Here is a 144,179-nt window from a genome sequence, read left to right as displayed (position 1 = left end):
TTTTTCCAGTACATCTTTTCAAAAATTCTCTATCTTTAATATATTAGAAGGAATTATGGATGATGCCATGACTCTAATGCAGATGGGAGGCAGGAGAAAGATGACTCCTTCAAGGATATTAGGCACAAGAGGATATATTTTAATAATGGTAATACTACTAATAATAACATGTATTGAAAAACTACTGTGAAATAAAGCTTACACACATTTTCTCATTTACTACAACCATCCTATTATTATTATTATTTTTGAAGATTTATTTATTTGAGAGAGAGAATATGAGCAGGGGGAGGGGGAGGCACAGAAGGAGAAGCAGATTCCCTGCTGAGCAGGGAACTCATGCAGGGCTTCAACCCAGGACCCCGAGATCATGGCCGAGCCAAAGGCAGATGCTTAACTGACGGAGCCACCCAGGTGCCCTATTATTATTTAACCCTCTTTTGCAAGAAAGTAAGAGGAGCATTCTAAGTTAAATTGTAAACTTCCAAAATTCAGGTGTGGAAGTTTTCATATCCCTCAGAATGTGAACTTATTCGGAAATAGGGTCAATGCAGGTATGATTAGTAAAAGTTAAGGTCATACTGGATGGGGAGGGTTCCTAACCCAATATGATTGGGGACATTTGGACATAGACAGAAATACAAGGGAAGCACCATGTTGGTTGCCACAAGCCAAGGAACTACCAGAACGTAGAAGAGAAATCCAGAACGGATCCTTCCCTTACTTCAGAGAGAGCACAGACCCTCCAACACCTTGATCTCAGACATTTAGCCTCCAGAGCTGTGAGATAATATGTTTCTGTCATTTAAGTTTCCAGATCGAGGCATTTATTCAGCAGCCTTAGCAAAGTAACAGAAGGAAATTAAGATGAGCACTGAGTGTTATAGTATATGTTGGCAAATCGAACTTCAATTTAAAAAAATATGTATGCAAAAGAGAGATTGGTTATTTCATACTAAAAAAGAGAAAAGAACGATTAAATAAATATTCTTCCCAGCCTCGCAGAGACAATCAACTGTGGAGTTGGGATTTGAATCCTGACCTGACTCGAGTCCAATTCTTTAACTCTTAACGTTCTCCTCTCTCTTCAAACCAGTGCACAGCAACATTGGAAAGAGCCTCAGATGATGTCTGGTCCAACACACCTGATACCTGAGTGTGTTCTCCCCAAAACCTCTATGGCAGTACTTTATCCCATCTCTTCATCAACATCATCAAAGATAAGTGTCTCTCGGCCCTCGAAGGCAGATGATACCATTTTTCGATCATCTGCAACATAAGGAAGCCATGCGTCTTCCTCAAGGCTCAGCTTGAATCTTGCCCTCTCTGTGAAGCTTCCCTCAAACTGCCATATCCCAAATACAGAAGAAATTAAAAATCCTTTGGATTTTATTCAGCCCGATTTTTTAAATACTGCCAACACAGTCCCTCTCCTTATTGCTTTACTCTAATTTGATGAAGCAAAACAATTTAATGGCTTTGAGCATTGAAAGTGTGGTCCCCAAATCTACAGTATCAGTGACCCCTGGGAGCTTGTTAGAAATGCAAATTCTCAGCCCTAACCTGAAATGTATTGAATCAGAAAGTGTGGATGGGATCCAGCCTTTGTGTTTTAATAAGTGCTCCAAGTGATTCTGACACACACCAAATCCTGAGAAGCACTGGTTTAGGGCACAGACTTTAGTCATGTATAAAGAATGCTGGGCTTGGAACTGCAGTCTAATGACTGATTGTTCCCACTCTCTCATAGCTTCTTCCATAATAACGTGACAGGTAAGTCATACTAATGATTGATAGAACAGAAGAATAAATTGAAACATAGTAGATATAGCAGATTAAAGCTTTTCTAACAAAGGAACAATATAAGCAGAATGAAAAGAAATCTCGCACCAGGTAAAATGAACAGATGCAGACCTATACTTAGAAAACTCAAATATCACATTAACTTATTAACGTGAAAGCAAATATCCACAAAAGAATAAGACTAAGTTGTTTCCAAATTATACTCTTCAAGTTCATGTTTTAAGGAGAAAATTTTGAGGGAAAAAAATATGTATGTCTAGCCTAGTCGACGGGCATGTCTAGGAAAGTGAAAAATATTTTTCCGGGGATTTAGAAACCGCACAATGGTACACACATGTACAATTATTAAAAACACACACACACACAACATGCTTTCTTGGTAACATATCCCTACTCATTGATAGAAAAACAAAAGATAGAAAAAGCAAAACCAAATGCTCAAAACATGGAAACCTATCGCATACGATCCCAACTGTGCATTCAACACCATCTGGATCCCTTATCTACCTCCCCTGGCAAGAAATTTTCTACTCTCTCATTGACCATTTGATCCTTTCTCTGCTTTCCTCAAATCTCTGCCCCCCTTTGCCTTTTTCATTTTCTGCTAATGAATGACCTTCCCTTACACTTCGTAAAATTATATTCTCGCCCCACATCATAACAATTGCGTGTTCCCACACAAATCTGAAATAACCATTCATCCCAATTCATATTGTCACCACTACCCTGCAGTGGAAGGTATCCGTGAATCCTGCTAGTGGCCAAATCTTCCACCTCTGGGCTAGATACCACCTCTGTCCTCCCAGCCCCATTGCTGGTCCCTCCTACGCCTTCTCTCCTCACCATTGTATCCTTTGCAAAAGCTGTTGAACACGTCATTCATTCTCCGACTCTAGTTCCTCACTTCCCCTTCTCTCTCTCCTCCACTCCAGTCTGGCTCCTTATTTGCTGAAACTTGGCCATGTTCACCAGTGACCTGGTTGCTGAAGCAAACACATAATTTTCCAGTCTTTCTTTAACCTTAGTGCTGTGGAGCACGACGTCAGCTAGCTCTAAAGCATCTCATTCCCTTCTTCCTTTCTAACAGAATCCTAGCTCTTCCGGTCAGGAAACTCTTCACCATCTAGCCACATGCCTTAGACGATGCTGATCCTGTCCTGGGCATCAGCATGATTGGTCTAACACTATTTCCACTTCTTTTGCTCCTGCGGAAATAAGCAGATGACCCAACCGTAGCTGATGGAACATAAAACGCTGTTTGTGGGAGACCTCTGGAAAAGATATGAAAGAAAGGAAAAGCCTCTTTTAGGGGATGTGAACTCATGTGACCCCATTTTCTATTGGCAAGAGAGGAGCCAGCCTGAGGATGACATGCACACTGCAGACAGCAGAGCAAACAGGTGGAAAAATCATGCTCCTTTATACCCTTGTTGAAATGCTAGATCAATCACCCACAGTATGTGATCCAATAGAAGTTCTTGTTTAAGCCAAATGTTCCTAAAGCGTCTACAACATCCCTACGGATATGCTTCTCAACAGCATTCGGGCTGCCTCCATGACAGCGCCTGGGTTTTCCTCCTCTTTGTCTATTTTCCACACTATGATTTTCATGATCCCACTCTTACTTCTCTGAATTTAAGGGTCCTGAGGCTTCATCTCCTATACTCCAGCAGAACTGGCCTATTAGGATTTTCTGGAACTTGACAGTTTTGGCTTCATTAAGTTTTCTACATGTGCTGATTCTTTTGCCAACAGCTTTTCCTGGACTTCAACACTAGCCTGTGTAGGTTCTATGCATGTTTCAAGTCATGTTTTAAATATCGTATCCTCTTATAAAACCCCCTAATCTATGTCAGAGCCCCTGTTATAATTCCTCAAAGGTTCCCCCACTTTTTCTTTAGAGCACTTGTTCCAGTTCATTTTTATTTTAAAAAAATTTTTCTAAAATATTTTATTTATTTATTCATGAGAGACACAGAGAGAGGCAGAGACACAGGCAGAGCGAGAAGCCGGCTCCGTGTGGGGAGCCCAATGTGGGACTCAATCCTGGGATCCCAGGATCATGACCTGAGCTGAAGGTAGAGGCTCACCCGCTGAGCCACCCAGGTGCCCCCCAATTCATTTTTAAATGTAGGTAACACCAGTGACAAAACTTCTCCGAATAGAAGGAAAAAAAGTAGACAATATCACAATTAAATACAGATGCAAATATTAAGAAGATAAGTCAATTATATTTGTACATTAAAAAAAAAGTAGACTATATGGCTTTATCATGAAGCATGGAAAGGGAGTTTGATATCATGAAATTAATAATATCAATAGTGTAAATGAGAAGTAATCATATTGACTGATTCCACTTAACAATCTATAAATTCGATAACATTTCTCATTTAAGAAAAGTAAATCCTAGTCCTTTATTATTTCTAAATTAATCTTGAGGCACCTGGATGGCTCAGTGGTTGAGCGTCTGCCTTTGACTCAGGGCGTGATCCTAGAGTTCCGGGATCCAGTCCCACAGCAGGGCCTGCTTCTCCTTCCTCTGCCTGTGTCTCTGCCTCTCTCTGTGTCTCTCTTGAATAAATAAATAAAATCTTTAAAGAAAACGAAATAAATTAATCTCTAGGTTTGTGCCTTTCCTACTAACATATCAAATACATTTTTAATGTTTCTGAAAATAATGGGTCTAATATTTCATTAAAAACGTGATTTGCAATAATATTTCTAAATTGATCTTTCAGATTAATATTCTAGAGTGTATCTAGTTGAGTACATAATCTGGAATAGCCAAGAAAACATTTTTAAATATTTTATTTATGTATTTATGCATGTATTTATTCATGTATTTATTTATTTTTTTAAAGAGTTTGCATGAGTGGGGGTAGGGTGGGTGGGAAGGGAATTAGGGGCAGAGAGAGAGAGATAGAAAGAAGCCCAAGCAGACTCCTGTAGAGCCCTATACGGGAGATCTCATTCACATGAGATGGTGACCTGAGCTGAAATCAAGAGTTGGAGCCTTAATCGACTGGAGCCACACAGGTACCCCTAGGAAAACTTTTAAGATGGAATATAATAAGAACTTTTTAACCATTCTTAGAAGACATTATAAAACTAAGGTAATTAAAGTTAGCATGATAGGAATATCAGGTTATTGACAAATTAATAGAACTATTTCTAGATTCAAGAAGTAGATCCATGCTATTGTATGTGTACGTATTATTCAGAGAGAAATTATTTTGTAAAAATATAGCATAGCAGCTTATTTTTAAAGTTTATCTTATATCATATAGTAGAGCAAATGTTAAGGATTTTCAATATTTCATTTAAAGATCAGGCAAGGGACGCCTGGGTGGTTCAACAGTTGAGCATCTACCTTCGGCTCAGGTTGTCATCCCGTGGTCCCTGGATCGAGTCCCACATCGGGCTCCCTGCATGGAGCCTGCTTCTCCCTCTGTCTCTGCCTCTTCCTGTGTCTCTCATGAATAAATAAATAAAATCTTTAAAGAAAATAAAAATAAAAAATAAATATCAAGCAATAAACATTAGAAAATAAATTACAGGGGACTATTTTAAAAACAATGTGATTTAGAATATTATTTGAAAATATTATCAAAGGTCGAATAAAAAGTAAAGTGATTTAAAATTACTACCATTGTAATGAAGAAAACCACCACAATGAAGGGAAGTAAACCAAAGGACAAATGGAGAAGTAGTTAAAGTATACATGCGGAAGACATACACAATAAAATACGATTTCAAACTAGGAGAGAAAAGACAGCATTCACCCTCATACCTCCCGCCCCCAGCCTAGTTTCCTTCTGTGTCTTCTCCTGTGTATGTTCTTCATGTTTGCTAGCTTTTTATTCAGTCTACATTGATGATTAGACATATTGCATCTTACTGTTAAAAACACAAGCTCTCATGTCCAACAGACCTGAATTCCATTCCTATGGCCATCCTCACACCTTCTGAATCAGGGTAGATTTACTTAGCCTCAGTCCTAACTTGTAAAGAAGGGAGGAAGAGTTGCCCATTTCATAGGATTTGTGAATAGAGGATTTGCCATGAGCTAAATATATACTTTAGTGCCCAGTACGTAGTACAAACTTAATATCTATGTCACTGTAGTGTACATGCAAACAGAAAAAGAATAAAAGAGAGCATTAGTATAAAAGAGAATAGGATTTGTATCTTTCAAATTTCTAGAGGGGTAAAAAAAAATTGAAGAGCAAATAACAAAAATTGGTAGGACACAAAGGAAGCATAAAACAAACAAGAAAAAGTCAAATTAAACTAAGACCAACATATCTGATATGGGGAAGAAGGGGAAGAATGTAAATGTATCAAAGCTTTCCCATACAGATTCTCAGACTGAATTTGAAATATTCCACACAGCCACATGTTATCTATAGAAACAACATGGGGAACGTGCTCTGTATATTGTTCAATAAAAGCCAGGTACGATAATGTGTGTGTGTGTGTGTGTGTGTGTGTGTGTGTGTGAAAGTAATGGTTGGAAATGAAAATGCCAGTTGAAGGCATTTCCAAATATCAGCTGTGATGAGAGATGGTTTGAAAACTACAGACAACCCATTGCCACACCAACTCAGCAATGCCAGAAAGTAAATTAAAAAACTCTGGTGCCTCATATAGGCACTAGTTTCCCTTTTGCGAACAAAGCTTCTGGATAACTCACTGTGGGGAGGGTCCTCATAATAAGTTTGTTCCTGACAATTTTCCCTTATTCTCAGAAGGTTTCCAAGATCGTCTGTTTGCCAGGTGAATCGTTCAAGGGTTTCACACCAGAGAGGCGACATTGAACGTCTGCGTGTATAGCAAGCCAAGGGGCTTTTATATCTACTTGGGCTCCAAACAATGAACTTGAACACCCCATTTCAGTGCCGCAGCAGAGGTTAAGGAACTTAGAGACAACTACATGGGAACAAAAGCTTTTAATTAGCAGAGAGTTATAGTTGGAGCAAGAGCTCTTTGAAAGCTCCCTGGGGAAAATGCCTTTATTTGCAAGAGCCCACACCCTAGGCTCCATTCATTTGTTTTCTTTTGTACTTACTTTTCTTTTTTAATAGCAACCCATACTTGAGACTTTTCTAGATGTCCTACTTGTTTCCATTTTCTTTGCACTCATTATTCTTCTCAAATTGTAATGAAACTATTTCAATTGGGATGATTTGCCATTTCTCCCTTTTCTTTCTAATGGCTTCTCTTCAATTCTGTATTTATTTGCTCATTCTTTCAAAAAAAAAAAAAACTGATGACAAAATCAAGATGTCTTGTTGCATCTCTTTTTTAGAGGTATGATTTTTCTCTAACTTCATTTCAAGGTTCTTTTCTTTTTCTTCTCCCTACAATTTTCCTTAGTCCTGGAATATTTGTTCTTAATCATTCAAACAATACACCTTCAGGAACTCTGAATTAGTTTAATTACTATCATCTAAAATTAATTTTGATTTTCAAGTGTTTCTATTTTCATCTCTTCAGTCTATAGGAACTTGCTTTATTTTTCACCAGGGACCCTCACTTTGGGGGTAGATTAATGAATAAGTTAATAACCCAATCTTTGTAATATAAATGGCTCAGTATGTACCAGAGTAGAATAAACCTTGATAAAATAAGCCATGAAACTTTCAATATACAAAACTATCTGGAATAAATGTGAAATCATATTTTCCCTAATAAATGCTCTCCTTTTTTTAATAATAAGGTGGAAAGTCAACAGAAGAAGTATATTAATTCCTCTTGCTTGAAATGCTTTTAGTAAATAGTTCTCTGTCCAAAAATGAGAAAATATGGAATATTAATTCCAACTCCAGACTAAATCACTCACCAGTTAAAAGTATCTGTTTCTAAATTATTTTAATCATTCTGAAACAGCAAATAAAAATATGTTCAGTATTTTCAAGAATCACAAGCACCCTGAGATTTATGAAATAGGGGAACCTTGGCCATTTTTCCATTTAGCTGTTGCAACCCTGAGAGTTATTGATGGATTAACGATATGTGTAAGTGGCAGCGATATAAGTAGGTGGAAAGTTTCAGAAGTCTGGAATGTGTAAGTTTTATGTCAAGTGACTTTGAAATGGAGAACTCTTGCAGTTCACTTATAGCAACATGAAATAGCTATTCACTTAGGTTCCAATTTTACCCTCTATAATTGGTTTGCTGAAAAACAATAATACACCAAAATTCTTATTCGAGCAATTTTTCTATAGCAACAAAGCCTGCTTTTATTACCTGTGTATTTTGGTTTAGTTTTTAAGAGTCGAGTTATTCCCAAAGAGGTTTGTATGTTTCCATTGAATGTTTGAAAGTAATGAGTTTCCACCTTATAAATGAAAGATAGGCGGGAAGATTAATTTGGCAGTGGAAGAAGTTACAGGAACCAATAGCCCACATTTGTATTTCATTCCAGCAGACAACAGTTTGTTGCTTTTGTTCAATGGGAGCCAAGTTGTAACTTCCATCCATGGTTAATTAGCAGGGGATGAAATTTCAATATGTTCTGAAATGTAGACTGCTATTTATATATTTCACCCATTTTATATCTAATCTTCGAAATCATGGCAGCTGGTCAATGAATTAGACATTGGGCTCTTATAGTTAGTTCCCTGGCTCTCAATAGGCTTTGTAATACCACCTGGTAGGCAGGACAAAACTAGATGCCTTCTTGGTCTTCAGTTGCCCCAGTAGATGATATCGCATAAAAATATTACATTTTTAAGAGGGCTTTTTATAAAAGAGAGACATTTATGAGGATTATGAAGATAGTAGAATTCTCCTTACAGTAAAAATATGTGTAAGTCCTAAGACAGTCTAGAATCACTGAGACACATCACTTAAAGCTTCAAGTAGGAAACAGGGACAAGTTACTATGCAGCAAGCAGCAGGCCATCTGTATGGATGACCACATGTTGAAGCAGCTATCAGATCATCGTGCCATTATTTTCTCTGAACTGTGTTACCATTGAGTAAATGGAACTCTGGTTTGGTCATTTTAAAAAAAGAATATGCTACTTTAATAAGCCTCATTCTTGTTTGAGGGAGTGTGGTAGGTAAACTCTAGGATAATACCCTCGATTCTCACCTTCTGATGTGCAAGCTCTTGTCTGGTTCCCTCCCCTTGAGTATGGGCATGACCTGTGACTTGTCTCTAACTAATAGACCACAACAAAGATGATAGGATGCATAGGATTAAAGATTTTTGTACATAGGATCGTGGCATCTGTCTTTCTGGAGACTCTCCTTTGCTAGATTTGAAGAATCAAGTGACATTGCATGTAGCAAGGAACTGTGGGTAGTTCTAGAGCTAGGGCAGCCTCTGACTGGCAGCCAGCAAGAATCTGGAGCCTTGCTCCTACACATGCAAGGAACTGAAATCTGCCCACAATCTGAGTGAGCTTGGAAGTGGATCCTCTTCCTGTTAAGCCCCACAGAAGACCACACCCCTGGCCAATGTCTTAATTCTGGTATTGAAGAGAACATAGGTAACCTGATTTATAGAAACTATTAAATAATAACTGTGTGTTGTTTTAAACCATCATATTTGTGTTAATATTTTCACATAATAATAGATGACTCTTCTAAGGAGCCCTATCTTATATCTGGATATCTGTTTCTTTTACTCTTTAATACTCATGCTAATCAAAGATCAGAGTAGTAACATTACAGAATCTCAATAGAAGGCACTATTTTAATTTAGTACTATGTAATTCCAAATAGCAGCAAAGTAAAATCTTTTTTTTTTTAAGACTTTATTTGTTTGAGAGAGAGAGAGGGAGCATGAGACATAGGGAGAGGGAGAAGCAGACTCCTTGCTGAGCAGGGAGCACAAAGTGGGGCTCCATCCCAGAATCCTGAGATCATGACCTGAGCTGACGGCAGCCACTTAACCAACTGAGCCACCAGGTGCCCCAGGAAAGTGATATCTTTTCGAAATTCAAACTTAGGAAATATTCTACTTACCCGTTTCTCTTGATAAGAAGTTTAAGTTCACAGAATGGTAGCCAATGAGCCAAATATGATTTGTAGACATGCTTAGCATGTGAACTCCACAGATCTTGTTTTTTATTTTTTTAATTGAAACATTTATCATTTTAAAAACCCACAACTTGGCTGTGTTCATGTAAAGCCTGCATTTTTGGATTACAATAAAATGCCTAGCAACACTATGTTTATATTTTACCTGGAAACCAATAAAGGAAGCTAAGTAGTTGCTCTTTTTTCTTTTCTTTCTTTTCTTCTTCTCCTTCTCCTTCTCCTTCTTCGTCTTCTTCTTTTAGAAACAGAAGGAAGGAGAGATGGAGTTGGGGAGAGGCAGAGGGTAGAAGAGGAGAGAGAGAGAGAGAGAGAGAATCTTAAGCAGGCTCCCCGCCCAGTGCAAAGCCCAATGTAGGGCTCCATCTCACAACCCTGAGATCATCATGATTTGAGCCAAATCAAGAGTGGGATGCTTAGCTGACTGAGCCACCCAGGTGCCCGTAAGTGGTTGCCCTTCTAAAACAGGGGGTATATTGTCCAATTTAGCTCAGGACAAACTCCTTCTTATTATCTTCCACACTGAGGTCACATATCAGTAGGCATTTATCATTCTTTAAGTCATATATGTATTTTTACTATTGGCCCATTGTAAGAATTTAGATACTTCTCTCATTCCTTTTGTAACATGAGTAAGTGTTGAATATGAACAAGCGTTATGCTTAAAATTATATCACCAACAGACTATGTATGTAGACTATATTTATTTAGTACTGTCCATTCCCCAGGAGATCTGTTCCTGAGAAAAGGTATCCTTGACTTTCATTTTCAAGAGATTCAGAGATTAATTGTAAGTGAAACAAACACCCCCTCCCCCGCAATTAATGGGGTCTATTGTAATATGTAGTATCTCCTTTTCTGGTTCAGATAATAAATTATTCAGTCTATTGGTTATGTATGGCCAAAGAAATATCATGTATAAAATGATTAAAAAAAAAAAAACTTTTAGTGTCACACAGAGTTCAGTTGATCTAGGTGAGCTGAGCTTTGGCCAGGCTTGCTCTTGTGTGTATGATTAGACAGGGATTGGCTGTGAGACTGGCTTGACTGGAGTGACTCGGCTCTGTTATCTATAGGGTAGCCCAGCGGTACTCTACTGGCCATGGCAGAGAAGCAAGAGTGAGCAATCCCAATCACATTGCTATTCTTCATGTTTCTGCTTTGTCACATTTGCTAATATATCACTGGCTGAAAGAAATCACACAGCTGAGCCCCAAGTCAGAGCTAGAGAGCAATAGAAGTCACTTAGCAGAAAGCAAGGTCACAAGAGCAGTTGGAGGATTGAGGCAAGCAATACGGTCAGTCTACTATGGGTGTATGGATATTACCCTGTTTATATCTGCTTTCCCAATCTTTTCCAATCCAGGTAATATGTGAAATATTCTGGCCTTAAAAAATATTGGAGTTATACAAAGTCAATGGAATGCCTTAAGTCAGAATGTATAAAATCATGATATTGCATAAGAATTTACCATGCCTTAACTATATATGCACATTGAAAACTATGAATATTATAGGACTGTGTTTCCAATGATTATTTCAAATCTATAAGAGTTATTTATTAGCTAAATCTATTCACCCGAAATGATTCAAAGATTTGCCTGTACCAGGTTTCTATGCTGATCTACTTCTCTGTGACCCATTTGTTCTTTCTTCATTGTTCTTCTGCATTTGATATGAAGTGTGTGGAAGTATGTTTTAACATCAGAGATCTTTACAAAAATTGCTTAAAATTCTCAAGTCTCATTCAAATCTACAAAAATAACAAATTAAAAAAAACCCTGTTCTAATGGACATGGGTTCCCCAAAATGCTTCAAAATAAAGGATATCAAATTTGGAAAAATCTGCCTACTGTGTACCCTGCCTGACAGTCCATACAATGTATATTGTTGTATTTAAGACTCCAAGGAGTCTTGAAGAAAACATCAATTGAATTTTGTTAAAATATCTATTTTACCACTTTATTGGCTCAAAACATTTTCTGTTGTAAATTTATGAATATCTTACACATTTTGTGTTTTGCAACTGAACACTTGGGCAAACAGTTTACCTTGACTGTGGAGTCCTCAGAAACTGTATCGAAACATGCAGTTTTCTCTAGTTCATCACTAAATACCTGTGTATGGTACTAAACCCTACAGTTCTTTTAAAATATGTATATTGCCCTGCGTTTACTGGCTTTCTGAATCTTTCTTGGTTATTTCTCTATATTTCTCCATTGTATCTGACTTCTATTTCAAAGAAACATGCCCTGTACTTCCTTTCTCATGATTTTATTTTTATTATTAGTTTTATTACTTTTTTTTTTGTGGCGGTGGTTGTTCAGTTTAGCTGCCATATTCATACCACATTATTATCACAGGCAGAAATGATGACATTTTTATTTTGCATATTATAAGGTTGGTTTTGTATCCCTGTTGATATAATAGGCCATCTCATCTTCACACAAAAGGTTGAAATGGTTTTGGTGGTACATTGGTTTCTTAAACGAATTCCAATCGTACAGTGGAAGCCTAAGCCTCCCTGCTGGAAGAACTACTATAAACTACTTCTTTCTTTCAGCTGTTTTGTACTCTGAGTCATCAACAATAGAGTTTTTCTTTAATCCTTATTTCACAGAGGAGGAAGCTGAGGCTTACATAGGTAAGTCAATTTGCCTAAGATAAGGTAACTAATAAGTGACGGCCTAGACTTGAGCCTAATTTGTTCTACTTAATTAAATGAATAAGCGAGATTCCTAATAAAATGGCACTTTACGATAACATAGGAAAAGCATGATGTGTTGGAATGGATGCCAGAGGCTGAAAAATCTGGAAAGATTATAGAAGTTTGAGAAATCAAGTTAGAAAATGGGCCTAATGTAAAATACACATCGTTCTTTGACAAAAATGGAATCTTAATCAAGTAGAAATAAATTTCAATGTCAAAATAAATATACAGTGGAAACAGTAACATGTACATAAAGCATTTAATTAGGGAATCAAGGTCCTTGCACTTGAAGTTGTTAGTATTCCCATTTAAGTGAATCAATGTATAAATTAGACATCCATTAAAAGTAAGACACTGTCCTAGATGCTATAAGACATATAATTTAAAAATATAATCACTGGTTTCTTCATTAAAGAGATAAGGAATATATATATACATTATTCAAAAGTTAAAATAAGAAGGGCCTGGGTGGCTGTCAGTTAAGAACCTGCCTTTGGCTCAGGTCAGGATCCCAGGGTCCTGGGATGGAGCCCTGCATCAGGCTCCCTGCTTGATGGGAGCCTGCTTCTCCCTCTGCCTCTGCTACCTCCCCTGCTGCCACCGCTTAAACTTGCTCTTTATCTCTCTGTTAAATAAATAAACAAACAAACAAACAAATAAATAAATAAATATAATATTTTTAAACAGTTAAAATAAAATAAATATATGGCAACTAATTTCTTTACATAGATAGTGGATCAAATTTTAAATCTAATAAAAAAAAAAATTCAGGGCAGCCGCGTGGCTCAGGGGTTTAGCTCCGCCTTCAGCCCAGGGCATGATCCTGGAGACCCAGGATCAAGTCCCACATCGGGCTCCCTGCATGGAGTCTGCTTCTCCCTCTGCCTGTGTCTCTGCCTCTCTCTCTCTCTCTCTGTGTGTCTTTCATAAATAAATAAATAAATAAATAAATAAATAAATAAATAAATAAATATTTTTAAAAAAATCAGGTATGTGCAGGGAGTTTCTGAGCATTGGAATATGAAGGAAGCAGATGAATTGATGTTTAATAACAATCATGCAATTGGAGTGGGGAAATTATAGCAATTCTAGCAGTTCTAGGACCTGGGGCAGCAAAATATTTATTAATTAACTTTATAGTGGAGAAATCTGGCAGACAGCATCCCTACTAAGGGCTGAAAGTTAGTATTACCAATGATGGGATAAACCAACATCACGTGCCTCTTGATACAATGTGCTGAGAGCAAAATATCATTTCTATGGTGCTTCTGCCAGAAATGTGTAACCCCAATCTATTTATGAGGAAATAGCTGGAAAACCTAAATTGGCAGCCATTTTACAATATCTTCCCTGTATTTGTCAGAAATATCAAGGTCAAGATATATAAATAAAGTAGAAATTCTTCTCGATTCAAGGTGATTAAAGGGACATGATGACTAAGTGCAAAGTAAAATCCTGAATGAGATCTTGATCAGAATATAAAGAGGTTAAGAGGAGGACGTTTTGCTTGTTTTTGTTATAAAGACCATTATTTGGATAAGGACAAATTGGAAATGGGATCTGTGGCTTAAAGGTGGTATCAGTGTTAATTTATGGATTTAATATGCATATTGTGTTTATAGAGGGTGGTATCTTTGTTCTTAGGAAATGCAAACTGGAGAAATTAGTAATAGTGACCATCATTTTAGCAATTCACTCTCAAGTACACACACACACACACACACACACAGAGGCATGCACACTTACATGGTGAAGGCCATCCCTTAAGTTTCTTATATGATACTCTGCTGGTGCCATAGACACATAAGACTGAAATACGTGAATTATCACAGGAATTAAAAGGGCCAATGTAAATAATTCAAATTCTCGAAATCTTACATTTTCAATGTGTTTTATGTTTGCATGGATCCTAAAACAAGTAGGTAACATGCAACTGTAAAAGGTGACTTATTTCATCAGTTACTTAAAATACAAATTGAAAGTCCTTACTTAAGGGAGGAGTGGAAATAAGAAGAATGCTTCTGTTGTGGCAACCAGCATTTGCTGAGTTCCCTCTAGGCCCTCAGTAGACGGGGAGGCTGCTGTGGAATGCAGAGCCATGTGGGCCACAGCTCCCATCCCTAAGGACGGTACAATCTAGTTGAGAAGACAATACCAACCTTTAAAAGGCAGAATTGATTTATACAAAACAGCAATCTCTTTCAGCAGTAAGTCTCATGGAATTGATTGAAAGCACAAGAAAAATTCAGAGAACAAGTCTTCGGCAGGAAACAGTGTTCTCTGTGTTGACAAGGAAGCTTTTAAGAAGATGAATGAATTGAATAAAGCCTTGAAAGATGAGTAAAGATTGTCTGAAAAGGGATGGAAAAGAAAAAATATCAAGGTGAGATGGATGACGGAAGCCAAGAGAACAGATTGGAGGGAAGAGCATGGCTTTCGGGAGAGGAATGGGAAAGTGAAGACAAGAGATCCATGGAAAGTTGATTAAAGGAGGGTGAGAACGCCAGGAGAGAGCGCCAGACACAGGGGGTAAGGAAACATTCTTCGAGCCAGGAGGTGACATGATAAAGTTGACTTTGAATACGGTGGTGGAGAGGTCGGAGCGAGGGAGACACAAGCCAGGGGATGATTGAAAATAAGTCAGGAGGTCAAGAGCTAAGCTAAGGCGTTGGTGCTGGGGATGGAGAGAAGTCATTTAACTAGAGGAGCTGTTTCCAGGGAAAGTTAGAGATGGTCAGTGTAGCCTCTCTTCAGGGAACACAGACATTGGACATTGGCTACCCTTGGGACACTTGGTAAGAAGACAGGCTAGGGAACCAGCAAGACACAGGAAAAACCAACCAAACAGAAGACAGGTGTGTATGTCCCCAGCAGGCCTCCCCACCAAGGGATCAGCCTTCCCGTCAGTGAAGGAGTCGTGGGTGCAGCAGCAGGGCCCTCCGTGCGACTCCCAAGTGGTTGGTGAGTGGAAGACTGGAGTCACAGGAGCACAGAGCCACTTGGACGTGGCAGCTTTAGGTCCCGTGGAGTCACTTGCCTGTCAGCCCTGTCCGTCGTCCCCTCCCGGCCGTGTCACCGGGAACAGGGAAGCTTCAGTTCCCTGCTGCACTTGCCACCCCCACTGCTTTCCCCAAGGCCTCCCCGCTGAGCCGCTTACCTGCACACACCTGTGGGCCCTGGGTCCGTGCCTGCTCCCATCACAGCCCTCTCCTCCCTGCATGATCCTTTTGTACTTACCCAACGTCTCTCGTTAGCCTGCAAGCTCAGAGCAGAAATTTTAAAAAGAAAAAAAAAATGAGGAAAACCCAAAGCTAGCCACAATATGGAATGGATGACAGAGGCGATGTCTGTCCCTAGGACCCCTACCTTCTCCGATGACACAGGGTGGGGAGAAGGAACGTGGCAGGAGAGAGGCGGCCTGAGCTGCAAGTGGGAACTGGGCATCGTGGAAATGCTTAGCTCGCAGGTAATTCCCAGGCAGGTGAGGACCTGGGAGTCCTCAGTGGGCAAAGCGCCTAGGTGATCGCCCACACGTGCGGCCTCTTCGCAAGCCCTTGGGAAGGCCCTGCCCCAGGTGTAGTCAGGAGCAACCGGCCCCCTGGCTTTTGCCGCTCTGTATCATCATTTGCCAGTAAACCTCCTTTAACAGAAGCCTTGGACACATCAAGGCCTGTGTCCCTTGTCCTTTGACGTTCCTCATTTGGGGAAAAAGGAGCTCATGAAAATGGACTCGCCTTGCCCTTTCATGATGAAGACTGAGAAAATTAAGTTAAAACTTAAGAAAACAAACTAACGTAAAACCACAGTGTGTGAAAAATAAAATCACGAGGTGCGAAACTAGTAAAAGAGATTCTCAGGTGGGTCGGGAGGCTACCTAAGCTGCCTGGCTCTTAGATTTGCAGTGAGTTGTTCTAAAAAAGCAATCCTAAGACCCCCCACTTTCACAGTTTTTAGGCATCTAGTCGGCTGGAGTCCCCAGATTCAGTGTCTTTTCTTTTCCTTCCACCTTTTGAAGTTCAAACGCTGTTACCCTTCACGTTGGCTGGGAAGCCAGAGCGCAGGAAGCTCAGCTCCACCTCCTGGGGGTAAAGCCTGGGCAGTACGTTCTTTTATCAAAGCCTCTTTGGGAAGCTAACTTCCTTCAGTGGCTCCCGGGGTAAACAGAAATCCATTCGTTGGGGTGGCCGCTGTTTTAACTTGCTTCACTGTTCTCGGTGTGTAGTGTTCGTGTGCACAAACTTTTGGAGACGCTCACCAGGTGGTTTATTTTCATTGGGATAAAATGACATTTGAAAAGCGGGAATACAGAATCATCCGTGTTTTTTTTTTTTTTTTTTTTTTTCCCTTCACAAAGCTCTCCACCATTTACAATGCTCATTATTTTGGTCCTTCTTTCCTGGACAAGATCGTCATAACCCCAAACTCCTCGAGGCTTTCAACAATGGTGGTTTATGTCTCCATTCCTGATCGTGGCTGTGGGCCTTATGGGGCCTGGGCCTGCACATTTTCTCATTTAGGGACTCAGGGTAAAGGAAAGGCCCTTATCTGGGCCAGCCTATTCTTGTGCAAAACACGAGACAGTTATCTATCACTTTTGATTAGAATCCTCGGGTCGCAGCAAGTCCTGTCTCCAGGGCTGCCAACAGGAGAGGCATATACTGGTCCCCGCCGGTGACGCCAATCCTGCAGCAGCCAGCCAGAACCATGGGCCCCTTCTCCGCAGTAGCTCCCTGAGCAACAACTCCTTTTCTTTGTCCTCTCCCATTTCTCTCTCCCTGTTCTCTTCTTCTACCTTCTACTTTTCTATTCCTTTTTCTTCTGACAGCAAAATATTATAAAATCGCTCTGTTGCTCTGTTTCTATGTTGCTCAAATGTAAGTGATGGAAAGTCCAATTTTACAGGAAGATTGAACCTGCGGACTTCTGTCATTTGATTGAGTTGCCTCTAACATCATGTTTAAATATTTACTGTATAAAGTGAATATGCTTTTCTTGTACTTTTATCTCTTTTACCACCAGGAAAGAGAAACAAATTTGTATATGAAATACAAGAAAACTGCAAAACATGAAAATCTGACTTTAGGGATGACTGGGTGGCTCAGCGGTTGAGTGTCTGCCTTTGGCCCAGGCATGATCCTGGAGACCCAGGATTGAGTCCCACATCGGGTTCCCTGCATGGAGCCTGCTTCTCCCTCTGCTGTGTCTCTGCCTCTCTATCTCTCATGAATAAATAAATAAAATCTTAAAAAAAAATCTGACTTCAAAACACTAATTCCTTGTATCCAATTATATATATATATATATATATATATATATATATATATTTTTTTTTTTTTTTTTTTTTTTTTTTTGCATAAACTGCCTTGCCTATGTCAAGTTAAATTGTGGAGAGAAGTATTATCCAGCCTCGTTCAAGGGATAGTTTTTTTTTTTACTGTAATAATGTTAAAGCAGAAAATGTCCATTTGCATTAATATGTGCAAAAATGACATTAATGCATCTAATTTATCTTTGTATTCTATATGCCTGCCAAGGTGTCTGGTTCATAGTAGATGTAAAGAAATTATGTGTCAAACTTTATTTACCAGCTCAGGATAATCAGACCCCGTATTTAAGAAATGTTTAAGAAAATAATCCCTCAGCTGTTTATTTTAATGAATGCCAGGCATCCTGTCAGGCACTGAGAATATGATGGAGAGCAAAACAGATTATTTCTCAGCCTGTAATGAAAAAAAGGGGGGAATAAATGTGGTAAACGCTAAAGTATAGAATTATTGGTTGCTCAAGAATTTTTAATAAGACAATCTAGTTGGAAACATAAGAAAATGATGATTGAGCTAAGATATAAGGGAAAGGAAGAGTTAACTGTGGCGTTGAGGAGAGAGGGAGAAGGTGTTTCAGGCAGGAAAACACCAGCTATGAAACCTATGTGGCAGGAGGGGAACACAGTTCATCAAATAAAGCTAGTGTACTAGACTAGAAGGAGAAGGAGGCAGCAGGGAGAAATATAGCAAACACCACCACCACCACCACCAACAACAACAACAAAACCCTTTTCAGGGATGTGGAAATTAACAAAACCAAAGGCATAAAAGAATATGAGAAGTATTTTTGTTTTAAAAATAAAACTTGCTGAACTTATCACCAGAAGAGTGGGAATCTGTGATATTCTGGCTCAAGGTTGTTTCCTAACCATCCATACTACCAGAAGTTAATAGACTTGAAAGTTCTACCAAAACAGGGCAAGCCATAAGGAGAGCAGCTTCTGGTGCCATCAGAAGGGACTAACTCAATTTGTAGTGGTGGTGATGCCCACTCTTAGTGTAAGGAAGACCAATGGATCTATTAGCCCGATGGGGTAATTGTTGGACCAATCATGTGGGAACATGCTTGAGGTTTGACCAAGGCTGATGAGAGAAAAGACCTACACCAACCACATACTCCTGACCAAAACTGAGGATGCTCACATGCACACAAAGAAATTTAAAATGGCCCAGTGGAAAGTAAAATCTGGAGCAGACATGAGAATGATCTGAATTTGAATTACCTTTTCTACATATGCACATCCATCTCATATGTAGCACACAAAGAGCTCACTGGACTCAGGTGGGTAAGCATAACTTATGTCCAATCAGTAGTTGATGACTAAAGTATGCCAACACTGGGTGATCTCTTAAAAAAAAAAAAAAAGAAGAAAAGAAAAGAAAGAAAAGAAAGAAAAGAAAAGAAAAGAAAAGAAAAGAAGAAAAGAAAGGAAAAGAAAAGAAAAGAAAAGAAAAGAAAAGAAAAGAAAAAACAAACCAAGAAAAATGAAAAAGAACTGAGCAAAGGTATCAATAGTTGCAAACTAAAGAAGAGCCAGATTTCATAGATTTAGCCCAAGAAACTATTAAATGAAAATAAGAAAGTAAATGAAATGACAAATAAAAACCACCATCATCGCAGGGAAAGAAAAAACATCATAAATCAGAGTTGTTACGTGTTTCTCTAAAATGTCCAGGTTTCAACAAAAAATGTGGAGACGTGCAAAGAAACAAAGATGTGTGGCCTAAACCAGGAGAAAACAGTCAATACAAACTGTCTCTGAAGGGGTCTCAGATGATGCACTTGGCAGACCAAAGCTTCAAAGCAACTATAAATGTGTTCAAAGAACTAAAAGGAAGCATATTTCAGGATTTAAAGGAAAGCATGACAACAATAAATCAAAAATAGATATGGTTAAAAATGAATTATAAATTAAAATTAAGAAGTAAATTAAAATTTAAGAAAGGAAAAGGACAGTAACTGAAACCAAAAATCAGCTAGTGGGACTCAATAGCAGATTGAATAACTAACTAAAAAATCTCCCTCAAAGAAAAACCCAGACCCAGATGGCTGCCCTGGAAAATTCTATCAAATATTTAAAGAATGAATGACAACCCTTCGAAAACTTTTACAGAAAATAGACAGGAGGGGCACACTGCTTAATTCAAACTATGAGTCTGGTGTTGCCCTGGTAAGTAAAGCAAGACAAAAACTTCACAAGAAAATAATAGGACATACCAATATCCATCATAAATATATGCACAAAAAAATCCTTACCGAGAATTACTACAGAGTCCAGCAATGTATAGAAGGATTATATACCTTGGCCAAGTGGGGCTTATCCGAGGAATGCAAAGTTGGTTGAACTATCCAAAATCAATTAATATGATTAGACCATATTAGTAGAATAAAGGACAGAAACAACATGATTATCTCAATAGAGGTAGAAAGAGCATTTAAAAAATTGTGATATAAAAAAATAAAAAATAAAAAAAAATAAAAAATTGTGATATAGGAGCTCCCCCAAAAAATTGGAACAGAAAAGCACTTACTCAACCTATTAAAGGGCATCTTTTGAAAATTCACAGGTAACATCAAAGTTAATGTTTAAAGATAGTATGTTTTCTCTAATATTTGAAATAAGGTGAAGATGTCTGGTTTGCCAATTCTACTCCAAGTTGTTAACTGAAGTTCTAAGCAGTGTGATAAGGCAATAACAGAGAGAGAGGGAGAGAGAGAGAGAGAGAGAGAGAGAGAGAGAAGGGAGGGAGAGAGAGAGAGGTTGATTCATATTGGAAAAGTAAAAGAAACCGTCTGTATGTTATTGATACTATTTGAAGAAAATCCTAAAGAATCCACTCGGATGAAGTTGATTCCTAGAAGTATAAGTGTCAGTCAAATTCTAACATGTAAAATCAGCGAACACACCAACTAGAATGGGCATAACCAAAGTGAGAAACGATACCAAGGTTTGACCAGGATGGAAAAATTGGATCTTTCCTACATTGCTGCTTAGAATGTAAAATGGTACAACCCTTCGGAAAGCAAATCGATTTCTTACATAGTTACTTACCATTCCCATAAGACCCAGCTAGTTCACCGCTAATACTCTCCCCCAAAGAAAAGAAGACGTATGTTCCCAAAACAGTACGTACACAAATGTTCATAGCAACATTATTCACAATAGCCAAAATTTGGAAACAATCCAAGTTTCCACCATCTGGTCAATGGAGAGACAAAATGTGGTAGTATCCATGTAAAGCAATATTATTTATCAATACAAAGGAATGGACTACTGATATATACTATAAATATGGTAGAAACTTTAAATATTATGCAAAGCAGAAGAAGCCAAACACAAAGGACCACATATCTTATAATTCGAATTTGGGGAAATGCCCAGAAAATGCAAATTTGCAAAGATGCATAGCAGGTCAGCCATTGCCGAGGATTGTTAGCAACAGTCACGGTTGAACATGACAGGTACAAAAGAGATTTGGGGTTTCCAGAAATATTCTAAATTGTGGTGATAAATAATCTCTACATTTACTAACAATTGTTGACTTAATGCAATTACGGTGGGGAACTTTTATCATATGCATACTATAACTTTATAAAGCTACTGAAAAAGGAGTGACTACAGGGAAGAGAACTGTTTGGTGAGTGGTGGATAAAAGATTAGATACAGAGGATTAGCTAGGAATACATTGCCCAAATCCAGGTAAGATTAAATTAAAAGCTCCATGTATACGCCGATGTACAGAGTTAGAAGTGGAAGTGACCCTAGAGAACTTTGTCTTCCCACACTACTGGATTTTAAATTAAACCTCAATACGAGTAAGTGAGTTTTCTATTTTCAAATAGCTAGTTATTGGAAGAACCAAAACTAGATCCTAGGTCTGTTGAAATATCCAGCGCCCATTGTATGATTCATTTACTCAAAAACTGTTAAAACTCAGCTGTAATTGCTAAAAGCAAAGTTTTCTCTTTAGAAACATTATTGCTCTTTAGAATTGGCACAAAAAAGCAAATGCTTTTGTATAAACTGTGTTAGAATGGGCCCTGAGTACACATTGAGGAAGAAAATAAAACCAGCTAAAGGTGTTTTGTTTTTTTTTTTTGAAACTTTAAAAAATTTGAATGCATTTTTTTCCAAAGGAAACATAATGAATACCAATTTGTCTCTACAAAAACTATTAAGAATGGAAAGTACTCAGAATGCAAGCAATTTCCTTGAAATAGTAGGCAAGATGTGAGCCTGATCGTGTTTGTTCCACCTGGCAAATTAGGAGTAGAGTTTGGTGGGTGGGGGTGGGAAGCAGCAAGACATCAATGAGATCAATCAATTCAGATAGTAAAAATTTTGGCTCTTGGTTTAATTTATTGATTCTAGAATGACTATTAAATCTATTTGAGGTCAAAGAAAGAGTGAGAATTCCAAAAGCCACATCCTCCTAGGAATAAGATAAGCAAATTTTAGTTCATTTGCCCTGAATTACTGAGTTGCATTTCTGGAGGGAATAATGTGGTCTGTGTTCAACATCTCTGATTTTTCAAGGTGACAGGCTGAGCCTGTGGAACACTACATGTGTGGAAAACCAATCCAAGGAACTTTTTTTTTTTCCCCAGTGAAGTCGATGATATTTTAATAATTAACCTACCACCAGGTGACACCTATTATAATAAAAATACCTTTCTTACAACGCATACTAAGAGCTTAATATACCGGGCTTTTCTTATTCTACAAGTGCCTCCTTTGGTGAGGGGTAAATCTAGAGATTGTAAAGGCAATGCTGGCTGGTTGAGAGCCTTTGCCCAGATTCAGATCTTCATCATAAATGTTCCTTGATTATGGTGGTCACAATCCAAGTTCTCTAGCTCTTTCTGGTAAACATCCCATGGGATGCAAAGATGTGAAACCTAATCCTGGTAACATCACTATCTTTGGAGTCTCAGGGAAATTGCTTAAAATCTTTGAGCCTTATTTCTCCTAGTATAAAATAGGAGCATCTTGATCTCAAAATACTGGTATTTGGACAGTTTGGACTAGGCTGTGTTATAAGTAAATTGAAGCAAAATAGAATAATCCCACCTACCTTGCAGCTATATTATCTGGAGTCTGTGGTATCCAAGGTCACTGCAAGTAGGGAATTAGAGAGAGGTGAAGGAAGCACACCAGCTCTTAATTGCCTCAATCCGGAGGTGACACATACCGTCGTCCCTCACATTTCGTTCACTGGTAGTAATCACATGGTCCCAGCAAATTGCAGTGGAAGCTGGAGATGGAGAGGACTACTTGATGAACACTGTGATTGCTCAGCATCCTGGATGACAATAATAATAATTAATAACAATAATAACAATAATTTTATTGAACAATAACCACAGGCATGCTGTGCTAAGTCCCTAGAAGCCGTTATGTAACTTAGTCTATTCTATAATCCTCTCTGAAAAGTACTATTATGCTTCCATGAGAAATCAGAGGTTTAATGGCTTTATGTTTTTGCCCAAGATTACATAGTTAATAAGTGTTGAAGCTGGTAGTCAGATTCAGATATATCTGATTTCAGAGGATTTCCTGTAAACCACTATGCCATAGATCACAGATGTATGTGAGCCAAATGTAATTCTCATAATATGAAATGCCCTGTCCTTGTTGCTTTAACTTTCCCATGGTCCTCTGACCACTATCTAGGATCTAAATTCACCGTGGTGGATTCCGGTCGAGTGAATTGTCATGGGGCATAGGAGTGAGCGATTTCTCATATAAAACTGTTGCTGGCTTTGCCAGTACACTCATCCCAATTGTCATTGACACATTACCCTGTCTTGTCTCAGCACTCACTCCCAGCCCAGAGCAGATCTCGGCAAATTCAACTCTATTGCTGTAGTGGGAGACGGATCACATCAGGCCTTCCAAGCTACAGCGTGCTGTTGGCGACTTGAAAAGCAAGGACTGTAATGGCAGACGGCATGCTGAAATCAGAAAAGAAGAAGAAAACGGGCGCTACAAAAAGTGGGGGAGCTGGTGCTAAAAGCAAGCTACCACTCATCTCCAAAATTCATCCTTGCTAGGCCATAAGCTAAGCATCATTTTTCAGCACATTAAAGCAACCGGGTGGAGTAGTGATGAATCTTCATGAAATACCTTCTTCTGAACTATCTTGGTGCTGCAGCTTCTGATCTTGCCTCTAGTAAACATGAACAATTATAAGAGCTGATAACAAGTTTTTCTTTGATTTTCAAAGAGTAGCAGTTTTTTTTTTAAGATTTTATTTATTTATTTATTCATGATAATCACAGAGAGAGAGAGAGAGAGAGGCAGCAACACAGGCAGAGGGAGAAGCAGGCTCCATGCAGAGAGCCCGACGTGGGATTCGATCCCGGGTCTCCAGGATCACGCCCTGGGCCAAAGGCAGGTGCCAAACCGCTGCGCCACCCAGGGATCCCAGAGTAGCAGTTTTTAAATGAAAGTGTTTTTATATCTGTTTTAAAAGTTGAATATGCTTGATATTGCTTATGTTAATTGAAATAAATTGGTATCAGTTGATGTTTTACTAGTATGTTTTGTTCTATATGGAAATAAAAAAATCCTTAATTAAAACGTTTCAATAACACAATTGAAAACCAAAATGATGGGCTAATAGAGGTTATCCTATTGATGTAGTGCTTTTCATATACAACTAGATGCTATTTTCATTTCTTGATTAAAATCAGATTGGAATATATTGTCTGCCATTTTAACCTTTCTGAATAGACCCTGGCTTCTGTTTTGCTTTTCTTTTGCCACAGAACAACTCACATTTGCACCATTGAAATCTTCAAAGATTACAAAACAATGACATATGCTCTAACAATGGTATTTAATGAACATGCTGCTGCGTTGAGAACATTATAATAGAGAAGGCACACTGGCGCTGATATTAAATGATCTGCAATTCAGAAAGGTAAGTTATAAATGACTAAAATATTCCGTGCTATTATTTAATTGTAACTAATTTTTCCAGGCAACCAATGCACAATGCCCTTTATATAAATGGAAAGGAGAAGATGACAAAGCAATATCAATTTACATAAAAGCTAGCCCATTAATAACTTTGCAGATCAAGTTGAGGTCAAGTATTCAATTAAGTTCCACTATAATGATGGTTCTTTTCTGCTAGAAATCAGATTCTCACCTATCCTGAAAATCAAATGATCCAATCTTGGGAATTAGTGGTGTCATGAGCAATTAGATTAACATGTTTGTATTCTGTCGTAAAAACACTGGAAGAGAAAATGCTTTTGTAAAACATTACAATTATATTAAATTTGAATTCCTGAAATGTTGTTCCTAACTTACAATCCATTCTAAAAGCTTACATTATAAAAGATATTGAGAGTTAGATGAATATATGTTTACTATTGTCTAGCGGTAGTTTTTTTTTTTGTTTGCCTTTCTTTCTTTTTGATTTTTTTTTTTTTTGTAAACAAAATGTATTTCTTTCCCTAGGCTCTAGTTGTAAATTAGCATTTGAATTCAAATGACAGCATGTTCCTTTTCTTTTCCTGTACAATTCTTGCCACAAATGTGCTGTTTTTAATGGCAAATCAGCTAATTAAAGACAGTGTGGTGTGGAAAATGAATGGAGTTAATTGAATTAGTATTAAAACACTTAGTAATTAATCACTTCTTGCATTGCAATTATTCAGAGCTTAAAATTGTTGGCAAAGCTTATTCTTATCCATATGTTTTCTCAATATTACTAGAATTAAAAAAATATTCTAGGCATGTCCTAAATGTGCAAAAGTTTGGGAAGGAATCAGGATTTCATTTAAGACTATGTAAATCTCACATAATCCATAATGTTACCAGTTCTTCCTTAAGATCCTATATTTAAATGTTATCTATTCTATAAAAATGTTACCTTTCCTGTAGAAAGTTAATAGATACTGAAAAGAGGAGATACAATATTAGTGCAAGTACTTGCTTTGAATCATTAATTTCTCTTGAAACTTGTTGGCTGCTCGCTGAACACCAGCTGCTCTTCACTCCTAGTATCTCTGATTTTGACCTTCAGGTCCCAGATATTTGCATGATTTTTTTCTCCCCACTCACCCTACTTACCTGAAAAACCAACTAGCTCACATCTTGGGAACCTTTCCTTTAATTTGTGAGTCAGCCTAGAGAAAGCTTCTTAATCTCTAATGTTTACAGCTCTACTTTGCAAATATAGAAGTTTGTGAAATACAGATATATTATTGACACATTGGATAATTGCAAATGGAAGATTGGCATGAAGACGTGTTTAATTAATTAACTTTGAATTCTATTATAGAAAAGCTTTGAGTTGGGTTGCACAAATCAAGGAAATATGCTGGCATGATTTTTGTACAAATTTGTGATGACATTTTTCATTAATTTGTTCTCTTACTGATTCAATTAATGAATGGTGAGACTCAACCCTCAAGTTGAACTAAGCATCCAAAACCTCTTTGGGCTATCTTAAAATAGACATGTCTATACATTGGAAGATTCTTCATCAGTAGACCCATATTGTGGGTCCAGACAACCATATTCTTATGGCTATATAAGAGATGAAATAATGATACATGCCAGAATTAAAAGCCATTATTCCAGATGTTCTTCTACGCACTGAAAATATAAAGACCAATAAAAACAGTCTCTGTAGGGTCTTTCAGTCTAGAACAGTTATGAACCACTAAGTAGAATAACGATCCCTCTTACAGAAGGCACTGAGACCGAACAATTACCCACAGGGATACATATACAATGGTTGAGGAGATTTTCCCCCAGGTTCATCTTTATTTCTAAATTTCTGAGGTTAAATTACAATCTAAGCACATTCATTTTATTATGCACAGAATAATATCGGGACTGGTCAGAAGTAATAGCAGAAGAAATAATGCTTTCTCAGTAATAGCCATAGATACTTAAAATTAATATTCAAAACTGTATTTCTAAAATTTATTAGACAATGGCATATGGATGCCAGGCCCAGGTTTTATTCACGATTTTATTGCAAGACCAAAACAGTAAGAGACACATAGAAAACACCCAATAAATTTTTGTTGAATTAACGACTGACATAATGAATAATGCATCCCCAAAATGACGATTACGTTGGTTATCACTTTGCTTTGACTAAATGAATTTTGCTGATGCCCCCTGTTATTTTAGTGAAAGTCAAGGAAACCTTTTAAGTATTATGAAAGAGGTTTTCTGAATTGCTTCCCCAAATCATGACAGTCATAATGGCTAACAGAAATAATTTTCTCACCTGCTGAGCAAAGTACCTCACCTCTTTAACAATCTGTGCAGAGTCAAACGCTATCACTGCCAAGAAGAGATTTTGAATTCTACAAGTCTTGGATCCTTTTTCCTAGAATATATCCAAAACCAGGTTCATGGAAACCAAGCAAAATGCTCTCAAGGCAATTACACTGCTGCTTTCCAATCCCTGACTGTTTTAGAAGGCAAATAGCATTGGGAAGCAAATCCTGTCACGAATTAATTATGGAATTAGGTGGAAATGACAAGGATGATAGAGAATTTGAGCCAATTTGGGGAATTAACTGAAGAATTAAAGCTACAGTAATGTGGCAACAATTGAAAGGATTTATTGTACTCACAGTAGAGTTTTTGCCCTGATTTCAGCACATGAGTAAACAACGAAAAGTCTGACACTCTAATTATCAGTCTTCAGACAGAAAGGTGAGAGAATGACCTATCAGGATCAACTCCCAAGAAAAATAATAGCTCACACTCATCTAATGTTTGTACAATGCTGCTGTAATCTGAGCCCTGCCCTATGCATGTTGTGAATAGTGATTCCTCCCAACCTTCCTATGAGGCAAGTCCAGTTATTAATTGCTTTCTTCGTATTTTTTTTTTTTTATGGATGAGAGACGGACAGATCTGGGAGGTGTCAGAACCAAGATCTGAACCCAAGATTTCTGGTTCTGATGCCTACGATTTTAACCACTGTGCTGTACGAGGAGAATTTCAAAACACTCTATTTTGAAAAATATGTTCCCTAGAAGTTCCTACTGTTGACTGTTCAGAGATGATACATGAAATATACTTTTATTTTTTAATTTAGTTTTTGTTTTTTTGTTTTGTTTTTTTTTATGAAATATATTTTTAAAGATTTATTTATATGAGAGAAAGAGAGAGAGAGCATGTGCTCACGCACCCCCATGTGCACAAGTTGGGGGAGGGGCAGAGGGAGAAAATCTTCAAGCAAAGCCTGACTTGGGGCTCATTTTGGGATCCTGGGATCATGACCTGAGTCCAAAGGTCAGCTGCTTAACCCACTGAGCCACCCAGGCACCCCTAAATGAAATGTTTTATATATCATCTAGCTCCCAGAAAATATTGTCCTGTTTCCAAACTCCTCTGCCTTCTATTATGACACTGGTCCTCCATTATTGAAAAGCCAGCCTAATCAGCAATCCTATTCCCTCCAGAACAGAGTGACATTATGAGATCTATGGTTAATAAGGACCCGCTGATGGTTGAGTTTTTGAGGTACAAATATGCACAATAGGCTCTCAAATAAACTGCCGAGATTCCATGACTCTGTAAAAACACTTAGCAGTTTCAGTGATGATGTCTTTGACAGTGTGTTAATGGTGGGAATTCTTTTCACTGATGGCATAAATATATTTGGAAAATATCCCTGTGTTATGGGATGTCAGCTTAGAGAGAGAACTGCTAAATGAAAGCAGGAGTTTAATGGATCAGTTTGTGACTTCTGGGAAAAAAAAAAAAAGTAAAGAATTTAACAGAAGACTAAATTCTACTTGGGTGATTCTCTCAGCAATCTGAGTAGCAGAATTTCAATTGTATCCAGGGAGTCTTGTCAAAAACCCAGCAAGGATCTTTGTCCTCTTCTCAAGCCTTCTCGGGCAGGCTGCTTGCCCTTAAAAACTGAAAAATCTCTCTTCTTTCCTCTTTGGATTAACCACAAGGATATGACGTGTGGGTTTATAAGCTTGGCATGGTGTCTTAAAATTTGAACTTTGATAATTCGAGGTTTCATTCCAGTCATGGCCTCGGTTGTCATCTGTGATAAGGTGCACCACGTATTGTTTCATAGGATTTTTTTCCTCTCTACTAACAAGGTTGTAAGCTCTTGAAGATGTGACATGACTCTGGCGTCTCCCAGATGTACTGGATAATAACCTTCACCTGCAGGCTCAGTCCAGCCAAATTCCTGAGCACTTCTGAAGTTCTGATCACCAGCAGCTCTGGCATTTGGATCTTGCCTTCTTAGGTTTCTTCCTTTGGCTGGATTTATGCACTCTGGGTTTAGTTTCTGGATTGAGTGCCCCACTACCCCTCTGGAATGGAAATCTTTCTTGAGTCCTGGATTGCCCTTTGTCGCCTTGATTTCCTGGTTTTAATATTCCTGGTCACTGGAACCTCTGTGTCAGTAGTTGAAGCTTGAAGAACATAAATGCCTTAACTCTGCTATTTCTAGCCGTTCATCTTATTGGTATAATGCTTGGCCACAGAAGGCGAGGCAATCCCTTTGTAAGTCAAGGGACTGGCTCCATGTTTAATATTTGACTGAGGCCAGATTTCCAGGTCTACACCCCATTGTCCCTGTCTTTCCGACATCTAGGCAAGCTGATAAGAGAGCCTACTTTCTCTTTTGGTGCCATTGGGCGATCAAACCCTGGTCTCCTAGAAAACCTCATTATGTGAGTAAGAAATCTTTTACAGCATTTTTTAAAAAAGATTTTATGTATTTATTTTAGAGACAGAGAGAGCGTACATGCAAGCAGGGGGAGGCCCGGAGGGGGAGGGAGAGAAAGGGAGAAGGAATTCCAAGCAGACTCTGAGCTGAGCATGGAGCCCAATGCAGGGCTCCAGCTCATGACCCTGAGATCATGTACTGAGCTAAAACCAAGAGTCGGATGATTAATAACTGACCGAACCACCCAGGTGCCCCAACCTTTCACAACGTCTACATATCTCTATCTTTCTAAATCTGTCTCCTCTGCCCTCATATCAATTTCTCTGTCCTAAATCATGTCTCCAGCACCTCAAAACTGAATTATTGCACCAATTTCCTAGCTAATCTACCAGCTTTCCTTGACTCCTTAGATCATGTTGGCACCGGAGTTCCATAAATACAACCCAATATGACACTCCTATTGAAAATTCTCCAATCACTCCACATTCTCTAATTGTGACTTACTAAGCATTTTAAGGTTTGGACCTTCTCATGCAGACTTACTTCCTGCTAACTTCCTCTTCATCTTTCAAACTCCAGCAGCGGTGAATTGTTCATATTTTCTCTACACCTCAACCCCTCCCCAATATATCAAACTGCTTTTGCTTATTGTATCTCTGCCTAGCTAATCCTTTCCAATGCATAGGGCTTTTCCTACCCCCATTCCCCTATCCCATCTGGAAAAATTCTACTCCTACTTATCCTTTAAGACTCAGATTGGAGGCCACTCTCTCCAATATCTCTGCCATGACCCCTCCAGACTGAGTTACATGTTTCTCTTCTGTATGCATTTCACTTATTAGTTTCTATAGCATGTTTTGTGTCTACCTTTACCATTAGACTGTAGTGTCCTTTAGGGCACAGGCTATGTCTCATAAATCGCTGTAACTCCAGCACCTAGCAAAGTTCCTGACACACGGATAATAAACTTTTATTGCACAGGGAGTCTTCAAGCCATAAAATGATTCACAGGAGAATTAATGGAGAAGTAACATGGTCCCAGCACTCCTCTGGGAATCAGTGCTCTGTGTGATGCTGGTGAGGTCACTTAACCTTTCTGCGCCTCCATTCTCTCAGCTGAGGAGAGACCACCTATATTTTAAGGTTCTTCCCAGCTCCATATTTGCTGTGAAATATGGACTCTTCATGCTGCATTTATGTTTTTGATTATAGAAATTTAACAACTCCTTCGACATACTTTGCAGACACTACACACAGAGTTAAGAAGCTATTGTGAACTAAGTCATTTGCACACATAAGTTCCCCAGTCATTTGCACACGTAATGCAGGTATATGTCAATTGATTAAACAAATACATTTTTTGTAATTTTATATAATCTTTCGCTTTATATAATCATTTATATATTATTATATATCATAATATAATATAATTATAATTATATTATGATAGATATATCATAATATAATATATAATTATATTATAATATATATATATTTCTCCATTATATATATATTTTTTTGCTTCTGCAACCATGGTCACTTTCTTCTTGACACCGGATTTAGAAGCTGTTTTCTTCTATAATGCTTTATGTTCTTTAAGGTCCAACCCGAAAGACCTTGTGCCACTTCATCTTGAAGAAATCAGTATCGAGTCTCTTCCTCCTCCTCATCTCTGTCCAAGAACAGTGTAGGACCTTCCTTGATCTTCTGTACTTCATCAATGTTAGCAACAGATTGAGATTGACACCCTTTTGTTTTTCCCAGCTTCTTTTGACATTTCTTCCCGCCTACCTTCTCTTCTTCCTCTCCACCACTAATACCACTAGCCAGTCTGAACTCTGACCCTTCTGGTCCTATCCCACCTTCCTGAAGAATGGACATTTTCTCAGTGAAGTGGACTCTAAATTCTTTCATTTCATCATTAGTGAGGGAACAATTCTTGGCACAATAACTTTATTATCTTAACTCATGAATAATTCTTTGGTGGGTTGTTTCTGCATTTTCTGAAGAAATCCTACCTGTGGTGTCACGGCAGGACCAAGAGACAGACCATATTCAGGTACAGGTAACTTTCTTACTTTAAATACCTCTTTATCCTTCATCAGCTACTTTGAATGAATGTAGGGGACAAAACATCTTTGAGCTTTTTCTTTTAAATCTTGATCTTTGTATAAAAAAACAATCATTTTTTTTCTCTAAACATCTATAAGTTTATCTGGATTGATTTTGATTTCCTTCACAGGCACTTTCTTCTGGAGAAGTTGCTGGACAATCCCTTTTTGTTTTGAGAGAAGCAAAATTAATAAAGCTTTGCTATCCTTTCTGTACCTGGCCATTCGATCTGCCCTCGATATGTGTTCTAGTATTTTCTGGACAATCAAACTGAAGAACCCGATTCCTAGCCAGGAAGTCTAGACCCTTGCTAAAATAGCAGTAGCAAATAGCACCACAGTTCTCTTGCAGACAGATCTGTTATAAATGTCCATTCTCATCCTCTGCTGCTGTCAAACCCAGGTGGTGGGGCTCTGGGAGGAGGCAAGGATAGAAGAACCAGGATGTAGCTATCAGGACACTTGATATAGATACTGAATCTCCTTACAACTGAAAAGAAAGACAATACTTTTCTTCTTAAGGTGAAGTCTCTAAGTGGAGTATAGCACATTTATTTTTTGCTGTAGCTCACAAACTATGCAGGTCTGTTCCAAAGTGACAGTGGTGTATTATTCTTTTTTGTGAACTTGAATATATATATATATATATATATATATATATATATATATATGATTTTTAGTCAACAAGATGTTTTAGTCAACAAGACTGCTCAAATATCTATGAGTTTGTGTGTGTGTGGTGGAGTATGAATAGTTCCAATAAATTATGTACTAAAACCAAAACATTATTTATTAAAACAATTTTTTTTTAGAATTTACTGAGTATCAAGACTTTATTATTTTCAGTGGGCAGTTTAACCATCAGCAACAATTACATAAAAATTATCAATTAAGTTTTATTTGCATGTCATTAAATACTTATTTCCTCAGTGTCTGAGGAACTTTCTTACTCATTTCTCTGTGTTCTTGATAGGATATAAATTTTGGAAATTCACTATTTGAGTTAAAATCTTTGGCCCTCTATGTGAATTGAGGCAAGATATTTGACTTTCCAGTAACTTAGATTTCTCTCCTATAAAATGGAAATAGATATTAGAGAAGTTACACATAGATCGGGTTAGTTATACCATGAGAATTGCTACATGCAGCATGAAATAAAAATATGTAAAATTAAACAAATTAGAATAGCTTGTACTACATAATACGATCAAAAAATTATTGTAGTGAATGGTTGCTAAATATATGGAGGATAAGATGAAATTGATAAGGCATACAGACAAAAAATGTAGTAGTTAAGCCATATATACAAAAAAGTCTAATAATAGGTTAAAAATAATAATATCTTTAGGGAGAGGTGGGTTGTCTTATAAGGATTTAAAGTTGAAATATGTAAGTGACATTTAAATTTTTCTAAAAATGCATTGTTCGGTCAAAAAAAAAAAAAAACTATCCAGAATGTAATATATTGGCAACAAAACATATGGTTCATGTCTTTATGGTGCTTTCAATAGAGAAGATATACACTGAAAAAATTTCTGCATTTATGGAATTGAGAATGATAAAGTTTGATATCCTCTATAAACACATAAAATATAAATCCAATTTAATCTGTGTGGAAGATAGGGAGGATATTGTGGAGGGAGTAATTTTTTTTGGCTGAAACCTGAAAAGTAAATAGATATTGAATGTAGCAGGATGTGGATTGGAGGAGTGGTGGAAGAAAAAACAAACACAAGTTTATTAAAATCAGTAAGATTGGAAAAAGAAAAAAAAAAAAAAACCTGACCCCAAATCAAGAGTCTTTCCATGCTCTGGGGGATCATCCATACCACTGTGTCAGAAAATTATCCTGAATAGCTAATGCAATAAAACTTTATACAATGATAACAATATAAATATTTACACCAAACTTTAAAACCTTATTTTCCTACACATTGTCTCATTTAAATTTAACAGATACCGGATGACTTGTGTATGATTTTTTTTTTTCATTTTACTAAAAGAGAAATAAAGCTGATTGGCCTGTGCAAAGTCACACAGCTGAGGTAGCCAGAAGTCATGTGCTCAACTATTAAGATTCTGAAGACGACGCATTACAGAGATCTAGCTCCTTTGAAGTGATCAGGGCTCGGTCTGCAAAATGAATGGCAGAAAGAGTTGCTCATTCAACAAATTCCTGATAGATACCTACCAAACACCAGGTGCTGGCTGAGTTGTTAGGGATAAAGCACTCAACGATACAAGGCACAGTGCTGTCTCTGTGGAGCTTATCTGCTAGATGTGAGAGGCAGAGAGTATACAAGCTTAATGACAAAATACGTAGTTTGTTTGTGGTAGCCAGGGTTCAGAACAAATATAGAGTAGAAAGAGGGCTAAGGGGCATTATGGGCAATTTTAGAGTGGTCAGAGAAAGCTTCACTGGAATGGTAACATTGAATTAAAGACCTGTGGGAGAGAAGAGATAGAGCCCCACTGAGATCTCAGAGAAAGGATTTCCAAATAAAGACAATTGTAGATCAAAGGCCATAGACAGGAGGTAGTCTGGGGCCAGGGGTATGTTTATGTAACAACAAGGAGATCAGTGTGCTTAGAGCAGAAGGAACGGGAGGAGAGTAACAAGAAGAGTAACAACGGGCCAGTACCTATAAGGTTCACAGGGCATTGGGAAGACATTGGCTATTAGACTGAGGGAGATGGGCAGATGGCAGGGTGCCGAGCAAAGGAAGGACGATATCTGGTTTCCATTATAAGAAAAATCACCTCGTCTATTGTATTGTAATGAGACGCTGTTGACAGAAAATGTGGGAATGTCGGTTAGGAGGCCATCGAAATAACCAAGGAGAGATTAAATTCTGGCTTTTTAAGGTTAAGATGATAGGACTTGACTTGGGACCAAATGTAGGGTGTGCAAGGAGGAGAGGGATCAGTGTAAACCACAAGTCTGAAACGTACCAGGTCATACATCATGCTCATTCCTTTCCCAGCCGGCCTTGTGGATACCGGCTGCTGTTGTTCACTTTGTTTTTATTGTTTATCTGTTTGTTAGTTGTTCTGTGTGAGTGGTTTGAAGAAGAATAGAAAGAGTAAGAAGGGTGAGCGAAATGAGTTGGAACTGGGGGGTCAGTTCAAAGAAACTGTAAAAGCTATATTCCTGGCAGACTTGCAACAAAAATATCACCCCAGAAAGCAGCGCCCTATTCCTTGATCCGTTTTTCACCTGGAAAACAGTTTTGTCACACAGGCAGAAATTACAGAAAATAGAAGAACTGAGTTATCCTGGAATTTGGTCGATTATAACCAAATCAACAATAATTATCAACAGAGCATCCTCAAAGCGGTAATAACAGCTTGTCTATCCAAAACTCTCCTTCGGAATGTTTTTATTTTCAAGAGTGTTTCACCTGGAGTAAAGATGCAGTACTGTGCTTGCACACAGAAAGCCGTGCCTATTGGTCTGTAATTTTCCTAAACTTGAAAGTCGGATCACTTTGAGAGCAAACACCTTGATGTGAATACTCGGGAAGTGTATTTAAGAAGAAGCAGGGCAGATATTAGTGCTGAACAATGACAAGTATGACATAGGTGCTAGACTTCACACTGAGGGGTCACCGCACACATTATTTCACAATGGCTGCCTCAGTAGATGAGCTGACATAACAACCCACTGCCAGTGCCATAAACAATTGCCAATTTCATTTTACAGGAGTCACATGGATGAGTTGAACCAGAAAAAGTGATGATGGTAGATGAAACTGAATATGTATGACTCATTCAGAGCTGCCTTATTAGCGTGGAGGCACTCGCATGGATTCAGCATTGGAGAGCCCAGGTTCAAACCCCAGGCCTGCCGTTTATTAGCTACATGACCTTGAGCAGAACACTAAGGTGGTTTCCTCACTCTAGAAAGGAGGAAGTTAATGTAGACTTGTACTGAAGAACCATGTGAATCGAATGAGACAACGCGTGTGTAAAAATGGTTAAAATACTGTATAAATATTGATAGTACTGTTTGAACAAGCTTTCCTTTCCCTTTGAAAGATGGAAACAAGGAGAATAGGAATGAGTTCCCAACACTCTCCTTGATTTCAGAGATTGCCCACCTGCCACCCCACTTAATGTAAACAAGAACAGCATATGTCTATCTAGCTAACTATCCATGCATCCAACAATTTTATTGTTCATCTTGTCCAAAGCCGTTGTGTATGTTAGAGTCAAGATTCTAATTTAGACCTTTGTTCCCAAGCCTGCATAATTCCTGTTATACTAAGTCATTGCCTGTGAATTTTACACGGAGCCACACTGTGTCAGAAATGGAAGAAGTAATAGAAATCATCTTGTGGAATGGTTTTCAAATATTTAGTTGTAAAGTCCTATTGGGAAGCTCAATATTTGCTAGAAGTAGGGCTGCCCTTGTTAAAGCAGATATGGGAACTCCAGAATTACTTCTCCACTCGGACCCCCTCCATTTTTCCTCTTGGGATTGTCAATAATTTAGGATTTCAAAACATGAACTTAGCTTATCCTTCTCAGTTTTGCAACTGAAAAACTTTTTTTTTTTTTTTTGCAATTTCATACCTTTATTTGACAATCAGCAATTAGTTCTCATTAACAGTCTGTAGATTTTTGAAAGTGGTGACAGGTATGTAGGTAACCAGCGTGTAGAGCTTGTTTGGTGAATCTTCATCCCTGTTACGTTTTCTGGACAACTGCACATGGATACGGTATGGAACATTCTGTGGTCTAAATGATTTACCCAAGAGCACATGACCTTTTGATTGTAAAAGAAAAACAAGGACCCCCCCCCCCCGTTCCTTGGAACTTTGGTACCATTTGCCCCATAGTCTTCCTACATTAGTCCTACTGTGTTGATATTTGAAGGGTCTGAATAAAATACATTTTTATCTCCTATCCAACTTCTGAACAAGTTCATATATATATATATATATATATATATATATATATATATATATATAAAGGATTTTGTCATATGGAGACAAATATATCATTCACATAATTGATGGAGCTGTTAGAGAAATGGGTCACTGTGTGGTAACAAAAGACCATTCCCTGCACCCACATCAAGGGGGACTCTAAAACTGAATGGGTAGTGAGTCGAGCTCTGCCCACTTAACTTCTCCCTAACTTACCAGGTTACATTCCTCCATGAGAATACAGGGGCAATGAGAGTCTAGCGCTGTCTTAATATAAGACCCCTGTTACAAAATGAGACATCAGGAGGATGAGCTTGTGACTCCATCTAATGAAGGACCAGGAGCAGGGATCTGAGGACATCATACATAAAAGCATATAGTTTTATTTTGTTTCAACTTCTGGTTTTAACTTCTGATTTGTTTGCTGTGCTATTAAATATTAACGCTCTCGTGAACATATCCAAGTGTTTGAGTACTTATCAAATTTATGAAGTTCTATATTTCCTGGTGGTTTCATAATTTATAGATGAACCTATTTCTGAAACTAAAAATTATTGTAGTGAGATGTTACATAAGGCAAAACCAAATGTGGATAAATCTTGAAATAGCGTTCTTCTTTCTCATCCTGAAAGAGCAGAGTCAGAGTGGTTGTCATATCTTTAAAACAGAAGACATCCCAAGGACAGGGAGGAAATTGGAGTCTTAGAATCAGCAAACCCATGCAGGACTTAGGAGAGGCCTATAAAGACATTGTGGATATAAGGTAATTGAGAAAGGAAGCTTGGGGGTAAAGAGGGATCTGAAACATACATCATTCAAGGTAATACTTAAGAGTTGTTGAAGATCCTCAGTAAAATTCCAATACATCTTGAATCCATGATTAAAAGAAGATTACTAGTTGTGGCTTGAAAATAACTATTCATGTTAATTCAAAAACAGGTTGAACATTTGGGAGCATCAACTTAAAAAGCCTTCACTGAAAAGTCAACACAGGAGAACCTGGGGGGCTTAATCGGTTAAACATCTGCCATTAGGCACCGGTTGTGATCCCAGAATGCTGGGTTCAAGCCCTATGTTGGGCTCCCCGCTCAGCAGGGAGCCTGCCTCTCCCTCTCCTTCATTCCCTCCCCACTACTCTTGCTCTCTCTCTGTCAAATAAATAAGTTTAAAAATCTTTTTTTTTTTTTTAAAGTCAACTCACTATGGTGATTGGTAAGACCTTCGTCCCTCGTACTAGGTAATTATAAGGTATGCTTTCAGTAGTTAGGGGTTCAGAATAAAGTTACAATGATTTTAATATAAAAATGAGTATATATCTTCACTTTAACACCCCCCACCTCACAAAGAGAAAGTTGCATATTCCTTCCCATTATTCTCCCCATTTCACTTGAATCTCAGTTCTAACTTCTATCACTAGGAGGTAGATCACTCTGCTGAAAAACCTGTCTCCACTGATGTTGCTGTTGCCACCGCTTCAACTCATCCTCCAATTCTGAGCCTCATTATCACTTCTACAAAGAGGTCTCCTATGATTTTCAAAGAATAATGAGTTTCCCTGTTGTACTTCTCATACCACCCCAAGATTCCTCCTGTACCTTTGCATAGTAGATCTAAGCTTACGATTTTGTTCATTTGGTCAGTCAAAAATACTTAGTGGGCATTTATCACAAGGAAGACATGTCTCTAGGCTCTGGATAGATCATTATTAATAAGACAGCCTGGATTGCAGTCCTCGTGAAGCACACATTTTAGTGGGGATACACCATGCCATCAAGGGTCTTGTTACTGCTTTGTTTTTCCTCCTAATGTTTGCTGAACTTCTATAATCTTGGTTGATATTTTGTAGTTCTCAATAGATATTGATTGAATAAATAATGAATAAACAAGAGGAAATTATGGGAAAGAAATGAATGAATAAATATGTAAGATGCTGATAAATTCTCTGGAGAGAATTAATACTGAATGAAAGAATTGATAATGACTGGCTTATCCTGTATCAATTGCTATGAAAGACTTCTCTAAGGTCTTGACATTGAAACTGAGATACACATGTCAGGAAGACATCAATTTTAGGTGCTGTTATTCAGGAACTACCATGTTCTGAGAAAGTCCAATTGGTAGTGAGAGGCCTGGAGATTGAGATATCTCAGAGGAAGAGAAAGAGAGAGAGGGGCTGAGGGAGAGAAAGATGGAGGAGAGAGGGAAAGAGAGGGAGGAGAAGGAAGGAAGAAGAGAAGAGAGGAGAAGGGAAGAGAAGGGAGGAGAGGAGAAGAGAAGAGAAAAGAGGAGAAGAGAAAAGAGGAGAAGAAAGGAAGGGTAGGGAAGGGAAGGGAAGCAAGAGAGGCATCAAAATGAACTAAAATAAACATGAGTGAAGAAGCCATTTGGAAGTGGACCTTCTAGGCATAACCGTCACTATGTGGATTGGAGATGTACCATCTGACTCCCTTTCTCCCAAAACTGAGAACAAAGGTAAAATGATAGTTTTATATCACTATGTCCTGGAGTAGTTTCACAACAACCAATAATCGAAACATGTCTTTCGTAGTTATGGTATAGCATTCACAGAATTTTGTTACTGGCCCATATTAGGTGAGGGGGAAAAATGGACAAAGAATAATTACATGAAGTGAAGAATCATGTTACTTACTGTTTTTTAGATTCTCTGAGCTTCAGTGTCTTTACATGTAATGTAAGGATGCTACATAATTTTCAAAGTGTTTGAGAAAATTAAATCACCTAATATATGTATGTGTTTAATACTGTGCTTGCACCCTGTAGTCATGGAATTGGTAGAAGTATTTTGTTTATCTCATTCAGTTTTTTCCACAATGCCCAAGGCATCACCTATTATATAGACTCCTCATTTGTATTTTTTAAATGAATACATAAAGTAATCTATCAGGCACTGTCCAAGTCACTAGGACCACAAAGAATAACAAATTCAGGATGTTACAGTGGCTCTGGATGAGCTGTCAGTTCTAGTACAATAAGCACTATGGTCATAATCTATGCAAAGGGTTATAGGAGCCAAGAATACAACATTTGATTTTGTCTGGACAGAGAAAGCCAAGGAATATTTTACTAATGAAGGGCTTTTGTTCTACCTTAGAGCATGCTTAATTGATGATTTTGAATATATCAAGTAAGCACATTTCTGAAAAAGGAAATGTTGTTTTCGAAGAAGGACAAGAATGAGACTGATAAATCACATATCAAGGGGCTCCTGAGGGACTTGACAATTGTGGCTGGGCATAGGATAATGTGGGAAAATGACACGGTAATCAGATAAGCAGAAGTCAGATGATGAAGGGCTGCGTATGTCACAACAATGAGTTTGACCTTCATTGTATAGGGAATAGAGAGGCAGTTTCAAATTCTATTCAGGGCTCTGGCGCTCTCTGACTCTAGATCATTGTGAGGAATGGATTGGGATGCTTGAGATGAAGGCAGTCTAGCTAGGACGCTGCTGCTATTACCAGGCGGAGAAATGACACTGATCTGATCTATAGCAGCGGCAGATGATTAGTGAGCAAGGAACAAATATGGAAAAATTAAATAGGGGTAATGTATAGGACCAAGTTAACTAATTATATATGGAAGTTGAGAAAAATTGTAGAGTCAAGGATGATTCATTTTGATTTGCATTACTGAGAACATGATGATACAATCAACAGAAAATTTTGTTTGGTGCAATTTTGGATGTTGTAGTAATCAGATGTGGCCTTCCATAATACTGCATAACAAAGAACTTCAAAATCTCTGACTAATTAAACCTGTGTTTTTCTTGCTTACGTGAGTACATGCTTGCATAGGATTGGCTTAGCTGGGCTGCAGGCTGTGGGTAAAGCTCAAGCCTGTCACACATGTCATTCATTCTTCTTGGATCAGATGCTATCTGGAACATTACCTTTTTCATAAAAAAAAATGCAGGAGCACAGGAAAATAAGCAGAAATGTGCAGGACCTCTTAACATATAGGCACATAGCACACATACTGTCATTTCCATCCACGTTCCATTAATTAGCCAAAATAAGTAAAATGGCAGAGTCCAGTATCAACAGAGCAGCAACACAGACTCTGTTCATACCAGGAAGCACCACACAGTCATATGAAAAAGGACATGGATAGACAATTTTAATACACAGAAGGGAGTGAAATTGGAGACAATTGGAAACAAGGACCTATTGATCATGACAGTGAAGTTAAGTTAGTACATCAAATAAGAGTATCCATGAGTATAACTAAAGGGAGAAACACTAGAAATTTCCATACAGGGAATCTTTATTGCCACAAAGCTTCATTACTCTTACTTCATGGTACTTTATAGGTATTTCTATGCCGTTAGTTATTTTTTACATCATGTTTGATTCACTTTTAGACTATTGCATGTAAGGGAAGCTGCCAAAATTAAAAAAAAAAAATCAAACCATCTCTCTCTCCAATACTGACAAATAATGAACAAAGGCAAGTGTAGAAAAATGCCAGTACCCTACCGTCTCAAAAGTTGTTCTTCAAGAATGAACCTTTTCCCGAACAAATCAGTACGACAGCCAAGAATAGGGGCCCCAGAGATTTTTGATCAAACATTTGTGGTAGGTAGAATTAGGGTTTCCCAAAGATGATCATATTCTAATCTCCAGAACCTCATATGTTAGGTTACAAGGCAATGGGGAATTAAGGATAGAAATGTAATTAGTTTTACTAATCAACTGACTTAAAGAGATAATCCTGTATTACCTGGGTGGGCTTAATGTAATCACAAGATGGTTCCTTCAAAATAGAAGAGGGCCATCAGAGTCAGAGGGGATTTGGAAGTGCTGTCATAGGAGGACATCAGAGTCAGAAAGGCACTTGGAAATGCTGAATTGCTGGCTTTGAAGTTGGAGGAAATGGACACAAACTAAGGAATGCAGCTAGTCTCTAGAAGCTGAAGAAGGCAAGGACCAGGTTATCCCTCAGAACCTTGGGAAGGAAAGCAGCTCTGCTGACACCTTGACTTTAGCTCAGTGAGACTCGTCTTAGACAATTCACTCCTAGAACAATAAGATAATATATTTCTGTCTTTATAGGCCTCGAAGTTTGTGGTAATTTGTTACAGCAGTTTTAGGAAATGAATGCAGCCTCTAAATCTTTGGCTGATGACTGATGGCGGAAATACCAAACCCCTTCAAAGAAAGAGCTCCATCAACAGGGAATTTAATTTAGCCTATGGATGACCACACCAGAATGCCGTAGATAGTTATCTCTCTGAGAAAGATACAGCCAACACACTCATTGGGTTTTTCACCCTTTAAAAAGTTTGCCATCAATTCTTCCAGAGTTCCTTCAAAAACACTAACAACTCTGACACCAAAGGAGCTACAAAAAAGATGTCCGTTTATTGATGAGGTCCTAGAAATATGGCTTCCTTCCCCTCTGGTAGGGAGATGGGATCTATTAGGGGAAAAATCCAATCTTCTTTAACTAAGGTACAATCTTAATGTACCCTATGGCATTGTAAGCTACCCATTGATATAAATAAATAAATAATAAAAGTACATTTAAAATAAATAAATAAATAAATAAATAAATAAATAAATAAACAAAAAAATTTTGCTTCCATCATAGGGCTTTATGCATCATAGTGATATTTATGCCTTACCGCCTCAATATCATCAAAATTCTTATCTCATTCCAATGTCAATGAGCTCAAATTGACTGTCACTTCATTTCTGACTCTCTTGAGTCTATCAGACATGTCTGGCATATAATTCCCCTGCATAATTATAGCTGGAGTAATTATTCACATTAAATGCTTGTTGAATTGACCCATAGCACTTAAAAATTTATAAACAGGTCTGTAAGTGATATTTTGCATACCAGATCCTTTACAAAGATAGTTCAGGGATTACGGACGAGCCTACGTTAAATCAGTAATATTAACATATTTACCACCTTAAATTACTGAGACAATCAAAGGCAATTGCTAAAAGGAGAAAAATATCCGTGGGCACAGTTTTAAATAGGATAATTTATCCTAGAATATGTTAAAATTGATTGACAATAAGTTTACACTGAGCATTTTAACTGTTTTTTTTTCATTTTTGTTCATTTTTTTGTGCAGTATTTTGAAATAACTTTCCACCACTAATATTTTTTTCTCTTTCTCTAGAACTATTAAATGTAAATGAATTTAATCAATACACTCTGAGGACTAATTAGTTATATATATATATGTATATATATATGTATATATGTATATATGTGTATATATATGTATATCTGCAGGACATTCAAAACTAAAAATACTATAATTAAAAAAGTGAAAATACTATAAGTGATATTCCAGGAGTGTTATTAGAGGAAATAAAAGCCATTTAAAACAAACAAATTTTTTGGCAGTTCAATACACATGGGTTTCATCTTATATTACTATTTGGTTTGACTAAGTTAAATTTTCCAAGCAAAATAGTGATTTGGTTGATATAATGCCCCCCAAGTTCTCATTTGGTATTTCCAGTCCTTGAACATTTCAGGATCTATAATCCTTGCAGGACTCACAGTAAAATACTGGATGGCAAAAAGCAGGTAATAGTGGCCTGGGAGACAGAGCAATTGGACTCAAGTCTATGAATAATATTATTGTGCCTTTACCAAATTACATAAAACAAATGCAATTAAATTACTTTGAACTAAACAAAAGTATTTCTGACCTTATAAGGTGGATGTGGCTCTACAGCCTATAAGTCTAGGGCCCCCACACAATGAGGCAAAAGAGACATGCGACTGTTTTGGAAAGAGATATTAACTCTCTGTTCTCACATACAACACATGGACAACCCAATCAGAGCCTTCGGTAGCAGAGGTATGTGCGGGTCTTTCTACTGGGGGTGCAGCTGCCAACACCCTGGGGCTCACAATCTCCCACAGCAAGATGCAAACAGCTGGGGCTCAAGGAAAGGTGCCCCGGATTTAACCACACAGAAACCACAATTTAGGAAAAAACGTTGATCTGTGGATATTTGTAGAAACTGAGGCCTGGAAATGTAATTAGAAGATGTGGAGCCTCCTCAGCTGCAAAAAATGGCAGTGAAATGTGAAGCGGAGTGATAGGAATGTCGTTAGAGGGTACTTGTGGTGGGATTCCTCTGATTTTGCCTAAAACACATAAAGTGTGTCAGTAGACAGGCATCAGATGGAACGTGTGTGTGTGTGTGTGTGTGTGTGTGTGTGTGTGATCATCTTGGCTCCTGTCTATATCACTTAGTAACTTGGGCAGGTATTTTCACTTCTCTGCCTCTCATGAGAACACTGAAAACTAACTCTCAGAGTTAGATTTTGCCAGAATCTGGAAAGATTTTCTAATTATAGCAATGACCTAAGAAGCACAGCTGGTTTCCAATGCATATTTTGCCATCAGAAATGGAGTAAACCCACCGGGCTGCAGGGGGAAGGAAACGTGTTATTTCTCCTGCCTTTTCTGCCCTTGTCACAGAGACCAAAGAACTGGATAGATTTTCTGAGAAGGAATAAGGATAGCATGCTTCCTTTCTATCAGTACTTCTCATTCTAAGAATATCTATTGACTTCTATTTTTAAAAAGATCAGGGTGGGAGGGAGAATTAAAGGAAGGAATCAACAGTGGCTCATTGCATCTCTGAAATGAGCATTTCCAGAAAAAAAAAAAAGTTAGTGAAGCAAAAACTGAAAGCATTCTGGAAGTAGTGAAAGCTGTAGATTGCAGCTTATAAAATTCACGTTTCTCTGTGTGCAGAATGAAAGAATGGTGGTAGAAAATGGCTCCACTCTTGCTTAGCAAGACTTTTAGATACATTTCTTCTTCTTTTTTAGCCACTTTGAGATATAATAGACATAGGACATTATTGTATATGTTTAAGGTGTATGCTGTGATGATCTGGTGCGTGTGCGTATTGAGAGATGTTTGCAGCAATGAGGTTATTTAACACATCTTTCACCTCCCCCAATTGCCATCTTTGTGGCTGTTATGGTGAGAACATTTAAGATTTACTCTCATAGGAAGCTCCAAACATACAATACAATCGTGTTAACTCTAGTCACCATGCTGTGCATTAGATCCTCAGAACTGATTCCTTCTTTAAGCTGATGTTTTTACATTTTGGCTGACAGTTGCTGGCAACAACCATTCTTCTCTCTGTTTCTGTGATTTTACCCTTTTTTAAGATTCATCACACAAGTGAGATCACTCAGTATTTGTCTTCCTCTGTCCCATTTATTTCACTTAGCATAACGCCCTTAAGTTTTATCCATGTTGTTACAAATGTCAGGTTTTCCTTCTGTTTCTTAATGGCTGATAGTATTCCATTATTTATATAAACTACATTTTCTGTATCCATTCATCATTGGTGGACATTTAGGTTGTTTCCAGGTCTTGCTTATTGTGAATAATGCTTGATGAACACGGGGTGGGGGGCGGGGGTGGGGCCAGACATCGTTTCCATGACCTGTTCTCATTTTCTTCGGATACGTATCCACAAGTGAGATTGCTGATGTGTGATTATTTTGCAGTTCTACTTTTAAGATTCTGAGGAATTTCCATACTGTTTTCTACAGCGACTGTGCTAATTTACATTCCCACCAACAGTGCACAAAGGTTTTCTTTTCTCCACAGCCTCACCAATATTTTTGTCACTTGTCTTTTCCAGCAGGTGTGACGTGATGTTTCATGGTGGTTTTGATTTGCATTTCTCAGCGATTAGGGATGTTAATCACATGTCCATGTCTTTATTGGCCATTTGTATGTCTTCTTTGGAAAAATGTCTATTCAGGTACTTTACCCATTATTTTAATTCGATTATTTGTTTTTTTGGTTAAGTAACATGATTCTCTCATATGTTTTAAATATTAACCCCTTGTCAAATATATGAATTGGAAATATTTTCTCACATCCCATAAACTGCCTTGGCATTTTGTTGATCTTTATTTCTGTGTTTATTAGTTTGTAATCCTGTTTGTTTATTTTAGCTTATGTGGCTTGTGCTTCTGGTGTCATATACAAAAATTATTACCAAGACTGATATCAAGGAACATTGCCCCTGTGTTTTCTTCTGAGTCTTGCGGTTTCAGGTTTTAAGTCCTCAATCCGTTTCAAGTTAACTTTTCTGAGTGGTGTAAGATATGGGTCCGATTTCATTCTTTTCCGTGTAAATAGCCAGTTTTCTCAATATCATTTACAAAAGAAACTATTTTCTCTCCATTGAATAGTCAAGTCTCCCTTGTCAAACATTAGTTGACGATATGCGCAGGGGTTTATTGCAAGTTCCTCAGTTCTGTTCCATCGCTCAGTGTGTCTGATTTTATGCCAGTATGCACTGTTCTGATTGATGTAGCTTTGTAATATAATTTAAAGTCAGGAAGTGTGATGCCTCCAGTTGTACTTCTTTCTCAGGATTGTTTTGACTATTTTGGGGCTTCTGAAATTCTATATAAATTTTAGTTTAATAGTGTTTCCTATTTCTTGAGAAATGCCACTGGGATTCTGATAGAGATTGCATGGAATCTGTAGATGGCTTTGCCTGTGATAAAGCATTTTAACCATATTAATTCTTCTGATCTATGTACATGAATTATCTTTCCTCACTTCCTAACTTTTTAACTTCCTATAACTCTTTTTCCATTTATTTGTGCCTTCTGCAGTGTCTTTCATCAATATCTTATAATATCCATTGTGTAAATCTTTTACTTTTTTGGTGAAATGTATTTTGAAATATTTTATTGTTTTTGGTGCTATTGTAAATTAAATTGCTTATTACTTTTTCAGATAGTTCATTGTTAGTGTATAAAAATGCATCTGATTTATTTTTCTTGATTTTGTACCCCGAAACTTTACTGAATTTAGCTATTTGTTCTAAACACTATATAGTAGAATCTTTAGCACTTTCTACTTAAAAGACCACGTCATTTTTCCTTCTTCTTTTGTGTGGTTATTTGCCAGTGTTTTGTGCCACTGTGTTGCTGGCTCTTGAGCTCTCCCAGAACTATTTTTTTATTTATGGATAACTGTGTATTTTTTTTTTTTCTCTGTGGGGTCTGAGGCTGGAGCCTGCTACTCTTCTATCTTTGTGACATCAGATAAATTTCTTCTTGATGATGACTATAGGATTATGTTGGCAGTTAAATTTTCCTAGAGATGTAAATCTGGAAAGCAGATTCTACCTAAAAGGCCAGTGGTCAATGGCTAAGGCTGATAAGTCCTATGTCATGTCTCCCATTATGCAGGGAAAGAGCTTCTAAGATATTAATGTGTCTCCAGATCTCCTGTGGATACAGCAAAAGTACAGATCTTAGGATAGAGCCTGGGGGGGTGCATTTCTAATAAGCTTCCAAGCACTTGTTACTGGAGGCTATGCTTTGAGGTGGTGAGCCACACCAAATTAGGACTCCATCTTAGGTTGAATAAACAGGAAAACAGGGAGAGACATAGATATGATCACAAATATTGTAGGACAAATTACATAATATATAAGAAACACCTCACTTACTTCAGAAAAAAAAGAGATAGGAAGTTAGCAAGTTAGGAAATTAGGAAGGAAAGAGGGAAGGAAAGATGGAAGGAAGAAAAGAGGGAAGTTAGGAGGATGAAAAGAAAAGAGGAATAGAGGGAAGGAAAGCAGGAACAAAGGAAAGTGAAAGGAAATGATATAAAAATGGCCAAGGAAAAGTACAGTCTGGAAGAAATAAAAGAACAGACAACCCAAGGAAAATTGTTCCTTCTTAAAAAGTTTTGTATTAAAGATTAGAACTTGTTAAAATACTAATCTCAAATACATAGATACATACATAATCACAATGATATGTGAAAAGGAGAAAATGAGTTGAAAATCTTGAGTGCAAAACAGAAGAAATGAACATAAAAGTGTTGTTACCCACGGAGGTATAGAGAAGACATGACAAGGAGTAGAACAGACACAAATGAAAATATAAAAAAGCACAAGCCGTGTACTGAACCTGCCTGAGTTGGAAACCCAGGCCCACCGTAACTCACCACGTGGCCCTGGCCCATCACCTCACCTCCTCGTCTCGCTTTTCCTTATCTGAATAATGAGAACAAGAATAGAGACTTCTTAATTGGGTGTTGTGGGATTTTCAAATAGATATTCCTGGAGACACATTTAAAAAAGCAGCTGGAATATTCAGTCAATGCCTGTCGTTTCTTTGTTTGTAACTTTCAGGAGTTCTCACCTCCCTCAGTGTTTGCTCTCTGAGAGCAAAGCCCCTCAAATAGCCTCCAAGGTCTTCGATCCAGTCCCTGCTAAATCTCGAGACTTCCCCCACTACAGGTGTTCTTACTGTTTCTGCTCCAGCCACACTGCTCTCCTTGCGTGTTCTGACTCAAGACACTTAAAACAGATTCTTCCCTCTGCCTAAAAGGTGCTTCTCTTGTTGCCCATGTGGCTCCCTCGCTCATCTTCATGTCTTTACACAGAGCTTATCTTTTCAACAACAGCCACTCCCTCTAAAATCACCATTAACCATATATATTTCTCAATTTGTAGTCTTCTCCATTGATGTCCCCACCGTGCGGTGCACCTTCTGTACCTTGATGTATTAGCATAGTCATACACATTGAGTTTCTACTTCTTTGTCTTCTGCTTCTCTCCCACTAGAATATAAGTTTTATGAGGTTGGTATTTGGCTGCCTGGGTCACTGCTGTATCTTTGGCACCTAAATGGTACCTAAAACTCAATAAATACTCTTTGAAATAATTTTATGATGAAATCAGTGTTCAGATTTAAAATGAGATGAGGCCAAATTTTGTGACCTATACACTTATTCACCGAAACACACACAAACACAATCATGTATTGATAACCTAATACATACCTCTCAAATTACTACCTATTTTTATATATCATTTTATTTAACTATAACAGCAAATCTGAGGTAGGGTTTACCATCCCCATTTTTCAGGCTTAGAAACTATGTCTCAGAAAAATTGAGTAATATGGACTGAGTCACATGGATAACAATTCTTAGAACTGGTCTGGGTGAGTCTAGTCCATTCTGCTTATCCTCATGCCTTACCTGAAGCATGTATTTGCACTTGATCGAAAAATGAGCTAATAAATCCAGTCTGACTCTATAGGTTAAGTCATTCCAATTCACACACATAATATGCACCCACTTAAAAATGAGCCTTACTTAATTCTGGTATTGTGTTTGGTCACCAGAGCTCTTGACCTGAGACTGCATTGACTGGTTACAGCTCTACAAGCTCACTTTCATTGGAGATATGTAAACAAATTGCAAAAGAACAACAAAAGTTGTCTGGTTTTGCAATTGTTCAGATACCAAGTACTTTTTTTTTTTTTAAGAAAGGAGTAGGTGCTAAAATACCAATTGGCATCGCCTTATGAGTTAAACTCTAAAAGTAATAGTTCAAAAAAATAGTTTAAAACAAAGACATTTAATAATTTTTATCTATTTTTTTTCAGTCTATTAAAACTCTTGCTGTCTTGCCTCTGATTTGATTTGGGCCTTTGCTTACTGACATGACAGGTTTAATGATCACACGTCAGTATTCCAAGAGCCTCCTATTTAACAGAGGAGCACTGTTCCCTGGAATACTCCAGTCACCTCTCATCCACTGACCTTTCCCCTGGAAACATTCATCACCAGTGACACTGACTGATGAGCAGCATGATCCCCTGACCTCCAATTTATTCATGTTGATGGTCTTGACACTCTTCATAGTCTCTGAGGCTCCACACAGCTGCCTAATATCATCAGTGGATCTTTACTTCCCAGAAATACTTTCTATTTCCTCACAGTACGACAGTATTACTTTGCCTCTATCTAGCACAAACTGTCACTATTTATTTTATTTATTTATTTATTTTACTTATTGCTTTTCAAAATCTTCAGACTCTCTCCCACCCCCACTGACATTTCTAGGTCTCTCATTTAGTTCCCTACAGTTTGTCTATCTTAGGGGGTCATTCTCCAAGGAAAGGGATACTTTTCCTGGTTCAATATCCTCATCAATCTGGTGAGGAATTATACACCAGTAATAAAGAGACAACTGAAGCTGATCAGACAGGTTTTGTTTTTAGATTACAATAGGTTACAATAACCATTTTCATGACCTCACCTAGTAGTGACTACTACTATTAATTCCATATCCTTTCCTTGAGAAGTTTCAACAATTCATGCTGCTAATACACTACTACCATTAATAGCAATAACTGCCACTTATTGTTTTCTATTGATTTTCAGAAAAAGGAATGACATTAATATTAATATTTATAATAATAAAATATCTTTCTTGAGCAATTACCACGTGTTAGATATTATGGTTAGTAATAAGTGTTATCTCATTTAATTCTTCTATCAATCCTGTGAGATAAACGATATTACCCTCCTTATTGTGAAAAAAAGCAAACTGAAACAGTGAAGTCTTCAGTAGAAACATCAACATGCATTGGGTCACGTGATTGGCCATAAGCAAGACCAAGATTTTATTAGATGATTCACTAATTATTTTGGATTAATAGGTTTCATCAACCAAAACTGGTTCAAAAAGGAAAGAATGGTAGTGATGATGATAAAAAAAAATACTAATAATTAAAGTTGCTATCTCTTCTTCCAATGACCTATGTACTTTATACACAGATTCTTGTGCACTTTAGTTCTTACGAGAAGGCAAGATAGTTACTTCCGTGCCTATTTTATAGATCAGGTGATTGGAAATTGCAGAGGTGATGTAATTTTTCTGAGACAATGGCAGTAATTCCAAGCAATTCTGTTCGCCAGCTGAGTGCTGCTATGTGAATGTCCAGATCATGAATTATTACAATGAGGAAGACTTTTACCAAAAGAAGCAGCTGATGGGCAGTTTGATCAAAGTCTCATTGTAGGTAGGCATATAATTGCCTCATCTGCCCCTTAAATAGGCTAGAAATTTGTTGACATCAAGTGTTAGCTGAGATTCTCATCTCTACACTCTCAATAAATAGTTGTTAAATTAAATGGATGGAAGGAAGGGAAGCTTAGAGAGACTTAGGGGCTTGACCAACTCCCAGGGCTGGTTGGTAGAAGAGCCAAGACCCAGTGCCCCTATTTGTGCTCTGCTGCTCCTCACACATCTTTTGGTAAATTTACAGATAGAGAATTCAGGTAAGAAGTGGAAGATATTCTTGTATGGTAGCTCTTCAATGGTTAGCAGAGATCAGATTATGGTCCCCTAATTTCCATTTCTGTCTCTATTTCCTTACTATTTATCTATAATTAATTATTGAACATAACATTTATTCTTTATTCATAAATTATTTATCATTTTCAACTCTATTTTATCTCCTCCTTCAAAGTACTTTGTCACAGCTCATTAGTCATTAAAAACATAATAATGCATTCATATATGGTCTTTTTAAATATATGGTCTTGAAGGACAATAAACCTCAGATGTGTTGCATAATCCTGAAGACACTTTCCCCTTAAGTATTTTTCTATTTGTAATTGGTAAAACAAATGAGTTTTTTGAGTATCCCAAAGATGCTTATACTTGAGGCTGATCACATGGCGAAGCAGACACTGATGGTTTTGCATTCCCCAAGAACATTTAATGATCTCTATGACTCTGTTTCCCATCTATAAGTTGGAAGAAAGGTAGCTAAATAATGAGTGTTCTATCTTGTCTTTACCCATTGTAAAACATAAATGCATAGCCTTAAATCTATCTTTAAGTTGAAATATTAAGATATGGAAAAAATTCACTGTCATCAAACTTCATTTCCCTCGACCTTTTCAGAAAGCACTGCTATATATATCGTGGTAATATGTATGTTGCCTATCTTGATCCTCTTAGTTTACACTCCTCACATCAATGATATCACTAAGAGCAATAATTTTATAAGTCTTGATAACATTTCATATATTTTCTTCCTTAAGAATTGCCTGAGGAGACAAAAGAAAGAAAGAAAGAAAGAAAGAAAGAAAGAAAGAAAGAAAGAAAGAAAGAAATAGAAAGAAAGAAAGAAAGAAAGAAAGAAAGAAAGAAAGAAAGAATTTCCTGAGGAGTGACATCAGCAGAATGGTGGCATAGGAGTTTTAGCCCTCGCCTGCCACACTCCCTCACTATCAGTTTAATGAACTATCTACACACAGAAATACATTCATAATAGCTAAAGACTCTAGGTGAAAAATTACAGCACACAGATGGAAGCACAGACATAAGACACATGGAGGAGGGTAAGAAAGATAGACTCACAGTATCCTCATAACCCACTCTCCTTTCAGGCCCAGGCATCCTGGTGCAGAGAGAGACACCCACCTTATGGGAAAAGGAGAGTAAGGTCAGCATCCAACTTCTCTGTGGCCCCCAGAGCCACCTCACCCCACCATCTTACAAAATCTTAAAGGCATTTTTTGCAGATTTTTTTCTTTTAAAGCAGTCTGAAAATTCTTATGGAACCACAAAAGACCCTAATGTCTAAAGCAATCTAGAGAAAGTACAAAGCTGGAAGCATCATTCTTGATTTCAAACTTTATTACAATCTCTAGTAATGGCAAAAATATGGTACTGATATAAGAACAGACACATAGATCAACAGAACAGAATCAAGAGCCCAGAAATAAATCTATGCACCTGTGGTCAAAAAATTTTGATAAAGAAGCCCAGAGCATTCAATAGGGGAAAGGATAGTATCTTTAATAAATGGTGTTTGGATACTGGCTACTCACATGCAAAAGAATGAAATTGGACCCTACTTTTACATTACTCTCATAATTGACTTAATATGTATTAAAGACTTAACTGTAAGATATGAAACCATAACAATTCCAGAAGAAAATGTAAGGAAAATTTTCCTGGACATCAGTCTTAGCAATAATTTTTTTGATATGACATGAAGTGCTCAAGTAAAAATAAACAAATAGGACTACATCAAAATAAAAACATTCTGCACGGCTGAAGAAATAATCAGCAAAATGAAAAGCTTATCTTGGAATGGGAAAATATTTACAAACTATATATCTGATAAAGGGTTAATAAGAAACATACAAGAAACTCATGCAATTCAATAGCAATAAGTAAGTAAGTAAATAAATAAATAATTTGATTAAAAATAGGCAAAAGACTCGAATAGACATTTTTTTCCAAATAAAATCATGCAAATGACCAATTGGTACGTGAAAAGATGCTCAACATCACTAATAATCTGGGAAATGAAAACCAAACCAAAATTAGATATTAACTTACCCTTTTTGGTAAGAATATTACCAAAATTCAAGAGATAGTAAATGTTGGCACAGCTGTGGAGAAAAGGGAACCCTTGGACATTACAGGTGAGAATAAACTGGTACAGTCACAGTGGAAACTACCAGTAATCTTCCTCCTGCACATATTGAATGAAATGAAATCACTGTCTCAAAGAGGTATCTGAACCCCCATATTCACTGCAGGATTATTCTCAATAGCCAAGCCATGGAAACAACCTACGTATCCATCAACAGATGAAGAAATAGACAAATGATAGATTTTTTTTTTTAAAGAAAGAAATCCTACCCTTTGCAAAAACACAGACGGAACTTGAGAACATTATACTAAATGAAATAAGTCAGATAGAGAAGCAGAACTAATGCATGTTCTTACTTACATGTGGAATCTAAAAGATCCAAGCTCATAAAAACATAAGGAAAGTAGAATGGTGGTACCAGGGCCTGGGGTTGAGAGAAAACAGGGAGATGTTGGTCAAAGTGTACAAAGTTCCAGCCATAAGAGAGTGAGCTCAGGGGATCTATAAAGTTAAAGCACAGTGAATATAATGAATGGTACCATATTATATACTTAAAAGTTGTTAAGGGAGTTGATCTTTAATATTATCACCACATATTTTTAAAAGATGGTAATTATGTGACGGATTGGAGGTGTTAACTAACCTTATTGTTGGAATTATTTCATAATATACATGTGTATCAAATCGTCATGTATATGTTAAACTTACATATATTATATGTCAGTAATAGTTCAATATGTAAAGCTAGAAAAAAAGAACATTACCCGGAGAATCAATCTACAGTTCCATCTAAACAAGGTCACTTAAAATCTACTCGCACAGATGTATATGGATTCCATATTACATTTTCCCAGGTGCGTATGCCTAGATCTTGATATCCTTGCAGGGGCAATTTGACTTCACATGTAGCCCTTACATGGTAGGATGACATTGATTAACAATGATTATAAATCACAGGACGACCATACGAACTAAATGATAGTGTGTCTCTAGAGGTAACTCAACATAGAGCAATAACATGCCTCATTGTCATTAGATATTTATTGGGCATATAAGTAGCAGATGTCATGCTGGGTGCCAGGGATATAGTAATGACTAACACTCTCATTACTCCGTGGCAGTGAATAGTCCAACTGGGGAGGCAAACAAATGTACAGGAGAGTATAATGTAAGGTGAAAATTGGGGAGGTTTCCTCTGATATAATCCACACCAAGTTGTGAACAATGCTTAGGAGTTAGCTAGGTGGAAGAGGATGGGGAAACTAATCCAAGTTGAGAAAAACTGCACATGGAATAGCTGAGCAAGAGAGAAGACAGCGTAGAGGATTTTGAATAGATAGTGACTGGAACGGAACAGTGAGGAGTTAAGTGTTCAGAATAGCAGTGGATGGGAGATTTGTTATCCAGGCTCTACGGGACCATGATCCTAAATGGTAGTAATGACCATGGAGAGTGTAAATTGGGAAGGGACCCTTTGGATTAATTTGGATTGCTATTTTAGCAAATTTCTAGGCAAAATGTTACTCTCACTATAATTTAGCATCTGATGAAAGCTTTTTGTGCAGTATGGTGGAAAAAAATCAAGTATCTAGTATCCTTTTCTCCACTTTTTATTTAGACTTAGTGTGTGAACACAAAAATAGAGAAAAAAATACACATCTGTCCCAGAATCAAACTGGACATGTAGTAGAAACTAAGAGGAATCAGCCCAGATTCACTTAATTATTCAACAAATATTTATTTAATTTCTACTACATTCTCGATATTGTGCTAAAGTGAGCATTCAGCGATGGAGAAAGTAGGTATGTTCTCCATGCTGAAGGAATTTATGGCCCAATCCCTGAGAAAAAGAACCCTGAACAGATCGTGTGCCTAGCAGACTCCACACACAATCCCTCCCTTAAAGATGGGGAAGTTTTCCGGCTGGAAGACAAGATGGTCAAAACTTCCAATCTCCACAGGCATCAAGCCGGGTGACATAATTACAGGAAACAACCCAGGTGCTAAGATTCTTTCATGGCAATCAAAATTAATGCACATCTAACAATATTCCTATATGAAATATTATATAAACTAAATAAAAAGTTAAAGCACGCTCGTCACCTGAGGTCTAAATCCTCTGGCTACATGGTTGGGTGAGAGAGACAGTACAGAGCCCATCATGGACGCTCCTGATCCCGGGTCGTCCAGATTGGAGGACAGAAACATACAGAAGCCCCAAACCCACACCGATGGAGAATAATTACCACACCACTCAGAGGAAAAAGTTGCGGTAGATAAATGTGTTTATATTACACATCAGCCCAAGAGGGCAATTGAGAAAATAAGAGAAAAAATAACCATTAATCCTCATAATCATGAATCAAAAAGAGTCCATTATACACCAGGAAATTCACAACAATAATATTTATAATAATAAGTGGAGAGGATAGAAATGTCTGAAAACCTGCTTACCTCACGCATGGCATTGGCTCCCAGTGGGATGCTACGTCACAGCTCAAATTCTCCTACTTTAATTGCCTTTAGTCTAGCAGAGCTCATGTTGGAAGCCTCATTTTCTAACTTGCACCAATGTTTTTCTCCTCAGACTGTAGGATTTGAATTTGTTTTCCTGTATCCTGTCCTGTTCCTACTGTCAAGAGCATTTGTCCTGCATTTTCTCTCCTCTTCTATGCCCTGTATCCTTTTGTCGTTCGTATAAGCTTATTTAAATCCCTCTCATGAAAGTTCCAGGCTCATTCATTAGTGTCTAGTGATAACTCAGCTGCTCGGAGAGTTACATCCTACCCAGTTTTGAAGTCTTAAGTTTACGATGCATGCACTTTAAGCATCAGGGAGTAAAAAGAGGTAGACTTCTGGAGACTGGGTTTATACCACTCAACCTGAAAGCACCATAGCATGTAAGTGGTTCTGCACAAAAACAGCCATTCTGACTTCCTCTTTTAGAATTGAGGTGTACCTGACACATACATTATATTACTTTGAGGTGTACAGCATAATGACTCAACACATGTCGATACTGCGAAATGATCACAGTAAAACGTCTAGACAGTCAACCACCATACAGTTATTTATATAAATACATATATATATATATTTGTCTGCCACCATACAGTCACATATATATATAAAACTATATATAACATATATATATACATATATATATTTGTGATGAGAACTCTTAAGATCAACTATCTTAGCAACTTTCAAATATGATATCCCTTTGACTTGTCTCACTTCCCTTTTCCCCATCATACTCTTCATTTCACAGATGAATGAAGGAGACCAAGAGAGGATTGGTAAAGTTGAGAGCCCAGGTCAGTCAATCGGTTACCTATCCATGCCCTATATCACAAGGTTCCCCATCATTTCTTCTGCAATCATTTCTGATTGCAACCTACTCTTCAAATGTGGCGGTTGATGTTGCGGGCCACGATCCTGTGCCCCGTATCTCAAATGTTCTCTCTTGCTCAGCTACTTTGGATGGTCAGTGGCAGTGCCCAACCCCAGACACTTCCAGTTTGAACATTCTGTGTTTGAAGTCAAATGTCCTGCATTTTTATTTTTCACAAATAGAGATATTAAAACAGAAATATGGGTCTCTTAAGAGAAAAATCACATACTTTATACACAGTTTTGAGCTAGTCTGATGCACTTTGGGTTAAAATTCTTTACCATACATCTGAACAGCTTATATTTTCCAGATTACTGACAGCACAATACAATGATGGCCATGATCACTGCCAACATTTTTTGCATTTTTGACACCTGATTTTTAGTTTATTTATTCCCAATATTCATTTAATTTAAAAACTCCTGTCTGAAATTAATATGCTTTCTAAATGAGAATTGAAGCATTATGTTAATAAAGTAAAAGACATCAAATGGTGTTTCAAAGTCTAACCATTAATGCCAATAAAAATAGAGACCGATTCTTTTTTTTTTAATGTTTTATTTATTTGTTCATGAGAGACACACACAGAGAGACATACAAGCAGAGGGAAAAGCAGGCTCCATGCAGGGAGCCCAATGTGGGACTCGATCCCGGGACCCTGGGGTCATGCCCTAAGTTGAAGGCAGACGCACAATCACTGAGCCCCCCAGGCATCCCAATAGAGACCAACTTTTAAGTGAAAGAGGCATCATGAAGTTGTTTTCCTTGGTAAGAAAAAAAAAAAAAAAGATACATCTTCTGGGAAAATAAGACCATGAAAATCTGTGTAATCTTTCCTTCACCTGGAATGCCTGTTTTCATCTCAGGCTAATCTTTTTTTTTTTTTTTTCTTTTCTTTCTTTTCCAGTAAAATTATTATCTTTCTTGAGGGTTGAGTTAAAAATTAGCTCTCTCCTTATAGCTTTTACTATCATTAACAAATGCATCCTCACATGAATGATTTAGTGATTGCTTTCATGTCCATGTTTGCCTGTATTGATTAACTTTCAAGATGGAGGCTAGTGTATGGATAGCAGATGTTTCTAGTGCTCACTGGAGTTTTTTTTTTTTTTTTCCCCCTTCTGGGTTCATAAGAAGATTGTATATCCCTGTTCTCATTAAGTTAGGAGTGGCCACGGAATTATTTTAGCCAGTGAGTTTTAGGTGGAAATGACATATGTCATTTCTGGGCCATTGTATTTAATGGCAAGAATGAGACTCTACAGTATTCTCTTCCCTTGCTGTCATGGACAGTTACGTGGGGATGGAATAGCAATCAGGATGTCCCTGACTGGGTGTGACATGCAAAGTACTCCTGTAAATCTATATTAGACAAAGAACAAGAACAAGATAAATGAAACCTTATTTTTTTGTTGCCTCTGTGTGTGTATATGTGTGTATGTTTTAATAAACTACTATTGTTTTTATTGCTTAGGTTATTCTGACAAATACTGGATAACATTATTCCTTGATTTCACCACAATACAACATTTACCTCAGTGCTTGCATATGTGAAGCATTCAAGACATATTTTCAATTGAATTTTATTTCTTACATTTTGTCATTGCTTATGTATTAATTGGCTTATATACTGTACTAAGTTCTAGGGCAGTTATTTTGTAGTCTTTAAGAATATTCTCAACATTCAAAACACTTCTCTGGAATGCCATAGACTATCTATTATAGTTTCTTTTAATGCAGGCCCATAGGATTCTTAGACTCAACAAGAATGTTAGCCAGGCCATTTTTTGTTATTATTTTCTTGTCACCTTATGTAAAAGTGCACCTAATACTTCAGGCTTCCTATTAGAATCCAAAATTATGACATTCTTTTTAGAAATAAAAAGAAAAAAGAACTTTATTTCAAATCAAAATAGTCTTAAATGTTCTTAGCATTTATTAGATGTTAAAATATTCCACAGTAAAACTCAGCCTTAATTTAATGAAACATAGCAAAGGCTGCACTCCAAAAATTTTTTGAATCACGATTTGTTTTAAGAATTAATCATATTGAGGCTAAGAAAAACTCCATCCTTGTGCATAGAAATGCAGGATGCATATGTGTACTTAAAAATAATCTTGATGAATTTAGGTAATCAAATACTCTAAGACCTCCGTATATTGTATGTGGGAGGTAAGGTCTCTCCAACTGGAGCTCTATGTATGATCACCAAATTCACAATCCCATAGGGATAACATTTATTATCATAAAAAGTACTATAGCATTTGAAATCTGAGGTTAAACATTTACTACAAGGTTTACGAGGAGACTATGAATCTCAAGTGAATTCACTGCATGAGAAAAGTGGATTTATTATCAAAGGCATGAAGGGAATTAGTCTTCTGAATGCTTAATACACTCAGTTCAAGCTTCATAATAAACTGTTCACCTCATTGCATGCTATTCCAAAGTCTACAATGCAAGACATGTCTAACCTCTAAATTATAGTCCTTTTAAAACCCTGCCAATAAAGTAACTAATTCATATATATATTCATTATGAAAAAAAATCTGTCCAAGAATAGTCAGGATTATACCTCTAACTTTTTAAAGTTATTTAGAAAGAATAGAATCTAGCTAACTTCTAATGTAAAGGGCTTCCCTTTAAACATGCAGTTTGCATCACAAAGCATTCTAAAACTCAAAAGATCATTAAAATATCAGAAATAAAATGATGAGTGGAGCTGATAATTTTTCAAAGCACCTTGGAGGATACAAAATACATTCTGGCTGCTTCACAAACACTAAATTGGTTACTATGTGATGTGCTGGATTTTAAAATATACAACTGCCTCAAAACCTCCTCCCAGAAAAGGTCAATGAATCTGTACTAGCAATATCACCAGATTCTTGCTGGAATCTAATTAGCACTAAGTTCATATTCTGAAAACATTTTGTTAGATTGACAAAAGGATGGAAAAGAAACAGATGATACTGGAGGAAGGCCCTATATATATACATATATATGCATAATTTTATATATACATTTTTATATAATTTTATATGTATATAACTATAATTTCCATTATGGATAATTAGAACCTCATACATGAAATAGCGGAAGAATTAGAGCAGAACATATTTTCTTCCTTGAAAAGCACTATTTTAGCAGCAATGGAACAGACTGCTGAGGTCAAAAGGGTCCTGGAGCTAGACAGTGTTTGCGAAGCCAGGGAACAGGTTTTCCTGTGAAAGAAATCCCCATGGCCAAATGATGGAAACATAAGGAAATTATTCTGATGAATATGAAACATGTTAAGCATTATTTACTTCTCATCATAAAATAGTATAATGGGCTTTCATTTTACTACATGTAGCTTTGGGGACATACATTTCTCCAACAAATAACAAATGGGAAGGCAAGTTGGAATTAGGCAAGCCCCAGGGATGGCATAAGGCAAAATGTCCACCCAAGCTGTGAGCTTGCCATTGAATTGATGCTGCTACTCAGTAAATAGAAATCAGTAGATGAGACGAACAAAAACAGTATAAGAAAACTGGTTTAGATGACTCCATTTTGATCCCCAGGTTAGAACCAAACATGCCTTTTCCCTCAGAAACTATGGAATCTTTCCAAAGAAAGGCAAAATGGGGTGAGAGCAGGTAGCATGGCAATGCATTCAGAAAGAGCAAGGAGATTCTTAGTCTCCTGATGTATATGACCCACCAATACCTGACTTACCTGTAAGTGTTCTTACCTCAATAATAATAATTATGACAGTCTGTTGCAATAATTGTTTCACAAGCCTTCTTTATCCTCTACACAGATCTCTTCTTTTGGAGGAGAAGCTGTGTTTTATTTTTGAATCCCCAGAATCTGGTGCAATAGCTAATGCACGATAGACTCCCAACTCTTGTTTGTTAATCTAAATGGATTAAGTGTAGGGATTTGGGACTTAAACAAGTTGCAATAAAAATTCAGAGCATGTTAGTGTCTTCTATCTTATGCACTTTTATGCTTTGTACCATTTTTTATCTAAAGAAGAAAAAAAATATCTACTAAATAAGGAATGGATTTAAATAAAAGAGATATTTTTGAAAGCAAATCAAACAAATTATCATGATCTAATCATGATGTAGGTTTACAGCATTATTTCTCTACTAAAATTCTACTCAAAAGGAGTATGACCTACCAAAAACTGTGTAGACAAAAACTAGATGTGAATAAGTGAGGAAAGAAAAACCTAGGAAAATAATACAGCCAGAGTAAGACTAACACCAAGGGTTAGCCAGTGTGATCAGCATGGCACCTACCTTGGACAGTCAAGGCGATCAAAAAAGAAATGAAAAATCATTAGGTGACTGATAGCAGAAGTGTTTTGAAGAAGAGGAGATTGAAGCCTTTGTTCTTAGGTCACTTGACAGAAAAAAAAAAAAATCAGAGTCTTAAAAAAAGAATAAGAAGATACCAAAAAAAAAAAAAAAAAAAAAAAAAAAAAAGAATAAGAAGATACCAAAGCTTGGTTTACAAGGTAGAACTTCAGAGAAACAAAGTCTACAAAGTGTGAGTGTCCACAAAGAAGACTTATATAACAAACATGCATACATTTGGGTCTAGAGGTAGAAATGAATGTAAAAATGTTTGAGAAATAAGAGTAGAGAGTCATCAGATAAAAAGTGAAGAGTCAGAAACATCTAGAAAGGAGCCATGCTGAAAACTAAAAGTAGATAAACATGGTACCAGAAAATGCTACAGCTGGAAGCAAACGGGGACCATCAGCTGAATGCTATACCAGATCACATACAGAGGGGTGGCAGATGTAGGTACATGGATGTATGTGGACCACCATGGGGCCCAGGTGCAATATTCTAGAGAAGTGTTTTTTGTTTTTTGTTTTTTTTAAGAATTTATTTATTTATTTGAGAGAGAGAGCATGCACACAAGTCAGGGGGAGGGGCAGAGGGAGAAGCAGACTCATTACTGAGCATGGAACTTGATGCAGGGCTCTATCCAAAAACCCCAGGATCATGACCTGAGTTGAAGGCAGATGCTTAACCAACTGAGCCACTCAAGTGCCCCTGGAGATGTGATTCTTGCTAACATAAATATTTTTACTACTTTTTGTTATTGTTAATTCTGTTGTTTTTCCTCCCAATCCCATGGTGTTAGAAGAACACACTTGTGAGTAAAATGTGACAAAAGGTGATACCGGGACACCTTGATTCAGGAAGTGATGACGTTCAACATGTAACAGGAAAGTTGTGTGAGAGAATATTAAAGTATGGGGAACAGAATATCTGATTTTACTTCCCTGAAACTCCACCTATTTTCAGGAAAGATATAAAAAAAACTCATAAAATCACAAGAACTGGAAGATGGGAGGGTAAATCCAATAACAATAGCTTGGAAGCTGGAAAGCACATGGTGAATGGCTAACTGATAAGTGGTCATTGGCAGTACCCCATTCCTCTGGCTTTGTGGTAGGTAGGGAAGGAAACATTTAAAATAAAGTCATGGAGGGGGTGGCAAGGGATGGTTGAAGGTACTGAAAAAGCAGTTAGAGGGCAGCCCCAGTGGCTCAGTGGTTTAGCGCAGCCTTCAGCCCAGGGCGTGATCCTGGAGACCCGGGATCGAGTCCCACATTGGGCTCATCTCAGGGAGCCCGCTTCCCCCTCTGCCTGTGTCTCTGCCTCTCTCTCTATCTGTCATGAATAAATAAATAAAATCTTTAAAAAAATGTGCTGTATACATTCAAAGGAATATTATTCAGCCTTAAAAGAGAAGGAAATGGGGGCATCTGGGTGGCTCAGTCATTAAGCATCTGATTCTTGATTTCTGCTCAGGTTATGATCTCAGGGTCATGAGATCAAGCCCCACATTGGGCACCATGCTCAGCATGAAGTCATCTTGTCCATCTCCCTCTGCCTCTCCTAACTCCCCAACACATGCACACATACTCTCTCTCTCTCTCTAAAACAAATAAATAAAAATAAACAAAAAAATAAAGATTAAGAAGGATATCCAGCCATTTGTGACACTGATGTAGATGAAACTGAAATGTATTAGGCTAAGTGACATAAGCTGAGATGCAGAAGGACAAATATTACCTGATAGCACTTATATGTAGAACCCAAAATAGTCAACTCAGGGAAGAAGAATAAAGTGGAAGGGAGAAGGAGGTTTCCAGGGCTGGGGCAGGAGTGAGCAGTAGGGTATCAGTCAGAGGGCATAAAGATTCAGTTGTGCAAGATAAATACATTCTAGAGACCTACTGTACAGCCCAGTGCCCATAGTCAACCGTACTATGGAGCATATTTTAAAATGTGTTAAGAGGAGAGATCGTAAGGATTTTCACACCTCAAAAATAAAAATAATAAAAAGAGGATGAGAGAAAACTTTTGGAGGTGATCGATATGTTTATGGCATACATCATGGTGATAGTTCCACGGGTATATATTCATCTCCAAACTCATCAAGTCGTAGACATTGAATATGTGTACAGCTTTTTATATATGAAAATATATCATTTAATTAATGAAATGTTAAAACCAGATTTAGATTTCATCAGAAATTAGAACTATTGTCATCACATAAAATAAGTGCATTAAGGAGTGTCAGCTGTTTGTCTAGTATGGAAGGAAGACAGTCCTGGGATGGCTTAGTTTGGGGCAAATAGTACGCAACATCCTTTAGTATCATTGATTTTCCAAATATTACCTTTACAACAAACCATGAACAATGGATTAGACTTGAGAGGAAAAAGAAGTCTATAGGCTTTTTAGAAATCTTTTAATCTAAGGTAGTTTTACAAATTTCTAACACTTGAAACTGTGCCTTTGGCAATTTGGATAATTCATTACATAAAAACCTACATTCCCCGGCCGTTCTGGGACATAAGATGTCACTACTCATGCAGCTCTTCCTTAGGTAGGACACTTGGGTGAGCGCTGTATTACCTAAACACTAGAAAATTTATATGCAGGGAAAGCAGAAATCAGCCGAAGGTCCTGGCACTTATAAGATGCAAATGAAAAGGAATCATAAAACATACCCATGTTTCTCTAGGGAAACAATCCTTTGGCTAGAAAGGGGAAATGTCATGGTTGTTGAAATTTCGCTCTTGTGTTAATGTTAAATTATTAATACATGATTAGGGAAATTTTTAAGTGAAATTATCAGATAGAGACAGATTCTGGCGTGCTCAGGCTATGAGAAACACAGGTGAATACATTTACATTTTGTACTTTTGACTCTCATTTTCTCCTGAAAGTCATTAATTACCACAGAAGTTTCATGAAGAAAAGTCAGATTTCAAGGCCTCAATTTCCCCAGGGTCAGTGTAGGCGAGTAAAGAAGTCAGCCAGGGTAATGTTTTGAAATATCATCCAAAGTATTTTTCAGTTTTAAACATTTATATTTCCTCCCTAGAATCATCTTGCAATTAAGACTAGGCCAAAGGGATTAGGTTTATTGCCACAGATAAGAGGCAAGCAGACATTGCCTAGGAAAAAAAAAAAAAGAGAGAAAAAAAAAAAGTCAATGCTCAGCTTTGAACTTCAAACCAAGTGCCCCAGGTTGAGTTCTTTGGAAGCAGATGTTGAGACCGAGTTTAGCATGTGAGAAATTTATTAGGGATTCACACCTGTGGAAAAGAATGAGAGGAAGCAGGACCAGGCAGAGGGAGAAGTGGAATTGCCATGCAGGTCAGAGAAAGCCCTGGAAAGGTCAGGCCCTAGGGAGCTGTGGGTGTAAAACCTCCCCAGTGGTCTACAAGCAGGCCGGCCCATATGGGGAGGGCAGCTCCTTCCACCGAGGCTGCTTGCTGACAGCGGAGGCTACAAATCTTTCCCCGAAGAAGATTCTGGCGGGGCACAGCTGAGTCTTTTATAAAAATCTCCAATTATAAAAATCATCTTGTAAAATCTCAACTCATAAAAATTTGGTTATAAAAATCTCACCAAAGCGGAGAGTCAGCCAAGAGCTAGAGGGAATGGAAGCCTGAAAGCCAAGCAGTGTACCACACCACCGCCCAGGTCCTTCTGAGCCTGGCATGGGTGGCTGGGGGTGGGTGGGGGGGAGGAGACCCAGGGTTGTACCCTGATCTTCCTTTGCTGAAAAGCTCAAGAGTTTTTGGGATGCTGGCTCTCTGCGCCCCGATCTAGCCTGGAGACGCGGGCAGCCTCTGGAGGATCCTGTTCTGTGAGGCCTGGGCGTGGGACAGCAGTGGCGGGAGAAAGTCCTGAGGGCTGAGTCCCTGGGCTTCCGTTTGAGCAAGTGTGACACCTGCCTCTGCAGGGAGGGCAGGTGAGCGTCTATACTCCCCAAGAGTGAGGGTCTGGCTCTTTTGTGAAAAATAGTGGATATGAATAGGCCTGAAGAGGGTCACTCACCTGAGCAGAGGCAGGATCCACAGTCATTAGGTTTAGGCGTTACCCCGATTGCCAAATAATTGGGGGAACTGCCATTCCTCAGAGAATACCACCGGCAGCTACCAAGACTGGCCTTGGATGACCAGGGCTAGTTACACAGCATGGTTTGGACCAGTTACAAAGACTCAGGAGAACAGAGTCTGGAGATAAAGGATGATGACACACCCCAGTCAAGGGCCAGAGGGCGTTCCTGAGATCCTGCGGATACATACACACCAGTTCTCATGGGGCACCTAATCCCCAGCCACCATCTTGGGGACAGGACGGTAGAAGAAAGGATAGGACAGGAGCATTTTTTGAGGTTCTTCTACATTGTAGCGGGCGTCAGTGCTTCATTCCAAATAATGTTGGATTGCATAGGTGCACACATTTCGTTATTCTGTTCATCTGTTGATGCACATTTTGGTTGTTTCCACCTCTTGGCTACTGGGGATGGTGTTGCCATGAACATATGTGTACAAATATGTGTTTGAATACCAGTTTCTAATTCTTTGGGACATATATGCCTAGAGTAGGGTTGCTGGGTCATATGGTAGTTCTGTTTAATTTTCAGGGAAACCATCAGAACCGTTTTCTACAGCTTTTGCAGCATTTTAAATTCCCAACAACCATACATGAGGGTTCCCCTTTCTCTACATCCTCACCAACATTTGTTACTTTCCATTTTTGTTTCTGTTGTTGTTGTTTTAATATAAGCTATCCTAATGGATGTGAAAAGGGTTTTTTTTTGTAAATTTATTTTTTATTGGTGTTCAATTTGTCAACATAGAGAATAACACCCAGTGTTCATCCCATCAAGTGCCCCCCTCAGTGCCCGTCACCCAGTCACCCCCAACCCCCGCCCACCTCCCCTTCCACCACCCCTAGTTCGTTTCCCAGAGTTAGAGGTCTCTCATGTTCTGTCTCCCTTTCTGATATTTCCCACTCATTTGATATACATTTCTCTAATCCTTAATAATGCTGAGTATCTTTTCATATGTTTGTTGGCCATTTGTATATCTTCTTTAGAGAAATGTCTATTTTAGTTTAAAGCACCCACTCAACATGTGAACAAATAGACACCAAATAGCTAAAGGAAAAGTACTGTGACTATATATATACCAATATAAATCATTATCAATTATTGATTTTTACTGCCCACCAAGCATATATTTTAAGCTCTGCAATTATTATTGCAGTTCCTCTTTGTCACTACGAAGTTGGTCCGAAAATACTTCCCATTTTACTTATTTTATTCCATATAACAATCATTGAGTAACAGCTACCAAGTGGGAGACTTGTTTAGAAATTTCTTTCTGATTCAAAACTTGTTACTCATTATTATGTGCATTTTTAGGATTACCATAAAATTTTATGAATGTTTTTAAGATTTAAGATTTGTGATATGCTTCAAGATTGCAATGATTTTTTTTTTTTTTTTGCACAATAGCTAACCTTCACTGTTTATGGATTTTAGAAACCCACTAGCAATTTGTAACCTATGCCCTCCTTGCAGAGGCAAACTATAAGTTTTAAGCTACTTTTGTGAATGTCAGAAAATCCTCACAAAGTAGCAACATTTTAATGAGTTATAATATATACATATATATATAGTATATCATGTAAAGTTCATAAAGTAAAACCTTTAATTTAAAATTAAAATCTTAAATTAAAGGAATCTTTGTACGTGTATATACCAGCTGTAATATCACCCAAACCAAGATATAGAACATCCCCAGCCCCTCAGAGCATTATCTTTTATTGATCTCATCTTCCAGAGGTAACTGCTAATTTTGATTCTTTCGCAAAATTTGTCTTTCCTCAGTACAGGATATTGTATACTATTTTATGTCTGAATTCTTTCATTCAACATAATATCTGAAAGATCCATTCATGTTGTTGCATTAATTTGTTCTTTTTTATTGCTTTGCAGATTTCTATTTTATGTATACAACGAAACATATTTATCTATTCTCTTGCTGATGAATATTCAGTTGTTTCCAGCTATTAGCTCTTAGGAATAAACTGCTTTGAATGGTTTTGTTCCTTTCTTTGGGTGCGCATACACACTTATTTGTCTTGGATTCTTAGGACTCAAACTGCTGTGTCACTTAATAATTGTGGTAAGCAACTTCTACGATGACCCCCCATGATCTCCATTTCTTGGGGATCATTCCTTGTGTAACTCCTTTTCCTTGGGCATGGCCTGGATTTACTGACTCTCTTCTAAGACACAGAATATGATAGAAGTGATGTGATGTCACTTCTCATACTAGGATATCCAAAGACTCTGCCTGGGGTACTCTTTCTCTTTCTCTCAGGTTGCTTATTTCTGGGAGAAGCCAGTTGGAGTATCCCCAAAATAGGCCCAACCGAGTAAGTTCAAGGGTAGATTTTCTCAAGACCCCCAACAGTGATGTGAATGATCCGGGAAGCAGCTCTTGTGAAGACTACCATCAGTTATGTAAGCAGGCTTTGTAGCTGACCTTGCCCCACTCAGATTTGAGATGACAGGATGAGTGGACATTCCAGCTATAGCTAATCAGAGGCACTAAACAAAAACAGCTGGCTTTTATCATTATTTTATTATGTACTATTATTTATTTGTCATTTTTCAACAACCAATGGAATAATGAATTGAATAGACAATCAGGGATGAACACTAAAGCTAGTAGAAAAATTTGATAAGGAACAGGATATATATATTTCCAGTGTATATTCTTACAGATTTCTTTTCAATTACAGATGATGAAATAATAATTTGAGTGAGGAAACCTGGCAAACATCATTTTAATCAAGTGACCAAATTTAATTTTATCAATAATGGGCCAAACTTATATCACATATTTTTATACATGATGCCCTGAAAGGCACACAGTAAACCTTTGTTATATACACATTCTGTCAGTGTGTATAATCTGAATCTCATTATGAGGTAACACCAGACAAACTCACACTGAGAAACATTCTACAAAAACAAACAACAACAACAAAACTGACCTGTACTCTTTAGAAATGTTCATTTCGGGTAATACAAGAAAATCTGAGAAATTGTTTAAGATTTAAGGAGCTCAAACACTCATGCCAAAAAAGCAGCTTTGTGTCTACCAGTTACTCTGAAATGATCCATGTATATGTATTTTCCACTAAATGTAACTTTTTAATAAGTTTACTTTGGACTCAAGTCCTCAAATTCTACCTTGATTTCTTTGAACCATGTTACTTATCTCCATGTTGTATCTTACCTTCCTATGGATAGATTCCTGATAATTTGATGAACCTAGTGCATGTTCTAAAATACATTTTTCCATTGTAAAATGATTGATACACCAGAGAGGTAAATTAAAAAAAAATACCTACGTATTGAAGCCAAACATGTGGCAACCACCTGAAAATAGGTCAAGAAAATAATCTCAAGTGTGACTACTGCTACAACTTTAAAACTATTGGTATTACCTTCTGGCCTATAAAAGTAATGAAGGTTGGGAAAACTCTACAGTAAATATTTTGATGATTTCTTGTACAACTTTATTACCCTCTTCTGTTTATAACTTCAAAGAAACTGGTTTTGGACTTTGCAATGCTTTTAATATTTTATCAGTCATAAATGAAATTCATCTTTTCTATTGAAATTGTTAAGAGGCTAGACTACAGATTTTTGTAAGTGATATTATGCAATGTTGAAGGTTTGATTTAAAAATATAATGCGAAAGTGGTGGTTAAAAGTTGTACTCATTGGGAATTATACTTTTTGTTAAATTATGTGGAAAATACTTAAGAAGCTTAAGAAAAATAAATGCCTATTCAATATCATGCTTATTTGATTATTAACACATATAAGGCATATCATAGTATTTCCTTAAAAATGTTAATTTAGGGATCCCTGGGTGGCTCAGCGGTTTGGCACCTGCCTTTGGCCCAGGGCACGATCCTGGAGACCCGGGATCGAATCCCACATCGGGCTCCCGGTGCATGGAGCCTGCTTCTCCCTCTGCCTGTGTCTCTGCCTCTCTCTCTCTCTCTGTGACTATCATAAATAAATAAAAATAAATTTTAAAAAATGTTAATTTATCACCAAATATGTGATAGACTATGAGGTATATGCTGGATGTCATGGATACTCATAGGTGACCTGCCTCTTTTGGAGCTTTCCAAGCTGAAGACAAGATTATATTCTAGGGCCTGGAGGAGAAGATTAGATGCTTTATCTTTAGAAGGCATCTCCATTTTCTATTATAAAATGTAGCCTTTTGAGGAATTAGGCAATTTAAAAAATTCCTGTAGAGCGCCATTCCTTTGTTTTCACAAAAATATTGATGCATTAGGAGTAGAAAATAAAGCCGTGTTTCTTTCATGTTATTTCTCAAGCCTTTCAGGGTTGGCAAGATATAATTCATGGTTCCCTAAGCACTTTCCATCTTTAAGTTTTAAACCTAGACATTTTTTTCACAGAAATTTAATCCTTATTCCTTTGCACTTAACTCATCAGTGAGTTGTTCTAAGTGGGATATTTGATATTCAGTATCAAATATTTTTGTTTTCTCAAACATAGGAAGCTGCATTCTGCCAAGGGTAAACAAATAAAAATATTTAACTTCAGGTTGATTTCATCAAGTAGTGTACATGCTTGTGTATATATGCTACTTTTGGCAAAACGGATTTCTTCCTCTGTTCTAAAAACAACTGATACAACGAGTGAATCAAAGAGCAAGGAAAGAAAGAATACACATGACATATGGCACGAACCAAGATAACCATCCCTGAATAAGAAGTGGAGAGAATGATTAGTTTATAACACACATAAATAATGAATTTGCTCTATAATTCTGTTTCCTCCAATGAAGTTGCATCTATTAGTACTAAATATTTTATAAATTAATATTCAAGGAAAAGCAACATCTGATACTTACTAGAAGCCATCCACATTATTTGTTTAGCATATTTGGCATATTTCTTAATTTTCACATAATCTTGAGAATTAAGAATAATCATTTACATTAAAGAAATGAGAATTTTAAGACTTTGAAAGTGTACATGTCTTCTTCAGTTACACACCTACAATAAAGTGACAAAGATAGTATTCAATATCCAATTCATATCATATTCTTGGATTAGTAAAGTCTAGGAATTTTATTTTATTTTTTATTTTTTTTTAATTTTTTTTTTTTTTATTTATTTATGATAGTTACAGAGAGAGAGAGAGGCAGAGACACAGGCAGAGGGAGAAGCAGGCTCCATGCACCGGGAGCCTGATGTGGGATTCGATCCTGGGTCTCCAGGATCGAGCCCTGGGCCAAAGGCAGGCGCCAAACCACTGCGCCACCCAGGGATCCCAAGTCTAGGAATTTTAAAACAGGTAATTTCTCATTATACTTGACATACAAACCAATATAATTTTCTTATTTATTTAAAAAGAATAAATTACTTTTTTTTCTTTTTTTTTATTTATTTTTTATTGGTGTTCAATTTACTAACATACAGAATAACCCCCGTGCCCGTCACCCATTCACTCCCACCCCCCGCCCTCCTCCCCCTCCACCACCCCCAGCTCGTTTCCCAGAGTTAGCAGTCTTTACGTTCTCCCTTTCCGATACCTCCCACACACTTCCTCTCCCTTCCCTTATATTCCCCTTCACTATTATCTATATTCCCCAAATGAATGAGAACATATAATGTTTGTCCTTCGATTTGACTCAATCTATATTGTGCCTTAGTTCATATATATTACAAGCATGTAAATGACTACCTATCAGCAACATTTTTCAGCTTCTTTAACATAATTTTAAGTATTTGTGATGGTGTTGAAATGGGATCAATGTAAGAACTATCAAAGTCCTGGCTTTCATATTTGAACATCGTTCTTCCTTGCCAAGGATCTTGAAGCTAAAGAAATCCATTATTAAATTTATTAGCAACACATATAAGATCATAAATACAAAACTGACATTACTGGTAAAGAGCCAAGGGAGTTCACTTGGTAAACATTCCTTATTTAGAAGTTTCATATAAAAGGTATATGAAAGATATTGTCCCATGAAATTTTTATTTATATATGGCTAAGCAGCTAGACAAAGAAGTCATCCTTTTATTAAAATTCAAGGCCTAAAAGTTACTTTTGATTTTCATTGCTGAAACTTTAAGGAATATGTACTTTTATTGGCTAGAGAAAATGAGACAACCTGTTATTTATAGAAAATGAACATTGAGTTAAATAAATATACAGAGGATTTTTTTTGCCAATTTTTCACAATAGCATGGAGATCATTTTTCCCCAAGATAAAATGTCAGCTTTATTATTACATTACAAAGTCAGAAAGTGATTCTAAGTCTCAACCGCACAGATATCTTGCAGGTACTGATGCTGATTGATGCATTATTGATATGTACGCACGGGTCCTGGGAATTTGACATAGTTTACAACTAAAAGAAGACTGGATTTAAGGTGCTCATATAGGTTAAACAAGTAGATGCTCAGAAAGGATAAAGCAAATACAGTGTTTAGTGTTTCGGTTTGACCCAAAAGTTGGCATCTGCTGCTGGATTCAAACATTTTTTGTGTGTGTGTGGCTGAATAATGTTTTGGATAAAAAATTACAAAGAGAAAACTTTTGGATGGAGGTACTCCAACATAAGAAATAGGCTAAAGGGGAATATATCTCACCTGACAGAATAGCTGTATTTTTAATTACCTCCATATCCCTGTAAGGGGTCTATTTCTGTTTGTTATTTCTGTCTGCTGGATCCATTCACTCCTGAGAGAGGGGTGCTGAGCTGCCCAACTATGTTGATGGATTCGTCTATTTCTCCTCGCAGTTCTATGAGTGTTTGCCTCATGTGGTAGTTTGATGCTCCCCTGTTGGCCATATACACACACATCAGGAGCCGTTACATCTTCTTGGAGACTTGACCCTTCCACCATTGTTATGCAGCACCCTTCTTTATCCTTGCTAACTTTTTTTTCTTTACTTTAAATTCTGCTTACTCTAAATTCTACTTCCTGAAATTAATATAGCTACAATTGCTTTGTTTTGAGTAGTATTTAACATGGTACATATTTTCCATCCATTTACTTTTATTCTATATGTCTCTTTATATTATAAGTGGGTTCCCTATAGACAATATGTAATGGTCATGGTTTTTGATCAGTTTTGACAAAATCTGTCTTTTAATTAGTGCAATTAGATTATTGACATTCAAAATTATTATTGATGTAGTTGGATGAATGTATACTGTATTCCTTATTGTTTTCTATTTGTTCTTTGTTCTTTTTTTGTATTCTACTCTTTTTCTGCCTTTCGTGTTTCTAATTGAGTATTTTATACTATTCCATGTCTTTTCCTTTCTTTTTTTTTGTCTTTTCCTTTTTTAACATATTATTATACACCTATTTTTCTTTACTTTTTTTTTTGCAGTTGCCCTAGAGATTACAATATATATTTACGACTAAGCCAAGTCTGCTTTCAAATAACAATATGTCACTTCATGGGTTATCTTATAACAAAATAATCCTAATTCCTTTCTCCTGTTTCTTGTATCATTACCTTCATTTATGTCACATAGATATAAATACACATAAGCATATATATAGTATTTATATTATGTATACTTAAGCATACATTATAAACATTATTGCTATTACTATTTTGAACAAACTGTTATCTGTTAGATCAATTAAGAATAAGAAAAATGAAAGATTTTATTGTACCTTACTTACCCTTCTTCTGTGGTTTTCCTTTGTTGTGGAGATCAGAGTTTCTGACCTATATTATTTTTTCTTCTTCCTAAAGAACTTCTCTTAACATTTTTTTGGCAAGGCAGTTTGGTTAGGCTCCAGTAAATACGCCAGTAAGTTAAGTTCTGTTTAACTAGTTTCCCTTGAGGGCAGCCCTTGTTACAAAAAAAAAAAAAATCCGTAATGTTCTGGAATATTTTGAAATGATTCCTCTTTCCCTCACCATTTTGGAAACTTGAAGGAATCCTTCTCAGATATTTGCTGTGAGAATCTGGTAGAGCTCCCGGAGGTAACCCTTAGAGTATTGTGGAATCCCTCCAAAGACTGGGTCCCCTTGGGATTTTTAATTCTCTGAGTTACAGAGAGTTGTCCATATATGACCTCCTGAAATTCATCAATTGCAGTTCAGATATTCATACCCCAGCACCTGTTCCAGAGGAGGTTTCTGCCTTTAAGTCTCTGCTCCAGTAAGCTGCAACTCCCTGTATTCGCCTGTCTCCTCCAATCTTGAATACTGTGACTTTTCTTATGTCATCTTCTCTCTTACGGATTCAAGAGAATTATCAATTTTCAATCTGTTCCGCCTTGTACTTGTTAGATTGGAGTGGCAACTTCAAGATCCTTACATGCAGAACCAGTAACTACACATCTATTTATTCCTTCTAAATCTCTTTAATAAAACTGTGATCTTCCAAGGGACAATGACCCTACCTTATTAACTGTGTATCCTCTAGTGATTCAAATGTTATGGCAGGCCACCATATTATAAAAGTTTTGTGAATTTGTTAAATAATTCTATTTCATAAGAATTAAAGTTGTTAGATTATTATTATTATTATTATTATTATTAATTATTATTATTATTATACCTTCTTCCTTCTACCCATCACATGTTATGAGGTCACTTTCAGCAAGACCTAGCTGGGAGACAGGTGAAAATTTCCTCTTTCAATAGAATGCCAGATTATATGGCCAAGGAGCCCTCTGGAATATCATAGTAAGGATTTCCAAAAATCAATTCCTCCATAAAAGCAACAAGAACACTGGCAAAAATGTCAAAATTATGTTGGACTTCTTGACTATAATGTATGCCAGGAGAGAATGGAATGGTATCTTTAAAGTTTTGAAAAAAATCACTCTCAACATTGAATTCTATAACCAGTGAAAGTATTCCTTCAAAATGATGGTGGAAAAAAGACTTTTCCAGAAAAATGAATATTGGGTAAATTTGTTGCCAGAAGATAGTTGGAACATTGTTGTAATAAATATAACTAATTGTATAAAACAAGAATCTATAAGCCTACATTAAACATGAGTAAATGAATGCAAAAATAAACCACAGGCAAAAGAAAGCACTCTTTCTTACAATATAATCTCAATTAATATGAAAGACATGATAAATTAGAAAATCATCACTTGAGGTATTATGCTGAGTGAAATAAGTCAATCAGAGAAGGAAAAACATTATATGGTCTCATTCATTTGGGGAATATAAAAAATAGTGAAAGGGAATAAAGGGGAAAGGAGAAAAAATGAGTCGGAAATATCAGAAAGGGAGACAGAACATGAGAGACTCCTAACTCTGGGAAATGAACAAGTAGTGGTGGAAAGGGAGGTGGGCGGGGGGTGGGGGTGACTGGGTGATGGGCACTGAGGGGGGCCCTTGATGGGATGAGCACTGGGTGTTATTCTCTATGTTGGCAAATTGAACACCAATAAAAAATAAATTAAAAAAATGATAAAAAATCATCACTTGATGCTAAAATATTGGTGAGAGATGCATGAGAAAGAGGATTATTACATAGTCTTGTCATCTGCTTAGATTACTTAATACAGCGGAAAAGGTGATAACTATACAGTGAGGAAAGTTTTTAGATATCACATCAACTACATTATCAAATTTATCATTACCAAGATGGGAACAAAACAATATTGTGCCTCTAGCTTTCATATACTGAGAAGGAAAGAAACTTCTGTGGAATTTCTGCCAAAAAAAAAAATCCATTGCTTGAATCTCATCCTGAGAAAATATCAGGATGAGAAAATATCATGTGAGACATTCCATAAAATAACGAACCTTTAATCTTAACGGATATGAAAGTGATGAAAAATAAAGGATGAGGAAATGATCCAGATTAAAGGAAACTAACAAGACATTATAGCTAAATGAAATGCATAACCCCAGGTTTTATCCTAAACCGGGATGGGAAATATATGTACATCTGCAAAATATGAGACATTTGAATACCAATTGTGGATTAGTTGAGTATTTTTTAATGTTAATTTTCCTAATTTTAATAAATTAACTATGATTTGGAAAGAGAGTGCCCTGTTCTAAAAAAATACTTAATTATTTAAGGGTAAACGGGTACAATTTGTCCAATTTACACTCATTGTACACACACACACACAGATAATAATGCATTTTTAAAAACTATCACAATCTGTCAAATAATATGGCATAACTGCACATACAATGCAAAACCAAACAACAGTGTACACTGACTTCCCTGTCCTGTTCTGCTTGCCAATGTTTTTATACATTTTACTTCTACACATCTTATAACCTACGGGATTCATAAATATTATTTTGGCTTTAAACAATCAATTATTGGGATGCCACAGTGGCTCAGTGGTTGAGCGTCTGCCTTTGGCTCAGAGCGTGATCCTGCAGTCCCAGGATCAAGTCCCACATTGGATTCCCCACATGGAGCCTGCTTCTCCTCCTTCTGCCCAAGTTCTGCCTCTCTCTGTGTATCTCTTGTGAGATACACACAAGTAAAATCTTAAAAAAAAATCAATTATCTTAATGGTGTTAAAATTCAAAAGAAACCATTTTATATCTACAGTCATATTTAATAGTTTGATGAGCTCCTTTTATCTGTAAAGATCTGCGTTTCCATCACAAAGCATTTTCTCTTAGTCTGAAGACTTTTCTTTAATATTTTCCATTGTGCAGATCAGATAGTGATAAAATCCTTTGGCTTTTATTTGTTGGAAAAGCCTTCATTTTGTCATAAATTATAAAGTATATTTTTACTGGATATAAAAATGTTAAGTTAATGTTCATTTTATTGCAGTTCTTTAAATAAATCTCTAGCTTCTTTTTATTCCAGTGAAAGATTAACCATCATTCTTATTGCTTAGGCTTCACTGAGCTTCTTGAACCATTTTCTTCAAATCTAAAAATAAATTCACCCATTATTTCTTCAAATGATTATTCTTCACTGTCCTTCACTTGCCATTGACCACTGGACTCCAATTACATTTGTGTATGACTACTCAATATTTCTCCACAGATCACCAAGTTCCACTCACTATTGTTCACCATTTTCTCTCTTTTTAAAAAAAAGTAGCTTCTAAGTCTCTGACTTCATGTTCATCGACCTAGTTTTCCATACTGTTTTATTCTCTTTTATGCCCATCTCTTGAGTGTTCTTAAAAATTTCAGGTGCTGTATTTTGAGATCTGGAAGTCAAATTTGCTAATTTTTATAGTTTTAATTTGTCTTCTTGCTAAATGTTTTCCATTAATCCTTGAACATATTCACAATAACTGTTTAAAGACCTTTGCTTGTACTTTCATTTTCTCTCTCATGTCTGGTACTATTTCTATGATTGTTTTTGCACAATCATAGTTTTTTGGAATTTTTAACCATATGCTTTATTTGATGTCAACATCAAAGGAATATTTAAAAAGTTGAATTCAAACCCATAAATTAGTAACATTTCAAGTTAATTGCATAAAAAAGTTGCTTTGTGTCTTCCCACACCATATATATCTGTACATAAGCCTCTGCATTTCAAAGCACTTGTCACTTATAAAGTGACACATTTTCTAGCTCACATTTTCTAGCTTTTTTGCTGATGTAGTACTTGTTGGTTGGGTGCCAAACATTATATTTGTTATATTGTTGAGTGAGTGTCATATGCTTTCTCCAAAGCATGCTGAAAGGTTTTTGTGGTGGTGGTAGTGGTGGTGGTGGTGGTGGTTTTTCATTTTTTCATTTTTTTGTTTTTTAGATTCTTAAGTTACTTGCTCATCACCTTGATTCTTGTGAAGTTTGGTTTTAAACTCTATCAAAATGCTCTGGTAAGCTTTTACTCTTTTATTACTTTATACTTACTGCTAAGGAATACCTCTGATACCTCTATTGAATTATCTGGATGCTAGACTTCAGTTAGCATGTAGTTAATTGAAATTCAGATATCTCCTAGCCTTGTATATATATTCTGGTGATATTTCAGTTAATTTCTCTTTGACAGTTTTGGTTTGGTTGGTTGGTTTTTCCAAGCCTTATGGAGTATTTTATGCAAGTAGAGTTCTGTATAGACATGCCTCATTTTATTGCATTTTAATTTCTTGGGATTTATAGATATTATTTTTTTATAAATTGAAGATATGTGGCAGCTCTTTATAAGGAAATCTATCAGTAATATCAGTTTTCCAACAGTATTTACTCATTTTGTGTTTCTGTGTCATATTTTGGTAATTCTTGCAATATTTCAAAATTTTCACTATTATTTTGTTATGGTGATCTGTGATGAGTAACTGTAAGCTCAGATGATGATTAGAAATTTTTAGTACTAAAGTATTTTCAGGGATCCCTGGGTGGCGCAGCGGTTTGGCGCCTGCCTTTGGCCCAGGGCGTGATCCTGGAGACCCGGGATCGAATCCCACATCGGGCTCCCAGTGCATAGAACCTGCTTCTCCCTCTGCCTGTGTCTCTGCCTCTCTCTCTCTCTCTCTGTATCTGTCATAAATAAATAAAATATTAAAAAAATAAAGTATTTTCAAATGAAGGAATGTACATTTATGAGACATAATGCCATTGCACACTTAAGAGACTATGGTACAGTGTAAACAAAACTTTTATATTGACTGGGAAACCAAAAATTAATTTGATTCACTTTATTGTGATATTTACCTTATTGCAGTGGCCTGGAGCCAACCCATAATATCACTGAGGAATACCTCAGGCAGTCTCAAGGAGGCCCTTGCAGATTTCTGGAACTATTTCTCTGATTAGCTCCTTCATTTCCAGTACATTTTTCCATACATTTCCTGTTGGTTTCTCTAAATTCTTTCTTTAGCTCAGTGAAATTCCTTTCCATGATCTGTGTGGTTCTCCCACCTATGCACATCAATATGGAAAAAGTCCCTCCAGCAAAATGACAAGCTTATGTCTTTGCTCTTTGTTTTAGTGGTGCCAGTCTTGTGTTGACTGCTGTCTGTTAGATAAAAACAGATTTTCATATAATTTGTCCAGTTTTCTAGTTTTTTTTTTTTTTGCAGTGGGAAATGGGAAATCCAGTGCTAGTTACTTCAACATAATTTCAAATAGAAACTATTATATATGTTTATATAAAATTAAAATTGCATGTATTTGATTAGTGTGTTTGGCACTCGACATAAACACAACAGTCTCTCATATGTAGACAATGACTCTAAACATTTGTCATAAGACCGCTCAGTCTTTGTTGCCTAATGTTTGGCTCCTTTCTGATCCTTTAAACTCAATATACTTTTTATTGTATTGCAAATAAGTTTCCTCTTTCAACACCTTCAAATGTTGGTAAATGCCACACTTATTTATGAATATAAAGCATTTTTTTTAAAACAGAAGTTGGTTTCATTTATTTATAGCATTATATAATAAAAAGCACTTTTGATTATAGTAAATATAAAAGTGTAGTATTCTCAGCTAAGAAGAATATATGTATTTCTGGAGATTGCCTATTATCTGGACTGCCATTGGGATCATGAAGACTATTAATTTTCTTGGTGGTTCTTAGCTTCCTGTGTATCATGACTGGCTATGGAATTTTTAGACTGATAGCATTCTAACCAACTACACCTCTCAGTTTAAATTTGTTTAGTCAAGTGAGCTTATTGTGAGTCCTTGGATTAAAAGGAGAGAGGAGAAAGGAAGTCTAGTTTGCTAAATTCCTTCTCAAGTGCAGTACCAGTGAATGTAATTCTTCTTCTTCTAGCTCATTGTTGTACTTTTTGATGCTGAAAGATTAATATCTGTAAATTTCAAGTTGTTATCAAGATCATTTCCTTCCTTCTACTGCACATGACTGTAGTGTTATATAGTCCATGGTACATGTAGAATTTATCAAAACTGTCAGGAAACATTGTAGGTCCCTGAAGTTATTGAGCTCATGTACTTAAATGTGTTCTGTGTTCTTACATAGTGTAAAAATCAGTTTGAGTTTCCACATTTTATACCCATCTTCTATAAGGCCAATTAAAAATCTGTTGGCTTATATAGACTCTCTAAGTATCAGAAATTAATGACAATTTGCTAGAAGGTATAATAGTGCTTTAAATAATGACTTCTTTTCTCCTCACTTAATGACTATGTTAAGCTCAGAATGTGATCTTATTTACTTCTTTTTTTTTTAAAGATTTTATTCATTTATTCATGAAGCACACAGAGAGAGAGGCAGAGACACAGGCAGAGGGAGAAGCAGGCTCCATGCACGGAGCCCGAGGTGGGACTCAATCCAGGGACCCCAGGATCATACCCCGGGCTGAAGGCAGCGCTAAACCGCTGAGTCACCCAGGCTGCCCTCTTATTTACTTCTATAAAGAAATAGTCTTTGAAGATGCAACTAGTTAAATATATTGGGATAAAAATCATCCTGGATTTAGTGTTATCCTTAAGTCAAATGACTGGCATCATTATAAGAAAAGAAGAGGATGCAGAAAGATGCAAAGAGAATGAGACCTATGAAAATGAAGCAAGGCACCTGGGTGGCTCAGTGGTTGAGCATCTCCCTTTGGCTCAGGTCATGATCCCGGGGTCCTGGGATCGAGTCCTGCATCCAGCTCCCTGAGGGAAGCCTGCTTCTCCCTCCCTCTGCCTGTGTCTCTACCTCTTTCTATGTCTCTAATGAATAAATAAATAGAATCTTAAAAAAAAAGAAGAAAGAAGAAAGAAAGAAAGAAAGAAAGAAAGAAAGAAGAGAAGGAAAGAAAGAAAGAAGAAGAAAGAAAGAAAGAAAGAAAGAAAGAAAGAAAGAAAGAAAGAAGAAAGAAAGAAAGAAAGAAAGAAAGAAAGAAAGAAGAGAAGGAAAGAAAGAAAGAAGAAGAAAGAAAGAAAGAAAGAAAGAAAGAAAGAAAGAAAGAAAGAAGAGAAGGAAAGAAAGAAAGAAAATGAAGCATACATAGAACATATTCAGCCACAAGCCAAGTGGCATCTGGGGCCACCAGGAGCTAGAAGAGGCAGGGAACGGTTCTTTCCCAGTGACTCAGAAGACCATGGTCCTATGGATGCTTTGATTCTAGACTTCTAGCCTCCAAAGCTATGAAAGAATAATTTCTGTTATTTTAGGCTATCAGGTCATGACAATTGTTAGAGAAGTCCTAGGAAACTAAGATAGGTTTGTTATAAAAAAAAATTATTTCCTACATTTCCTATTAATTTATACATCTCTAAGAATCACCTACCAAATATACTTCTGAAGACAAAACATAGAATGAATATAAGTATTCCCAAAGATAGAGTCGTCTAGAACAATGGAATACATTGTTCACTTAAACTTTGACCACATATCTTGATGTTGGCTTCTGATAAATATCTGGTGTCTGACTAATTCCATAGTTGAGGCAACTAGAAAACCTATGAAATGTTGAAATTGCTATTCAATTACTCTTAACTCTTGGTTCTTCCTCCAAATTATTTATGATCAGGACTCCAATTCCAGGCAATTTCAAAATGGAATTTTTCTGTGTGGGCATTTCATGTGTGAGAGAGAGAGGCTGTGCTACTATTTTCAGCTTTCCAAGAATAAAGAACTCTGTAATTGGCCCAATCAGCTTGGAAATTACTATATCAAATACTATGGCTAAATGCATCTTTATATGATACTAATTGAAGAAGAAACTAGATTTTAGTACCATTTCATTATCTGCAGTGAAGTGACCACCATCCGGTAGGATAACATTACTTAAATTGTAAAGTCCACAAGCAAATAATAGGTATTCCCTCCAGAAAAGGGTTCTGTGGTGAAAAATATGTGGTTAAATAATTTTAAACATGTTTCTTTAAGAAATCCTTATTGTCTTTAAGAAACGAGTATGTATTATGAATTTTTATTTAGAAAAAAATGCAATATTTCTAAAACTTGCTTGGCCTGTCACACAGTTTTCATAGAGTATCTGTAGCAATTCTGAACACGAATGCTCTGCGAAGCACAGTTTGGAATTAAATCTCTAATAAATAGTGATATCATGGGCTTTTGTAGCAATAGTGACGTAGTATTTACTCCAACATGATACTTCCTTAATCTCTCATAATATTTATGTAACACTAATTGTTCCACAATCTTTTCTCTGTTTCAGGCGCACTGCTAGGCGGTTCCCTTCATTACATTATTAAATCTTTTCAACCATCGTGTGAGATAGATAACATTAATATCTCATGTAATGTTTTTAAATAGCACAGCCAATGTACCACAGTGGTTTGGGGGTAGGGTAAGACTTTGGAACCCACATAGTCTGGCTACAAGCAGAATTTCTTTTCTTTTTTTTTTTTTTTTTTTTTGCAACAAAAACTTTCGGACAAATATTGAAGCTTGATAAAAGCAAGAAAGAAAATCTCTGTTTAACCATTTCTTGATTATGGTCTCCTTTGAGAATCCGAGGAAAGCCACAGAATCCATCCTCACGAAAGTGTAAACATACATATATATCCATAAACATGTATATGGTTTTCAGAGCATCGGCGATGCAACCACCCAGTGGACAGTAGGTTGAGAATCACTGATTTAAATGTCTTTAAATATGACTAAATCAATAGGTTGCAGATCCAGAAAAATCATTAAAGAAGATTAGTATATAGTGAAAGTATAGGAAATTTTTGAGATTGGGGTCTAGGAAAGACAATTAAATTATTCCATACCCTTCAGTGGGCTAGAATGATATCCAGACTGATTTTGTTGTTTGTTTGTTTGCTAGTGATGATTCCTGTCCTTTTTCTGTTCACTATCTCAAAGATTCTTTGGATAACTGATTTATTCTTAATCTGAACCAAAATAATTATTAGTAATCGGGCAGATTTTTGGTTTCCTGTTTTTTTTTTTTGAGTTTATTAAATCTATGTGTCTTATGTTCTTACTTCAATTTGACTCAGTTTATTAACTTACGGAAAAGATGGAAGTGAAAATTCTGATGTGCTTTCCTAATCAAAACAGCAAAATAAATTTCAAATAAAACTAAATAGGTTTTTATTCAGTATGCAAACAAGGAGGCCTAAAATGACTTTTTTAATTTAATGGATGTATTAGTAAAACAGGACTCATATTTTGCTGAATGTCTCCTCAGTGCATGTTTTACTCTGACATACAATGTCCTCAAGTTATATGTCTATAAGTAAAAGAAAGTGATTTATCAAGTGCCCACTCTATAAAAAAACAAAACAAAACAAAACAAAACAAAACAAAAACCACAACATTGTTTTGGGTGCTATGAACACTTATAGGACATGGAAGACCAAGTTTCTCTTAAAAAGAATAATATTTTAGAGGAGACAAAACAAGCCTAGTCCTCAAAAATACCAACAAAGGAAAAATATAACCAAATATGGCTTTGTAGTGCCTAAAGGAATACAGAATAACGGAACTGCCTGGAACCAGATAGACTTCCTCTGAAGAGATCAGTGGAGATAAAATTGTTTTCTCTCATTAAATACAATATCCATTTATCGCACAACCGGTACAGAAAAAGGTGTTTTTACATATGATATTTTGTTTAATTTCCACGGTAACCAGAGTATGTCTTCACAGACAATAAATCTAAAACGTAGATTAAATCATTTTCTCAAGATCATACATCTTGAAATAACAGAGCCAAGATTTGAGCTTGAACTCCGTAGCTATGCTATCACCATCAGCTTTGCTAGAATTCTCAGAAGTACAAATTAATGTTTTCAGTTGAATGTAAGTGAAAACCTGCCTCAAACTAGCATATACATTAGGGAATTAGTTGGCTCTACAAACTGGGCTTCTGAATGTAGGGCATGATTGGTGGATAGTGTGTTAGGAAACGTGGCCGAGGACCCAACCGTTAGTTGCCTTTTTTGTTGTTGTTTTTTGTCCTTGTGTTTGTGAGGGCTGACAGCACCAATCAGTGCCAAGAGTTTTCAGAGAAAGAAAGAGATAGAAGTAGAGAGAGAGAGAGAGACAGAGAGAGATGCACACACATGGAGAGAAAGTGAGAGAGAGAGAGAGAGAGAGAGAGAGAGAGAGAATGCTTCTAAAAACATCTGATAAAAGCCTTCAGACTTCTGCCCCTTGAATTACTCCTGAACAGGGGATTTACCCCAAAGATACAAATGCAATGAAACGCCGGGACACCTGCACCCCGATGTTTATAGCAGCAATGGCCACGATAGCCAAACTGTGGAAGGAGCCTCGGTGTCCAACAAATTCTTTTTTTTTTTAAGATTTTTATTTATTTTTTTAATTTATTCATGAGAAACACAGAAGGAGAGCAGCAGAGACACAGGCAGAGGGAGAAGCAGGCTGCCTGCAAGAAGCCCAATGCGGGACTCGATCCCAGGACCTTGGGGTCACGCCCTGAGCCAAAAGCAGATGCTCCACCGCTGATCCCCTCCCCCAGGCTTCCCATCCTAACCGAATTCTTCCGGCAGAAGGCATACAAGCAGCTAATAATCTTGGTTCAAGAAACATGAACTCATGACTGGAAAAGTGGATGGGGTTACCTTGATTGTTTCATACCAGTGAGGGTCCGCTGTGGGATTTGGGGATACAGTCAACGCCACCCAACAGTGGGCAGCTGGGGGAGAGACACCCAACCACTGAACCCACTGCAGTGAACACACAATTACGTCTTTATTCGACGATTTGAAAAATGAACAAATCCAAAGAAATGAGACATTGTCTTTGTTTGATTAATAATTATTTGTAAATAACTCACCGGTTCCTGTGAGGAAGACTGTCAATTTAAATTGGCACATCCAGGGTCTAAAGAAATCCAGATATCTTTGCATATATCAACGGTTGCAGAAATTATAAATTTACCGTGTGCTTTGGAAAAGACACAAAATGAAAGAAATGATAGGCTTACTATGCTAAGGAAGAACAGGGTAAATTCGAACACTCTAGGAAGACTAAACATTTGAAGCAAAATCTGAGAAAGCAGAGGGACACCTGGGGGGCTCAGTGGTTGGGCATCTGCCTTCGGCTCAGGTGGTGACCCCGGGGTCCCAGGATCCAGTCCCCCATCAGGCTCCCCGCATGGAGACCTCTGCCTGTGTCTCTGCCTCTCTCTGTGCGTCTCTCACGAATAAATAAATAAAATCTTTAAAAAAACAATTTTGAGAAAGTAGAGATGAAAAGTAAAATATCTCATTTACTTCATCTTGAGACAAGAGACTTTCTTTTGCGTTACTTGCAAGAGTACCAGTAAAGCATTTCCCATGGTACAGATGAATTTGGATGTCGTAACCCTATAGGCTCAGCTATGCCCGTGCTCAGGCTCTGATGATGCCATTTCCCAGCTGCATTATTTTGGACAGGTCACCATTTATTTCTTGCTCTGTTTCCTCAATTGTAAGATGCTAATAACAGTAGCTGCCTTGCACTGTTGTAGAAGAGATGGGATGAGATGATGGATATAACACTCGGTGAAAGGTCTGACATCTGTAAACTCAGTGAATGCTTGCTAGTAATTTGCTCTAGATTAATCGAATGTTACACTTCCTGAGGTTTTGAGTGAGCTTGGTCTGCAGAGCCATCTACCTGCTTGTTATTTCTGATATTCTGCTTAAATTACTCCTATCCAATGTCATCGTTTCTATCTGTGAAGACTTAAAAGAGGAGTGATAGGAACAAGGATAAACAAGTTGTTTTGGCATTCCTGTAAACAGACTTTCATTTTTGATTTGCTTTCCTGCTCCAGGCATTTGTTTATTTGCATAAAGACAAAAATAAAAGCTACTAAGGGCTGCATGCCATGTCATGCAATCAGAGGAAAACTTGGCATGGCTTTGAAATGTAATGATCAAAGCACTGGAGATGCATGTCAGGGGTGCCCGAGAAGCTTTGGCTTTGTGAAAAGCTAATGATGGGTTGCACGTGAGGTTAGAGAACTTGTAGTGAAAGGCACAGTATAGTGCGGACTACAGAAAAATCCAACATAACACGTTCAAAGGTCCCTGGTCACTCTTATCTATCCTCACATGAGGTTATGGATCATTACAATTTTCAAACATAACGGACTTTAAATATATAGCTGCGTTGGGCGATTGGGAATGGTTACAATCAGGGAGACCCTTTGCAATCGCGTGTACCGAGTCCTCTGCTTTGCCACCGTGGGCAAGTCACTTAGCATCTGTGAGGACCTATTTCTTCATATGACGAATTGCTATAAGAATAAAGGCCTTGGGGTTTATTGAAAATTATTAGGTATATACATAAGCATATATGGCATCTAGTAGGCACTTCATACGCATTGTATTTTCCAAATGTTTGTTTCTTTATATCACTTGGAAAAAAAAGGAGACTTAGGTAGTTAAACTCATATCTACCTTAAAGTATTCATGCTTCGGAGAAAAAAAAATAAACAAAAGAAAATAAAGAACAGTAGAGACACAAAGTGGAGATAGGAAAGATGTTAACATAAAAATGCAAAACCTAAATTTCCTGCCTATTTTCCGAAGGTAAGCCAATTTCAAATAAGCCTCCAAAGTTTCTAGTCCAAAAGGTGAAAAAGGAAATGTGATCTGTATAATAATTCATACAGCCCATTGCCTACAAGAAAATAACTGGTCAGTAAAGCAAAACTCTTCCCGTCTTAGGAGCTCCCAAGCTTCTGCCTGTGAAGTTGCTTGGGAAGAGAGGGGGACGCCTTGCCCCGACCACTTGGTTCTCTCCGCCTTATGTCCCGGGGCTCACTGGCCCCGCAGATCTATGGGCAGTGCGCTCCTTATTGGGTTGCCTTATGGGCAGCCCGCACCTCTGAAACGAACTCGTCCTGCACCTCTAAAGGTCCACTAGGTTATGCGCTGGGTGTTACACTACATGTCGGCAAATTGAATACAAATAAAATTCTAAAAAAAATTAAAAGGAGATTATGCAGGGACGGAAAGCAAGTTTCTAGTGACTCATGACACAAATTGTTGTTTCACTTCCATTGCATGGAGGCCCTTGGAAGGTGACTATGGCTCTGCTGCACACGTCTTCCACCCTGGGACCCAGACAGAGAGGCAGCCTCCTCCCTGCAATGTACCATTTTTGAAGGATAGTGAAAGAACAAGAGGGTTTCCAGAAACAAGCAGTGGTCTTACAGCGGAGTCACCTCCATTAACATGTTACATGGCCCACCCTGACACCGGGGCAGGGACTCATGCCCCTCGCACAAGAAGGGTCCTCCAGGGTCAGGATATGGAGTTTAGTGGGACCGATGGGACAAGGGGTGATGACTGTATAATCGTCTCCCAGGAAAGGGGACTGCAGACCATTGAGAATAGAAATTCACGCTTTTTAACTCTGTTCAAATGGCCCAATCTGAGAGATGCTGTCTCCCAGCATGCTCAGCTTTACCATGCTGTTTATGGGAGAAACCAACCAACCAACCAACCAGCCAAACAGAAATCAAAACAGGAATTTCCACTGGAGCCAATATTCAAAGAGAAGACCTTGGCTTGGCACCAAAAAGTATTGGCAAAATAAACATGCATAAGACTTCAAAAATGTCAACAAAATGTTTCAGGTATGTGTATCACTGTGTGGTAAATTCCCTCCTTAAAAGATCATGATTTTTAAGACTATCCTACCAATATCTGCATGCTGTGCACTTTACAGAAGACGAGGCCTTCTGAGGCTGTTATACATGGTGACACAAAACCCGATTGCTTTTTCTTGACCATGGATTTTATATATTTCTCTAGGTCAGTAAATAAAAATCAGTCTTTTAAAAGGATTGACAGCATTCATTTGTTTTGATATATCATAATCCATAATTCTTTTCACCCATCCCCCAAACTGTTCCTTTTGGTTATTTCTAATTTTTCACTATTGTAATTTCACTATGCATTTGCCAAATAGTTTTCCTTGGATAAGTTCTAAAACGCCACACTATAGTGTATATCATCATTAATCCTCATAGCAACCTTGTGTGAGGTACAGTTATAAGCCTCATTCTACACATAAGGAAACATAGATATGAAATGGTTGAGTCATTATCAAAGGTCTAATTAAACTTTCTTCATTTATTTGAAACTTAGATGTTCCATGTTTGCTTTATAAATCTATTAATAGCATTAACAGTGTTTGTTCATAATTTCAAAACATAAGGCTTTTTGATATTATGATCCCAAGAATCAGCCACAATTATACAAATAACCTTTTATACTTTGAGTACATTATTGAATTACCGAAAATAAAAATACGATGAGTATAGAACTTATTTTTAAATATGGTGTGCACTAGGGACTTAATTTTTTCAAACAAAAGGTTAGCTGTATTTCCAGACCCCATTTATCTGATTATAATTTTATTCTTACTGATTTCAATGCCGTCTTTATTACATAATTCGTTCTCTCATGAATGTTTTCCTTATATATCCCATTAAGCTAAGTGCATATTTCTCTGATGGCAAAACATCATTTAAATTTTTGTCACTTTATATTACATTTTTATAACAGGCAAATCTCTTTTTGCCACTTCACTTTTCAACAGTTTTCTTAATTTTTCTTCCATAATTATAGGGCCGAATGAGTTTTAAAATCAGTATATCAAAATTCACTTAAAAGACGCAAACTATGTCAATTTGTTAAGTGTATAGATCATTATTATTGCTTTGAGGAGATATGACATTTTATTATGTTGTCTTCCTGTTCAAGAATATTATTTTTGGGGGCAGCCTGGCTGGCTTAATGGTTTAGCGCCCACTTCGGCCCAGGGCGTGACCTCGGGTCCTGGGATCGAATCCCGCATCAGGCTCCCTGCATGGAGCCTGCTTCTCCCTCTGCCTGTGTCTCTGCCTCTCTCTCTGTGTCTCTCATGAATGAATAAATAAAATCTTTTGAAAAAAGAATATTATTTCTTCATTTATTTGCCTAATATTTATGTTGATTAAAGGTAGTATAATTTTTCAGGTAGTCCACATTTTATGTTAGTTCTTACTTTTATATTTTTCTTGTGCATCTGATTCTTTTATTACATGTAAAATTATTATCAATTTTTTTTAAAATTTATTTATGATAGTCACCCAGAGAGAGAGAGAGAGGCAGAGACACAGGCAGAGGAAGAAGCAGGCTCCATGCAGGGAGCCTGACGTGGGACTCGACCCCGGGTCTCCAGGATCGCGCCCTGGGCCAAAGGCAGGCGCCAAACCGCTGCGCCACCAGGGATCCCTATTATCAATTTTTAACAAAGAAAATGCATTTTTGGGAAGTTTACGAACACTGCCATTTCTTTAGAGATATTACTCTTGGTGAGAAATTGTTTGCATTGCAGAAAATTTTGGTTGAACTCCTTTATTTGAATGAATTACACTGTTGATTTTGTTTTCTTTGCAATTGCGATGTAAAGCAATTCAACTCATTTTAAGTAATGATGTTATAGTCTTCCTTTTCTTTTATTTTACTGCTTAACACGCTTCTACTTTTTTGCCATTAAGTATGATTTTGATCTTTGATTTAAGGCATTTTTATTATTTAATAATGTAAAGGAAATATCTATATATTTTTATAACATACATTTATTTTATTAGAAAGGTATCCAGGGGCTCCTGGGTGCCTCAGTTCGCTAAGCATCTCACACTTGATTTTGGCTCACATTGTGACTTCAGGGTTTTGAGATCTAGCCCTGAGTTGGCTGGTGCTGGGCTTAGAGTCTGCTTAAGATTCTCTCTCTCTCTTTCTCCCTCTTCCTCTGCCCCTTCCCTCATCCACTCTACACACAGGAGCATGTTCTCTGTCTAAAAAAAAGAAAGGTATTGAATTTTATCAAACTTTTGAATTTATCAAAACAATTATATATTAATTTTATTTTCATTCGGTATAGAACAGGGTGCATGCTTTTGATAAATGGGTTGCAAGTTGAATTCAAGAAAGTTTTCTTTCATTATATCATTGGTTATCATTCATTTCCCTTTGGTATTTTACACTCTCCTTGGGCTAGCATTTCTTCCCTAGAAGATAAGAATCTCTAACTTCTTATCCAAGGCTGGACAAGTTTGTGGAGGCCAAGATGCAATAAATACTGTTGGATGCAAAGATCACATTGCTGGCAGAGAACATTCCCGTTTCACTGTGGTCTGGAGATATTAATGAAGTGTGGTAAGAGGAGGGGTAAGATAAATATGCAGTGAGGAATAATCATCAGATATTTTTACCTCTAAGCTTCTTCTAGAGCTGATACTGTAGGTATTATATGGCAAATGAGTGTTTTTTCATATATATATATATATATATATATATTTAGCTTTTAAAAGATTTTATTTATTTATTCATGAGAGACACACACACACAGAGGCAGAGACACAGGCAGAGAGAGAAGCAGGCTCCCTGAGGGGAGCCCGACATGGGACTCGATCCCGGGACCCCAGGGTCACGCCCTGAACCAAGGGCAGATGCTCAACTTCTAGATCGTTTTAATTTCTTTCATACTTGGTGCCAGATGACTAGCACACTCCTTGTGTCTGCTAACAGCTCTAGCTGCACTCAGTGAGTCCAACAGCCTCACTGGGAGAGATTTCAGTTGTCACAGTAAGACTAGATCACTTGGATGGTCCTTTTTTGTGTTGTGTGAATTCAAAGCAAACAAGAGACTTCTCCACTCAGCTAGGATGTGTCGACTCATGAGCAGTTGTAAGTATACACGTAATAGAACCACTCCACTGAGAATGGGGGAGAAGTGCAACCAAGGGTGTGGATTACAACTTTATGTAACTTACTCTCATAAATTGTGTCCCATAAAGTCATGTGAACACCTAAGTCTCCTCACTTCCCTCCCCCCTTCTAATTCTGTTCACTGTTCTTCCTCTAGTGTGTCTAGTGATCCTTCTCCAGCTACTGGATAGCTTCAAAATGCACCTCTTGCCTCTACTTCATTCACTATTGCTGCAAATCTCACGGTTTCAGTCATAGGTCCTGCTGCTAAACCTTTCTGTGGTATATAAGATCTTTTCAGGAAATTTGAGTTGTTTTCCTCTGGGGCAGTGTTAGAGAACTATTAACGACAGCTAATAATCAAAAATCTTCCTTTTTTGAAAACCGTTAGTTGGTTTCCCAGGAACAGTTCAGGTACCACATCAGGATCTCGTATGTGGAAGTTTTATTAATATCAGCCTCACTCACGGCATCTGCTATCTCTAAATACCGGCCCTAAGCTTTAGTACCTTCGCTTTGTTTCAGAATCATAGTTTCTATATCTCATTACCCAGTCATAAGTAACAATGTCCTTTTAGTACTTTTCACAATTGGCCCAGGTCTTCATGCAAGTAGAACACACAGTGATCCACCAGGATATCCTGTTATTCTCCAAGTGGGTTTACCATTTAAATTCCATCTTCATTATTGATATTTTACTTCGTGTTTATCTCCCTCCTGTCTCCAGGGGGACGTGTCTAACTTTAAAGTAATTCCTGCCTTCTCAAAGTATTCCAAAAGCCATAGATATCCATTGATAAACTAGCTCAGCCAACAAAGGTTAATATGGGATATAGCTCTGCTAGAGCATGGTTAATTGGATGATGATATGGCCTTATTGTTAGAAAAATATAGAGTTTAAAGAGCACTTTCATAGAAATTATCTCATTTGATCTTTACAGGAACATACCAAAGTGTACTTCATTTTACAAGGGAAAATCTAAGTAAGGCTCTAAGAAGCTAAATGACTTGCCTATAGTCACACTTCAAGTGAGTGAAACAACTGAAGTTTCTCCTCGGGCTTTTTGTCTCACATTACTAAATAATTCAACTCCTAAGCTGGATTTTTGGGCACTAGGCATTCTCTTGACTCATTCACACATTTCTTATTTGAAACTAGATATATATTTTTAAATCAACTCATCCTTCTCCTGCCAAACTTATATTATCAGTATTCTCCTAGAAATCAGGGAGGTTTAATTTAGCCCATTACCGCCTGCCTCTCCCCATCACACACACATTTGTCTTGTCTTAATGACTCTACTCCTAAGTATTTCTTAAATTTATCTCCCTACACAGTACCCCTCCTTCCAACACCCTTGCTCAGAACCTCGTGACTCTTCATGAAAATCACTGCACTATCTCCCCAACTTGTCATGTTCTCTCCAAGGATTTCCTGTCACCTACAGAGCATGGTCAAGGCTTGTTAAAATAGATGTAAGACCATCTAGCAATTGACCCCTTTCCACCTCTCCAGTCTCGTCATTTCACATTCCCTTGCCTCTTAGACTGTGATTTAGAAATCCTGAATTGCCTACATTTTCCTGTTTACCTGATTCTTTTTTAAATGTGTCTTTTTTGCCTACTTCTCTTTCTGTTGGAAAGGTTTCTTTTCTTTGTCTTCCTCACATGGTTCATTTCATTTTGTTCATGCATTGCCTTCCCTATATGACTCTTGAATACCCCTAGTTATCCTGTAAGGGACACCTTGGTGTTCTTACAATACCGTAATATCCTGTAGATCCATCTATTATTGTACTTAAAGCATTACTTGATACAATTTATATTACCCTTTAATTGGCTTACATTGTGTATTTATCTCTGTATTTAATGATTAATTACTCACATCAGATATCTTGTCTATTTACATGCTTTCTCCCCTAATTAAACTTCAATCTTTTTGAAGGAATTACTTTCACTCAGTCCTATTTTTTCTAGCATATTATATGAGCTCCTTTGTGGAGATAATATAAAACCACTTATTTATTAACTATTGACTTCATCACATAATTTATAAATAGGGACCATGATCATTAGTGTATGTATGTATATATATATATATATATATATATATACATATATCCATAAATAAGTGCATATATATACATACGCACACAGGCATCCCTCAATACATACATGACACACATATACAAAAATATATGTGTGTATATGATGTATGTTTGTCTTCTCTTTCACTGAGAGTATTTTGTTATTTGACTTTTTATGTGTGGAATATAGAGATCTGTAGAAGTATTTTATGCAAAATTCAATATCTGATTCTAAAATCTAAACCCTACTCTAGAGATATGCTTGTATGGGTGAGTGAAAATGTGTGAGTCAAGCGTTAGGTAAGATGGAGGGTGTGGAGAATGCACTTGTATCTCAGCTTTTCTCTGATTAGGATAATACCTAGGGTTATGTTTTCAGATCAAACAGTTTATAAGGTGACATATTTTCTGTCATCTTCTCAACATTGTTATATATTATACAAATATAAGTGAATCCAAGGTGACTAGAAAGGCCAAATCAGTAAAAAAAAAAAAAAAAAAAAAGGCCAAATCAGACTTAAATCATAAGTCTGTGCATTGGATTGGTGAAAGCATAGATGCAAAATGTAATTTGTTCCCAATATTATAAGTAATCATTACATGGTAATTACAAATACACTCATTAAAGAATTTTTACAGTATAAAGTTAAGTAATTCATGGTATTTCTATTTCTAGTACTTAATATGATGAAGAAATATCTTGGGGTTTTTTTGTTTATGGATTTTTAAATAAGGGATTAAAATATTTAACATCTTGAAAAATTTGTTGGGATTTTGGATAGGCTGTGACCACATTATTTCTTCCTCCATTTATAATGAAGGCATACAGGTTTTAACTATCTGAAATTTTGCTAATATCTTTTGGGAAAGAAATTAGCTTTGAGGGGATACCTGAGTGGCTCAGCGGTTTAGCGCCTGCCTTCAGCCCAGGGCATGGTCCTGGGGTCCCGGGAGCAAGTCCTGCATCAGGTTCTCTGCGTGGAGCCTGCTTCTCCCTCTGCCTGTGTCTCTGCCTCTCTCTCTCTCTGTGTCTCTCAGAAATAAATTTTAAAAAATTATATATATAAAAAAGAAATTACCTTTGAATATTCAACGGAATACTTACACATATATACATATAATTATAATATCACGTGTATGTTATGTATGTCATGTATGTTATATATAATCATACAAAGCCATATATGTATCTCACATTGCTGGAGTCATAACATAGTCCTTAGTCCTATTATTTTAATACTATTTTCTTGATTATAGAGTATAGATGATTTCACTGAAAGTTTCCCTACTTGTTAAAAAAAAAACCCTACATTAGAATATCATTTTATTCTAATATTATATTATTAGAATAATACATGTACATATTCTAATCTTATATTTCTATGTCTCTGCATTAGTTTAATCATTTTCTTACTCTGCTATAATAATAGTCTCCATCCTATGATCAAAATACTGCCTTTCTAATTATACATAAAGTATCCAATATGCTGCCTTTTTAATATTATTTTAAGTCTGCAGAGTGAGGTTTCGTGTTTAGGAGAATGAAAGGTTTGGTGTCTCTTATTGTCTTCTGCATATTGTGGTTGGGACCTGCAGGGCCTTCCAGCTTTCTGTAGGAACAGAATAATGCATATTAAGTGCCATTTCCCCCAAGTCAAGATTCTCACGGAATCTGAATGCCAAGTACCTCCTCTGCTAATTAATGGCATCTGCAGATTCCAAGTCTAGAATTTCCTTTGATTTATTTCATGTTCAGGCTTAAGCTGTTCTTTAGGGAAGTAAGTATCCTCATTTCATCAATCCTAATAAAGCTCAATTTATTTAAATCCCTTGCAAGAATTTGAGCATCTCACATTTAAAATGTAGTGATTATTCCAAATCCTTGTTAGGCAAATCACTATACCCATCATATTGTTGACTTCTGGAAGAGCATATTCAGAGCTGAGGGAATTCTTTTTCACTAACTTGTATCACAGTGTCATGGGCCAAAGTCTAGAACAGTGGTTCTCATACTTATCATATAAACAGAAAAATCAGAGTCACCTGGGGGGCTTGGAGGGAACAGGGCCATGGAGTAGCAGGACCCTAGGTTCACTTCATCCCCAAAGTACAACTAGGTAAGTATCCTATCACCCCACATACCACAGGAATTGACCTGAAGACTAGAGAAACAAACTCCACAACTAAAGGGAGAGAAAAGGCCACAGTGAACAAGGTAGGGGAGTCATGACTTGGGAAAGAAAAGGATTATGGCCACTGCAGTGGGGAGAGCCATGATTTTGCAGAAGGACAAGAGACAAACTAACACATAACATAGAACATGAATCTCCATAGCAAATAGCTTGGAAAGTGAGAGGGCCCACATTTTATGAGTTCTTATAACCAGCAGGGCTTAGAGCCTGGGGTTTTAAAAGTTAGCAGGTTTGGCTCTACAACAACCCAGAGGACACCGGGGCAACTCCTGGAGCAAAGGCAGCAGATAACCCACAGATATACAGCATATGAAGAACAGCCATCTGAAGAACGCCTGGGGCACACAGTGGGGAGGTTATTTGCTCATCTTGGAGCAAAACTCAGAGAGATGGCAAAACCCACAGAGAGCCCCTCCAGAACAATGGAACTAGAGGCACCGTTTCCTTCCCCCACCACTCAGCATAAACAGAGCCACTTACAGGAATCAGCACAGCACCAACACTTGCTTACGCCAAGCCCCACTCTCCCACACACGCTCCGGTGCCACTGCCCTTCCCAGTCACACTTGCCTTAGTCATAGTGTTGTGGGCCCCCTGCCCCCCAAGGCCAGCCTCAACCCCTGCCAACACTGCATCTCCAGACCTGAGAGTTTTGCAAGGCTTTGGTTCCATGGCAGTGGCAACAAGTCTCATTTCACAATTGGACTAAAGCACACTTAGTTCAAACACATCATATTCAGGCCAGCGACCAAACTTTGTCCACAACAGGCAAAAAAAGAGCCTCTGCAGATGACTGGCCTGAGAGATAAAGTGACAAAAGCAAAAAAGCACAGCTCACATAGCACACATTGGAGAAAACCTCAGGGAGTGATTGATTTCTTTGTTATCTTGATTGTGGTGAAGCTTTCACCTGTGAATATATATGTTAAAATATAGCAAATTGTTCATTTCAGATGTGTGCAGTGTATTGTTTAGAGATTACACTTCAATAAAGCTACTAAATAAAACAATTAAAAAAAAACCAAAAACTAATAGGAGGAAGAGCCCAGAGACACTTTCAAATTATTTGTAGGATCTTAGTTTTGAACACCAGAACACCATTCTCTCAAATCAATAAAAAAAAGTCCTCGCTACAGTTGTTTAATTTCATTCTGCAGAGTAATTTTTGGTAGCACAATGTTTTGTGTTATAGTGGAGTATTTTCAGGGAAGATTCTATAATATATTGTACCTTGTAGCCCTCTGTTCACAGCAAAGAGGAAACAGAAGGAGGAGAGGGCAAAAGAATTAATGTAAACATTTTAAATTTACATATTATATTGGTATATATGTATTATATATGTCTATACAGACTCCATGCAATAGATAGATAGATCTAGAGATATAGTGCACATGAATTCAGGAGTGTGGAGATCAAATAGTAGGGCAGAAATCAGCTTGTTACTCATGGAAAAATGCATATTAAAGACAAAGGTACAAGCTAGTAATTCGTGGTCTTCTAATAGGATAAAAATAATTATTCTACTCAATTGCAGATACAAAAATATTTACTATAAAACCCCATACAGCATTTCCCTCCCTAAAATAATGTCTGCCATTAAAGCACACCTAGGCTGTGTAAATGACAACATTTACTGTTAATGGAGCAGAGTTTCTTGCCATCGAAGCCAATGAATACCACGCAGCAGTCAAGATTTTTCCCAAAGTTGTTATTAAAAGTTATGCCCTGAAATTTAGGCACGATGAAGATAGTAAATAAAGAAAGGAAGAGAAATGGCTCTTTGGTCCTTTATACCTTCCTCCCTACCAAGACAAGAATTGGCCAGTGGAAATTGTTTTAATTAAAATTTGGATTGTGTGAATAATCCAAAGCTCATTTTCCCCACCTTCTGCACTGGGGCGTGGGCATGAGACATCCCTGACTCAGTGAAAGTCAGGTGTTTCACACTTTCCCTGTGACAAAGGACACATGTCGAAACCTGGGGATCTGTCATGGAACAAGAAGGTGCAAACCAGTGTGTGGGGGGAGGCAAACAGAAAATATCCAAGCTGAGGACTCCTAGGTGGCTCAGCGGTTGAGCCTCTGCCTTTGGCTCCGGACTTGATCCCAGGATCCGGGACTGAGTCTCACATCGGGCTCCCTGCATGGGGCCTGCTTCTCCCTCTGCCTGTGTCTCTGCCTCTCTCTCTCCCTCTCATGAATAAATAAATAAATATTTTAAAAAAAATGTCAAAGCTCTAAAACCCTTATTCTCAAATCAATGTCCTTTTGTCACAGATATCCAAATAGAGATTTTGAGGGAGGACTCTTAAAACCACAGAGTACATTAGAGGAGCAGGAGAAATGGAATCTGTTACCTCTCAGAATGCACCTAACTCAGACTAGAAGTCCCCCGACGACAGGTCATCCAATATTCTTTACCCACAGAAATTTATATTTAAGATTTTATTTAATAGCTCTTTGGTCATTATTTTACAATTAAAAACTTTTTTTTTAGAGAAGTTTACTACAAAATTGAAAGGAAAGTATAGAAATTTCCCATATATTCCTTATCTCCGCACAAGGAACATCTTCCCCATTATCAACATTCCCTATCAGCGGTACACTGGTTAAAAGTGATAAGCCTCAGTGATACATCGTAGTAACCCCAAATCCGTGGATTACACTGGGGTTCATTGTTGGTGTTGCATAGTCTATGGACTTGGACAAATGTATAATGACATTCATTCATCATTAAGACATTATACAGAATATTTTCACTGCCTTGAAAATCCTCTATGCTCCATCCATTCATTGTGCTCTTCCCCCAATCCCTGGCAGTCATTGATCTTTTTACTATCTTTAAAGTTTTTTCCAGAATGTCATTTAGTTGGAATCACATTATAATGATGCAAATAGGCCTATCAGATTGGCTTCTTTCACTTAGATACTCATTTAGGTTTCCCCGTGTCTTTCCATATCTTGATAGTTCATTTCCTTTTGGGGCTGAATAATGTCCCATTGTCTGTATGTGCCGCAGTTTATTTATCCTTTCTCATCCTGATAGACATCTTGGTTGCTTTCAGGCTATTATAAACATTAATGTAAGGGTTCTTAGGTGGGCATAACTTCTTTTTAAGATTTTATTTATTTTAAAAGTATTTATTATTTATTTATTTATTTACTTATTTATTTATTTAAGAGAAAGAGAGTACATGAGCAGGAGGGAGGGGCAGAGAAAAAGGGACAAGCAGATTCCCCACTGAGCAGGGAGCCTCACATGGTGCTGGATCCTAGGATCCTAAAATCATGACCTGAGCTGAAGTCAGATGCTTAATCAACTGAACCACCCAGGAATTCCATCTTTTTATTCCTTTGGATACCAAGATATGCAGTCACTGGATTGTACGAAAAAGATGTGGTCAGTTTTAATGATAAATCATCACACTCTCATCCAATGTGACTGTACCGTTTTGCATGTTCATCAGCAATGAACGAGAGTTCTTATTATTCCACATAATCACTGGTATTTGCTGTCAGTGTTCAGGATTTTGGACATTCTAATAGGAGTGTAGTAGAATCTTATTGTAATTTTAATTTGCATTTCCTTAATGACATATAAGAAGAGACATCTTGTCATATGTTTATGTGGCATCTGTGTATCTTTATGTTGAGGTTCTATTAAGGTCATTGGCCCATTTTTAAATTGAGTTATTTTCTTACTGTCTAGTATTAGGAGTTTCTTGTGTATTTTGGGTAACAATCCTTTAGCAGCTGTGCCTTTTGAAAATATCTTCTCCCAGTCAGTATATTTTCTTCTAATTTTCTTAACAGTGTGCTTCACAGAGAAAAGTTTTTTTTTTATTTTAATGAAATTAAATGAAATCCAGCTTATTATTTCTTTTTCGGATTATTCCTTTGGTGTTATATCAAAAAAGTCATCACCATACCCAAGGTCACCATATTCAAGGTCATCTATATTTTACCTTTCAGAAGTGTTATAGATTTGTATTTTACATTTTTCTTTCTGATCCATTTTTTTGTTAATTTTTGTGTCTTAGTTTATTTATTTATTTATTTATTTACTTACTTACTTACTTACTTACTTTTGGATGTCCACTTGTTCCAGCACCATTTGTTGAAAATACTGTGTTTGTTGCATTGTATCACCTTTGCTCCTTTTCAAAGATCAGTTGACTATACTAATGTGGCTGTATTTCTGGGTACTCTATTCTGTTCCATTGATTTGTTGTCCATCCTTTCATCAGCACTACACTGTCTTTACTGCATCTTTATAGTAAGTCTTGACATTGAGTACTGTCGGTCCTCCAACTTTGTTCTTTCTCAATATTATGTTGACTATTCTGAGTCTTTCTCCTCTTCATCAAAACTTTAAAACAGTTTGTCAATACCTGTAAGGCAATTTCCTGAGATTTAGATTGAGATTATACTAAATCCACAGATTAAGTTGGAATGAACTGTCATCCTGACAGTATTGAGTCTTTTTATCCATGAACATGGGATATTTTTCTATTTATTTCATTATTTTATTTTGTTCCTTAGAATTACATGGTTTTCCTTATATAGATCTTGTTCATATTTTGTTAGATTTATGCCTAAGTATTTAATTTTGGGGATGACTAATGTCAACGGTATTGTGTTTTATTATTTATTTATTTTTCAGTATTGTGTTTTAAATCGCAAATTCCCTTTATTTGCTGGTTTATTTTTGTTTTGAATTCTGACTAATATTCATCTTTCTCCCCATAGCAGACTCAAAGTTCTTCTTCTTTATTCTCAGTTCTGAAGAGTTTCGTTAAGTTGTTCAGTTGCATAAGAAGTGCAGGGAGAGGAACATCATCTTATCTCATAGGCACAGCATTCCAAGAGAGGGAAAGAAAAAGCAATCCTTACTTGAAAAAAGACTCACTCATCGGTTGCCACAATTTATGTTGCAAAGATGTAAAATGTAATCTTGCATATGTGTCTTAACTTCAACAGGTAGTGGCCAATTGCCTTAACCATGCTGGGTCTCTTGCCCCCCAGATAATTAAGCCCTCCTTGCTCCTGAACCTCAGTTGGCAGTCCCCCTCAGTTGTTCCTTGATTTTTGTTTCCTTGGCCCACATTACTTTCCCAGCAGGTATGGGCTTCACATTTTCATCTTCTCTCTTTGACTCTCCATTCAGAACTTGAGGGCATGTGATTAATCCATTTTCTTAGAATCTCTCTTAGGTGGCCCCACCAGACATCTTTCTCTGTCTTCTCTTTCAAGGCTTAGAAGCATTAGGCAAAATGCCAGGTCAATGACTTGACAAATTTTAGATAGGGGATTATTATGACTCCTTATTTGGCAATGAAGAGGCATTTTTTACACTCCTAACATAGAAAGTAAGTTTCTCTCTCATATTCTCTTCTCTAATTTTTTTGGATAGGATAGTCTGATGCCTTGTATTAGGTTTCAAGAGGTATACAGCCATATTATAAAAGTTATGGAGACCCTGTCTTTAGCACTGTGATCACCATTCTTCAAATTATATTACAAATGAATATTTTTCTAATCTGTCTTTCTCAATATTTTGTGAGTTTCAGGATGATATTTGAACCTCTAATACCAAACACAATTCCTGGAGTATACTACGTCAATAATTATTGAACAAGTGAATACACAGCTAAGTGTCTGATAAAGTGATTTTATTAACTTATTTTTACAATATGTTTAAAAGCTTATTCCCTCCTGTGTCTCCTTATTTTGATGTAAATGACTTCTCAGTTTTTCTTACTGTGTATTTTCTAAGTGACATGTTATTTACTTTTATCAAGTTATAAAAGTAAACAAAAATAAAAACAACACAAGGCGGACGAAATTTTGTAATCGGGGTTAGTACTGATTACTAAGTGCTCACTATGTCCCAGGCCTTGTGCAAAGTACTTTGCATTCATTATGTCATTTATTTCTACAAGAATTTGAAATAAATACGAGTAAATTCTCATTTTACTGACACCTAGAGTTATAAAACTTACTTGTTAGAGATAGAATTTGACCTCATTCTTATAAGCAGTAAGACATGTAGCTTTAATCACTATTTTGTATAATTCTGAATTCATTTAAATTTATAAAATAATTTTATAATTAATAATCTGTTTTTAAAAAGAGTGCTTCCATCAAAGTGGAATTTATCTGCATTTATTCAGTTTGAGTCTTTTTATCTCTCTGTAGAATGCTTTTATTTTTTCATATAAATGCAACATGATCGTTGCCAAATTTGCTTGTTTTTAACAGCATGGTGAAAAGTATATCTTTCCTCATTATATTTTCTTGTATTTAGTGCTCTATAGGAAAGGTGTTTTTTTACTTTAACATTTTGTGTTATGTGATCATAACAAAACATGATTAGTTGTGAAGATATTCAATATACAAATATCTTGTATTTGTTTATTTTTAGGTATTTAAATGTATTTCTTGAAAGTAATAGCAATTTTAAAATATATTTCCCAATAGGCATCAATCTTATTAGTTTTTATTTGTTATATACATTATAAGATATATTTTGATTACCATATTTGTAAAACTCAAAAAAGAATGTATCAAATGAAACTATCTTTACCTAAAATTATGGAGTACATTATCTTGGTATATTTACATTAACCCCAATTTTAAAAATAAACTAATATTTTTCTTAAAATGTTAGCCTTATATTTCTATTTTATTAATTGTGGAAAGTAGGAAAACATATGGGATAAAAGCAAAACAAACTATAACACTGATGAATCCCAATCTCTAGAGAACTACTGGTAATATTTTTATTTCCTGTCCTTTATGCACATTGTACTTCTTTTTATTATTATCTGGTATCTTTATTGATCATTACTTTGCATAAAATGTGTCTTGTTCTATTAATAATATACTTCTCTATGTTTTCAATAACGATCTCCCTGTGGAATATGCATTTTAGAAAGTGGGGGATAAGGGGAGAATGGAGAGATAAAATAAGGAGTACATATATTATAATAATCAAATTTTGTAGTATGTTGGGAGGGGAGAAGTATTATAGAACAAAATTAGTGCATGGATAAGGGGCTCAGCAGCACTGGAGTTGGGCTGCATTTGTTAACTGGCTGCTAACAGTAGCCCTTGGAGCAACGAGGAAGTAAGCCATATGCACACAGAAATAATTTTCAAGGCAGAGGGAGCCTCCTGGGCAAGTGGCCTGAAGTGGACGTGTGTCTGGTATATTCGAAGAACAGTAAGGAGACCAATGCAGGTGGAGCTGAGAGAAAAAGAAAGGAATGGAAAATAGAAGGAGAAAGGTCTAATAGACTCAAATTGTAAGTGTCTTCTAAGCCATCGTAAGGACACAGGGGACAACCTTTCATTCTGGGAGAAAAGGAGTCACCGGAGAATTTAGAGCAGAGCAATGACAGGTACCCTCTTACATAAGTCTTTGATCATGCATTTAACTAATTCTTATGGAAGAAGTATTACTAGGGGATTAGTGGGCCGATGCTATGAACATTTCCAGTGCTATTTTACATAAAATGTCAAGCTAATTTCCCGTCAGGCTGTACAGCAATGAATAATCCCAAGACGGGACACCACACACCAGGATGTCCTACTTCACCAGGCTCTCCCTCCAGCACAAGGCCGGGTTCTTCGGACGCCTGCAGCTGCCAACCGCTTACCAAACGGGCTTCGCATTACAATCTAGTGCCAAATACATGCATGCATGTGTCTGTAGATATAGGCTTGGATAGGGACAGAGATACAACAATTTCCAGCTATTCTTAATAAGGGCAATGCTTTGGTTTTTTGTCTGTTGCTATGTTTTTCTGTCTTTAGAGAGAGGGCATGTGTTCGAATGGGATGGGGGGTGCAGACAGAGAGAGAGAGGCCCAAGCAGGCTCCACACTCAGCACAGAGCCCCACTCAGGGCTGATCTCATGACCATGAGATCTTGAGCCCAGCCAATATCAAGAGTGCTGCTTAACAGATGGAGCCACTGGTGCTCCAAGGGCAATGTTTTTTTATGTCTCTATCTCATGTTTTCATTTATTTAAAAAATCTTTTCTGAAGCCATTAAACTCATTTCAAAACATACTTTTGAGATCATATTTGCTAGCCACTCTTTTTTGAAAATTAGAGATGATCTTAGTCCTTTGTGTGTGTCCTCTGCATATTCGCAACATTAACCGTCCATAATACCTGCCTGTTCATGAAGTTCGTGTTGACTTTTGGCTGAGTTATTTTATTTTTATGTAATATAATTGATTAATACTTTCATGCAATGCTTTAATAATTAAAATTTTAGGCATTTAGGAAATTTTTTAAAAGTTACCATTTCACGTTATTTGGACTCTCTCATCCAGTTCTTTAATCAACAGGATTATACTTTTTTATATGCTATCAGGTAAGATCCAAATTTTATTTATTCCAAAGTAAGAAGCCCACTTATAGCGATTCCTTTTCTTGATCTCTTTCAGAAATCATCATTTGAGGGATGCCTGTGTGGCTCAGCGGTTGAGCGTCCGCCTTGGGCTCAGAGCGTGACCCTGGGGTCCTGGGATCCCTGCTTCTCCCTTTGCCTGTGTCTCTGCCTCTCTTTCTGTGTCTCTCATGAATAAATAAATAAAATCTTAAAAAAAAAAAGAAATCATTATTTGCAATTCATTTATTTTCATGAATAATCTACAATTGTTGAACTAGTTCAATTAAAATAACCCTAATAATGTACATATTAGTTGCTAAGGCTACCATAACCAAGTAAGACAGACTGGGTGGTTTAAACAACAGAAGTACAGAAGTGAATTTTTTCACAGTTCTGGAGGCTGGAGATCAGGTATCTGTAGCTTTGACATCTTCTGAGGCATCTGCCCTTGCCATATAGATGGTAGTCTTCTCCCTTTATCTTTAAATGGTCTTCCCTCTATTTTGTCTGTGTCCTAATTTCCTCTTTTTCTAAAAACACCTGTCATATTGAATTAAGGCCCATCCTAGTCACCTTATTTTAAATGAATTACCTTTTTAAAAACCTCATCTCCAAATATGGTCACATCTTGAGGTACTAGAGGATTAGTATTTTAACATATGAATTTGAGGGGAGGAAAATTCAGTCTATAGCATCATATTTTGATACTACGTAATTTCATAGAACTTTCTGATATAATTAATAAAATGGACTTTGGAGTCAGACGAAAACTGAGTTCAAATTTCTAGATTCAGGAACTTGAACGGTTACTTAACGTCTCTGAGCCTCATTTTACTTTTTTTAAAATGTGAATAGTAGTTGAATTACATCATATATTCAAAATACATAGGATAATGCTGGACACAAAATGGATGCTCAATAAATTACAATCATCAATTTCCAATTTGGTTAAAGTTATTTTTAACTTTTAATTTTTAGTGGGAAAGGTATTGCAGTCTCTTAGTAGTTAAACCTCGAAACATTTATTTTTCTTTCTCTCAAAACCTTTATGTAAGTTATTTTAGATCATTACTATGTAGATGCCTGCATAATACATTTTCTTTACATGAAGTCATTTCACTAAATACCCTTTCACTTTTATTGTCTTTGATAGTCTTTATGTAAAAATGTTACCTGCAAGTGTTAAAAATGATAATTCCTCTCCTGACATCTGTTTATTATCTTCTTGCATTTGTCAAAAGTTACCAAAAAAAAAAAAAAAAGGAGAAAGAATTATAATGGCAATTTTGTTCTTACCTTCAATTGTGACATCTGTTGTTTTTAACCAGCATGTAAAATGTTGACTTTTGTTTTTTCATGTTAAGAAAAAATGGTATCTTTTTGTCAGTTTTGTCGGAGTTATCATTAGGAGAACATTATATTTTTTGGAGTTCCTGTTGTTCTTACTAACACGTTACTATAATTTGTCAGATACTGCATGTCCATATTGAGATTAAAAATCTTTTTTCAAGGCAGATCTTTTTTTTAATATCCCATTGAAATCAGTTTCTTAGTATTTCATGTATAATTTTCATTTGTATCCATAAGTGGTATTTTATGTTTCCACCTTTTATATTTCCTTTCTCAGGTATAAATGTAGCTCATAAAATAAATTATGCAGTATTCCATCAAGTTTAATTATCATAGTTTACAGAACATTTAAATTAAAGTCTTCAAGTGAAAATCTAAAATACCTCACCTGTAAATTCTGTAGCCTTCAAATTTTTGAAGATATATTTTTGGTAATTTTTGCATTATTTTCTACTCTTTTTATCAATTCAAATTTTTAAATCAGCTTTAGAGTCAGCTTTAGTAATCTACTTTTCCTTTTCCAAAAAATGGTGTTCAAGCCACAAACACTTCTGAAATGCAAATAGTTATTATGCAAAGTATCATCCTGTACAAACTTAACCCTTAGTCTCTCATATTTGTATTTCTCATATAGTTCTAATTTTCAATATTTGGTTTTTTCTTTCTTAAATTCCCTGCTTCTTCCATTTAATAGAATCATTTCTTTTCAAAAATCCAGCTGTTTTCTTTTTTTCAAATTTCAAACTCTTACGTTTTTCTTTTTATCCTGATAACTGCATTTATCCAACCTTTTTTGTGATCATTTTTTATCTTTTTTTCTAAATACTGAACTGAACTTGTAAAAAATGTTACTTTCTGTTTAAATAATAGAAATGATATGGAAATAAATTTTGTTCAGGCTACGATGAGGCATGTTTCATCTTAAGAACATTGTTATATCCTTTTCAGATAAATAAGGAGAATATTGCTATTGTTGTGACTGCTTTGGTCTTGTGTTGGTAGTTAGGGTGTTGAGGTTAAACCTTCCAGTAGTTGTGCCCGTCAGATACTTCTTTTTCTTTTACATTAAACCTTTATGTGTTTTGATGATCTCTTATGAATAGATAGAAAATAAATCCAAGGAAAGAGTGATTTATAGATTTTGACATAAACTATTTTAAGAGATAGGGATGATGCTTGTGTCATCATCATTTAAGAGATATCATTACATGAAAATTGTATGAAAACAGGAACTTTGGATAGAAAATTAATGGACATTTAATTAAGATTTGTTTTATTATTACAGTACTTGTGTGTATAAATATATGTGTGTATGTGTGTATCACAGAAATATGATCTTCCATCTGAAATTTCATGTCACCAAAAATTGGTTGCTATATGATCTGTACAACAAAATCAGTTGAGGGGTGAACTTCATGCCCTCGCAGCTGTGAGTCTTTGAAAAATTTATTTAATTTCTCCATTCCAAGGTTTATGTCCCACATGATAAAATAAATGAGTGAATGCATTTCATGGCCTAACACAGAACCTGATCCATAGTTTCTCCTCAATAAATTTTGTTGACAGAGTAATTGATAGAATATTGATCCCTATAGCTACCCTCCCATTACATCCCCCCTATCACTCAAGCTTGGTTTTCTCATATAACCAAGATTGTTTGTGAATGAATTATGAAATACCACACGGTGCATATGTATTCTACACTCTACGTTTCAGGAGCCCCTCCCTCCCTATGTGCTGTCTGTTAACATTTTTTATTTCAGGATTGTATCTTAAGGCAAGCTTTATGTTGGATAGATAAATGGTGTTTGTGTAATTGATGTGATTGTCCAAATGGTCCAATGATGTACAGAGGAAAGAGCTGGAAAGTTAAAATCCAATTGGGTGAGACTCGAAGTTCAACTTTATGAACTTTGTCAAGGTATTGAATTTAATGTAATTTTTTAATCCTTATTTTCAAAATATGGTAATCACAGTCAACGTCCAGTGGGGTGGTATGGATTAAATGATATAAGCAGAAGTGCTAGACACATATGGTACCAAAGAAAACAAAACAAAACAAAATTCCAGTGCTTGATGTTTAGCACAAGGGACTTGTAGTCAGTGTACCCTATGCTGTTATAGTCAATCTTAAGAGCCATTAATAAAAATATAATTGCATGAGTTTCACACGTTAACTTCTGTTCTTCAGTATCTTGCATATGTTGCCCTGCAGTGTATGTGTCTTGGGATGTCTTCTCTACAGTCTTCCTCTCTTGAGTTTTCTTCAGTGTTCATCCCACAGAGTTTCATTTTATTTTTATAATGCATTTCATCTCTCCTCTAATGTTTCATTCCCTCTCTTCCCAGGGCACCTCTGAAATCTCACATATGGTTCAGCCACTTTACACTTCCTAAAACATTAAACCCTTGATTAAATAAATATCTGCTCAAAAGAGCATAAAATACTTTGATTAAGTACATAAACACTCAGAAACACGTACAGTTCTTATAAACACTTTATGTACTACACTAAGTTTTAAATTGGTGACACATGTTTAATGTCACATTTGAACAAACACAAAGCTTAATGTGAAAAAGATTAAGTAAATAAATGTCAGAAATACACTTTTTATAATGGAGCACAGTGTCACCTGCTAGTAACACTATTTATAAATTATTGAGTATGACCTGTGTGATTACTCATTGATTGTCCGTTATTTTGAAAAATTTTACAAAGTCCATCATTTATTCATCATGAAAAATTTAGCAAACTGGAAAATGTCTTTACCTTGTTAAAGGTGTTCTTGATCCTTTGAAATATCATGCTTAAACATGACATTTGGAAATGGTCCTATTAAAATTATGCAGAAAGCGAGTGTGCTCATCATCATTCTTACTACTGAATATGTATCAGAACCTCTGAGATAATGCAAAAGCATACAAAACAATTAAATTTTCCAATTTAATTGGAAAAGAGCTGAAATTACCTTTTGTTTTCATGAAATAGGATTTAATTTCTAAAAAATCCAAAAATATCTATAAATTATTAAAAGCAATAAGATGACAATAAGAATTCCAGTGACAAGTAAGTGTCTAAATCAGTGTTCTTATCTACCACTAACAGTCAATGAAATTAGGATACATTATGACACAGAACTATCATAGCCTGTAAGTAAATCTAAAAAAAAAAAAAAAAAAAAAAATTGAGCAGAAGACTGTCACAATACAATTTAAAATTTATTAACCTAAATTAAAAAAAAGTTAAACTAATGATTCTGAATTATAAGACTCAACACCATAAAGATGTTAGATAATGCTAAATTAATTTGTAAAATCAATGCAATTTAAACTAGAATCCCTCTTGGGCATATTGTGGAACTTGACAAATTGACCCTAAAGTTCTATGGAATCGTAAGAATATTTAATAAGCAAAAGTATCTAAGATGTATTTGTGGAAGAATAAAGTTGGACAATTGACTCTCTCATATATCAAAGTTATTTTAACAGTATATTAATTAAGACAACATGATATAGAGAAATAACAGACAAATTGGTCACTGGAACGCAATAGAAAACCCATAGACACACATTCACTAGGGCAGAGGTTGCATTACAGCCAAATGGGGACCAGCTATATTGCTCATTAAATGGTGAAAGAAACATTGATTTTCTTTATGGAAAAGTAGAGCTCTATGTCATGGACAAAAACACATTTTACGTATATTAAAAGCATAAATACTACAATGAAACTCTCAAACTTTTAGAATAATGTATAGAATAGCTTTATGGTGGTAGTAGAATAAATTATTTCATAGAGATGAAAAATAACTCAAAAACAATATTGATAAATAACTTCTACTAGAAATACAATATACACAAATTTAAACAATATGCCATGGCCTTTGAGAAGATATTTGCCATGCATGTTGGACAAAGATTTAATGTCCAGAAAACATTTATACCACTACATATTATTTTCTTTTTAAAGACAAGCACCATCCCCACACACAGACACAAAATGAGTAAATCATATAAGGAGATAATTCACAAAAGAATAGAATTGAATGAATTAAAAAATCATGTAAAAGTACACAACCTCAGTTACAATCACAGAAAGGTAAATAAAATAAATGAAATACTGTCTCCGTCATCAGATTTATAAAAAGTACAATCTAATGATACCAAAGTACAGAAAGCATGAAGAGAAAATCTTACGAACTTTAATCGTTCATTTATAGATGCATATACCCTATAAGCCAGCGATCCCAATCCTCAGTTTAGTTACTGAAAGGAAGCACCACATACTTGCATGTTGTAGTTTCCTGGCTGAAAATGACAGAAATGCATTATTTCACACTTCTGGAGGCCAGGAGTCTGAAATCAAGTTGTCAGCAGGGTTGCTTCCCTGTGCAGACTTTGAAGAAAGGAGAGTCTGTTCCATGCTGCTTTTCCTAGCTTCTGATGGCCAAAGGCAATCCTTGGCATTCCTTGGCTTTTAGATGCATAAATCCAATCCTTGCCTTCTACGTTTTTTTTCCAGTGTGTGTCTGTGTGTCTGAATTTTCTTCTTATAATAACATGATAACTCCATTAGTTCCCTTCTGAATCCAGTATGACCTCAGCTTAGCTTGATTACAGCTTTGTTTCTAGACCCAGTCACGTTCTGAGTCTCTGAGTGGACAAATGGCGGCTACTGTTCAACCCTAGTACATTATACAAGGAGAAATGCATGATAAGACTGAGTATCACAGCACTGTTTGCCACGAGGATAATTTAAAACAGTAAAATCTCCATTAGTATACCAACGGATAATAACTAATGACACAGACAAGCAATAGGGTTTGTACAGCTATTAAAACAAGTGAAAAAAAAAAGAAAAAAAAAAAAAAAAAAACAAGTGGCTTAGACCTATGAATGTTGAAGTTGATAAATCTTATGAACATTTCATAGGTTAAAAAAAGAACTTTGTAGAATATTTAACAGGATGACCATATCTGATGTATAAGTGTGACAAATACACAAAACAGTATATACCTGATACACATAAAATAACAAATACATGTATGTGGGGTTATTTGCACATTGATTTTAAGATAGTGATTATCTAGGAGCTCCTGGGTGGCTCAGTTGGTTAAGCATCCAACTCTGGGTTTGGCTCAGGTCATGATCTCAGGGTTGTGAGATTGAGCCCCATGTCAGGCTCCATGCCGCTCCCTCTTTCTGCCTCTCCTCACTTCCTCTTTGGAAAAAAAAAAGTGATTATCTCTAAGGCGGGCAGGTGAAAAGAATAAAATCAGAAGCCAATGAATGATTCAAATATATTTATAATATTTTATTATTTACATAGAGTGTAATTGGAAGTGTAATTGGAACAAATGTGGCAAAATGTTAACATCTAATGCATTTGCATTATTAATATAGAGGAGTTTCTCAAACCTCTGTACTTTTAGTATCCTGGGCGACAGTCTTTGTTTGGGAGCTGTCCTATGCATTGTAGGATATTTAGATATTTTACAGACTCTCTGGCCTCTTTTCCCAAGATGCCAATAGCAAACCTCTACTCTGGTTGAGAACCACTGGTATGAAGTATTTACTTTGGACTTCTCTTTATGTTTCCATATGCTTGAAAGATTTTATGATATATTATGCTAAAATATAAATATATATATATATATATTTCTTGCATACTAAGGTTTCATAGACAATTATAGACTATGTTAGTATGCAATCATTAAGATATGCCATGTTCTAACTGACACATAAAAAAAAGACTTAAGGAATCAATATAATTTTTTATTAATTTTGTGTGAATTGTTTAAGGAAAGACTTCACCATGGAAAGAATAGTTCAGTTCCACCTTAACGGATGTATAGGCTTTTGTGAGTTTTGAAAATCGGTAGAATAACATGACGCATAGAATGAAGAGCAAGGAGGTAGAAACTGTAATAATTTTATGGAATGATGAGTTCTATGAAATCAAAACATAGAGCAGAGGTGTCAGATTTCAATGCCTTCTATGGTAGTAGCATATTTGTGTGGAGCAAACAGGTGTAGGGAAATTGGGAGCAGTGTGGCATATCAAAATTGGAAGGAACAGCTAAGGTGAAGATTTGGTCCACATGATTAATGATATCTGTTTTCAAATGTGTGGATGGGCCTAAATTGGTATGAGGTTGGAAAGGAGTGACTGATATCATTAAAAAATAAAATTAATTTTCCTATAGAAAGTTACCATGTTAAAAATTAGCTTGAGAGGTAAACAACTTCCTGGATTAGAAGTCTTGGTATGGTTAGTATGTCAGTTCTCCACAAATTGGCTTATAGATTAAATGCAATTCCACATATATTTTAGAAATTGACGAGCTGAAACTCCACATGAAAATGCAAAATATCTAGAATATCCAAAGCAATCTTATAAAGAACTTACACTGTGTGTCTTTGAGAATTACTACAAAGACCGGGGAGTGTGGTAGTGGTATATAGAAAATCAGCCTAGAGACCGGTAGGACAGAACAGAGCCCAACAACGGAGTCATAGTCAATCACTCAGTCTTTTCATTTTCTAGAAGATGCCAGTGTAGTCCCTTTTTTTTTGTCCTTTCAACCAAATATACTGAAACAAAGGAACATGATATCTCTACCTGTACATTGTAACACATACAAAAATTAATTTAAGATGCATCATAGATCTAAACATGGAAGCTAAAACTAAGCCTTTTGGAGAAAAATATCAGCATCTCTACATAAAGGCCAGAGACAAAAAAAAAAAAAAATCAAAACAAAACAAAAACAGAAAACAATTATAGTGAAAGAAGGAATTAACACATTTAAATTTCATCAGCAATTAAAACCAAATTTTAAAATATTTTCTCCAAAAAAAGGTATCATTAATAAAAATAACAGGAATGTCCCAGATCCAGAGAAAATATTTTCGGAAATAACACAAGTGTCGGTGAGAATGAGGAGGCAAGGAAACCCTTGTGCACTGTTGGTGGGAATTCAACCTTGTTCAGCCACTGCGGAAAACAGCACGAAGATTCCTCAAAAAATGGGAAGTAGATCAATTGATCCATATGATCCAATAATTTCATTACTGGGTATTTATTCAAAGACAATGAAAAGAAAAGAAAACGAAATGCTAATTTGAAAACTTACAGGCCCCCTCTGTGTGCTGGGGCATTATTAAAAGGGCACAACACGGATGGGCCTGGAGGGTATTATGCTGAGTGAAATAAACAAATTCCATATGATTTTACTCACTTGTGGAATCTAAAACAAAGCCAATAAATAGGCAAATGAAAAGCTGCATCAGACCTATAAATACAGAGAACAAACCGATGGTTACCAGAGGGGAAGCAGTGGGGGACAGACAATATGAGAAGGGGATGGAGGGGTACAGGCTTTTCATTATGAAACAAGTAAGTCACGGGAATAAGGGTGTCGGGTAGGGAAAATGTTCATTGATGTTTGACAGTGTGACGTGGTGGCAGATGGTAGCTACACTTGTGAGCGCGGCATAACATCTAGAAAAGTTGAATCTCTATGTTGTACAGCTGGAGCTAATGCAGCACTGTGTGTCAACTAACTCAAAAAAATTAAAAAAACAAAACAAAAAATTTAATAAGAGTATATATCTGACCAAACACCAGAATTCAAGGTACACACGTGACTTCTACAAGTTATTCCCAAGAAGACAAACCAAGTAGCAATCAGAAAGCTGGACACCCCCGCAGAGAAATCTGTGGGACTGGCCAATGGACACTTGAAACTGTGTTTGTAATCACTGTAATCTGGAAAGTGGCAATTAAAAAAATAAGAAGAACGGGGCACAGCACACACCTGCCAACAATAACAACAAATGTTGAGAGTAGGTGGATCAATCGCAGTTCTCACGCTTTGTTGGTAGGAGTGTAAAATGGTAAAACCACTTTAGAAATAGACTTTGTACTTTAAAATTTTTATTTGTCCAGAAATGTGTTCTCTATTAGAGAAAGATCCAAAAAGGTGCTTTCTATTTGTGCATCGCCATGAATATTTTATGCACACCATTTAAAAACTCTCCGCATTAGTAGTGTTGCATCTAACACGGTAAGGTAACGCCTAAGGAAATGCCAATTATAAAATCATGCACGCCCTCAGTGCATGCATGAGTTTTCATATAGTCTGGAGGGTGTTCCAAGATGTGCACAATTAGAATTAAAATTTCCTGAGTAAATCATCATATTCATAGTTTTGACCCCTATACGCTACAGAGCCATTGTGAGATACAATACATAAACTCTTTTTGTGTCTAAATAGATGAAGTATGATCATCCCTCACTTAATGACACATGCCTTTAAATACCATAAAATTCCAAGAAGGCACAAATTTTGTCTTGCTTAAGGTCGTTTCCTCAGTGCCTAGAATAATATCTAGCAATGATAAAAACGCAATGGATATTTGTTGAAGGAAGAGACATGACTGTCGGAGTGTAATATCTGCAAGACTATGAATGTTTATGAGTGCACTATTTGTGTGTCTTCAAAAAAAATTGACACTTTAAGAGGCTATGTGGCTTGTGGAATATCTACAGTTAATATATATTGTTTTGCTAGAAATTAAAGACCTTTTTAAATCTGGGTAAATTTGCTCAGCTGCTATAGAGTTTTACTTCAAATATTCTATAAAGCATAAATTTGTGTTTACACCTTTTAATAACGCATGCTGAATTGTAATTTGGGGACACAAAGGCATATATAAATGCTTGGTGAATTTTATACGTGCCCATTTCCTATTCAAATGATTTTCACAGCTTATGGGGCCTTCAGTTAGATGCAATCACTCTTTACGTTGTATGATTGTGGAATAAGAACCGAGAGAGATGCGTTTTCCCCCCAACAATTAATTTCTGTCCGTAGAGGTCGGTGCTGTGTTTTTTAATATGTTAAGACCTGCATTTTGCCATTGCTGTTTTTTTTTTATACATGTTATTTTCTTTTTTTTTTACATGTTATTTTCCGTAGTATTATTAGAGATCAAGATTTTTTATTCTTTTATTCAGTATTTCCAAAATTATACATTAACATACCAGGAAGTCCGTTGTTTCCTTTGTCGTGTTTGGACAATTATGCATTGACCAGGATTGAATCTCACTTTTAAACATCAGATTCTGATTCTGCAAATGTGTTTGACTCTCCCTTCTCCTGATCAGTGAAGGTTTTTGGTAGAGAGCCAAGACAGGAAATGACTGCCTTCATGTCAGATTTAGGAAACATATATCTGGCTTGAGAGGTGCCCAACAATGAATCTGCAAATAGCCCTTAGAGTAGAAGAAAAGAACTTAATCACAGGGTTTGCCATAATTACACTTCAAAAATAAAGTTTAAAAATAGCATGTTTCTAATAATTTAAGTTAAACATTTTCATTATAAAAAAAATATGAGGGAAACTCAAATGCCATAGGAAGGAGGTTAAAGGCCCCAGGTAAAGCCAGTGTTAACACTTTGGCATACATCGTTCTTGTTACCTATCTAGTAAATTAGAATCATATTTTATTTACTATTTTGCAATTTCAATAAATTGTTTTTCTCTTAGCAATAATGTGAGTGATTAAATATTCATCCGCAAGGTTATCTTAAATGACATTTTAGAACTGCAGGAGTTGGATTTGAGTCCAATCATTGACTATGGTACCTTCTATATGTTTCTGATTGCAGCGCGTATCCTGGTCTCTACCTCCTCATCTGATATCCTTTTCAGAGGGTATTCTGGAGAAAAAATAGCACTTTCCATTAGCCTAAAATATTAACAGGATATTTTCACATTGCATTTTGTTGTATTTTATGTTACAAATATATAATAGGGAAACTTTTTATAGTATATTTCATGACTACAGATTTTACACATTTCAGAACCATTAGGTTTTCGAAGCTGATAAAAATGATTATTATAATTGCAATAAAATAAGCTGGCTCTGATCTAATTTAGTTATAAGAAGTTAAAGTAGTTTAATTTAATTCTCTGGGCTGCAGTGTCTTCCTCTGGAGAGGAAGGATTGGGTTGGATAATTACTGATTACCCTTCAAACCCTACTACCATCTTATGGCTCCAGATGTTTCTTAAAGGTTTGTTGGAATGTAATTCCTAAGTGTGAGGCAGGAGGCAGTTTTATCTACGGTTTTCCACTTCTCTACCTAATCTTTACCAACATGTCATTCCATACTTTCTGACTTTGAAGATCCCAGTGATGGATTTTCATCTTTAGAGCTAGAAATGAAGGTGAACAGTGACAATTCAAGGGCGTCATGGTGTTTTCATACAAACTGAGTCACTGACAATGAAGGGTAATTTTTTGTTTTTAAGATCTTATTTATTTCGTCATAAGAGACACACAGAGAGAGAGGCAGAGAGACTCGATCCCAGGACCCCAGGGTCATGCCCTGGGCCGAAGGCAGATGCTGAACCGCTGAGCCACCCAGGGGTCCCCATGAGGGGTATTTTCAACAAGGAGTCCCTTAAACAAAGGAAGCAAGACCAGACTAAATATCTCCTTTGCTTTCGAATTTGCTTTGTTTGGCTCTATTTTTCCTCACTTTGTTTTCCACTTGTTTTTATTTCAAGTTGTTCTTTGCAGTGGCCAGCAGCCAGCAAGAGGCCAGGTCCTGGGAGGAGCAGAGTAGGCTATACCACAGGAGAACCAGTGCATACTTCACCCAAAGCACGCCCTGAAGCTGGCTTTGTGCCTGCGACCACTGTAACAACAGATCGCCATGTATTTGTAAAGCGTGTCTTCAGATGGCTTGAACCTAACTCCCCCATGTCAGCGTCCAGAGATAATAGGCTGATTTACTGAAGCTATGACCTTTCTGAACATCCCATATCATCTAACCCTTATGGGACATTTTGGTCCAATATATTTCATGGCTGCAGATTTTCACACATTTCATTACCATCAGATTTTCAAGGGTGACTGTGCCAATAACAAATCAGGATAGCTTTGATTCTCTCTGTGCCTGATGGGAAGTTCTTTTATATTGTCAGGAATTAGGGATCCCTGGGTGGCTCAGTAGTTGAGAGCCTGCCTTCAGCCAGGGACGTGATCCTGGGGTCCAGGGATCAAGTCCCACATCGGGCTCCCTGCATGGAGCCTGCTTCTCCCTCTGCCTGTGTCTCTGCCTCTCTGTGTGTGTGTGTGTGTCTCATGAATAAAGAAATAAAATCTTTTTAAAAAGCTATAAATAAATAAATAAATAAATAAATAAATAAATAAATAAATATCAGGAATTATATTGACTAACATAGATCTGTCTAGAAAGATCTATGAGAGGGAGATCTCCAGGACATGGCCTGTGGTCATCCCTGGGAAAAGGCTTATGACAACAATGAACAACTGAGATGGGACTTTCAGGATTTTGTTTGCTCAGAGGATATTGGTTATTCTTTCTATGTAACTTCAGAAACTAGCATTTGACCTAGCAAAATTCTGAATAATAACTGAACCCACTAAATCCTTAGACTATCTTAATTTTTATTGATTTTTCTTTTCTCCCATGGATAAACATCTAGTAGAACCCACTTAAGTATAGTTGGCCTGGGAGGTATATTTGTAGACATAACTATTTCAGAAAAATGGGTAGATATAGGTTGCTCTCGAATGGCCACCTAATCAGATCTAAGTTGAATCCTTCTAATAAAAACATAGGCTTAAGAAGACACTTTGACAGTCCAAAAACTTCATTATGATCCATGTTTCATAAACATCCAGTGACATTACGCCATCACTCGCTGGTGTCCCTTGCTTGGTAAAACAATCCACCTTGGTTAATTCTAATTGACACCTACTCTGTCTTGATGCATGCAGCTGAACAAGCCTGAAGAAAACACACGAGTGAAATGACTGGTCTTATTTTACAGTTATGGTCCCCGATATGGGCTCTTTTGCTGCAGAAGAATCAAACTTTATTTACATCATCTATTCTCTGCTCACATATTTTAGATGCTATTTCCTACCTTCTCCTCAGACCTCCAATTCAGAAACTTGTTCTTATGTCACTTAGGCAATTGTATGGATTAAGAGCCTATCTACAGGCTCCCACCACCACGTTTACTCATCAACCTGCAACCATCCCCAGATACTTGCCCTCATGCCCTGGGACCATGGATTAATTACACTCACTTTTACACAGGATTGACTCCCCCAAACAAATACATGATTCCAGTAATTCATGCCCTTCCTCTACAACATAAATTCTCCTGGGTTATGTTACCCATATAAAAACATACTGTCACTTCTCCCACCTTAAGAACGCTCTTTCTTGTCTTGACTCACCATTCTAGATGTTGCCTCATTTCTCTTCTTTTTGCAATGCAAACTCAAAAGAATGTATTATACAGATGTTTCCAACTTGCCCTTGAAACCACTCCAAACAGGCTTGGGCTCCTACCATTTATCTGAAACTATTCTCCACAAAGTCATGTACTAAAGCCACTGACCAATTTTTAGTATTTTTCTTATTTGATCCACCAGATGCGTTCAATACAGCAGAACTCTATTTCTTTATTGGCATCCCAGGATGTCACATTCTTGGTTTTTCTTCTACATTGCTGGTCATTAGTTCCTCAGAGTTTGATTTTTAAATATATCTGCTTTAAAGTCTATACACTCTCCAGAGTGAAAACATCTAGCTTCATGACTTTAATACTGTCTCTCTTTCTATCCATGCCCACTTATATGTATATATTTACCTATCTACCTAGTTACCTATTATCCACCCATTCCAGAACTCTCTCAAAATCCAAATTCATACTCCAACTGCTTATTAAAATTTCTCTATATGAAGCTCTAATAGGAAAATGAAACAATGCATAAAATTGAATTTTTAATTTTTTTCGTCAAAAATTTTCTCTGGTTCAGCTCTTACCCATCCCAGTTAATGGACAAATCACAGGCCATAACTTTGACTCTTCTCTTTCAAATTTTATACTTCGTCTATCCACAAAGCTTCTAGTTCTGGACTTAAGGTGTATCCAAAATCTAATCACTTTGGTTCTTCTTTCTAGAAAAATCTCTTAGATGGCCATGTAGCTCACACCTTCATCTCCTTGCCTTCTCATAGAAGCCTTTTCCTACCAACCCATCTGCAGTGTTCAGTGAGCACTTCTATCCTACTGTCTGCTTGATTTTTCTCCTTTGCACCAATCACATTCTCTATGCTTTACATTTTTCGAATTTACTATCTATGCTCTATATCCTCAACATTTCATATTGTTATCGTCCTTCTCCACACAAAGATATAAGCTCTCTGAAAATAGAAATCTTTTTTTCTGTTTTATTTATAACTAGGCACACAACAGATGAAAAAATGTAATCTAAAATATTCTTTATTGTTTACTAAAATATGTTCTCATCTAGATTCTAGAATGTGGGACAGGGGGTATTAATATTGGGCTTTTTATACTTTTTTCAGATAATATGCTTATGAGAAAACTAGAAAACACTCATATTCATACATTCAAGATTTTTAACCTCTATCCTCTCAGGGGAAGAAATCGAATGTGTAAGAGTGTTTTAGCCACCACTCCTATGTCTGCTAATTTCAGGAGGATATCTGTTAAGCTTCCTAGCTCCCTTGACTAAAATTTCCATCTTCCTTCCGGTCCTAATTCAATTTTATGACAAGTTGGACATGATTTGTCTTAACACTTACATTCCCCCGTCAAGGCAAATGCAGTCTGCTCAAACATATGGTCTCTTTTGGACAATATTTTAACTTTAATTTATTCTGCACACCCCTATGACTTGGCAATCTCTGGGGACTTTGAATGCCTGGATTGAAGGCAGATCTGTTGAAGGCCTTCTTGGACTCAATGGCTAATGGGTGAATTTCTTACCATTCTTCCAGAGACAACAACATTAATCTAAACTGAAAAATTCGTCACCAGCATTTATGGTTCTGAATGGTAGCATATGGTGTTAATCTGGGAAAGTCTTACCTTTACTACTACTCTGTAGGCCAGTGACCTAAATATTACTAAAGAGAGAGAACCTCGCCTTTAATTATTAATCTTATGGTGGTTCTTCTGTATGAGAATAGAAAGGCAGTGTTTTTACTGGATCTTAATTCTAAACAAAAGTATCCTAGAACATTTCTATTTTAATTTAACCCTTAAAAGAGGGAAGAGAAAAAGTCTAAGATAAATACTGTTACTCTCAGACTCTACTAGTGATCTATAGTTGTTTTTTCTCCTCTTAATGGTACCATTCCCTAAGATAAATTAAAAATATATAGCAAACTTACGTTTTGAAATTACATAAGACATAATACAGCTGAAAATATCACTTTTCTGTTTTGTGGACACATTTGAATTTAGGAAACAACCAAAGATATTCTGAATTGTGTTTGGTGAATCACTGAGTGATCAATGTAAGTAATGAATATGAATAAACAGACATTTTTTGTAATTTTTTTTCTGAAGATGTCTCCCTAAATTTTATTAAGTTATAGCATAATCATCAGAATAAATAAACATTTTACTACTTAGCCTACTTTGAAGAAATACATTCATACAGATTTACTTTCAAATTCTGGCATGCTTAATAGTTTCACGGTAATATAAAATCAGTGTGAGTTTTGGAAAAAATACACTGAAATATGTCTTCTTATGATCAATACATGCATTGTAATAATAACAGCTAATACTGTTAGCACTTGTTATGTACCAGACGTTATACTAACATTTTTATTAACATGATTCCTTTTTCTTTCAGTCAACACCTGTTGAATGTTTTTTTTATGTCAAGTACTGTTCTGCGCACTCAGGATGCATCAATAAAAATGAGAAAAAATAAAAGTAGCTACTATCATAGAGTATATGAAGGAACACTTGCAGGAAATAATAGACATAGACTGTAATAGATTAAGTAAATTACAATGTTGTTTCAGTTGAATTATATCCTCCTAAAGTTCATATGTTGAAATCATAAGGCTTATTACTTCTGAATGTGGCCTTATTTGGAGTTACGGTCTTTACAGAGATAATGAAATTAAAATGAGCTCATTGCAATGGGCTCTAATGCAATATGACTGGTGTAATAAAAAGGAAAATTTGGCCACAGGCACACAGACAGAAAGAATGCCATGTGAAGATGAAAGCAATGACTGTAGATTGTTTCTGCAAGTCAAAGAATCCCAAAGACTGCCGGGAAAGTGCCAGAAGCGAGGCGAGAGGTCTGGAACAAATTCTTTCTCATAGCCCTCAGAATCAACCAATCTAACCCACACCTGGACCTCAAAGTTCTAACTACTAGAACCATAACACAATAAATTTCTCTTTTTAAGCCACTGGTTTGTGATACTTTGTCATGGCAGCCCTAGAAAACTAATACAAGCATGTAAGATGTTATGAGATAATGCTTTTATAGATGGCCAACAGAAATTCCTCTTCTCTCCATCAGTACGTACTACTCTTTCCATTATGAGGTGGAGTTTATTTACCTTTGTATCTGGATTGGTCACGCGGCTTGCGCTGAACAATTGCCTGAGGTGAGAGTGGGGCCCGGTCAGTACCAGGACTAGTCCACAAACAACCTGCTAGTTTCTACAGTTGCCCTCTAGAAACCCAACTACCATGCTTTAAAGTGGAGGCAGGTCTAGACTTCTCAAGGAAGAATGAAAACATGAAGGATAACTGAAGCATCTCAAGTGTGGCCAATACCAACTTATAGGTAGACCAGTGAGGTGGCCCTTCCCATTCCAATCCCTAATTGACATTTCCCTCCTTGCCCTTCCCCCCGCCACGACCCCCACAAAACCGCAGCTGCAGAAGCAACCTGAACCGATCTCACATGGAGTGCAAGAACTGCACACTCGAGCCCTAGGTAATCCACAAAACCATGACAAATGACATATCATTTGTTGTTTCAGGTTTCTAAATTTTGAGGTGATTTGTTACACAGCAATACATAATTGAAAAATGATTGATAAGTTCCAAGGGGAACAAATAAATAGGAAGAAGGAATTGAGAATGAGTATTTGTATGTGGTGGTAATGGTGGGGGAGGTGAGCATGATGCAATTCTCACTTAATCTTCACAGCAATTCATGAGATAGACATAATTAATATCCCACCTCCAGACCAGCGGGTGAGGTTCTCAATGGTTAAGGAACATGTCGACAGTTACCTAGTGAAGTCCGGATTCCCATGCAGGGCATCTGTCATGACTACTCTATCAAATGAACTATTGGGAGTGGGAAGAGAATAGATCATTGGTGATAATAAGGTGTCATCAGAGTAAAATTTGCTCTTTCAGGAAAGAGCCTAGAATACATTTTTAAGAAGAATATATCAAAGGAAGCATGATGGCTAATTATCTGTGTCAGCTTTATGCCAACATTCTGGATGTGTTTGTAGATGAGATTAACATTTGAATCTGTAGGGTAAGTAAAGCAGATTGCTCTCCCTAATGCAGGTGGGCCTCATCTAATCAGCTGAAGGTTGAGTATACATAAAAAATCTGACCCATCACAAGTAAGTGAAAATTTGTGCCCCACTGCTTTTGAGTTGGGAGATCAGTTTTTTTTCTGCCTTTGGGTATAAATGGAGAGACACATCAGCAGTTCCTGGGTTTTGAGCCCACTGACCTTCATACTGAAACTACCCTATCTCTTCTGAGCCTCCAACTTGCTGACTGCAAATCTGGGGGCTTGTCAGCCTCCATAATTGGTGAGCTAACTTCTTTTTTTTTATTTTATTTTATTTTTTTTAACTTCTTATAATAAATCTACAAATACATATTATACTGATTCTGTTTCTCTGAAAAGCTATAACACAGACCATATTTTTAATTCCTTATGTTTTTTAAAAGTATGTATTAAGGTTGAATAGAATAGCAATGAATCCATGGTAAAGATAAAATGTAGTGGGTACATATTTGAGAAAGAAGCAATTGCTACTGATGATGGGTGAATATGGCATGTGGAGTTTGGAGAAAAATTTTGGAAACATAGTCTAAAACAACTCTTTAAAAAGTGTATAAAAATCAAAGAAGAATAAACCTTATGGGAGGGACTTACTAATACAGATAGTGAATAACACACAGAAAACCTGCATGAGACTCATTATATCCAAACTGAGTTTTTCCATCTGGATTATTTCATATTTTAAAAGATTTAAAAATATTATATTCATGGAAAATTGAAAAAAAAAATAAGAGAAATATACTATAAGCATGCGCATTAGACATCTTGCATTTTGTGTTTCAAAGCTTACTCTTTCTTAACATGATAGTTCATTTCTAAGCACAATTTCATGAGAAAAAATAAATTTTAAAAGAGAGTAAATGAAAATTGTTTACAGAATTTCATAATAACAAAGACATATGTCACATATTTAATGTATTTTGTTATGGTCTGCAAAAAATAATAATTTGAATAAGCAAGATTCATCCACTAAATAAAGAAGATTCTTTCCTTTATCTTTCAATCTTCAAGATATTCTTAGTTTCTGATATTATCTTTTACTTTGACCTTGTAATTTTGATTGTTGCATTGCTCACAGTCATTAAGGAAAAACAAAGGTAGAATGATGTTACAGGTTTAAAAAAAATAAAGATAAAATAGAAAGGAGATGTTAACAGAACAATCAATTCAAAAAAGCCTCTATATTCCTATGGTTCCTAATGGGAAAATAAATTTATTACTTTCATGTTCCCTGGATCCAGATCTCGATTATATTGTAACTAGTAGTAATAGTCTGTGTACTGAAAAAAATGTTTTCTTATTAATCAAATTCCAATTATCCTATTTGCTCTTTGAAAACACACACTGTAGGAAACTGCCTCTATATCTATTGTACAGCATTTCCCTTGAAAAGAAAGCAATTTTTCTCCATACATTTTTAAATAGAATGAAGAATATATGGTTTGTGGTATTTGGCCAGTGCTGTTTTCATAAATTGCACCTTACTGAGTGAAAAATTCCAAGAAACAAAACAAACAAACAAAAAAACCTGAAACACCCCCCCCCCAAAAAAAAACCACTTTCTAATAGAGGTTTCTCTTTGATGAAAAATGAGCTCGTTTTGTCAGAGGAGGAAAGCATGTGGGTGATGAAGTAGAATAGATTCCTGCAGTTTCATTATTAATTTTCTGTTAAACTTTGGTCGTGCAACACCAACTTTATGAATCTCTCTCTTTTTAATAGTAACCATACTAAACAGAAATACCTAATTAGAAGGGTTGGTTTTGTGATGGTTAACAGTAATATATATATATATATATATGTATATATATATATATATACATATATATATATATACCCTTAATCTTAAGCATTCTGATTACATTGGTTATTGTTTCTGATATTCTTGTTCTTTTTTTTTTTTTTACTTTTTATTTATTCATGATAGTCACAGAGAGAGAGAGAGAGAGAGAGAGAGAGAGGCAGAGACACAGGCAGAGGGAGAAGCAGGCCCCATGCACCGGGAGCCCGACGTGGGCCTCGATCCCGGGTCTCCAGGATCGCGCTCTGGGCCAAAGGCAGGCGCCCAACCGCTGCGCCACCCAGGGATCCCTATTCTTGTTCTTTTTGATGTCAGTTACTATTATTACTCTTCTTTAGGTTAAAAAAGAAAGCATCTATTTTAATGACCTCGGTAGTGAAGAAACAGGAGCACTCCTTCACACCTAACGTTGTAGGTACCACATACAGAAACAAACCATAATATAAGCAGAAGTGAGCTGGACTCCAAGAGTCAGTTAATGAGTATAAAGACCGCTCCCTTTAAAAAATCTTTTTAAAAGATTGATTGATTGATTGATTGAGAAACTGTGAATGAGGGGAGGGGCTGAGGGAGAGAGAGAATCCCAAGCAGACTTCATGCTGAGCACAGAGCCCAGTACGGAGTTCAATCCCAGGACCCTGAGACCATGACCTGAGCTGAAACCAAGAGCCAGTTGCTTAAATGGCTGGGCCACCCAGGTACCCCAAGACAGTCCCGTCTTCTGAAGAATAAACATTTACATAAAACCCAAAAATGCCGTATTCAATTTTTCTTATGTAGCCTGTAAATAATTGGGCCATAATAATTCTGATGTCATGAATGTGTCCTGTTGGCCCTGAGAAAGCCATTTATTCTTTAGAACGTCGGTTTCTTCATCCCAAAAAATTAAGTAATAACATTAACTATTTTATTTTATTTTTTAAAGATTTTATTTATTTATTCATGAAAGACACAGAAAGAGAGGCAGAGACACAGGCAGAGGAAGGAAAAGCAGGCTCCACGTGGGAGATGCGGGACTCAATCCCAGGAATCGGGGATCACCCCCTGAGCCAAAGGCAGACGCTCAAGCATCCAGGCGTCCCAAGATTAACTACTTTAATATTCAAATTATAGGACTGCTATAAGCAACTGGTAACTTTATAAATACACATATATACACAAACATACACACACATATGTATATGTGTGTGTGCTTTATAAGTTATAAAAACATTATGCAAATAATGCTAATGGAATATTACAGCAATCAAATCATATATAATAAGGAAGTTATTCATGCTATATGAATATTCAACACGTAATGTTAAATATGTTCAAAAATATAAACTGTGAATTTAATTAACTTGAAGTTCAGATTCTTATTAGAGATAAACATATAGGTTTTCCAACACATTACTCTTTTGTAAAATTATTCTGGGCAGTGCTCTGTTTTTCATATTATGTTTGTAGATACTTATATTTCAATCCATTATAAAATTACACTTCAATCCAGATAGTTTTGTAAGACTTGTTCATTTACCTTATATACCCAGCCATGTGTGTAGAGACTGTGACACTTTTTTTTCAGCAAGATAATCTTGGCACTCATGAGCAGTGATAGCTCTTCAAAATGACACTACTGTGACATTGTTCCTGGCCAGATACTAATCCTTACCACATGGAAAATTTCAACATGACCAAAGATTTTATCATTAGTTACTGTCTTACTGGAGAGAGCCAGATTTGAGAAAAGTATATAAAAATTCTGACACCCATCTAAATAAATTATACATATATGAGCAAATGTGGAAGCCATTTACTCTAGTACAAAAATCATCATAACTACATCCAGATAGAATTTTAAGACCTCATACCAAAAACCTGCCATATATTTTACCTAGATCATGGTTGTTGTTGGTAGTGGTTTTTTGGTATGTGGTTTTGGTTTTTTTTTTTTTTTTTGGCTTGTTATTAACAAAGATAGTTTCTGTCTTTACACGTTTACACGTAACTTATTAGTTACAAATAGATCTGTATCCTAGTCTTTGAAATCCCCATTTGGACCACGTTTTCTTAGCAATTTAGTTTGATACAAGTAACCACGCTAGTTGCTTTTTCTTTTTTCTTTCTTTCTTTTTTTTCTTTTAGTTGTTAGGATTAAAATAGTAAGTTTGTAAACCACTTAGAACAGTGCCTGGCACATAGTAAGACCTCAGTAAATTATAATTTTTTGGTTATTACTAATAAACTAAACTATACTGCAAAAGCTAGGGAGGCAATTTCCCTCACTTCTAACAGGCCTTGCTGTTTCTCCAATATCAAAATATCTTAAACAATATAAACTATGAAAGTGAGGCTCAGTTTACTTACCTGTAAAATGTTGATTTCAGTATTATCATCAAAGTAACTCTAGGAAGTGTGTACAATAAACATTATTTTTCAGAAAAGAAACCAAGGCGCAGGGAAGTTAAGAATTTTCCCAAGAACACCAAGCAGGAGAGCAGGAGAGATAGAATTAAACCCTCTTTTTTCCCATTTTATATATAATCTCTGTGAGCAGTTGATCCAGAAATAGATATTACTTAAGGATATGACCCAAATTCCTAGGCAGGCTGGTTCAGGGAGATTTGTGATGATTGCCATATAGCAAAGATAGCTTTACAGAGAATAACTAAATTATACTTCAGTTCCTTTCTTGAATAATGCAGGATAATAAACTGGATTAGTCAGCTTGTTGTAGGTGATGCTGTGTAATGAACAACCTCTAAAATCTCAGCGGCTTGGAAAACAAAGATCCATTTCTTGCGAAATGTAGAGTCGACTGTAGGTCTCTTGCATGTGTTTACTCCTTTTGCTGACAGCTTAAAGAAACCTTTTATTGGACTTGGACTTTCTGGAGGGAGAGAGGTAGAAGGCGGCCCCGGTGGAGACTCATGATGCTTCAAATTGCTTCTGCTTGGACGTGGCACAGTCGGAGTCTCCTCCCGTTGTATTGGCTAAAGTACGTCGCACGATCACACCCAGTGTCAATGAGTCGTAGACCTATATTGCTCCCGTAGAAGGCATGCTCGGACACCTGACAAGAGACAGAGGTGCCTCCTTCTTCTACCAGGAGGAGAGACCAAAGAGGATAGACACAGTGATGGCAAATTAATGTACATCATCACATAATCTCTTGCAGTGTTGATTATAACTTAGATTTTTTCATAACAAAGATGGACAGTGTTTAGGAAAAACTCGTTTTTTTTTCCTTTATACACCTAATACTATCACAGTTAAAACACTTCTGACGTCAGATTGTGTGTGTGTGTGTGTGTGTGTGTGTGTGTGTTTCTCTGCAGCAAGCAATCATCTGTGACACCATCTGGATGTCCTACAATTCAGTTCAATTCTGACACTAACTAGAGTTAGTTCAGGCCCCACAGATTAAGGGCTCAGTCCCTTTGAATCCTATATTGGTGTTTTTTATTTAATGCATGCCTGTCTTCCTTACATCCCTAGTGCTTGAACACCATTTAGTAAGCGCCTTTCATAAGATAAAGGTATTTTTGTATATCAGCGAGAGAACTAATTTATGTTTTCCACTCAGGTTACTTGTGGTTTTCATCTTGCCCTAGTTTAGATTGAGATTAGGGTATTCCAATTATTGTTTTTAATGTTTCATTGCTCGTTTTTACCTACAAGGCTCACAACCACCTGGCGAAAGAGGTAGTTTCACCAATTCCCAGATAACAAACATGAGGACATCTAGTTACAGGTTCAGGATACATCAGAGCCAGGATCTCTGTCCTGGTCTATCCACAATCTCATCTGCTTCTTTTGACATTTACATTGGCCAAAAAAAGATTAAGCCATCTGAAAAGATCCCCGTTAATTTAAGTCTACCTAACAGCACAATATAAGATGATATGTACCCTACTTGGGCAAGTTGGGCATGTAGCTCAATGGAGACCTGAGTGATATCACTAATCTCCTAGAAGACGAGTTGAAACATTCCACCGGCAACCCCACAGCACACACATAAAAAAACTAACACCTACAGGTTACTTGCTGGTGCTGGAGAATTACTCAACTTCAGGAAGCATTGCCACTTTATTGTGTGTTTGAAGATAAGATTTAGGAAACATTTATGGTTTGTGTTGTGTGACATCCTCCTTACCCGGCCCACCACTGTGCTTCAGTATCTAGTGACTGAGCACACAGTGAGAGCTCAGTGTGTGTTGAGTAAGTTTGTTGAATGGGCTTTTTTTTTTTTTAATATGAAAATTTGCTAAAGAAATGTCCCATTCTATGGTGTTACATGTCTGTGTCATAAAAATGATATTTGCTCACATAGTTAATCATTCTTATGATTCAATGTTTATTGATATTTTCATGTTCACTCAATGTTCCTGGATTTCCATGTCTTTACCTAAAAATGAGACAATAATACCTACGTAGCATCATAGTTGTGGCCATTAAGTAAAATATCTCATGCTGGACATTTCAACAATATCAGGTATATAGTAATTGGTTGTGCTGAGTATTAAACATGACAATAAAAGAATTTGATGAATGCTATTGATTTTCTTTCCTAAAAGCCATATGCTTGCACATAAAAGTCAAAACTTTGAATATAGATGTCAGTTTTCTCCAAACTCTTGGAATTTTGACCTGCTAGCTTAAGTTTGAGATCTATTGATATTTTCAAGGATTCAAGTAACAAAGATAATTGCACTATTTTGTCTAATCTTGGTTGTTGAAAGTAAATCAGTCATCAATTTTTTTTTGTCATCAATTTTCTAAGTCAACTAAACAAATGCAGCAGAATTTGAAAAAAATTGTAATATACTGAAGGGAGGAAATGTTACTATATGAATCTTAATGACACAACATTACACATACACACATTTAAAAAATATAGGGTCCAAGGACACTGAATATGAAAGAAAATATATTTACTTGAATTATTGAGAACAGAAATGTGGACTGTGAGAGACATGAAGAGTATCAATGAAAGAGGACATAACATTTCTGTATTTGCTATGATGGAGTAATCATTTGCTATGATTTGTAATTTGCTAGATGGAGACAATGACTCTCATAATCTAAAGCTCCAGTATTTCCCTCGCTTGTTTACAGCACTATTGCATGATTGCTGAGAAGTTTTAGAAGTAAAATAGGTAGAGCGGATGTGGGAGATTGGATTATGAAGCCAATAGACTTCTAAGAGCCAACATTTATGGATGTGACACTGCACTGATAACAGACACGATGGAGAGGTCCTGGAGGATGATCATGGGAAAGTGACAGAGTTAGGAAGAAATGTTGGCAAAGCGTAAGAAGGTACGTAGTGAACGGAAAGATGAAAGGAAAGCCGTCTTTGGACTAACACTCATTGGACAGAGGAATGCCAGTGGAAACAGGAAAGTTTTGGAACAACCATTTAGTGGGGAGAGAAGAGCAGAACTAAGACCAAAAAAGAATCCAGAAAGTTCCCAGTAGACTCTAACCAAACCACAAGAAATCCATAGATTAAAAAAAAAAAAAAAAAAAAAAAAGGGAATGGACTCGTGTGGCAATGGAGCTCAATGCGATCACCTTTCTCTATCATCTGTTAGAGCATAAACGCAGGCATGGACTTTAGCCAGACGTCAGGTGCCCAGGAATGAACTGGAGACAGAGGGTTAGTCCATAGATGGGCCAGATGAGGAAGGAAAACACAGGAAAAATCTAAACTGAAACTAAAAATATAGGCAACATGGATTGTGAATTTGCCTAAATACAAAAAGGGCAAAACGTTGAGTTATTAATAAATTTTTAAATTCATACTGGAAAACAGCTGACCACGTAGAACAACTCAAATATACCAAGAAAGCAAATGTTTAAGGGAAATAGACAATGTGAATCCAATCATAGAAAACAGAAATACCTCCTTTCTCTTCAAATACTGTTGGCATATGTGTTTTTCCTACTTCTCATTAAAATAAACTCTTTAATGATAGTGCAATGCCTCCTCAACCACAGATTTCGCTTCATGTGGGTAAGGCATATAATCTGGAAATTTTGTTTGGCAAATGTGAGAGTTTTGTTTGCTTTACACCTAAAATATGCCCTTTGCCTCTTCAGGATAGCTAAGGTCGGGGTGGGGGGGAAGGTGGAAATTATGACTAGAATTGGAACTAAGCAGCAGGCGGGCAGAGTGGAAGTTTTGCAATTCTTGATGGAAGAACAGAGAAAGTCAGTTCAGCTTTGAACTGTCCCGCGTGCTAAGAGAGGAGGGAGGCGTGGTGACAAGAGGGCTAACGGGGGCGGCACTTTTGTCCTGCATCTCTGAGACCACAGGAACTCCTGAGAGACGGGAAGTCAGCATTCTCGCGCATAGCATCAGAATGCGTTGGACGTCTGGATGGACAAGCAGATGTAGAAAAATAGCACCTCCTAATTAAGTGGTTATCAATGACAAAGCTCAGTGACTTGCAAACAATTTATTTTAACTGTGGGCTAAGGAAAGCCTGAAACTGTCATGAAGGGGAAAATAAACGGGAATTAAATGAACAGTGCTCAATTTATTGATTAAAATATACAAGGTCTAATGTGTATTCTCTTTACTTACCATGCTTTTTCACACCACTGGGTAATTTAGACAGTTAGACAGGTGAAGGACTGGGCTAGGCAATTTTGACACATCGCTTCTTAATTTTAAAACAACCATAAGGTAACTAGGCGCTAAGGAATTAAATGACATGCTAAAATCATAAGCTGACGAGTGACGATAGCTGTTATCATTAGTTAGGGTCATACCGCATGCCTGGTACTGAGATAGGGTGATGTTCCATGTTACCTCATTCAGTCCCTATAGTAACCTCGCAAGGGAAATATTGTCATTCCCATTTTACAGATAAGGACTTTGAGGCTTGTAAATGGTAAGTAACTTGCAAGGATCATACAACCAGGAAATGGCAAAGTTTGTATTTAAACCCAAACCAACATACGATGTAATCCCATCTTTAATATTTTAGCTGGAATCAGCCAGCTTTCAATGAGACAAGCAGAATCACTATGAGTGATAAGGAATACGGGACTCGTTTAGGGACTAACTAGACCGTATACAGTTGTGGGCACGTGTTAAACGTCTATGCAAGGCCATTGCCACTGCGTTTGGTGTTGGGTAGGAGGGGGTAATCCATAGGTTGGCATGAAAGAAGAGCTCAAGTAGAGATCAAAGACCGGCAGAAACCCAGTAGGACCAACAGGAGCTGACATCTGTCTCTCCCCATCTCCAACCTCGATGTGACAGGTAACCTTATGGGGAATCTGTGACCTGTGCCATGGAGCTGATCATACACCTGTTCCAGGATCTGGAGAAATTGAAGGGCAAACTGTGGGAATGGAAAAGGCTGTGGGCTTGGGGGCGGCCCCACCAACCAGCTGATCGGGCTGGGCAGCAGAGATGTGTGCAAGAAGCTAGTGGGCGGAGCACCCTGCGCCTGCCTTCCAAGGGTGAAACCCACTCTTCCTGTATCTCTTTTCAAACCCCATGCAAATCTGTCTTGGCAAATCTCCAGCCAAGCCCCACTGGAACCAGAGAAGGGATTTATGGGAAGAGTAGTTCGTGGGAAACCGTAAGAGGTCATGTCACCGCAGGGATCCAGGGGGAGCACACTCCCCCCATAGACAAACATGCGGACACGCACACACGGGCCTGTGCATGTGTGTCTGTGTGCGTGCACATGTCTGTTCACTTCTGATATTGGCCTTAGTGATGTTTTCCCCATGTAGTTACGCATCTCTTCAACTCTTACTTTAGTTGATGTCCTTAATTCTTTTCTCACAGTGGTTTTTAAGTCACGATGAGACTGGGACTACTGCTTGTAATACTTTTTTTGTAGAAAAGCTAGATTTCTGCGTTATTACGTTTATGCATTACGTCTGAAAGAAAATTTTAACTACCAACCATCCCGATAATTATCATTGAATCATCCAAGACACATCTCTAACCCAAATTATAATCCATAAAATGCTTACACTGTTTGACCTACAGATCCCAGACGTGAAAATGCAACACCTCTTATGACAAGCCCAGTCTGTCTGCAGTGGCCACTGCAAGTGCTGCGAGACGACTTCCAAGAAGCTGAGAACTTGTGGCTTTAGGGCTGTGATTGCTCACAGGGTGACTGATGGACTGTAATCAGGGAGGAGCAGCATATACGCTGCCTGTGAGATGAGGCAGCTGTGGTTTAAAACATCACTGCATACATGTAGCTGCCAGCATGGATCCCATGCCCTGCTCAGTAGGGATCCAAAATCTCACAAGCATTTTACCACTGTGGTTGTTTTATGTGATCTATAGCAGAGTGTAATAAAAATGTGGCTTCCTGTAATCTGGATATTTTAATGTAGCCGAAGCTGCCTTTTTTAGCAACCAGACTACACTCAAATCCCCAAAACTGTGATTTCATGTTCTGTTTTTGAATAAGGACTTTATCATCCTATGTCCACATATTTGAATTTCTGAGGGAAGAAGAAGGAGTCTGCATTCATTATGCCTCCATGTGTTTGTTTTCACTCATTTTCTGGCTATTTGAGAAATATTTTGAGTATAAAGTTTGTCATTTGGCTATTTATTAGATGGCCTAACTATAGACCTGTTCAAGCGGGTTTTGCTTTTTTTTTTTTTTTTTTTAGAGATTTTATTTATTAATGAGAGACACAGAGAGAGAGAGACAGAGACAGAGACCGAGACACAGGCTCCATGCAGGGAGCCCGATTCAGGACTCGATCCCAGGACCCCAGGATCACGCCCTGAGCCGAAGGCAGGAGCTCACACTGAGCCACCCCAGCGCCCTGGGTTTTGCTTTCTAAGAAAAATTGTTCCGAGTCGCTCTCTATTGCTGTAAGAATAGCATTCTCCAGCCTGGCTTTCCCACTTCTTGGTTGACCTCTTGCACATCCCTTTTGAAAATACTTAAGAAATTTAAATAAACTTCTAGTGCTCTTCACTTCTTGAGGCTTAAAATCAACTTATCATTATATTCTGACATCCCACACTGTGTGTGAATCTTTGAAGGGCAAGGACTTTCTTTCTCTTTTGTCCTGAAATGCATTTCCTTCCTTCTTATCTTTGTATCTTCTCTCCTAGATTAACAAAACTGAACAATAACTAACCTACCCAAACACTCTAAAATCATTCCCTGATCTATAGAATTAGGGCATGACTTGTATTCACCACATGGGTTTGTTGTGTGGATAGAGGCATAAAATAATCCATAAAAGACACTTGATGTAATGCCTGGTACTCAGGAAATGTTTAAGTTATTACTAATTCTGGTATCTATTATTGTTCATGTGGTTTGATCTGTCCTCCAAGTTCCTCTCTGATTTTTTCTCCCAGGTCCCAGGATTCACCCCCTAGACAATTACTTTGCTTCCTGTCACTTCACCTTCTTCTGCCCTCATCATGTTGAAAGGCAGAGTAGACCAGGGTGGGCATGTTATCAGAAAGCAGGATATGTTAGAGGGTGGTCAATGGGCTGGCAGGGAAAGTAGACTTTTTGGCATCTAGTGATTTTAACTCCCTACCAGGCTTTATGAAATGGGGAGAGGCATTTTGGTCATCCCAATGTCTGGGGTTACTGATATTTTTGCCCAGAAGTACTAAATGCCTTGCCCTAAACAGGATATTTTGTCCTAAATGTCACGATGCTCAGATGAAACCAATGCAATGAGTAGCACAGCAGAAGAACCGTGGGACTAACTCAAAAGGGATATGGAAAACAGCAAAGACTAAGCTCTTTGCTCCACTCATAAATGGTATAGAATCGTTTATATGGAATTGAGATATTATCTTCTAATGTGATGTAAAGATACAATTTTATGTGACCATTTTGAAATTGTGTGATGTTCTCCAAATATTCGAAATTTATCAAGAATCACAAAATTTATAAGCTTACAAACCAAGCAAATAATATATTATACCTTAATATTGTGACAATGAAATGCCATTTACACATTAAAGAGAAATGCCAATTACCCTTATTGGTCTTATTTGGCCCATAGGGTGATATAGCTGTACTGGAATGTCTGCAAGTGCTTTGATGACTCAGGTTCCTATGCTTATGTTATTTACTGTTATGATAATTTACAATCTTTTTAAAATATCCCATAATAGTGCCATGTAGAAGCTAGTGATGATGCAGTGAAATGCACTAAGAAATCAATAACCTGGAAAGGAAGTTAAGTGAGATAAAAATGCCACAAAGAAGCCCAAACAACCTCTATAATACGCCATACATTTAATTTAAGGGTGAGTATTCTGAGAAATATTAGAGATAATTCCAAGGAAACAAAAGCATCGTTAAAACAACCACACCTTTAATTTCCCCAAATAGTCATATAAATGGGCAAGAATAATGAGAAGGTGCTCGCTGCAAGATCAATGCCCGTGAAATGTGCTTCTAACCCAACTCACTATCTGTCTTAAAGTATAAAATATTCTTGATGATCTTAAAGGAGATGGTGTATTTCAATATAAGCATTTTTGGGAACATTTATTGTGCTTAGAAAGTGTGTCTATATGCAAATATATATCACAGTGTTTGTAGATGTATGTGCTTCGGAAGACATCCTACCTTATTTACATGTATTCAATGAGAAAAAAAATAGCCTTAAATCTTTTCATTCTGCTATTGTATTATGGATTTAGGAGCCTTCAGACAGGCTTCTCCATTTTACCACAGTTAAAACGTGGAGCTGTAAATCTCTGAGATGTTTTTTTCTCAAATACACGACTCTCCAGAGTTGACTGGAGAGTAAATGAGATAATGTGTGTTAAGTACTTACTACGGCACAGGCTCTCAACCTTTGGCTCATACCAACCCAGTAATAATAGAAGACGCTACGGTAGCGTGAACAACAGGCCCAGGTGTGTTTTAAACGCCTCCTGTATGTTACCTTCCACTGTAGTCCTCAGAGTCCTTCTCCGACTCCCACACCGTATCATCACTCCCATTCTACAGGCGAGGAAGCTCAAGTGACTTTTGTAATTTCCAACAACTGGAAAGCGGCTAAGTTAGACTCTGACCCTGAACCTCCCTGCTCTGAAGTCTCTGTGACTCTTAATTGGTGCCTGCCATCGACAAACACCAGGCCTTGATTCATCTCGATGAACAGAATGTCACTTCAGCCTCGATTGTCACTCATTATGAATTTGTTGTCCAAACGGCATTCCAGATGAGACCAAATTAGATCTTCAGGGATGACACTGATGAGTAATTGTCAGCAAATCCGTCACTGGTTTGAGTTTGGTATGATTTCCTAGCCAGATGCATGCTCCAAAGATAACCATTGATTTGGTTGTTGATAGAAAATAGGAAAGAAAAAAAAAAAAACCAACACCAAACATAAGCTGATGAAATAGACTACAATAAAAGGTACCCCAAAGGAGAAGGACGTCCCCCAGTGGTGGCGGTGGTCGGGAGCAGGGGAAGGCTGCAGGAGGCAGGCGCCCCAGAACATCATGATTCTAACAAAAATTTAAGATAGCTAAGGGAAAAAATAAGGCATGAGTGATATTACACTTGAAGACTCCTTGACATTTTGCTGGAGAACCTTTTTCTCCAGTTAGAGAATATGAAAGCATAGAATGGCTGGCCTGGAGCCAGATGCGCATGATCACCCCATGCTGTCAGCAGTGGTAGGACTATTGTTTCTACCTGGGGTAAAGCTGACCAGAAAAACAAAATCCTTTAGCCACTTTACTCTTTAAATAGTGTTTTGGGGTTTAGACTCAGAGTGAACTCACTTAACCACCTGTGTTTTCATTTTACTTAAACAGAAATGCTCTTTCCCAATTCTAATTAAAATCTGCTGTTCTGCACGGGTCTTTCATGCGATGGGTACAGCCATGGAGATCCTTTAACGTCTTGGTGAGCCGCTGCTGTTGTTCAGAGAGAGGAGGATAATAGAAAGGAGAAAAAAAAAAAGTTAATTTGTTTCTGCCTGGTGGTAAATATTTGAAATCATGGAACTTGTATTTCGGAAAGTAATTTAAATATGGAATAAATAGATATGAGTTTGACCTAGTTCAGACTTGGAGTTGTTGCAGGCATCCTGCATCGCGACACTGTAGAAAGCAAAGGCTTCTTCTTTTCCAAGACCCGCTGGTATCCCCCAGCACGATGCTAACAAGATTCTTGAAATCTTTTACTTCCTTATTAACTTCATGAGCACATGATGCGAAGTAAGGGCAACATCCCTGAAATGACCCGCGTGGTAATGAGAGGGATTGATGAGAGAGGGGTAGAGCTCCTGATATCAAAAGGCAATAAATTTAAGTCCCAACTTCCCCAAGCCGTTCAAATCCAGAAGGCTTAACAGCATAACAAATGGGAGGCATCTGGGGTGAAATCTTGGTTTGGCTCCACTCATTGCTCACTCTGGGACCCTTAGTTTCTCACCTTTCCGTGGCTACGGAAGTACATAGACGTGTTGGAGGATGGAATGGCACAACCTGCATGGAGCTCTCGGTGATTCTAACTAAATAGCATCCTTTATGATGTAGCTGAAGTCCTCACTTGACAATGGTGCCACCTCCGGCCATCCCTTCCCCCGTTGGCCTTCATGAGCTGTTCATGCTGCGCACGTAGCAATAGAGCTCACCCCGTGCTGTGGAATGAGGGTCCCCGGTAAGGAGGGCAGCCTCAGGGGCTCATGTAACTTCTGAGAAGTAAAAATGAAAACGTGCTTCCTCCTTCCTTCCAGGAAAACAGATTAAAACAACAATTTAACCCTGGCCTTAGCCAACCAGGGTTCCTGGGCTAAGACCAGAGGCCACCTGCTTTTGTAAATAAAGTTTTATTGGGAAGCAGCCCAGAGCATTCATTCACATGTTGTCTCTGGCTGCTTCGGGGCTCCAGCAGCAGAGCTGATAATCAAAGCAGAGGTCCCAGGGCCCACAGAGGCTAAAATCATCGCTGTTGGGCCTCTTACAGCAAAAATGTGCCTACATGCCCTGGAGTGGACCGTCCTCGCCATCCGGCTCTACAGGTGCACGTCCTCGGGCAGGCCTAGTAGGTGATCGGATCTGTAGTTGGTTTTGGGTCTGTTCTATGGCTCTCATCGGACTGTGGTGCTTCACAGCAAAGCCAGTGTCATCCGTGCAGCCCGACCGCTAAACAGGGGAACGGTTCTTCCATCTGCTATCAGTGAAAAAGCAGCAGCCCGTCCGCAGCACAGGAAGGACGTATTGATCATTGATTTGCTGGCCTGCAGCTGTTCTGGGCTGCTTTCCTAAGGAAATGTGGTTTCAGTGCCAAAGTGGTTCCACTCTCGGCCCTGTTGTGTGAACTTGGCCTATGCCCCCTTCCACCAACCTAAGCTGTGCCTGGACAGCATAGTAGGTACCCGACAAGCACTTATTGCTTTCCCGTTAGATGTCTTGTAGGATTCCGATTGATGTTGTTGCTTGTTGGGTTCTTTGCTGCCATCCAACCACAAGCCCACATGTTTCTGGTCAAGACCGACAATGTTCTGGACTCAGTCACTCGTTTCGGCTCTCTCCGAGCACACCGACTGCCCCTCACATGTATCTCTAGGCCCCTGAGTTCCTTCTCTTGCTCGGTACCGTAGATACTGCCAGGTGTCTCACTGTCTGTTCTTTCCTGCTTTCATGGAAACAGCATTTTCATTAGGCCAGCACTCCTTCTAGCTTAGCGTGGTCATGTGATGAGGTTTGCCTAATGGAATAGGAGGGGAGGTGACTCAGGTGACTTCTGGGTTCTCACTACAGAAGAGAAGGCTTGTTGTCCTTCTCCTGTTCCTGCTCATCGTCCCCTCTTCGAGTGCCTGGATTGCAAATACACTGATAAACATGATCTTGGCCAGGACAGAAATACTGCGGGGACCCCCAGGGAAATAAAATAGAGACTCTGGGTTCTTGACATCACGGAGCTTCCAGACTCATCCTAACAGTTACATGCCAGAGAAATATGCTTTGGTCTTTTTTGCAGTCCCTGTATTTGAAGTGTCTCTTTTGTGCAGCAAACCTATTTCCTTTTTTTTTGTTTGTTTGCTTTATAAATTTATTTTTTATTGGTGCTCAATTTGTCAACATATAGAATAACACCCAGTGCTCATCCCATCAAGTGGCCCCCTCAGTGCCCGTCACCGTCACCCCCACCCCCCGCCCACCTCCCCTTCCACCACCCCTAGTTCGCAAACCTATTTCCTAAGAGAAATCCAGTCACTGCCCTCAGAGAGCATGCAGTCAAGTAGCTGAGGTAACTGCCCATCAACCTATCAGACCAATAAACATACAATTTACATTTGAAATTATGCAGGGAATTTTATCTCACCAAGACAGGATCGAAGGATCAGATCAATACAGGATGAGAGGAAAGTGTGAAATCCTCTTCTGAAGTAGTGATGTGGAAAGTTCTAGAATGTTGTACTTATTCCTCCAGGACTTTGCACTTGCTCTTTCCTCTGCCTGGTAAGCTCTTCATCTATATGCGGCACATTCGGCCATCGCAAGGGAGGTACCCCTTACCTCCTCTAGGTGTCTGCCCAAATGTCACATGGTTATAAAGGACTTCCTGATGTTGTCGCACATGAAAGCATTCTTCACAACACTGTTAACTACCTTAAATAATCGATATTTGTGTCTTACTTAGTGTCGTCCTTCCACACTCATACAGTAAAAAAAAATCAAACAAATAAAGAAACAAAACCCATACATCAGGTAAGTATATTCTGCATCTGTTTTATGAACTACTCTTTCCCTGGACTGAGGGAAAAGGCCCGGCCGAAAGTAGCCCCTTGATAAATTCTCGAGGAATGAGTGAACGAACCAGTGAAAACACGTCAAGAAGACCAGAGCCACTGTGGTTCAGCCAGGAAGGGGCCGCCGAGCGAGATGAGCCTGGAGAGGTAGCCCTGGACTTCCTGAAGGACCCTGTGGGTCACAACAAGGATTTTGCCTTTCTCCCAAGAGCCGTGGAAGGCAGTGAAGACTTTCAAAGGAACCAGAGGGCCTCATGATTTGGGGGTGGGGGGAGCAGATTTGAGGAGGTCACACTCTCTGCAGCATAGACAGTAGATTAGAGAGAGATCCAAATGTCTTCAGGGACAACTGCAGTAGGCGGGTGCAGTCATTTGGGGCACAGGCTTTGGGTGGATAGCAGGGCTGGCCTTTGCAACCAGGGATGGTCTTTTTGCAAGTTCCTCTCACTTCCCTCCCTCATCTTTGCATCTTTGCATTTGCAGATGCACGTACAGGCAGTGTTTAGCGCGGTATCCACCTCTGCTCTCCGCTGGAAGAGGCCTTCCGTGTACACTTCTCCATCCGGGTCCCTTCCCTGCTGGCTAGTTCCCAGTGGGGTTCGCCAGTGGGAAGCAATGCGGGAGACTTGAGAGGCGAGGAAGGGGGAAGTGAGGTATTTCTCCCCCCTTCTCCTGCCTACGGTTTCAATGAGTGTCTGTGTCTCCTTGGTGGTTTCAGCTCTCGCTCTTCTCAGCTCCTCTTTCCGTGGTCACAGCTTCCATGGATCCGTTCACAGGGATCCAGCTCCCAGAGGGTGTCCTCAGCTCCTAGTGGCACCATGTCCCCGGGTCCTCCTTCCCTGAGCATGGTAGCCGCTTCCTGAAATTGTCAGTCTCTGGGTGGCTAGTCCTTCGTCTGGTTTGTCACCATCACTTGATCAATTACCCCCATTTGATAGAGATTTTAAATTAATTTAAAGGCATACAAACTTTGATCTGCATATATCAAAGAAATTATCATAGGCTCATAAGATTGGTTTGTGAGCGCATTCATTGATAAGTGTAATTGATCATCCAATTTTAATATTTGTTTTGGAATAAAAAATCACAACCTTTCTGTTTTACTGACCAGCCGCTAACAGATATGATCCTATATATCTGCCACATGGATGCATTTGCCTAAAAAAAGCAATTATAGAAATGGCTATTGTCTATTTTGAATGTAGCACAATTTCCCCCCAAAATTAAAAAAAAAAAAACACTTTTTAAATATAAAAAGCTAAGTTTAAAATGATGCTTAGGTTGCAATCTTCTTAAAAGCAAGGTTTGTATCCTTCTGTTTTCTCATTTTTCAGGTCCCAGGTCCCAGTCTGGATTGCGTGGAGCCCCAGGCCATGGCAGAGAACATGGCCTTGTGCATGTGGATGCTTGGCAGTGAGGGTTCTTGTCGTTGAATTTCTTTTGCTGTCATCTCTCTGAACAAAATGGACTGCATCATCTTTTCATTTTTTTTCTATTTTCCATTAAAAATGATAGATCTTCTTACATCATATTTCTTTTGCAAATGAGCTTAATAGCAGTTATCACAGTATATCACTGGTGTGGTCCAGCTGCTCTTGCTTTTATTGCACTATTCCAAAGCCTCGGGGTAATTTGAGACCCCAAATGTATTCTCATATGTAAAACCCATTCTTTACGGTTCAGTATTTGGAGGCATAGATCCTCAGCGTTTGTTTTATTTTCCTTTATTTATTCATCCACAATGACCATTTCATAATCAGCTTTCGATGTTCTAATATAATCCTCAAGAAGCACATCCAAGGGCACACAAAATGAACTCCGTGTCTTTCAGAGCGAGAGAGGAATTTAGCACTTTGGCAGGAGTTTGGGGCTGAGTGGGAGCCATGAGTGATGATTCTAGCTCCTGCCTTTGCATGCATTAACTGCTGGTCGCCTCTGAATAATTGGCTAAGAATATTGGTTAACACGTCAAGTGAAAATGTATGTGGCGGTGCCTGTCTCCATCATCCCAGGAGAACATCTGTCCACTTCCCAAATCCACTAAACAATTTGGCTCTCGTCTGCATGACTGGCAGCCTGTCCCAGGGAGGCCCTTTGCTACAAAGCAGGGAAGGGGGAAGTTTGGGCTTGAGTTGTGTTGGCAGGTTTTGTTGAAGCACTTTGGAGAGTAATTTTACAAAATTTGCCCGCTGGTGATATTAGCCCTTTATTTTTGTGAAAGTCAGAGGGAACAAAAAAAAAAAAAAACCAAAAAAAAAAAAAAAAAAAAACCAAAAAAAAAAAAAACCAAAAAACTCACAACTCTTTCTGTGCATAGAAATTGCTTTAGGAAATAGTTCTATGGTTCTATTAAGGTTATTCCGTAAATGTATGAGCCCCTCCAAACTGAAGGCATGACCTATGGCCTAGAGGAATCTGATTTTGCATGGGGACCAAAACAGTAAAAAAAAAAAAATAATAATAAAAATAAACATGCTCTTACAGTAAAATATTTTGAGGGAGGAAATCATTGTGTCCGTGTGGACAGAAAGGAAAGCACAGAAAAATACAAGTTAAAATACATTGTAGCACAATTTGATTAAGAGGCAGTTGAATAAAAAATGTTATTTTACCTGATTTGAGATAATGATAAAACTTAGAATTTGCCGCCCAAAGAGCCCCGTTCGTTTTGTGTATTCCAAGCTATAGATGGACATGTTATAATAATATCCATGAGGCTATTGGCTCCCCTTTGAGATACACGTGCTGCCAAAAAGTTATCCTCATTGCTGGAGTTGGCATAAGGAATTCCAGGTCATTCACCGCTGCGATCACCCACCTGCATTTTCCCTGCCCATTTTCCCTCTTCATTAGTAGTTTCTCCTGAAGTTTGGAGTCACCAAATAGCTCTCTGAAAGGAGGAAGGCACAGACCACCGACTAGGTTCCCATCATCCTTGCCTGAAATGTTAGTCTTCAACCCATGTTTCTGTGGTTTCCTAGACCTGGCTTTCTGATACACAAGCCTTCCAAAGATGACTTGGTCCCTGAGAACTCAAGTTTCTCTTGGTGATAGGAATCACCTGTGGGAGCTTTCAACTTTTTTTTTTTTTTTAAGATTTTATTTATTTATTTGAGACAGAGGCACAGAGAAGGAGAGAGAGAGAGTGTGTGTGTGAACATGAGAAGGGGCAAAGATAGAGGGGATGGGAGGAGCAGGCTCCCCACGGAGCAGGGAGCCTCACACAGGGCTCGATCCCAGGACCTGGAGACTATGACCTGAGCTGAAGACAGACACTTAACCATCTGAGCCTCCCAGGTGCCCCTAGAGCTTTCAACTTCTTAAGGATCTGGCCTGTTCTCTTTATGGGGATGGATTTCAAGTCTCAGTGTAAATAACTAGTGTGTCAAACCCCCAAAATGAAAGACTTGGAAGTCAGATGATTCCCTGGGGACTGCTATTCCAATTATATAAAAAAACCTTGCAGGCTTTACAAGGAAAATATTTCCACATAGTTCTCCAATTAAGGAAAACATTTGATAGAGATTTTAAATTAATTTAAAGGCATACAAACTTTGATCTGCATATGTCAAAGAAATTATTATAGGCTCATAAGATTGGTTTGTGAGCGCATTAATTGATAAGTGTAATGGATCATCCAATTTTAATATTTGTGTCTTTTTTATCAGTGTTGTCACATAACACGATGAACTGTACAGACTCAGCACAGACAAATGACATTGTCATTCCTGTGACGTTCCTGTTCCAAATATCCCTCTCCAATGGTTGGAAATGTATTTTTCTCTCACTCTCCGGGCATCCTTGTCATACTCACTGGTGGGCCGCTTGCAAAATGTGCGCCACTCGTACCACTTTCTCAGAATTGCTGCTTCAGGAAGATAAAATACTGTTACAATCCCAGACATGCTCATCGTTCTTGACCTCTCTCCGGCATCCGGCACTTGTCCTACTCCTTTTCTTGCTAAACTCAGTCCTCCTCGAATCCTCATTTTTGGGCCCCTTTACTCGTGGTCTTTCCCTACATTCTATTTGAACCTTTTTTTTTTTTTTTTTTTAAACCTTCTTCTAAACTCTTCTCTGGAATCTCATTCCTACATGTCCTTTGATGTCATCTGCGTCAACAGCTCCACATGGGTTCCTCATCCAAGCAACCATGCCTCATTTCTAGCTGGTTGCGGATCATCTCTTAATCATCCTGCTGTGTCTCTAACTCCACATATCAAGGACTGAACTAATCCTCCCCACAAGCAGAGTAGTTCCTCTGCTCAACCTCCCTTTCGGTGAACATTATCATCTGTCACAAAGGCTTGGACCCTGGGAACCGTCAATACCTCTTCCTGTTCTCTTGGTCCAACCAGGTCTTTGGGACCGAAGTTCTAAGGGTATTGTCACATCTATGGAATGTGTTCTCAGCCCAGGATCCGGCACTCACCACCTCCCTTGTGCGTTATCCCAACAGCTTTCTAACAGCGATCCTCTATGAACGCTTCATTCTCTTACCCATCTTACCAAATGCTGACAGGTTAATTAAAGGAAGCTCAATACCTTACGATGGATGGCTTCTCATCACTCCCTAAGTCCTGTCTGAAGGCTTCTCTGCATATGCTCTATCTTCATGCCAACTGGTCTACTCGCTGAACCACAGAAACACACTTTGCCCCGCGCCTATCTTAGTCATGCTGTTCTTCCTACTTAGTAAGCCAGTCTGCCAGAGGTTACTCATCCTTCAAGGACTAATTCATATTTTACCTTGAAGCCTTTTAAGGATTATGAGAGAGAGAGAGAGAGAGAAAGATGGGGAAGAAGAAGAGGGAGATAAGCAGACTCATGCTGAGTGGGGGGCCCAACCCCAGGCTCAATCCCAATACCCTGAGATTATGACCTGAACTCAAGTCAAGAATCAGAGGTTCAATGGACTGAGCCACCAGGTGCCTCACCCTTGAAGCCTTTTAAATGTTCATGGTCTACTAGTGCCATGGCACTCAACAGACTTCTATTACTGCCCTAGCACATTTTGCAGTTAACTTGCATAGATAACTTACTGACCCGACCACATCTCGTATTCCTCAAGTTTGAAACCTCACGTTTCCATATGAGTAGCAATACCTGGCACATAACCCACTTGTTGAGTCCAATGAGGGGGAGAAACTCTTGCTACAAGTAAGAGCAACCACTGTAGTTGTGATAATATTATTTTTAAGTTTAGTTGGATGATAATTCTTTTTTTTTAATTTTTATTTTTTTTGGATGATAATTCTTGTATTTTAAAATGATATTGGACTCATTTTTGCACTTAAAAAGCAGGATATACTAAATTCACGTGACGTAGAGGAACTGTCTTAGAATACGAGTAACTTAATTTCGCCTTTTAATTTTGTCTCATTTCTCTGGCTAAATAAATCGATGGTTATCAGGTGTTGGTGCATAAGAAATGAAGGAGGACAGAGACAAATAGATAGAATAACACTGATAACACTATACATAGTATTTATAAAACAAACAAGATTTAAGTGTTCCTCAGAAGAGAATCCCAAATCTCATTTAATGTATTCCCTCGCACAAGAGCCTGAAAGTAACTAAAAGATAAGCCACCTCTCTGAGCTGATCATTTCTCGACCGAAACCATTTCAGGAGATGAGTGTTCTTATTGCAAAAAGAAAATAAAAAGCTATTATCTCACAGATGAATGCCCACCGTTTATAGTTATGCCTTCTGCTCCTTGTGTCAGCCTGGATTGCTGTAATAACATTTATTTAGCATGACTTTTTTTTCTTTTTTGTCTTTGGCTGGATGCTAAAGCCAGTTGAGGAGACCCACTGATCCGTACTTTCCAACCACATATCCCCTCCCCACGCGTGGAGCCCAGTCCTTGGACTCCTCTCCAATCAACCTGGGCATAGCTTGCTGGGCTGTGCCTCGTGTTGCGGGCGGGGACGTCCATGACCCGGTGGCAGCCTCCCGACGGGCACCTCTCTGGAAGGGGGAAATCTTCTGTAGATTGGCCGAGGACAGTGGCTCCCGCAGATGCAATCAGTGGCTCACAGGAGCATGCAGAACGGACCAGGTGGCAGAGGAAGCGGTGCTCGGCGGCTCCTATGCTTCCCACTTTTCTGCTGCTCCTCCCCTGACTTCAGGGTGCATCTGTTGGCCCCGGCCCCGGCCACACTCCCTCTGCTCCGTCCGACGTGGGCCTGCCTCCTACCCAGCGGGAACCCAGCTGGGGCACAGGACCTGGCCTCTCACCCCAGCTCTAGGTCCTCCCTCCCTCGCCTCCCGGGGGTGGGAGGACTCACAGCTACTTGCAGCTCAGCTGCTCCAGAAATCACACTGCCGTTCAGCTTATTCACTACTTGCAGGGGTCGCTGTGGGGACAGGGGCAAGGAGGGCATCTAGAACACGTTGGTGGCTTCAGAGAGCCTGTGATGCTGGAGGTTACGCTGACCTCAGAGGAGCCAGCTCTGCTCCCTCACACCTGCCAGATCTGGGCCGAAGTCGTGTCAGCCCCGTCCAGATGAGCAGACATCAGTATCCACAGGACATGCAGAGCTGGAGTCCTCCAAGCCCGGGCCTCCTGCGGCTCAGCCAAGCTTGAGAGAGTCGAGGTGGCCACTGTGCCAGGCGTGGGACATGCAGACTTCCCTGCGAGGCCCATCTGCAGCCTCTGCCGTCTGCCCCAGCCCAACCCCAGCCCCACGCTGTGCACAGGCCCACCTCATGCCTCCTGGCAGCAGCCCTGCAGATCCGGGCCCCGAGCACGTTGGGGCTTCCAGCCACCGACCCCCAGGGCCCGACTCTGCACTGCTCCCCCCGCCTCCCCCCCCGGCACTTCGCTGGGCCTCAGGTCCCTCCTGGGATAAACAGCTACTTTGTAGCATCGCTGCCAACTGTGAATCAGGTGGTTCATTGACAATCCCTCGGGCGGTCCCAGCCCCTAGTGGGCCTCATCACCGAGCCACCGCTGCTGTCCCTGCCCGGGAAGGGCCTGCAGCCACACACTCGATGCACCTGCGAGCGGGGTCATCCAGCAAAACAAATGGGACCCAGAGGACCCAGGTCGCCGAGTGTCTCTGGGACCTCCACCCTCCCGGTGCTCACTGCTATCTCTGACTTAGTCCTCGGCCCTAGTGTTCCACTCACTGCATCTCCCAGGATAGTACCCGAAGTTCACTTGCTCTAATATGAAAAGATTAAGACTCAGAGTTGAAACCTCTTGCAGGAGGATTATTTCCTCTTTTGGAAAATCATTATAAACTTTGGTTAAAAAGGAGAAAAGAAGAACTTCTGATAGGGATTTCATTTATTCATATATTCATCCATTCATCAAACCTTCCTTAGCAGCAGCCACGACCAAGCACCCTGCTAGGTACTTCGTGACACAGAGGAGACGAAGACACGGTCCTCCAAAGCCTGGTGGAGACCTCGTGTCCATGCACACAGAGCTCCGTCATGATGGGATGGCCACTACAACGTCGGTATAAAAAATCATCTAAAGAAGACAGGAAGGAGGGTCTTCCTTTATTTCCAATGAAGGAAAGGAATCGAGTTAGAAGTAATAATTTAGGGCAGCTCGGGTGGCTCAGTGGTTTAGCACTGCCTTTAGCCCAGGGCATGATCCTGGAGACCCAGGATCAAGTCCCACGTCCGGCTCCCTGCACGGAGCCTGCTTCTCCCTCTGCCTGTGTCTCTACCTCTCTCTATCTCTCTGTGTATCTCATGAATAAATAAATAAATTTTAAAAATTTAAAAAATAAATAAGTAATGATTTATGTATTTTAAAGACTATGAAATCAAATCACCTGGGCAGCCACCTGCTTCTGGGAATGTCAAGGTTGTCTTTGGCTATCTGATGGCTGGAGGCAGCACCGGTGCGCTGACATGGGCAAAATGAGCACAATCCGTTACAGTGATGGCTTTAGAATT

At 37.6% G+C, this 144,179-nt stretch overlaps 2 long non-coding RNA genes and 1 pseudogene across 2 annotated transcripts; 1 reads left to right on the top strand and 2 right to left on the bottom strand.

The window, feature by feature from the left end:
* Positions 1–31,012: 31,012 nt before the first annotated feature.
* Positions 31,013–114,060, bottom strand: LOC144289952 (putative ATP-dependent RNA helicase DDX10; annotated as a pseudogene).
* Positions 114,061–133,286: 19,226 nt separating this feature from the next.
* On the bottom strand, positions 133,287–134,016 carry LOC144291402 (uncharacterized). The gene is made up of 3 exons (XR_013358665.1): positions 133,937–134,016; positions 133,559–133,734; positions 133,287–133,416 (listed from the first exon to the last, which is right to left on the bottom strand). It is a non-coding gene; the product is annotated as an uncharacterized LOC144291402 (long non-coding RNA).
* A 45-nt stretch (positions 134,017–134,061) lies between these two features.
* Positions 134,062–137,727, top strand: LOC144291395 (uncharacterized). Its single transcript, XR_013358657.1, has 3 exons — positions 134,062–134,164; positions 136,743–136,912; positions 137,594–137,727. It is a non-coding gene; the product is annotated as an uncharacterized LOC144291395 (long non-coding RNA).
* The last annotated feature ends 6,452 nt before the right edge of the window (positions 137,728–144,179 follow it).

The sequence above is a fragment of the Canis aureus genome, chromosome 2, assembly GCF_053574225.1.
Source record: "Canis aureus isolate CA01 chromosome 2, VMU_Caureus_v.1.0, whole genome shotgun sequence".
Classification (NCBI taxonomy): domain Eukaryota; kingdom Metazoa; phylum Chordata; class Mammalia; order Carnivora; family Canidae; genus Canis; species Canis aureus.
This window is presented reverse-complemented; position numbering and strand designations above follow the sequence as displayed.